General features: G+C 42.0%; 1 protein-coding gene and 1 non-coding gene across 2 annotated transcripts; both read right to left on the reverse strand.

Annotated features, from left to right (window-relative positions):
* Positions 1 to 24,757: 24,757 nt before the first annotated feature.
* On the reverse strand, positions 24,758 to 113,890 carry HSD17B4 (hydroxysteroid 17-beta dehydrogenase 4). Its single transcript, XM_045794867.2, has 24 exons — positions 113,724 to 113,890; positions 108,977 to 109,030; positions 100,072 to 100,182; positions 97,590 to 97,649; positions 96,247 to 96,268; positions 96,091 to 96,137; positions 93,811 to 93,895; positions 92,553 to 92,740; positions 75,067 to 75,158; positions 72,035 to 72,059; positions 70,255 to 70,383; positions 67,900 to 68,003; positions 66,141 to 66,377; positions 63,319 to 63,370; positions 60,887 to 60,958; positions 58,871 to 58,974; positions 55,767 to 55,832; positions 47,797 to 47,866; positions 47,090 to 47,196; positions 45,925 to 46,011; positions 43,031 to 43,117; positions 41,906 to 42,044; positions 32,692 to 32,819; positions 24,758 to 25,417 (listed from the first exon to the last, which is right to left on the reverse strand). Exons 1-24 carry the CDS (start codon positions 113,779 to 113,781, stop codon positions 25,328 to 25,330), a joined length of 2,214 nt encoding a protein of 737 aa, XP_045650823.2. The 5' UTR covers positions 113,782 to 113,890; the 3' UTR covers positions 24,758 to 25,327.
* Positions 109,653 to 109,725, reverse strand: TRNAM-CAU (transfer RNA methionine (anticodon CAU)). Its single transcript has one exon. It is a non-coding gene; the product is annotated as a tRNA-Met (tRNA).
* Positions 113,891 to 121,896: the final 8,006 nt, after the last annotated feature.

Consider the following 121,896-nt stretch of genomic DNA (forward strand, 5'->3'; position numbering starts at 1 on the left):
TTTGGGGACCAGACTACTAAAGCAAAACCTTTGGGGGTCAGCTAGAGCAAGGCCAAAACTAACACTCCTCACCCACCTCACAACCGTGACTGTGTTTCGTTTTCTAGAAGCTTCTGGGCACAGCGCGTCACTCAGCAGTACTGGCGGGCACACAGCTGAAGCCTCGCTCGTCTTGTTTCATGTGACCATCATTTTTTTGTCCCTCCCCGCCAAGCCTATGAGTTACAGCTGATGCTTATTAACACAAAGATGGCGTTTTACTCTGTTAGAAAGACAGGGGTTCATCCGGTGAATGGGAAGCACCTGTTCCCATCCTCGGGCTTCTCCTCCTCCTCATCCAGAGTTCCGGCCATGCGTGACACCGTCCCTGCGGCTCCAGGAGGCCAATATGGTGGCTGAGGGCACGGGGTCATGTTTCGGCTGCAGCTCAAAAGAGCCAAGCCAGCAAAAACAGGAGAGCTCATCAGTGAGGGCGCAGAATTCCCTTCCTGCCTCGGAAATTTTACTCCCGTGCACCCGCCACGCTCAACACAAGAATTTAGGAAGGAATAGATAACGGCCAGTTGTGAGGTTCAGGCGAGAAATCCCTGAAACTGGCTGGGAAATTTTACCCGAGAATGAGTGTTTTAAAGGAAGGCATCATTTATTTAAGACAATGGAAGGGCCTATCTTGTTTACTTTAACATTTTAATGCTTGGAAGGTCAAGGTCTTGGAGGCAGAATCGTGGCTACTCGCTGACAAGCGACTGATTATATTTTAGTGAACTTGACCCTCTCGCAGGTATTTAAGGAGGCCTGTTATAATGTCAAGCCCTGATCTTTTTCCTGAAAGGAGGAAAGAGAAGAATGAACTCTCTGAAAAGGCACCGTGTCGCAGCAAAGCCAGCCTACCCATCTGCCTTCAGGGGAGCTAAGAAGAAAGAACAGCGCGTCTGAAAAGGACAGAGGGGAAGGAGCACCTGAGAAGTGAAATTTCATGCTAAGTTCACTGCAGAAAAACGGGACGTAGACTCTCATGAGGGGACCTGAGGTCATTACTCCCATTACAAGCTGGGGTTCTGTGGCTGATTTCTCTCTCTGCCCCCCGCCCCGTTCCTTCTTCCAAACTCCTGCTCCTCCCTGCAGGGTACAGATAATTAACAAGCACCCCGAGATGCAAGCCCTTGTCATCAGGCCTCAGTGTCTTTCCGACTGTCTAAGATAACACGAATCCGGGGTTTTCTAAACGAGTTGCACATACAGACCCCAAAAAGAAAACTTACACTTACGACTTCTCTCGATGGCCTTTCCCCCAGTGAAACGTACTTTCTTCCATCTCGTGCTGTTGAAGTAGCCAATTCCACAGAAACTTGTCCCTCTGGAGAGACTGTCATGACGTCCAGGGTGCGGACGGAAGGCAGTCGGTCTTCAAGGGCACAAATAGCAGCGCCCAGAGTCCGAGCAGCCTCCGCTGCGGCAGCCTCCCTCCTGCCACGAAGCCAGCTCCAGGTGGACATGGGGCGCAGCCTAGATGAACGGAAACAGGTGAGGAAGAGCAGGTCGGCAGCAAAAAGCATCTGAGCCCCATCTTCAGACCAAGTAGGCAGTTAAAATAATAGCATATCAGAGACAAAAGGAAGAACTTTGTTGGCAGACCCCAATTCCCTAATGTGAGCTCTCTTTTTTCTTTTTTCCTACAAAAGAGGCTCTCAGCTATGGGGGTACGTTGGAATCACCCAGGGAGCTTTAAGGAAAAAAACCTGATGTCTGCTCCCACGCCAAACCAATTAAATAATATCTGAGGGAAAGGGGCAAACCCGGAGGGGGGGTGCAAACAACTCCCCCAGAAGAGGCTAATGTAACAGGAGAGTCTACTGTCCCTCGACTTCATCATCCTCACCTGGTTCAAGCATTTTAGATATTCGACACAGCTCCCAAGACAAAGATGTCACTGACCTTCCACGGAATTCCATTCCACGTTGAGACCATTCTGATTTTTAAAAGGTTTTCCTTATGTGCAGACTCCACCTGCCTTGCTCTAATGGCCACCAATGTGTCCTCACTCTGCCCACAAGGGCCACGGAAATCCACACAACACATACATCGAATTCAGGAAGGGTACAAACCCAGAGGAACGTCTTTGATAGCACAACTGACAAGCTGAGAGCAAATGTGACGGCAAATTGAACAGAATGAAATCCAACCAGTGTCTGCATGCTGTCTTTTATTTAGGGCTAAGACACACGGGCAAAGGGAGAGGATGGGGGAGAGAGGGCTTTAGCAGCAGGAGTGCCGTGAGGGACCTCCAGCACAGGGGTGGAGGGTTGGGGGGGCGGAACCTCGAGCTGAGTCACCAGGGTGATGTGGCTTCCATATTCCTCATGGTCTCCCAGGCTGCATTCCCAGATGGGTGAGCCCCAGAAAGGGGGGGGGGGCACACAGGAGACACACCAGTACCTGAGTACTAAAGGGACCACCCTTCAGAAGAGATCCAGAAAACCAGAGAATGCGAACCCCATGAGGATAGATTTTTACATGTCTTCAATACAGAACTGTTGGCGGAAAAGCTGCTGGAAAAGACAACACTAAAATGGCGAGGGGAAACTCACATTTGAGTTGAGGCTCTGGGCCAGGTGCCCTCAATCCATCCCTTCCAGGAAGGATTGAGGCACCCTCTGAGGTTACCTGATGACCTAAAGGGAAGGTGTTTACGTGGTTTCAAGGAATTAAACCGGGCAGGGGGAGTGGACTTGAAGCTTAAAGGAGACGGGTACCTTCCACTCCTTTTTTTCTTTTCTTTCTGGGTCTCCTGGGGAGAAGACCCATGTAATTATGAGTTGGCAGGACTCAGTTCACTGGGCTGGAAAGACCCCTCGCTTACTTATTTGCTCATTAACTCCTTTATTGGTTTATTCGCACGTATATATTTTTAAATCCTACTAGTTACTTCTCTCCCTTTCCAAAGGCAACAATGTATAGTCTTTTCTTTGCATATGTCCTCGTAGAATTTTGTAGGTACTCTGTACATTTTCCTTTCCTCTACTTTGCCATTTTCCACTAGAGTTTGTACCTTTTTCTTGTTAATTTGCAGGAAATCTCTGTGTGTTCCAGATATCAGTCCCTTTTGGCCTTCGTCACTTTATTACGGTCTGTTAAACATTCTAATCTTTGTAATAGCATTTCCCAGATGTCATGAAAATCACTTTTTTTTTTTTTTGGTAATGGATTTTACATCCGAAGTTTTACTTAATAAATCCTTCCCTACCTTAAAGTCACAACAAATTCTCCTACATTTTCTTCCTATAACTGTATCATTTCAGCTCTCATATTTAACTTTTAATTCATCTGGAATCTTCCATGGTGTGTGGTGTTATGATAAGATCAGTCTTATTCTTCTCCTTATAATGAGCCTGTTTTTCCAGTAGCATCACTAGATGATCACTAGATGGTCCTTCCTTTCCCCCATTGACTTGTGGTGCCATCTCCATATTGTATCAATTTCCAGTCTGTGTATGAGTTGGTTTTAAGCTCCTTATCTTGTTGCATTGATCCATTGGTCTGTCCCTGCACCTGTACCATGCTGGTTTCATTACTATAGCTTTGTAGTATGTCTTAACAGACGTGTTATCCCACTTACGCTTCTCTTTCAAGATTGGCTTACTATGAAAAACTTCCGGAGATGTGAAGTACAACGTTGTGCATATAGCTAACAATAGTCTACTGTCCTAAAAATTGTTATCTTGAGAGTAGATCCCTTGTGATGTGTTTTCCAGAATTTTTTTTAAAAGAGCCTGGCTGGGGCACCTGGGTGGCTCAGCCAGTTAAGCATCTGCTTTTGGCTCAGGTCATGATCCTGGGGTCCTGGGATCAAGCCCCGCATCGGGCTCCCTGCTCAGCGGGGAGTCTGCTTCTCCCTCTGCCCTCTCTCCCCGCTCATGCTCTTTCTCTCTCTCAAATAAATAAATAAAATATTTTTAAAAAAATAAAAAGAGCCTGTCTTACTATTTGTGGATTTTCATTATTCTGTATAAATTTTCTGGTAAAACTTGATACGTTCATAAAAAGAAAATCCAAGTGGAATTTTTATTGAGATTGAATTGAAATTAGAGATAGTTTGGGAAGAATCACCATCTTTGTGTTATTCAGTCATCTCATCCAAGAGCATGAAACGTCTCTCCATTCATTCAGATCATCTTCTATGTCCTTTATGTACATTTTTTTTAAAGATTTTATTTATTTATTCGACAGAGATAGAGACAGCCAGCGAGAGAGGGAACACAAGCAGGGGGAGTGGGAGAGGAAGAAGCAGGCTCCTAGTGGAGGAGCCTGATGTAGGGCTCGATCCCAGAACGCCGGGATCACGCCCTGAACCGAAGGCAGACGCTTAACCGCTGTGCCACCCAGGCACCCCCCTTTACGTACATTTTAAACTTTTCTCCAGAGAGCGTGTGCATACTCTTGAATAAGCTAATTCCTAGATTCAGTCTTTCTTGCAGGATTTCCTCTATGAGGAATGATAAAGAAACGATATCACTACACAGCAGTTCACCCCTGTCGGCGGGGAATATGTTCCAAGACTCCCGGTAGACGCTGGAAACCACAGACAGTACTAAATCCTACATGTACTATGTTTTTTCCTCTACATACAATCTGATGATGAAGTTTAATTTCTAGATTAGGCTCAGTAAGAAATTAACAATAACTAACAAGAAAATAAAACAATTAGGACAATATACTACAATAAAAGTTCTGTGAATGTGGTCTCTCCTCTCAAATATTTTCTTGCACTATATTCAGCCTTCTTCTTGGGGCCACGTAAGCTGATACAATGCGTGTGCAGTGACATGAAGTCAGGTGCATGTCGCTGGCTTTGTCACGTAGCGTTTGGCTACACACAGTATTGACAGAAGCAGTATCATCTGCTTCCAGACCAGGCTGACCTCAAGTAACTGAAACCACAGAAAGTAAAACCATGGATAAGGGAAGACAACAGTGTAACAGAGAAGCCTCTGGTTAATATGGGATTTTCCCAATACATTCATATCGGGTGCTATCTGGTGACCTAGCTGTATGCAAAGTAGCTAACCCAGCTGCCATTGGCCCCTCCGGTTAGGACCCTTCGAGTCCTTGGTCTCTCCTCCATCCCAGGTGTCTAAAAGCCAGCACAGACTCAGAACTCGGTCCGTAACCCCTGTACCTTAGGTCTCTGTTTCTTCCCCGCCGGTTGCTGTTCACCTTCCCAGTTTAGCACCTCAAGCGGATCAAGTCCTCAGGGAAGCCCGTGGAGAAGCAGATTTCAGCTCAGTGCCCAGAAGGACTTGCATCCCAGCTGTCCTGGGAGGGGGTGGCTCACAGGTGGTTACAACCTCACCTCCGGGAAGAGGGCATTCACTCAGCCTGGTCAGAGAGGAGCAATGGTGCCGTGTCCTGCAAACTGTGGGCTCTGCCAGTTCTGATATTTGGGGTTTCCCAGGCTCCAGGTGCCTCTTTTCATCACCCAACCTCACCTCCCCAGGGGCACACCCCTCATGAATCAGGGGTCCCCGCCTACCGCTCGAGGTCTCCAGTCCGGAGGACATAGAGGTCTGGTCTGCTCGGGATGTGGAGGAAAGAAGGGACAAAGGAAGGACCTGGCTCCCCTGTGGCACATCTTTGGGCGCAGTGGGCATCACCCAGACCCCAAAAGTCCAGCTGGAATTGAGGAAACCACACATCCCTGCAGAGGGATGCAGCCACATACACCCTGTGAATCTTAGTCATTACCCTAGATCCATAAAATGAGCTGGGCAGTTTTTACTCTCTTCCATTGTCTGCAATGTCTAGTATGAGTTAGGAAGTAACTGTGTTCTTGGAAAGTTTGATAGAATTTACCTGTAAAACAATCAGAGACTGGGGGCTCCAGGGAGCGGAAGCTGTTAAATGCCATTTCAACGGATTTAACATTTATGGCTTTTTCAAGTTTCCTATATGTGTGCTAGTTTTGCCATTTTAAGATTTTTCAAGGAACACATCCATCGCATCTGTTTTAACTTTGTTTGCATAGAGAGTCAATCCCATAATTGGATAAGTAGAGTGCACACAAACAAAAGAAATCAGTTGTGTAAATGAAGAGTTGTTGAACGGTGAGGGAAACAAAACACCCAGGGCAAACCTGCGTAGCCAGGGAGGGGCCAAGGGTTCCAAGTTTATGAAGTTCCTTTTATCCGGCTCAGCTTGCTGCAATGTGATGCCATCTAGTGGCCCTTGTCTGCTCTGGCTTAAGTACACATCGGAATAACTCGGGATCCGAGGCGGGCCAAAACTTCCCGGTCACCGGCAGCAGTTCCAGAAGTTTCCCTGGTTGCCCAACGCTGCAGATTTCGGCTAAAGAGATGCCTGATCCTATTGTGAGATGTGAAGGTAAGCTTTTATTATTTTTCTATATTCCTGTTGTATTTTATTTGGCCATTCTCATTCTGTAGGATATTGAATGTTATCTTCTTTTTCCTCATCGCTTTGTATCAAAGTTTGCCAACCTTACTCATCTGGTCAAAGACAGAGCTTTCGATTTTGTTCATCTGTTTTTTTATTGAGATATAAATGTTTTTTATTGATCGATAATGCACAGGCTGCCAAACTCACCCTTTAAAGTGTTTGATGCAGTGGTTTTTAGTAGTCAGGAGAATGTTGTCACTGTTACCATTATTTCCAGAACATTTTCATGACCCCAAAAAGAGTACCTACACCCATTGGTCACCACTTCCCATCCCTTCTTTTCCTGCCCCCTGGAAACCACCGATCTGCTTTCTGTCTCTACGGGTTTGCTACCCGGGACAGGTCATATAAATCATGCGGGATGTGGCCTCTAAGGTCTGACTTCTTTCATTTGGCCTTCTGTTTTCAAGTTTCACCCCCATGGTAACATGTATCAGTTGCCTCTTCCTTTTTATGGTGAAATAATATTCCAGTGCATGGGGTACCATATTTTGTTCATCCATTCATTAGTTGATGGACATTAGAGTTTCTCCTTTGGGCTCTTATGAATAATGCTGCTACGAACATTCACGCACAAGTTTTTGTGGGGATCTCATTGTGGTTTTGATTTGTATTTCCTTAATGACTAGTGGTGCTGAGTATCTTTTCACATGTTTATTGGCATTTCATATCTTCTTTGGAGAAATGTCTATTCACATTCTTTGCCTATTTTAAAATTGGGTTATGTGTCTCCTGTTGAATTGTGAGAGCCACATATACTCTGGTGATTAGACTTTATCCACCACCTTGGGACAATTCCTTTGGCTAAGATCTTACCTCTACTCAGAGAGAAGCAGCATTGAGGGGAGGACTCTCTGGAGACTGCAATCCATCAGCCCAGGGCATATGGAGAAGCAAAGGTTGGAGCAGTAGCTTAAGAATGGCATAGGCCAGCTTGAATGTGTTTTTATTAACTGTTCACCCACCAGGCTGGCATTGCCTGGATTTTACCGTCCCAACACCAAGTATTTGAGTCTTTGCTAAGATTTCTGAAATAAATCCCAATTTTTAGTGCACGATCTTGCAGCTATATTGACGCTCCATTCTACATCTGTAAAATGGAGATGACCTCCTTGCAGCACTGTCTTAAGGATTATGTGATGTAATGTATACGAACACGTGGCTTCTAGGATATTAGATCCTCTTCCCTCATTTTAATGTTTATTCTCACATTATCTGCTTTCCAACATCTTAATCTCTTACACAGATTCTCACTGTTTAAATATAATAAAGCTATTCTTCCACTACTGTAAATTATAAACACCCTGGCTGGCCTGCAATAGGAAGAGGTCCTTTGGTCTAGTTAGATAACTACACATAGACATCGATCTCCAGCTTTCTAGGATCAGTTTATGTCCTACAAGGGTAAAAACAAGCTCTAAGTTAAACACTAGCCTGTTTCCTGATTGCATTTCTGATTATGGTTTGTTGCTTATAATTTATTTCCCATAGGTGTTGCTGAATGGACTTTTACCCCAAAGCTTCATTTGTTAAAAAGCACATTATTAACATAAAAGAATCCTCACTAGAGCTCCAAGGGAGATAGATTACTCTGGTTTTTTTCCAGACATCTAGTAGCAGCAAGCATGTATTTTATTTAAAAGATTTAGAAGACCATTGTTTACAGAAATGACACAGGGAAATCTAAGTCACAATTTATTTCTAAAAAATATAATGGGAAGAATACGTCATACGTAGACAGATGACGAGTTCAGAAACTTTTTTTTTTTTTTAGTCAGTATCTGACATTATATCCTCCTTCTAAAAAATAATTTCACCATTTCAGGATAGTCTGAGAAGGAAGCCAATCGGCAAAAAGAACTCTCTAATTTTCTTCAGCATATAATATCCATCCAAGGGAAGGGGTAATTTTAGAAAATTAAGAGCCTCATATCCCAAAGGGAAGCCATCCCCCCAAAGTGATATATTTAGTTTTGTATATGGTTTCACTTTTATGCATATAAAGTTCTCACCTTGAAAATGCCTCGAGTTTGGCTTGAGGTACGGTTTGTTTTTAATTTTATATCATTTTCCTGTTGGTGTTAGTCTGTGGTCAAAAAGCTTCCTCACCCTTCACATGAATGTGGCCGACTCTTCCTCAAGTGATTTCACTAAAGAGAACACTATTAGTCCTACCCAGTAGCCACCTAATCCATTCTGGTTACATCTACAAAGAATAGTCCTAAAATTCAGTACTCCTGTCCGAATTCCTTGCATTACCAAATGAATTACCCTTAATCTGACGAACTTTACAAATATAATGATTTGCAAGCAGGGCTTGACACCTCCTCTTTACACCCTGTCATTGTCACCTTGGACCTTACATCATGGATCCCAGGCTATAGGAGTAAGTCTCCCACGACTCTCATCTTCTGACGTTGCCTCTGAGCTGCTACAGAGTTAAAAATCTCATTTCTGCAAATGAAAACTGCCTTTCCTGAAATTCAACAATTTCATGGTACCTACCCAGCCGTATTTAATTTTTATGTGCTATCATTTGGATAAAATTTCGTTTAATATCGTCAAATCAGTTCCCTTTGGGGCACAGTGATTTTCTCATTGTCAATGTGATAACCATTAGTCAGGTATGTAGCCTGGTGTTTCCCAGAATCGCCATTTTTCCTTTTCCTTATTAAGTCAGTACTTCCTCTCTTAGGTTCAGGAGTATTTTCTACTAAAGAGGCAAGATAGCATCCAAATTTTCAGAAAAAAGAATTTGTGGTTGGATTTGTGGCCAACTTTCACTACCCAAGCGTAACATACCACTCACTCGTTTGCAACCTGAGAGCTCGCCAACCTGGCTCTGCTCTCCACCACCTCACCAAGAGCTCTGGAAATCCCACCTGCCCAGTGCTGGGATCCACTGAAGGCATGGAGACAGGTGGTGTTCTGACCTGACCGTGCATCCGAATCACCTGGAAACTTGTTAAAACAGACTGCTGATTCAGTAGGTCTGATGTGGGCCCAAGAATTCGTGTTTCTAGCAAGTACCTGGACGATGCAGATGCTGTTGGTGCAGTGACCATAATTTGGAAACCACTGCATAAATTCCCACTGGAAAGGTCTCAACACATACCAACTCTCAGACCTGTCTCAACACATACCAACTTCAGAGATTGAAAAGATTGGAAAAAAAAATTTTTTTTAAATAAATAAATAAATAAATAAATAAATAAATAAATAAATAAAAAGATTGGAAAAACAGCTAAAACCGTCAAGAGCTCATTTGTGGTCCTATACCAACTCTAGAGATGGTGGATTTTGTAAAGCACTTGCTAAATCCGGTGACTTCCCTGGCTTTCTGGATTCTGGACCTTGCTCCCTTACCTAGATTTTCAGCATGTTCCAGACTCCTTCTGCTTCACTCCTGCACTGCTGTTACCCTGGTCTCAGTATCATGGCATCGTTGTTACGTATCTTCTGACTCTGATAAAAGCCTGATGAAGAAAAACTTCAGTCCATTTTCTGAAAGCAAATGAAAACTGCTCACCAGGTCAGGATTCCTCTAAAGACACAAGCCCCTTTTAAGGGTTTAACATTTATTAGCAATTCACTAAGTCCCTGTACATTTTCAACCATCTCCAAACTCATAGAGAGGGCAAGTACCTGATATTAGCTTCCACTACGGCAAATACTTTCAGAGCTTGTGAACAATTCCAAAAGGCAAAGTCATGCCCTCAGCGAGCTCATGGCTGCAAAAAGAAAAAAAAAAGAAAAAAAAAAAAAGGCTGCATAAGGCCAGGGCGGGGGATAATGTGGCTGGGATTCACATCCCCCACAACAGCCCCCTTAATTCATTCCTCCTAGGTCTGGGCCACACACAGATACAATACAGCTTAGGCTCTCTTCGAGTCCCTGGCACGAAAGAGTTTGGCACAGGGCCCTGCAATTTTCATCATGGAGCAAAATCATATACTGATTACCTTATGACTTGTACTGTAGATGAGATAGTTTGGGGAGGAGTCACAGATAATCTTTATGAAAAACAAACATCCCCCTCCCAAAAAAAACACCCCTTCTGAATTATCTTCTCACAACTAACACAGTGATTGAAGACACTGTTAAAGCATATTAACAACTACCACTGATGTTTAGCAAGGAGCACGGACGAAACCCAAGTCAGAAGACCTTGTGTCGGGACCCAGAGCTGGCCCGGGACACCCGTGCATCCCGTGTCTCTACATGACACACTCAGAGAGGAGGAAAACCCAACTGTTACAATATCCAAAATGAGCCCCCCACCCTGGCATCTGAGAGATGAGAACTCCATGGAGAACACCATGTCAGCCATGCTCCCCACCCTCTGGACGTAGCTGCCTCCATAATGCTGGTCTTTTCTGAAGCTCGGAGGGCTCCTTCCCTGTTACGTTTGGAGAAAGACGACCTCACCCTGCGGAGCCGTGAAATGCATTGGCGTCGGCCAAATGTAACAGGGAGCCCCCGAGCTGCAAAAGCACGTGTTGGGGTTCCCCTGGGGGTCTTCGGTGCTGGAGGCAGGGGAGGCCGAAGAGGGGAGCAAGGCCCCTGCCAGTCCACGCAGAGACAGGAGGGAGTCGGGAGCAGCTCCTTCTACTTCCCAGCACCATCTCGGCCATCTTCTTCCCCCTCATGAGAAAACCTCTCCTATCACCACTGGACTTTTGTTGACTGATTATACTTCAGGGTAAATGAACACCAAGGCTTCACCCCAGCCAGGTATTTACTTCTACATGTTTTATTGCTGGGCACAGATTGAAGCAGCAGGTCCCAGGAGGGCCAATTTGTAAGGAATACTTTAGAACTTTCTGGAAATAGAAGGGAGATGGGAGACGGTAGGTGGGAGGCATGAGCCAAAGGAAAGTGGCACCCCGAAAACACAGCCTGTGGGGCTGCCTCTTGGTCCCCCGCAATAAATATCCCAACTGTTGTGCAGTGTCAGCCTGAATGCAAAGAGCACGCCCTGTCCTTTCCCACCCACCTCATCGCCTCCCAACCAGATGCCAGGATCCAGGGCCCACTCGGACACCTGGTGGTGTCTCTGGTTATCCCAAACACTCGGGAGGAGGTCTAGCATTTTCCGGGATTCCTTATTCATCTTTTCAAACCAGGTGGCGGAGGGTGGTAGGTCACTTTGTCCACGGCTTTCGTTGGGTCACACAAATGTCCAGTGATTCCCCTCAACGAGCAGCTTCTGATACACAGAACTGGAAAACACAACTTAGGCCTGAGGTCACAATACAGGCCTTTCCCTCGACCTACTGTGTCCAGGAAGTCAGTGTAATGGAAAAGGACAGAACCTTAACTTAAGGATAGCAAGAATCATGAACAGGGCCGTTTCCTAAGAAGGGAGTGTGAGTGAATCGGCAGTGACTGCCACCATTGGTACAAGGACCATGACTGGAACCAGATATTCAGGGGGATGGGATGCAGTCCCTTTGCACGGCATTCACATGTCTGACGGGGCTACCTCTTTATTAGGAAAAGGTTCAGATATGCACAAAAAAAACAACAACAGTGTAATCAACTCTGATCGCTTCAACCCTCCGTAACTCAGTGTGTCATTTCTATAGCATGACAACATTTTCTTACATAACCAGGACACCATTGCTGCTCTTAATAAAATTTCTTCATGTTACCTGGCATCCCCAGTCCATATTCAATCCTGAATGGAGAGACATGTTTTTATTTTGTAGGGAGAGCGGGAAAACTGATAATATTGGAAAATTGATTCTAGTCATGCTGACTATAGATACTGAACAACCCTCAAAGGGGAACAAAACTTATGAACATTTGGTAGTTAACACGAATCAGAATAATTGTTGCCACCGCTTGACCCAGTAACCACAGATTGTAATAACGATTATGCATGTTGTTAAATGTTCACCAGATCAGAGTTGGAATCAAATAAACTCTGCATGAATAGTGAAGGCATCTGCTTGCAACTTTAAAAGAAAGTTGTTTCCTTCCAACAAAATCGAATTGACCTAGATGATCCGTGTTCAGACCCAGGGAAGTGTGGTTGATATCGGAGCACTTCATCAAACTCCTACCCTCCTTACCTTTGCAATGATATATTGTCTTTAGCTAGGTGGGAAAACGCTGATCCCAAACCAACGCAATGACAGGAAACACACTCATGCTGGCATCTCTGAGAGCCGCAAGGAGCCGGACGGCAGCTTTCGCATAGTGTGGCTGTTTAGGAGCTCCTCGTCCTCCTCCTTCCCCTCCCTAGATGCACCTCGGTTTGCAGGACTGCACTTAGGTGAAGGGGCAGAAAACAGACCTGGAGCCCATTCCTTCTGTGACTCAGTTTATCACCTGGGAGACAGGATGGTTACATCAGAAGGCTTTCTGCTATGCTACAGCACCATGTATACAACGCATTTGCAGTGGTTCTTTCTAGGTCCCTATGGAAAAGGATGCACTTGGTCCGAAGGAAAAGGGTCCAACAGAAGGTGAGGGGGAGCTCTATGCACTAAAGTCTTGCAGGGGCAGCTGCATTTGCCATGAAGCCTGCCCCAGACCTCTGTTCTCATCTTCAGGCCTTGTGGCCACTTGGTTCTTTGGACACAGAACCTAGTGAACTCAAGGACCCCAACCTGCCCCAGGGATCAACAGACTGGCTTAGAATCCTGACAAAATCACCTCTGTAATGTTGACCCTGACTTCTTAGGTTGTAAGCATAACTGGGCAGGTTTTGTTAAGTCACATTAGCCTTCTGCAAAAGAGGAGTGAGGAAGAGGGGAAGGAAGGGAGAGGAGGAAGGGAGGGAGAGAGGGAGGGAGAAAGGGAAGGAAGGTGGGAAGACGGGCAGGCCAGCTGCGCTTGGAAATGGACTCTCTGGAACCCAAACACTGGTGAGCCTGTTAAAGACTTGAAGTCTGACAGCTCAGCTTTCTCAAACTATGGCAGCTCTAAAGGGAATAAATTATACTTAACAGAAACCACCTGCATTTTGAAGTTGCCCTAAATTTAAAGCTTCTGGGAGACTTAATTAAATTTAATGAAAACCATAGCTGCTAAACAAAGATGTATTATAGCTCCCACTTAGTTATTCCTGAGGAAATTAAGTAGCAGTCATGAGGACCTACCTCAGCTTTCACATTGAAACCTCTGGATGTTAACGCCTCAAGTCTATAAATAAGGTAACGCTCTCTTCTTCTCGTTAGCTGATAACACTGTCAAACTACTCACGCGTTCCTGGAGCAAGAAAGAAACGCAGAACTAGAAGGGAAAAGCTGAGGAGAAAAGCAGGATGTATAGGAGAATTATCCTGAGTGGGAATCTGGGTAATATGCTAACTGACTTCCCCTCCCGAAAGCCCCTCCATCCTCTGCACCCCACCCCCAAGTGGCATCTCTGTGGTTTGTAAGAGACTGTGTGTTATTCGCCATTTCAGAGCAAGGGCCCACTTCACACTGATCAGGACGGATACCTGTAAATCCCGGCATCACGACTGTGGCTTACTGTGCTCTCGAGGGACTCTTATTTAACCGAGACCATTTCTATGTAGAAACAATGGTGATCCTGTTGTTGGATTTTAGCAGTAGGCTGGGAGAGATACAGTAAAAGGTGACAGGGACAGGGAGAGGAGGAGGGGAAGTGGCCCAGCAGCCTTCACAGAGGGCAACCAGAGAGCCCAGGACGAGGTGCTCCAATGTGAATGTGCATCAGAATCCCCTGGAGAGCTTGTTAACAGACTGCGGGAGCCTGCTCCCAGAGCTTCTCACTCAGGAGGCTGCGAGAGGGTCCCCAAACTTGTCCCTCTAACAAATAGCCAGATGCTGATGCTACGGTCCGCAGTAGTATTTTGAGAACCACTGATCAAAGACATAGTGTCTCCAAACTCCAGAAAACCAAGGCACTGTTTCGGGAATGTTTTGGTATTAGGTCAATCCAATCCAAAACGCAGAACGTAGCACTGAGAAAACAAAGCCACCACGACAGGAAGTACGCAGCTAATGGCTGAGTCCCAGACATCTGCCCCATGTGGCAGGCCCATCCCCATCAAGGGAGGACTATAAAGCCTCACCATTGAAAGATGACTAGGGATGGGTGGGGTCCCACAGCCGCCATCCACCTGCTGGAATCCCATTAGGACCTTGGCCCCTAAGGGAATCAGGAACACGCTGTAGAAGGTCCCCAGGGGCTGAGGAATGAATTTTGGAGAGACTGCTTCAGGGCAAGGAAGCGAGGGGCATCTCCTACCTATGAGGAAGACCCGACTTGTCTGCAGGGGGGCTGGAACCTGTGCTCCCCCCTCCTGGCATCAGAACCTATCCCCCCTGCCCCACCCAGACAAACCCATGCCCACAAGTGCTCCGGGTCTTTACAATTTCTGTATAATTTAAGCAAAATACCTGAATCACTGAAGTCTACACTCATGTGCCTCCACTTAGAGCACGGTCTACACCGGCTTAACAAATGACAAGACACAGAACCATGAGGCAAAGTCACTGAAACACTTTCGTATTCACTGTCCTGTAACTCCACACAACCCCAAGAGATGTACCAAGAGAACAGGCAAGAGAAGGGATTCTCATGCATTACACGACTGGCCCTCAGACCCACAACTGTGTGAAGCTAAGGCCAGCCTCCCAGTTCCAAGACCGGCCTCTTGACTCTACATCTAATATTTTTTCTCATTAGACCACATTCTCTCCCATTAAAAAGGGATGGGAACCAACTTGATAGAACAGGAGAAACTTCATCTCCCCTGCTTCATTCAGTAAGAACTCAAATCAATAGATTATCCAGGAGGCATATTTCTTCATTGCATTGAACTTAGGAACACTTAGCATAATCCATCACCCTAAGGAGGTCCCTCCCCTGCCTTAGGAAAAAACAGAGTTCTCCATCACTCAGGTAACCAAGTAAAGGTTCCACAACTACTCACACCAGGTGCTTTGAAAAGGGGATTCAAGCATCCAGTGGGATGGATATTGACAGATGCTATTGATTCTATTGATTCTAAATTCTCTTCATTTCTCCATCAGGCTATTCATGAAGAACACGCTCAATCCCTATTACCCTCGCTGTCACTTTGCGTGTAAAATGTTTCTGTGGGCACACTAATTTCAAAGGACAATGAAAGCTTGGTATTTTCATTGCAACAATGAACATAAATGACAATGAACATAAATTTTTTCACACTCGCCAGTTAGTTCATTTTTCACAAGTGGACATACACAGGAAGATGTTTCTTACCGGAATCCATGAATTTGGAATTCCAAAATTCCAGAACAATACTAGCACCTCACAATCCCAAGTGGGTGTATTTCTTGTCTGATGGCGTCTTTCTTATTTTAAAGTGCTTTCTTTAATCTTCTTTAATGTACTCTTTCTCCTTTTCTTTCCATTGTTCACAACTGTAAAGTTTTAAAATGAATGTCCATACGCATTGACTCTGTGATGTTTGTTATAAAAGCCTGCAAATTTTTAATGGAATCATTATAAAAAATTCTGCTTGTTAAACCCAAGTGCAAGTATAGATACATTAATATTTTAAGTGGAAAGTCCTGTCAGGGCAACGTGCCACATAGACTTAGGAGTTGAGCGGGCTGAGTTTGACTCCTGGAACCACTACATCCTAACTTTGGGACTTTTGCAAAGTTTCCTCTCTGGGGAAAAAATGAATAAATAAATAAAGATGAAAATTGCACATAACTCACAGGAATAAAATGCGATAATGTGTGTGGGCACCAGTCTGAGGGATAAGGCAGCATTTCACAGCAATGAGGCACAAAAACTACCTGTGTCCACATCCCAGGTCTGCCACTTGACAGCAACAGGATGGTGAGCAAGTGATTTAACCTCCCCAAACCTGTCTCCTCATCGTTGTAATGGGGGTAATGATATCATCTACCTCACGGCTTGTGACGACTGGCTGGGAGGAGACTTGTAAAGCCCTTGGCATGGAGTGCTACAGATGGGAGGGAACTTGGACCCTGGGTCCCTTCCCCGGCATCCTCTCTGCAAGGGCCCTCAGGTCTTCCAACGCACGTTTCTCCCTACCTTGGCATCCTGTGGCCCAGGAGGAAGGAGAAAAGCCTGTAACCTAGACGCTGAATCCTCTCAGGGAGAGAAGTGTCTTTGTTGAGGCACAGACATCCACTGAAACCCCGGTGAGCTGTGGAAAGAAACACTCCAATGGCCTGGTTGAGAAAGGAGCCGAAAGTTGTGTATGACGAAGTGGGACAGCGTGGAGCTTCTGGGGACATGGGAGGTGAGCAGGGCAGACGTGAGAGGAGCTGGCCCATACGGAACTTTCCAGTGGTGGGAAGGCCCACGGCACTTCTGAGAACCAGAGTGTCTGGTGTACGCCATAGGGAGCCCACTGGGTAAGCTGTAAGGTAAGCCCTTGATGTTAATCCAGGCGCTTCCGTGTTGGCCTGCTACACATAATGACCTTGAGTGTATGTGGTTTGGAATGAATGCTGCCCCACATCTGGTTTCAGGGCCGTGACACAAGAAAAGGAATGGCTGAGTGAGGGGAGATGAGAGATGATAAGCCGAAAGAATCAGCCATTAAAATCCCCCAAGAATACTTGGGCACATTGGCAGGGACCCTGGATTTCTCACTATAAGGACAGGAACTCTGGATTTACTTATTAAATGATTGGTGACCGAGAGGGTTGGAAAACTTGGGCCCGACCACCTTCACCCACCAAGAGTGCTAACAGCTTGATGGTGCCATTTGCACCACCGGCTTTTAACTGGACATACGTATGATTCTTACTTGAGAAAGTGAAATACTTGATTTCAAAGCCACGTTGGAAATTTAATGCTCATAGAGTCCTAAAATCTTAAAGCTAGAAGACCTCCCCGCAATGACCTAGTCTAAGCTCTTAACAGCTCGGAAACCGGCCTGGAGAACAGTACGCGCAGTCCTCAGAGCACGTGCTAGCAGCCAGTGGACTGGAGTTCTCAACCAAGGGCAGCCATTCTCCGCCTTATCGTTGGGCTGGTTGTTTCATGTCAGAAAGGGTATAAAAATGAGTCGGAGTGTGTGTTTAAGATGGCTCAAGAAACCAGGGGGCTATGACTAGCTGCCCACAGATGTTCTAGAGCAGAGATGTTATTCATAATCTCTTTCTTTCAACTACACCAATCAACTCTGTCAACGCGTTACTGTATCAGGTAACTTGGATAACAAACTAATGTCCTTTTGAGGATAAAATACCATGATGAAACTCATTCTTGGACCTAGAAAAGTGAAATTAAGTATGAAAACAGGCCCATTTGATTATCAGTACTTCTAAAGTTTTCATTTGCTTTTCTGTGTCTTGAACTGATTTTCTGGTGAGTTGAAATAAAGTGAACCCAAATTTAGAAAATCCAATGCTTCTACAAAGAATACAAAACTCTGGGAAATTTTTGTTGCTACAGTCTAATTATTGAATGAGTGTTTAAATTAATTGTCACTGAATTTATGAAATGCAAATCAACTAAACATTTTAATCAACTTAAGTTGGAGATTTTAAACCAGGGATTTTCACAAAATGGCTGCATGATAAAATCATACATACTCCCTCAGCAATGCAACATGTTTGTAACAATCATATTTTCACTTTCAAGATACACAAAGACCAAGATGAGCTACTGTATAGAACTTGAAATTAATAGACCATGTCTTATGCCTCTGTCTTTCTAATAGTTAGAGCTATAAACCTAATTAAATTCAGGAGAAAATGTGACTGTCAACTATAAGATTTTATCAGGAAAAGACAAATGATATTTGTTTGGATATTGGAGGAGGCGTGATGGTCCAGAAGAGAGGAGTCCCTGAGGTATTGTAAAAAGGCAGTTAGGGGATGGAATTTTAATACATAAAGGAACTAGAGGAGATAAGCTAGGGGCACATTTTCAACTATGCAAGGAAAGTCAGAAATAAAAATGTCAGAGGGACGCAGCACATTTTCAACTGCGCAAGGAAAGTCAGAAATAAAAATGTCAGAGGGACGCCTGGGTGGTTCAGTCAGTTAAGCGCCTGCCTTTAGGCTCAGGTCATGATCCCGGGGTCCTGAGATTGAGTCCCACATCGGGCTCCTCGCTCAGCAGGAAGCCTGCTTCTACCTCTCCCTCTGTCCCTCTCCCCCTGCTTGTGCTCTGTCTCTCTCTCTCTGACAAATAAATAAAATCTTTAAAAAAATATTCTCATCACAACAAAAAATTATTTTAAAAAAAGAAATAAAAAATGTCAGAGATAAAGGGGCTTCTCTCGTCCATGTAATTCTGCAACGCCCAGCCTTCTCCTATTTCTGCTTTAGAAAATTTTCTATAATGCCAAAGTTACAGAGTATGAGTACTGCCGGCGTTATAGAAACAGCACTCCTCAGGGCCCCACTCCCCTTAATTAAGGGGTCTAAGACAAATCAGATGATCTGCAGAAGGTAGGGATGGAGAGGTGTGTTTAGAGGTATTGCTTCAAGTGCATCGCAGAATAAACACGAAGTAGGAGTGGGTGACCTTGTTTCTTGGTCTGGTGCTCATACCTCTCCCAGTAGGACCTGGCACAACTCATTGTCTTATCAGAGGTTCATGCCCAACTGCCAAATGGGTTGGAGTTTGTTTTGTTTTTTGTTTTTATGTAGGCTCCAGGCCCAACCTGGGGCTTGCACTCTCCACCCCGAGATCAAGCGTTGAATGCTCTACCACTGAGCCAGCCAGGTGCCCCCAAATGGGTTTTTTTCAATGGCAACTCCAAAGACTTAAAAACTGACAGTTCACAGGTGGGGAAACGCAGATTTCTTTTTTTTTATTTTATTATTACTTTTTAAGTAATCTCTACACCCAACGTGGGGTTCGAACTTATAACAAGATCGAGTCACGCACTCCTCCAAATGAGCCAGCCAGGTGCCTCAAAATATGTATTTCTTAAACAACTCCTAGGCAAATGTTTATTCTCTAATTGATTAAAATACGCAATTGAAGTTAAACTTGAGAAGCCATGGAACATCTGCTAAAGAGGAGGAATTTCTCTAAATGATAATGTCTTAAGATAACAGTCACAGTAAAATCGCGTGCACTCCTTCAATGTAATTAGCTCCGTAACATCAGATCGTCTCTCTTCCTTGTTCACATCTGAATCTCCAATGCCCAGTACACATTAGGAGTCCAGTGAATAGTCCTTGACTGAGGATCCATCCGTTAATGGTCTTGAAAATTGTTCTTTGGGAATCCATATGGTCATACATAGCAAAAACCACATAGCTGGCATTGCTCCCATATTAGGCTGACAGACGAAGAGCAAGGGGAGATGATGTGATCCAGTGTGCCCTCACTCCCCTCCACAGGCCAAGAAAATGGAGTAAGTACTCTGAACTAGGCAGGAGTAAAAGAAGAGAGGCCTATTTTGACAGGGGACAGCAGGTGAGAACGTAGGGGCACCAACACTCCAACCTCTCATCTCCCAATCGGAACTCAAAGGTAAAGCACCCTCTACTCTCACAGTTCACGTGTCCCCCCCTTGGAACATGGGCAAAGGTGGTGGCTCACTTTGGACTGAGGCTTGGTTGCCACTGGGCCCAGCTTCCGGTGGTTATTCAAGAAGGCCAAAGATTCGAGTCAAACACACAACACTACTCATTTTCTCTGGATGCAGTCTGTGAAAAGGACGGTATGTTGTGATAAGGTTCCCACTCCCGGTCAGACACAAGGGGCCCGCTCGTCCCAGACGTAGACTGCATAGCTCCTAATTCCCTCCCACCGCCACCTCATTGGAATCAGACGACTAAGGCTTACGGCTTCGATTGCTTTTCCTTGCTTGGCGATACAAACGTAGTAACGCTAGGAATGAAAGCGCCGATGCAGTCAGCACGCACAGACTTGTGTCCGGCCGTCACTTTTGGTTTTCGTACGGTAAAACTCAGCATTGTAGACGTACTGACACCTGGCCTCCCTGCCTCGCCTCCCAGAGAGGTACACGCACACAGGGCACCTGTAAAGGACTGGCCTAAAGCCGCTCTTACCCATGTGACCCCATAAGTCCACTCCTGCAAGTTTTAATCGAAGAAGAGTCAGAGTCAGGGCAATGTCCGCAACACTACTGTGTACACGGTGTGGTGGTTCTGAAATGTTGATGGGGATGAAAAGGGAAGATCCAGGTGACACCTGAGTTGGTTTGGAAAACTGGGTACACACTGGGGCCACTCAGCGCTATGGTGACCGCACCGCATGGGCTGGTAAGAGTACATGGGTAACCCCATGTGCATGGCCATTTTAACTGTCCTGGGGTGGCAGTGGGAGAGGGTCTTGCATACTTTTCTAAGTGTTTACAGCAAATAAGGATGGCAGTTTTAAATACTGTTTTCCTTTCTTTCTTTTTTAGAAAGAGAGAGCGTGAAGGTGCTGGGAGTGGCAGAGGGAGAGAGAGAGAGAGAGAGAATCCCAAGAAGACTCCCCACTGAGTGTGGAGCCCGACGCGGGGCTTGATCTCATGACCCTGAGATCATGACCTGAGCTAAAATCAAGAGGCAGTTGCTTAACCAACTGAGCCACGAGGTGCCCCTTAAATATTGTTTTCCTAACCAGCACTCAACATCTATCCCCCAGAACCCACTCTACAGGCCAAATCCAACTCCCAGCCTGTTTTTGTACGAGTTTTTACATTTTTTGCAAAGCTGTTTAAAAAAAAAAAAAAAAAGATGCCACAGAGACCGTATGTGGCCTGCAAAGCCTAAAATATTTACTGTCTGGGCCTTTAAAGAACAGGCTTGATGAGGGACACTTGGGTGGCTCAGTGGGTTAAGCGTCTGCCTTCGGCTCAGGTCATGATCCCAGGGTCCTGGGATCGAGCCCTGAGTTGGGCTCCCTGCTCAGCAGGGAGTCTTCTTCTCCCTCTGCCTCTCCCCACTTGTGCTCCCTCTCTCTCTGGCAAATAAATTAAATAAATTGCTGAGCCCCGATTTCACCCATCATTGTTCTTGACTGAGTGGCCGGTACTGTCAAAAGATAGGAAGGAAAACAGAAGTGCTCAAACTCCCTTCAAACGACACTCAGGTGACGTGGTACTTTTTAGTACCTGCTTCAATTTTATATTTTCTTCCCTGTGACCTCCAGAAACGTCCCCCCCTCCCAACCAGTGCTGCCCCCCAAACACACAGCTCTACTTGTCTATTTTGTTATTCTCGCCAGCTGTTGAACAGTCAATCCCCCTCAAGATGGGTTCTGGACAAGGCTCTACACAGCTCTTCTGTGGGTAAATTTTGAACTTTAGTGCCTTGACATTTTATCCCCTCGGGTATCTTTTCTCATTTTAAGCCATGTGAACCCTGATATCTCAGTGTCACTTACTAGGCAACTTCACACCAACATACTGCATATACCTGTAATGTAAATCTAATTCCATTTTTAGCCAAGGCTTGCAATTTTTCTTTTCTGCCACTTATGGGTTTTTTAAAAGTGCGGTTTTTTTTCTTTCCTCTCCCCTCTTAGATAGCTTCGTCCACACTGACCTAAAATGCTCTGCTCTTCAGAAAATCACTCTCCATAATGTTCAGGTTTTGAGATTTCTCGACGTCAGAATTTCTCAGCAGAGCTGGGTTACCGTTTAATTTTGCTCCTCTATTTGTTGGCCGGATTCAATATAAAAATCTGCTTTCTCAGATTGTTCGCTTTAAACTAGCTAAGCCAAGTTCTGTGAGAAGTCAGAGACTATTCTCGCCGTGTTAGGAACAGCTTTATGCAGGTGTGCATTTGGGAGGCTTAAGGATAGAGAGGAGTTTACCAGGTGATGAAGTTAAAAAAGCAAGTTGGGGGAGATGAGAGCTAAGGAGCATTTGTGGTGGACCATTGTGATTTGGGTCCCCGTATTCTCGATGTCCTTGGATATCACACCCGATTAGCTCTCGGGATAAGAAGTTCGGATGCTAACGGGGCAGCCCCGAGACTGCTGTCCTTAGAAAGGTTTGCTTGCAAGGCTGGCCCTCAGCTGGCATCTGGGAACTTACGTTTCAGGCGGATTCCCCTCATTCCCTCCCCGAGGAGAGTGGCTCCCTGTTCCCAAACTGTACCAATGGGGTTTAGGCTACATACCTGCTTTCCCTCATGAGTCTAGAATTTTGGTATGTGCTCTGACAAGAGAGGAATGGGTTGTGTGACCAGCCTCTCAGTTAAAACCTTGGATGCGGGGTCTTGGTAGATGTTTTACACGTTTTCCCAATTTGAGGCTGGGGGAATTAGGTGTGACTCTGTGGGGAAAGAAGTCTTGAGAGCTTGTACCTGATTTCCTCTGGACCTCGCTCCGTGCGACCTTCTCCTTTTCCTGGTTTTGCTTGGTATCATTTTGATAGAATAAATCGTATGAGTATGACACTATGCTGAGTCTCGTGAGTCCTCCCAGCAAACCATCCAAACCAAGGGAGTCTGAGGGAGCTCCAACACGCTATGCTCAGCTATACTTTTGGGCCTTGATACACACAGGCCGATCAGCATGTCCAACATCTCTATGGCGATGACTCAAGGATTGGCTTCTAACTCAAGCACAGCTGGTGAGACTAGACGAGGCCTTCACTGGGGCTTCTGAGAGCACCCAGGGTTCTTTATCCTGCTGGCTGACTTGGAATGGGATGCTGAGGCTGCACCTGTTGGTTGCCTTCTTGTGACCAAACAGGAATGACCTGGTGTTGCGAGGGAGGGTGCCACATGGAGTTTGCAGATAAAACAGCTGGAGAGATGACAAGGAACTGGGCCAGGATCACAGTGAATTGCTTGATGGTCAAAAATAAATTTATCCTTCTAGAGGTTTCTTCAGTGATGCGGGAAAGTTGTGTTATGCCAATTTGAACTGGTTTTATTATTTGCCACCGCAACAAGAATCCCAGCTGATGGGACATGGGACCACGCCAGAGCCTGACAGGAAGGCGACCAAGCTGTGGGTGGGAGAGGGGGATTACGGAGGGATCGGGGCTAAGACACAGACTCAGAGCAACCAGCACCCTGGTGATGGCTGAAGACAGGACAGTGGGTGAAACCAATCCAGGAAGAAAATGTCTAGCAAAAAGGGAGGAGGGCTGAAACTTCGATCGATAATCCTGAAAAGTTAGAGAGACAGAGGAAATTATAAAAGAGACAAGTAGAAGACAGGGAGATTAACCCACAGGTTCACTAAGACGTCAATACCTTTCTCACTGGAGGATAAAAGGGAAGAAAAGAATTAAGGAGGCTGGTGCAATCAACAATATGGAAATTACAGAAAAGATTAAGAAGCATGGGGATTAAGAAGCCGCTAAATCTGAAAACCAGTAGCTCTCTGACCTTTAAGATTGACAGAGATAGGTTAGTAAGATAATTAAAACATCTTTCTTAATATGTTTGAAGCATCTAGGGTATATATTCAACACTCGCATTAGTGTGGGGCATTTGATTAATTTTAATATGCTATTTCTGCTTGGAAGGACACAAAGCTCTTCCAAGCTCAACAGGAGCAACAGCTATTATAAAAGACCAGCGGTAAAAGACTGCTACTTTAAAAACAAATTCAAGTTCTAGAACAATAAATCACTCTAAATTAGTTAATTTTATGACAGCTTGCAGAGAGCATGAGGCTAAGGCATAACTGCCAAATATGTAACCTTCCTTCTATGCCTTCTACGTACCCTGCTCCTCCATGAGGTCAACCGCAATGCATTAAGGCACTCCTCCATGCGCCACCACTGCGTAAATATTCCATTTCTACGTTTCTGAGACGTTTCCTTTGATCCCTGAGCTCTACTTCCCTCCATCTTGCTCCCTGAAGCCAAGTGCCAGGCACGCTCCCAGAAGCCTTCCTCGGGACGAAGACAGTCCCCCGCAGCGGCTGAGCAAATCATCCACGGACGGAGCCACTGAGCCACGCTCCAGGAACCACCCTGCAGCTCAGCCCCATGTCATGGTCCCTCTGCAGGGCGTAATCAGTGACCAGTTCGCTCAGGGCAATGCTGAAGGACCATCCCCGAAGGATCGAAGGATCGGCCTTGTGGTAAGTGCATCCACCACAGCCAAACGTCTCCTGTGCCTCCTCTGTTTACCACCCCCCCAGGTGTCAGTCCCAAGGACACCTCCAAATACAGTTCTTACCCATAGATCTCCATCTCGGAGTCTGTCTCCCAGGGAACTGAGCCTGTAACAGCCCCCCACGCACACATGGCCCCCTCAGGGGTGCTCTATGAGTGGCATTCACTCCTTCCCTGACTTTAGCACCCCCCTTGCTGGTCGCCTCGGCAGCCAACCCGTCAAAAGGGCATCCATCTCCTCAGCCCACATCACCTGAGCTGCATGGCGGGGAAAATACTAGCATGACAGTACCTGCTAGTCACATCTTTATGATTCGAGATTAGTGATTAAACAAGAAAACTCGGTGTTTACAGGCATTATATGAAAATAAAGGACTTCCAGCAAAACAGAAGGGAGAAGAAAGAAAACTATTTGGGAATATAAAGACCATTGTCCTCCCTTAAAGCAGGACACTGTTACAGCAAAGTACATGTATGTTAAAACTGGGGTATCAGTAAGTTAGAGCCCAGAAAATAACAAAACAAAGTGTAAAAGACTTCAAAGTGGCCTTTCTTCAACTAATTTTCCTTTCCACTTACAAATGCTATCACAATTCTAAAGACTTGCATGACAATTTTTTATCATGAAGATAGAGCTCTAAGAACAGAAAGATATTACAAGCTGGCTTACAGTTTCTCGTAAAAAGAATGATAACGTGAAAAATTAGTAAAAAATTAAAATTTCAGAAGTTATCTAAAACCTGAAGATGGTAAGCAGCTTCCCCTGTATCTTAGTTTTGATCACTTTTGCTTAATCAGTTTTGCATATCTAGGTGAAGAAAGTATTTAATTTTTCTATTCTTATTCATAATGTAGTATGTCCTTCAGAGCTTGGCATAGTCTTTAAGAATCATCTGAAGTTTCTGGCTCAGCATGATGTTTCCTCTGGCCTTCAGTCTGCCACTAAAGAATGCCTGGAAAGGAGAGAGGAAAAAAAGAGTGCCAGACTTTATCACGTTATATTTCATTTCTTTTTTAAAAAGATCACTGGTCACGCTGAATACAATTGAGATAACAACTCTGGACAACAAAGGCAACTTTTATCCAGCAACGAACTTGAATGAATAGATAGCACCCATATTTTTAGATATCTAAGGGGAAAAAAGCGTCTTTTGGAAAACCACAGAACAATCTGTCTGAACTAACAGACTTGTGAATTTCTGCTTCGAGGCCCCCTTGGATGTCAGTCTATATTCTTAAACGTGATTTTGGGACCCTACAAATAAAAGGCTTTGCTGTATTCCTAACAATAAAAATATTCATGACACCTTCGTGATACAGAAAGCCACGTACTGACAAAATCAGGTCGCGTCACAAAGTAGCAGATCGACCCCATGCTGTCGCCTCAGAAGGGCTGGGTTAAGATCCAGGCTCTGCCACTCACGAGCAAGGGGAGCTGGGCAAATTCCTTCACCTCCCTGAGCTGCGGCCCCTCACGTCCAAGACACAGGCATGACAAGAGACCTGAATAATGCGTTCTGCTGCTGAGCGTGCAATGTGCGGCAGGAGCGTGTTAAACTCGCCATTATCACCACGCCAGGCCTTGCGCGGTCCAGCTCCAGAATCACCTCTCTAACCCCACCCGATGCACACACTTGTGCGAGTCACTTAAGATTCCCCTCAGGTCAGCTTCCCTCAATAAAAACAAAACCAAAACCAAACCAAAACAAAAAAACCCATCACAGTTTATGTAGCTGAGAAAACAGTGTGTGGAATACAAAGCGAAAAAGAGGTCCCAAGATTTTTCGATAGGTTGAAAAAAGCCCTAATAGCCATGACGAATACAACTTGTCATCACAAAGCAGCCCCGCAAATCTGATCTCACTCGGTACGCACAGCCAGGAGCCAGCAGCGGGTACGCGGGCACGCGGGGCCCATCTATGTGCCGCCGGCGGACAGCGGGGCGGACTGCGGGTCCCAGAGCTTCCATCACCTGCTCCAGCGGAAGGGGGACCAGGCCTCGCACTCCAACACTGCCCCCGCCTGACACCGAGCGGCAACGTAATCTTCGAAGCAAATCCTCATCAACCACAGAAGAAGCAAACACTCATTAAACTCATTAAAACGGCAGAAAGAAAACGAGACCTCATTCAATTGGGATCAAGTGCCTGGAGTTCAAACGGGAGACTGCAAGTTGAAGACTGAGACTGCTTTCGCTGTGCAGTTACGGACACTGCGCTCCCAAGCCCCCAGGGGGGTCCGGACGGACGCCTGCCCGCTCAGTACCAGCTCCGAGAGCAACGTCAACCTCGGATGAGAACACCGAACCCCCGGAAGTAAATCCACCACAACCAACATGCCACGGTTGTCACGGACTGGAAGGGCTGCGTACGTGGATCTGTATGCCTATCTATTTCCCGAGGGCAGGTTCCTAGAGAAGAAACTACTGAATCACGACATTTCTGAAATAAGCTTCCTGACCGTGCTTCTGTATCACTAGCTTCCAAATCACCGCGCTCTGCAGCAAATTCACGGGCACGGGAAGGACTACTTAAATTTTTCGAGGCAAATATGGTGACAGCGGTCACACACATCTTTTGTTTGGATCTAACTACTTAATAAACCGGACCGCTGGGTATTCCTTTTGGCCTAGGAGTGCCAGGCAAAAAGTACTGAGACTGTAAGTTGCCATAAAGGAAGAAAGTCTGCCGCAGAGCCTTCCAGAAAGACTCTTCCAAATGTATATTCCCTGAAACTACAATGTGAATTCTCTTACCCAACTTTAACTAATAATCTTTGAAAATGTGAGGCAAGATGACATCCTTTAATTTGCATTTTGTGGATACTGGGAAAAATTAGTAGTTTTTCTTAGGCATGTGAGTCACTTCTATTTCTTTACCAATTACTGGCTCATATCTTTTGCCCCCTTTTTTGTATTTAGTGCTTTCCAGAATTTTGCAAAGGTTATCGATACCACTATACCATGTATCATCGTTCTCTTTATTGTTTCCCCCAGGCTTATGGGAGTATCTTACGGAGCCTGACATGCTGAAGTTTCTAATTTCTACATGGCCTAAATTGCTGCTGTTGAGCTTCTGTTCCTTATTTCTATCCTTGCTTTAATCTCCTCAAGTATTACTAAGTGTCCACAGTATGCCAGGTAATATCCTAGGCAGGAAACAGACATCGCCCTCTGTTCTCATGAAGCTAACATTATAGTAGGGGGGTCAGAAAATAAAGTGTAAACAAGTAATTAAGACCTGTTATCAACGCAATGAAGGAGAAAATGAGATGCTCTCAGAGACTATAACAGAAAGGAACTACTTTGGGTGAACTGAAGCCAGCTACCCAAAAAGCTGGGGGACAAATTCCAGAAAAGGCAAAGACACAGACACCAAAGGAGTCAAAGATGATGGGAAGAAATTGCAAGAAAGGACAATGGGAACGGAGTCAGCATTCTAAGAGGGGAGGCAAGCGATGAGGGCTGAAGCTAGAAACACTGGCAAGAAAATCGTCAGGTAGGACACGATAATTTGATCCACGTCCGAAAGGAAATCTTAGAGATGTTCTCAGGTGAGGTGACCTCTAATCGAACTTACATTTTTTAAAGGATTACTCTGGATCCTAGGGGCGAGGCAAGGATGGGAGCAGCAAAGGAAGGCTGCTGCTGAAAGCCAGCGGAGATGCTGGGGGCTGGGATCATGGTGGTATCTCTAGTGATGAGAAGGAGAGGATGAATGTAAGATATATTCTGGAAAAATATTCTGGAAAAAGATCAGGCAGAATTAAGGATAAAAAGAATACAGACGTCTAGGAAGAAGCCAAGACAATTCTTACGTTACCAAGCATATTAACTTCCGTAGATAGACAGTGGTGCCATTTACTGAGGTGGAAAAGACTAGGGGAGAAAGGAAATCATGACTTCTATCTTAGACATGGTCAGTGGGAGACGCCAGTATGACCTGGCATCAGAGACGTCAGGTGCAGAATTGCTTCCATCACTACAAAGCTCAGAGAAGATGACTAGGTCAGGCATTCACAGGTCTGTGAGCTGTCAACACATACAAGACTTTAAACACCATAGGACGGATGAACGCACAGGTGGAAAGACTGTTATTCATAGAAGAGCCCTGAAATGAGTCCTGAGAAGAGGCATCAAATTTAACGGTTGGGGTGGAAGAAGGAGGCCCTGAAGGAGATTAAGAAAAGCCAAAGGCAGAGACACAGCAGGAGAATATGGTGTCAAAAAAACCAAGGAGTGAAATTATTTCAAGGAGTTGAGTTGAATGTTACCCAAAGGTTGAATAAGACACAGAGAACTATCCATTGGGTGGTAGAGTGGAAGTCATCGGTGAGCTTCATAAGAACAGCATCAGTGGCGTGGTGGATGTGGAAGTCAGGGAAGAGGGGGCAGAAGAGCAGAGTGAAGACCGAACACTTAAGCCTCTGTTGCCCAACAAAGGGGCCACTAGCACATGGAATGTGATGAGTCCTGGCTGAGATGTGCTGACAGTGTAAAACGGACCCTGGACTTAGTTTTTTAAAAAAGGATATAAAAAAAAAAAAAAAGCCTGGGGGCTCAGTCAGTGAAGCGTCTGCCTTCGGCTAAGGTCATGATCTCGGGGTTCTGGGATGGAGCCCCGCATCAAGCTCCCTGCTCAGTGGGGAGTCTGCTTCTCCCTCTCCCTCTGCCTCTCCCCCTGTTCGTGCTCTCTCTCAAACAAATAGATAAAATCTTTTTAAAAAAAGGATATAAAATATCTCATTAATACTTTTCTACTGATTACAGGTTGAAATGATAATTGGCTATACTGGGTTAAAAAAAATGAATTATTAAAACCTATTTCACCAGTTTCTTTTTAACAGTTTTTTTTACCATGATATGGCATGCTGGATGGGGACTGGATATCCAAAGAGGGTGTTGGCTTTAAAATAGAGATGTCAGCTCGCCTGTGACTGCGGGAGACTGGCGCAGTGGGACAGGAGAGACTGGTGGGGAAAGGACAGGAGAGGAGAGAAGCATCAGGGACTGGAACAGAAGAGAAGGGACCAGTCTCTGACGGGAAGGGTGAGAATTCCTTCGCATAAGTCAAGGGAAGAAAAGGAGACGGGGCAGGTGCTGCGAGAACAGACCTGGTGATGGACTGGCCAACGTTTTCATCTGAAAATCTTTTTCCAATGAAGCAAGTAAGGCCACCAGGCAAAAACGAAAGAGAGGCAGGTGTGTGGGAGCTTTAAGAAAACAAGTATGAAAGAGTCATCACAGACGAGAGGACTGGAAGCTGGCTGGAGAACCAGAGTCAGACCGCTGGACAGCAAGTAGAGACCGTGTGAGGCTTGGGATCCAGAACTTCGAAGGAAGCCAATCGGTCTGGTTGGGAGGCTTTTCACCCCGTTCACCTATTCAGGGACGGATGTAAAGATGGCTGAGTGTGGGGTTCAAACAGTGGAGTCTTCCGGGCAAGTGCGGTAAGAGACAGAAGGGAGGGGAGCGTATTTTCAGGGGATATGATGCGAGTGGACCACGGAGTCTGACGAGGGAGAGAAGCCAAGACAGACAGGAGCTAGAGGCTAGAAAGTGGGTATGTCAGCAAACGGGAGGCCTCTGTGAAGCTTCACCATATGAGCAGGAATAAGAGAACAAGTGAACAGAACGATACGTGAGGGTGCTGGGGAACAGTGATGTTTTGTAAGTTCTACACTTTATGCTGCTAAGAAGGACTAAAATGGACGGGGAATGGCGTGAAGGATAATCAGAAGTGAGACGAATGAACTAGGAGTCACTTGTTGGAGAAGCCATTTTCAGGAATCATAAAGGAAGCCACCGAGGTGGACAAGAGTTGGTGGCGGAGAGGAAAAGACTATACCGCCTAGGAGAAACTGAGGACTGAAGACGGGTGACAGCAGACTTCTGAGGCAGGGGAGAAGGTAAGAGAGCCAAATGACTAGACAAACTCTGATATCAATTAGAATTTCTCAAAGGATTATCATTAAGAATAAATACCCAGATTAGTGCAGTTGTTAAAGCGTCTGCCTTCGGCTCAGGGTGTGATCCCGGCATTCCGGGATCGAGTCCCACATCGGGCTCCTCTGCTAGGAGCCTGCTTCTTCCTCTCCCACTCCCCCTGCTTGTGTTCCCTCTCTCGCTGGCTGTCTCTCTGTCACATAAATAAATAAAATCTTTAAAAAAAAAAAAAAAAGAATAAATACCCAGATTTTCATCAAGTTTTTGCTTCTGCTTTTATTTTTTACATTTAATTCCATTCCATCGGGTAGTGACTTAGGTATGTGGAAAGACGAAACTACTACCATTTCCTATGCGACTGCCCAGGGCCACTCACTAAATAATCCACTCACCCCTGCCCCCAAAGGTCTCTCATCCTACATTTAATCTTTATATATAGGCATCTCAAATACAACATGTCTAAAAAAGAACTCTTCACTGCCCACTCTCTGCCCCGAAGTCCATTTTCCACTCAGCAGCCAGAATGACCTTTAACTCATGCCACCGCTCAATGGCTTCCTACCACAGGCGAGACCCCGAAGGCCCGTGCACGCTAGCCCTTCCCCTGTCTCCCATCACCTCCTGCTTGGTTCCCCCTGTTCACGTGACCCCAGTCTTCACCATTCCAGTGCTCCAATAAGCCCAGCTCCTCCTACCCCCACACGGGGTTTCCTTGGCCTCACGGCTCCACCCCTTGCGGTGGTCAGTGCTCTCTCAGGCCTTTTTGGACAAGCCCATCTGAAACCCTTCCTCTAGCCCATCACACTCTAATCCAGGGGCTGGCAAACCACAACCCGAGGGCCAAACTGATCTGCTGCATTTCAGCGAAAGCAGTTTTACTAGCACACGGCCCCACTCATCTGTCTCCCTATTATCTGTGGCTGCTTCGACTCTATGACGGCAGGACTGCACACGTGCAATGGAGACCTTCGGGACCACAGAGCCGAGAACGTTCACTAGGCGACCCCTCACAGAAAAAGTGTGCCAAGCAGGGCTCCAACCTACTGCTCTGCCTGATTCTTCTTCATCCCCAAAATCAGATTTACTCCCCACTCCCCTCTAGAACTAAGCTCAGAAAGTGTGGCCACGGTCTTGTTCCGCCACACCAAACACCCCAATCACAGTAAGTGCTGAATACATTTCTGCGAAGGAATCAGCTGAGGTCACCTGGGGCCAAGCACTGTATCAAGCTCTTCATATATGTTATCAGACTGAGTGAAACCAGCCTTTGGGATTATTACAATTATTGTCTTAACTTTACCAATGAGAAAATCAAGATTGAGAGAGGAAGTGGCAGAGCTTAGATTCAAACTCAGGTCTATCTGATGTCAAAGGTCCTACTTTTAATACTGTACTACTTGACTATCTTTTTAAATTAGTCCTTCTTTCCAGGAAAACTATACTCTCTCACGTATTCAATGGCTCTGTTCCCTGTAAACGTGCATGGTTGTCTTCAAACAAGCTTTCCTTGTTAGGGAAGTCACTGGTACTCCACAGTTTGGGTTGGGATTATCAACAACTTCTTTTTTCAGTGATATCTTCTAGTTGGGTTTGCTGCTGCGTGAAAGCGATTTTTTTTTTAATAATTATCGAGCATGCAACCACTGGCTCGAAGTCCTTCATTCTAAGAATCAGTAGTTGATTCTTTTGGGATTTCTCGCTACATAATCGGGTTTCAAAGTAGCAAGGGTGTCTCCTTCATTCTAATTGGTACATCAGTTTAATTTTGTGTATTTGTGGACTGGCCAAAAGCTTCAGAACAACATTCACAAAAAATGGTCAGAGAGCACACTCCTATCCTCATCATTATTTTCCATGGAAAACCCTCTTAGTGTCTCCCCTTAAGTAAGACACCGGCTCTTACTGGCCTATCCTTCTATTTCCAGTTTTCAATGATGATCGTTAAGACAAGTTCTTAATCTTCTACATCGGGAATGAATTTCAAATTTTAGGAAGTATCTACTAATAAATGGTTTTTCACCTCCGAACTAATGGCAGATTATATTTAAAGGTCTAGGTGTGGGTTTTATATTGTTTTACTCAAGACTGAAGAAGAAATTCCGTTTTACAGGGGGTTATGTGGAACTACACTAAAAATAGTTATGAGCTGTCAACCCAGACTCCCCTGAGTCTCCTTCACAGTGGTAAGAAACTTGTCTCGTAAGTCAGCATTTGGGAAGCAGCTAAAAACTACAACGGTCAAACAGGAAGCGAAGATGATGAGTGGGCATGTCAGGACATTACCTTCTGAGGGTCAAGCTTGCCCAGGACCACTTCCATGAAATCTTCATCTGAAAGGGTGAAGGTGGCGTCAGCAGAGCCTTTTGCAGGGCCTTCATACACTTTTCCAGAACCGCTTTTTAGGTCTATAGCTGTCAAGAGCAGGAAGAGAGCAACGTGTATTTTTTTTGTTCACAATAGAGAGTAAAACAAACCAACCGAAATGCAAACATTTTTATAGTTTCCAAGTTCATGTGGTGCTTTCGACATTTTATGTTATCCATCCTTTAGAAAAATTTAGAAAATCCTTTATTTTTCAAGATGTCTTTTTATAAAGAAGTTGTTGAAAACAGTCAAATCAAGGACACCTGGCTGGCTCAGTCGGTAGAGCGTGCGATTCGACCAATAAAATTACTTAAAAATAAAATCCTTGAAAAAAAATAGATCAATAGTTTCACCTCAGTGAAGAAGTTTATACAACAGAGACATTTTAAATGTTAACTAATGTAGAATAATGTAACGAAGTTAAGTTGTTGGACGTTACATGGTTAAGGCCTTTAGGTTCAAATGTAGACACTATACTCAACAAAGAAGGAAAGCCCAATTTTGTTTTATTTTATTTTATTTTATTTACTTATTTATTTTGAGAGAGAGTATGTGAGCAGGGGGTGGGAGTGAAAGGGCAGAGGGAGAGGAAAAGAGAGAATCTCAAGCAAGCTCCATGCGTAGCACGGAGCCCAACACAGGACTCGATCTCAAGACACTGAGATCATGACCTGAGCCGAAATCAAGAGTTGGAGGCTCAACTAACGGAGCCACCCAGGTGCCCAAAAGCCGAATTTTAAAACAGGTGCATGTTGGCTGGGTTGGGGGAAGGAAACACATACTCTAGTCACCTTTCAAATACCTGCTTTCATCAAACGTTCTGTCATGGATAGCAAGACAGTCAAAACAGATTTGTAAAAATGTTCTAATAGTTTGTTGCACTTACAATTCATTAAATATTTATTGCCCTCACTGTTGCAAATAAACATTAAAATCAGCTTCTTTTCCCTTAACTGTTTCTGACAGAAGTATTAAGCATCCCAGAAGTAGGCTGCGGAACTGGGAAAGCTATGAAAACTCACATTCGTGGCTCTCTCTGTATCATTTAGGGAGCAGGATGCCGCAGCTACGTGTTAGAAAGTTTAAACCGTCTCAACATGTGACGGAGACCAGTCCTCCACTCCTCTAGCGTCAGCCTCTGGAGGGCGCTCTCTCTCTTGCTACAGGGAAGGAGCTACAACCGCAACGCTGCCCCTTGACAGTGTGTAGAGAACTCCCAGTTGAGGGCCACGGAGAAGCTACGCATGCGTGAGGAAAAGCCACAGCGCTTAACCACATGCTGCTTAACTGAGACTTGCTCTGGAGAGAAAATTAAATCACTCCAACTCTCTGAGAGAACAGAATTTTGCCAACGAAGGTAAAACAGTAGTAGCCTGACGATAATGGTTATGTTGGGAAGGAGAAGGGCAATTTCTTGCTTCGTATACTTCATTCACTCACTTCACTGCAGGGTTTCTACCACGGGTGTCAGACGATAAGCCAGGTACTAAAGTCAGGTGTGCGGGAGCAAAGGCTCTGTTCTTACTGGCACTCACCCAGTACATGTGTTTGCATGTAAGGCTTGCAGCGTTGAAAAGAAAGAAAGAGAGAAAAAGGGAGGGAAGGAGGGAGTCAGGAAGGCTGGGGAAGTAAAGGGAGAGAGGAAGGAAAGCCTCTAAATTCTAAAAAGCAAACCTCTGGCGTTCAACAGACAACCTTCATGATTTTAATTCTTCATAAGTAAGTCTGAAGTCCACACGACCTGCTCAGGCGTGGAGGTGGACCGCACACATCTTAACACACATGTGCGACTGAGTCTCTGAGCTGATGGGGGCTCGTTGCTCTCTGCCTGTCCTCACTCCCCCTGGTTCTCTGTGCAGCTCCCCAGCCCTGACTCTTGCAAAGCAGTAAAACTTCCTTCTGTGGAAAGCTAGTAACTAGGGTTGATGACAGAAAAGAGAGCTAAGAAAGAGAAGGTTCTTAGCCAGAACACAGGAAGTGGGGGTAAAGGAGTGGAACTGCCAATCCCAGGGTAGCTCAGGTCACGGTCTACTGCATGGCTCGTGCGGGAGCCTCATCACCCATCACCATCACCTTGAGTTTACAGACAACGGTAAGGTCATGGCTAATCTTACTGAAATGAAGAAACAGATTGTATATATTTTCTCTTACTGGTAGAAATGATCTTAAAAGCTTTGTGACTGATGTGAGCTCTGTATATATAATCATTAAGGCTCTGAAAGAATCTATTAAAATTTCCGTTGTACTTTACAGCATTTAATAGGGGAGGGGTGTTAGATGAGAACAGGACATCTGGAAATTTGGGGACCTCTGACAGTCTTGAGATATATGTACCTTAGAAATCACAAAGGGGTATCACAGGAGAAAGCAGTTAACTTTATTGATGCCTCCTTTCCTTAAGATGATAAATTCTTTACTGAAACAAGAATGTCTTGTGTTTGTATCCCCCACATTTCCTTGAATAGAAAGTACTTAGAAACTATTTGTTAATCAATGATAAGGAAAGCACAGAGAAGAAGCACTTCTATTAAAAAAAAAAAATAGTAACAACAACAAAAGGAAAACTTAAATTAAAAATAAAGATTTCTTTTAAATCACACCGTGAAGGACACGATACTTTTGTGCCGTTCCTGGCAAAAACTCAAACTCAATCTAATAATCATGACGTAGAAAATATCTGGGCTCTACTCTTCAAATATGTCAAGGTCCCAAAAAGCAAAAGCAGACTGAGGAACTCATCCAGATTAAAGGGCTAACGCGACTTAACGATGAAATGCATTATCTGATCCCAAATGGACCCCAGGCAGTTCTTTCTTTTTCTTTCTTCATTTCTATTATTATTATTATTATTATTATTATTATTATTATTATTACTATTACTATTAGTATTCTTCGGCTATCAAGGACATTAGTGGGACAACTGGAGAAACAGTAAGGTCTGCTGATTAAATAATACTGTGTCAATGTTACTTTCCTGATATTGATAATGGTTTTATGAATAGATAATAGAAAATCTTTGCTTTTAGGAGACGCTACTGGAGTATCTGGGAATAAAGGGACACTGTATCTGCAAGTTACTCTCAAATCTTCAGAAAAATGATTCTAAGATATATGACGAAAAGAAAATAGTAAAGAATATGGAATAAAATCATCATTTGGAGAAACTGGGTGAAGACAGACACAAGTTTTCTGCGTTATTCTTGCCACTTTTAAGTCTGAAATCATTTCAAAATACAAAAACTACAAAAAGAAGTTATTAAGATGAATAACACCCACAGCAAGATGGAAAGCGCTAGCAGTTTCAAGCGACTATGTGTGTGAATGCGCACGGGCACGCAGGCAAGGGCTAAGCTGTGACACGGGAAGCAGCCACCACCACGAAGGAAATGGAGCTGAAGTAGGCACCGCTCCAATACACAGTCCCCCTCCCGCCCCGGACACCGTATTTCTTTCCAAAGGTCATCTTTTAAGACTTTTCTGTAAATCCATGATCCCAATCCGTATGTGGAACCAGTGCCCGTAAGGTTTGGTTTCTATCACAGCTGAGAAACCCGAAAAGGTGAAGTAATTTGACCGGTAGAAGATGAGCGCGGCCCCAGGAGCTAATAATAGGTTCTAATGACCAACTGGTATGTCCTCCAGGATGAATGTACTCTGCTCTTAAAAGAACGCCCGTTGCCAAATCTGTATATATCCTTCTACATTCTAGCCAATCTCCAAGATCCAAAACAAATGACCTCTAACATTTAAAGAACGTCTTTGTCCAGTCATCGTCACATAAGGCATAACAGATGTCTGGATCTGGTCCAAATATGTAGACTTGGCTTTACACAATTAATTTCAGTATATATTTTTTAAACCCAAATAACTTCATTACTTAACTAGCAATATTCAAGCAATACTGCATAGTATAAACGTTCTATATAAATTCTAACTCCAATTATGTTCCTAACAATGGAAAAGACTACAAATACACGAAAAGACACTCAATTTCCTTTAGGGGAAGAAACAACCAAACTGTTCAGTGCCAACCAGCTTAAACCTATCATCCTAAGGAAAATGGAACATATTTTTACCCAGTAGCACTGTGTCATGACTACACAAAAATAAATCTGTCTTCATCAAAAGTTTCAGTTGTATGGCTATTTTACAGCCACTGGATACAATCGAACAACTGATAGATGCTTACTTGGAGACGGGGTAATATTCAAGCCTAGAGTTACGATAAATTGCATATTTAAGATTCGTGGGCCACATTCTAAGATGCTCACTTTATGTAGAGACAAATGGAAATGCTGGAGCCATGAGCTGAGAGCAGATACTCTTGCAGGATCAACAGGAGTTTCCCTTCATCTTCTTCCTGCCCGCCATGACGCACACCAGCAAAGCTAACGCTCTGAGTTCCAACTACCATTTCCGCGAGCATGGTTTCCAAGTCTTTCTCCTGACCGAGAGTCTATCCCACGTTCCAGGCCCACCGTTTCCACCCCCTAGTCCAGATCTCAGTCTGCTAAGGTAAGCACAAGCACCTGGCTTATCACCTGCTCCCTAAACCCATCTCCTTGCCCATGTGTTTCACACATCTGGCAATGGACTCAACATCCCCAGCCCCAAGGACTCCAACCTTGCCATTAGTTTGGACCCCGTCTTGTTCCTCTTGTTTTTCAGACATCATCAGTAGCCAAGGTGGTCAACTCTTCTTAACAATTATCCAGAGAGGCCCTCCTCTCTCCATTCTTGCCATGACCTCAACTTAGGTCTTCCTTCCCTTTCGTCTGCAACACAACAAAACTTGTTTCTTCAACCTTTGTATTCAAACATTCCTGCACACTGCCTCTAAGAGTTATTCCTGCCTATCTTTTCATATTTGTAATGTGCAACCTAGCAGAGAACTTAGCACATAGTAAACATTCAATTATTATTTGAATGAACCAATCCTCCTGTTGTGTGAAAGCCGACAGTACCTTTTCCATGTCTCTTATCAATTCTGTTCAGGATTACTTATGGATACAAATAGGTTCCTTATTTTGGACTCCTTCGGGCCAAGTGGGTTTTAGAATTCAGAATTTTTCAGATTTCAGGAAGAAAATACGGTGCATGAAACCTGTATTACAGAGCATGGAGGAGCTCCAAGGATGCAACTCTCCATAAACAAATATAGGATTGCTGTACTCAACTCATTCACACGGGGGGACAGACAGGGACAGTCATTGGCATCATTTAAGTTCCAGCCAGGCTCTGTCGTCAATGAGTTAGGAGGGAAAGAAAACAAAAAACCTTTCCACTTTAAGACTTTCTGGTTTCTGGAGTCGCTGAAAGCAGCAGCTGTGTTTTAATTTTCAGGCTACTCTTTGGGCCACATAAAGCGTCTGATTCTTTACCTTCTTTACGCCTTCCTGCCATCTTTCATTTCCTCTGAATTTTAACAGTTGCTCAGAACAACAGAACGGGATCCGAAGGGTTTACCAGAACAACTTCTGGCTGGCTTTAGAAATTAACAGTAATAAATATTGCAAGCCACATTGCATACTTGTAAAAGGCTTCGGTGGTGTCACACTGTTCCTGATGTTTCACCCATATTAAATAGAAAATATCCACACAACACACTATTGTTCTAAAAAAAGGGAAAGGCACTAATTTCAGCGCTTTTTTAAAAAAAGCAGACATATGATTCCATCTAAGACGATGCATCCTACATGGCTTTTAGCATTCAATCAACATACGTGGAAAGAGGCTACTGTGTTACAGACTGTACCAGAAGCTAGTAATAAAAAATTAATCTGCGACTCTTTCTCAGGCTGAAACCCAAGGTCAAATGGGAGGAGATATACGATTATAAATGATCCCAACACAGTAAGAGAACTGTTCAAAGGAAATTCAGAGATTTATTTCTCCAGCTGATGCCCATCTGCACCTCTGCAACCTAATCAAAGAATCCCGAGGAAAGTAAAAAGCCAAAGGATAACCTTCCTTCAAAAGGGTAAAATACCTGAAGCCACAGCATCTTTGAAAAAGGTGTTCAAACAGGGCAAGGCTTTCAGTGACATTTTAGAGTAATGAAAAGACAGAGATAACAAGACCACATGTCCTTGATATTATTATATTATTACATATTATATAATATTATTTTTACATTATTATATAGTAACTGTATATTATACATTATATAACATAATATTAATGGTGAAATAAGAAAAATGGGCTTCTAGATTTCTATCTACGTGAAGAAGCACTCTGTGTGGATCATAACGGTTTTAATAACTCTAAAACAATATTTTGTAAACAGAACATTGTCTCCAGAGGCAGAATAAGAAGGGACAGCGAGCCTTCCAAGCTTCTTAGCCAGATCCAGGGCCTGCCTCTCTCTGTTATGTGCTCTCAGTCCGTGAGAAAGGAAAGCACAGGCTCTCCAGCCTCTCTCCAGTCATCTCCCAGCGAGGCAGAGGCCACACTGGCCTTTGCCCTCCTGCTGCTGGATGACCCTGCAGGACAGGCTTCAGAGGGGCCTAACCTCAAAGGCATAGCTACGACTCCTCCTCCACAGCCCAAACCAACCCTGACGCAGCACTGACACCAGAACTCACCTAATTCTCCCTAGATTGACACTATTTTGGTTTTAAAAGGCACTCTGTGGGGCGCGTGGCTGGTGCAGTCAGTTAAGCATGGGACTCTTGGTTTCAGCGCAGGTCATGACCTCAGGGTCATGAGATCAAGCCCCATGTGGGGCTCTGTGCTCAGCAGGGAGTGTGCTTGGGACTCTCTGTCTCCCTCTGCCCTCCCCCCAACTCTAAAATAAATAAATCTTTAAAAAATTTAAAAAAAACAAAACAATTCTCCTTACCCTCCTCACCCCCAAACACACAAGCTGCCCCAGAGATGTGGTGGTGGTGGTGGGGTCTGGATGGCATGGCAGGGGATGAGGGGAAGACGGGCATAGTCCAAGATCTGTGGGTTAGAATGCACCTCTTAGGCCACTAAGCCCAAACCGCTTGGTTTTGAGACTTGTGCAGTCAGTCACCTGTGCAACTCCAGGGACACCCAAGTCCAGCCAAGGTGAACGGAGGAGCTTCAGCCTACCCTCTGTAACCAGTTCCGGTCTGCTGAGACGTGAACCAGGCTGTGACAACAAAGAGCAATTTACAATACAAAATATTTGGGGGCTTCTGGGTGACTCGGTTCATTGAGCGCCTGACTCTTGATTTTAGCTCAGGTTATGACCTCAGGGTCCTGGGATCAAGCCCCACTTCGGCTCCCACTGCTTGAGGATTTCTCTCTCTTCCCGCTGCCCCTCCTCCAGCGTGTGTGCGTGAGCTCTCTCTCTCAAATAAATAAATCCATAAAATATAAAATATTTGGTATTGAAGTGTTAAACATTTTTAAAACTGATCGTGAAAAAAAAAATGCTGTATAGTCCCTAAATCAAAGCATTCAATCCTCAATTTCATGTCATTAAGCTGCCAAGACGAAAAAGATGCCAACATGGAATCGTTCTCTGAGATACCGTAAGCCAAGAGGCCAGCCACGGTGACTGAGCTCAGCGACACAAAGCCTGGGAGAAAACAACAGCCTGAAGTGAAAACAGCTACAACACAGCCGAGAGTCAGGTCAGTAACAGACAGGCAGATGACCAAAGGGCACGGTGAACCCTTTCAGAGAAAGCTTTCAGATCCCACACAACGATGAGCTTTAATAACCAAGACCCTAGAGAAGAGATGGTAAGACAAGCAAAAGCCACAAGACATTATCTATAATACGTAGTTATTAACAAGATATTGATATTCCCATTTCTCCAGTGGAAATGTCAGGAAAAACCCTTCTCCTAAGTTAATTAAAGGTCACTTGTAAAGGGAAGCACATTTTCTAATACTGCCTACAAGGCAAGCGTCACCAAGACAAGAGGGAAAATCTGAGTGAGCTACCAACACTAAACTGAAGGAAAGTACCCTGTTTGCCACCAGTGAATCACAGGCACACTGTGCCAATCCCTACAGTGCTCTGCTCTGCCACCTGTGAGACACCTGGTTCCAGCACCTTCTCTCTTACAGAGCTCATTCCTCTCCTCTACCGGTATCTTCAAAAAGCCTGTGCTTTTATTTGTCACTCAACTTCCAATATACATTCATTCCTAGGGAAAAAGCTGAATTTCACCACGGGAAGACAGAAAGACAAATGGAAGGACAGAAAGAATAAAGAAAGGCACATGATAACACCTGCACACACAGTCTTAATCTATGAAATTCTTCAGAAAAAAATCTTAGACACTTTGAAATTAGGGGGACTACCTACCTATTAACATTTCTGCCTTTCCCCCCCTTTTGAGTTAACTTCCTAGAAGCACAGTCTCTCCAGAAGAATGAACATCAAAATGGGAACTGTGGGTAATGTAATTAGACTGATCACTATCTTCTTCTTTGCATCTTTATATATCCAGTCATAGGTCATCAACATACGCTGCTTCACAAAAACCGTGATTGTCGTATTACGAAGAAGGTTGTTAATATTGATCTAAAATTAGTTTAACAAAACTTCAAAAACGTTTTTCTAGGAAAAGTAACAAACAGAAGACTATTTCAAAAAGTTTCAGGTGATTCAGAGATGTATTTTAATTTTCTGCTCTAAGTGAGCATTTCATACCAGTCTTTAACTGTAGTGAGGAATAAAACACACAGATTTCCAAGGCACTCGAACAGGCAGTCTTAAATAGCAATCTGATAATTAAGGTGATAATCAAAATCATTAATATTTTCACATGAAGAAAACAATTTTGAAAGTGTCAAAATACGATGACCTAAAACGATTTCATCTGACCTGATGAATTTGCTTTCTGTGTAAGGGGCATTTAAAGCTTAAAGCAGCATATAACTAACATGACTGTTTGAAAGTACTCATTTCAGGTATTACAATGAAATCTTTGAAAGAGGTGTTTTCATTTTAATGGACTCTTTTATTTACATCTCTGAAAGACACAAGTCTGAGTACCCTGAAATCTGATATTTTCCATGAAAGGGTACGTAGGTAGGTAGGTAGGGTTGACCCACCTTCAAAGAAACGGGCTTTAATGATATGAAGGGTACTGCATCTCCATTTACTGAGAGTTACCTGAGAATAGCTTAAAGGCAGGGATACGACTTACTCCACTTGGCTGCAGTGTGTCCACCTTTAGTGATATGCCACTCAAATACGGCATTTACTTTCTTTGCCACCTCATGCCCGATATCCTTAAGGCGGCGACCTATCTCCTCAAATACCAGGGTACTCTGGAGCTCCCCACCCTAGTAAAAGGAAAAAATTTAACTTGAAAAGTTTTGTAAGAATGACTCGAGGGGAAAAAGGATTACAAAACGTACGTGCAATAAAGTAATTTTTTAAAAATCTGTGTAAGAATAAGGCAACCTCATTCTTTTACACCAGGCTCCTGTAACACTCTCCTTATGTTTATTCATGTCACCCAGGACCTCAGTCTTAGTAAGAGGATTTTTACTTTTATGAGCATTCAGAAATAATATTTTAAAGTACAGCAGGAGCTAGACAACCTAGGTCCTAACTAACTTGAGCAGGAAGATACTAGACAAATCAATCAACCTCTCTGGTCTCGTTTCTTTCTTTGTAAAATGGGATTAAGTTATGTGAAGCCCACATCTCCTTGTAGCTCTAACACTTCTCAAGTTTTTGATCTTAGATTCTTCTTAAGGGATCTTAATTTTCAGGCCTTTATGGGATGATGGAGCTTACAACAGACAATTAAAGATCATGGGTCTGAGAATCTCAACAGTACAAAGTTACTATTCTGAAGACCGAGAATATAAACATTTACATTAAAAGCCTCACATTCACAGAGAATAACAGAAATGTTTTAATAAATAATACATGCTATTGATTTTATATTTGCATACACAGCTTTACACAAATCTTAAATCAAGCAAAGGCACAGTATATTTGACTTTTTCCTCTATTTTTCTCCAAAATATTGTTAGCTTAAGATTTCTCATTAAACAACTAATTCAGTTACTCTAAAACTAGAAAATTAATTATTTTCTCTTGAGAGGCACCCCAGTATCTCCCTTAAAAAAAGTTAAAGAAATTCCTAAATTATCAAAATATTCCTTTTACTTGAAGCAGTTAGGGAAAACGTCCTTCCAGAATTAAGAATCTTTTATAGCTCTTAATTTTCTAAAGCAGCCAGAACATTCTAAAAGTAATCTTAACTGAAACTCATCAATCAGGAAATGACTTGGCTACCAGTTTTTCTATAACCCACCTCAGAGGGTGTCTTTGCTGAAATCTCAGATGTTGGCAGGAGATCGACATACGCATTTGAAATGACAATGTCTCCAGTTTCTTGGACCTTAAAAGAGATGTAGGACAGGGAAAAAAAACCAATTCACTCTAATAATTCCAATAAAAACACAATACTGTTGTAAAACAGTATACAGTCACTACAAGAAAACGACAGTTTTTCCTCGTAAGAAAAAAATAAGAACCCAAATTAAATCAAGTTTATAGATTAAATGTCAAGACGAATAAACACAAAGGCTTGCTGTTTTAATATAACTGTTATTAACCCTAACTGTAGAATCAACAGGTGCCCTTTTAAAAAATACCTGTAACCAGATCCCATCTCCAAAAATTCTAATTTAAATGACCTGGGGTGGATCCTTGGCATTGGTATTTGGGGAGATTTTTTTTTTTTTTTTAAAGATTTTATTTATTTATTTGACAGAGATAGAGACAGCCAGCGAGAGAGGGAACACAAGCAGGGGGAGTGGGAGAGGAAAAAGCAGGCTCATAGCGGAGGAGCCTGATGTGGGGCTCGATCCCAGAACATCGGGATCACGCCCTGAGCCGAAGGCAGACGCCCAACCGCTGTGCCACCCAGGCGCCCCGGAGATTATTTTTTAAACATAAGTGTGTCTGATGGGGAGCCAGGGTGAGAATTGTTGAATTCTTAGAAACAGTACCAGGCACGACAGAGTATCCATGAGGTACTGATGCTCAAAGTACATCTGTTCTATTCAGAGAATAAAATCTGCTAGAACAGACCGCAGTGATCTTTTTAAGGTAATAATTCTAGTTCTTCTCTCAAATAGGAAGGGTACATAGCATAAACTAAATGCTTAAATAGACTTTCATCAAAATACTCATGAAAGGAACTCAAATTCTAATCCCTAATCCTTCATCTAACATTATTACAATAGCTACTCTTTCATAAAATTATGGTATTGCTACAAATGGGCAGGATCGGGCCTAAAAATTAGGGCAGCATTTATTAAAAATGATTTTTAACAACTGAGATCATTCTCCCTTGACCACTCGCCATCGTACTTCAGAAAAAAGATCTTTCAAACAATTTGCTCATTTTATTTCTAATTATATACAGTGCAAGGCATGGAAAGAGACAATTTATGAACAAAATACACTTTAGTAAATTACTTTCTTGTAACCAAGCCAAGCATGTCATTTTGGAACATTAGTTTAAAATGTTTCTTAAAATACAACATGAAGGAAGGAGGGAAGAAAGGAAAGAAGAATTCCTATATATATAACTAATAGGAAAGAATACTTCTAATCACGGGAGGGGGGGAGAGGCAAATACAGTGAAAAGAAAGGAAGATATGCTTAGAATTTATCAAAATGGCAAGAAGGTACTCTAGACATTAAATTATTTCTCAGCCCTTTAAGTCTGTATCCATGGAGATTACTTCTATGCTGTTCATTACTGCAACTGAGGAAAATAAAAACCTGTAATGTGGTCATGGACCTGACCGCTTGTAGATTTCATCTTACTAAAAAAATAAAACTTACTCAAAATAATTAGAAAATAGGAAGGCTCTGGAAGAGGTGGCACAAATACTAACTGCAAGAGGATTTCAGAGACAGGCCATATGTGAGTCCGTGGGGGGCAGGAAAAGGGGAGTGAGTCGTCAGGGGCTGCCTCTAAGGGCAAGAGAGAGCTTGAAAGGAAGCCGAGGAGACAGGAGGCCACGGGAAAGGAAGGGTACACACAAATTAAGCAGGAGAGTGACACTGCAAGCCGCAGGAATTAATGAGGAGTAAGACAGCCACAGAAAGCACAGTTCTGCAAAGTTATTTCTTGATGAAAGAAACTGTGATAACAGTAAGAAGAGCGAGGGCTCTGGGATTGAGGCTTTGAGCCGGGAAGACCAGGGTGTGTACCCCAGTTTGCCCACTTTCTGTGTGACCGTGAGAAAGTATTTAAGAGCCCTGAACCTAGATTTTCTTCTATTGAACGGAGAGTTCTTGGGCATATTAGAGATGGCATTTAATAGCTACTATTATTATTCATGGTGGTGTCTACACTGGTCAACACACACCACCCGATTTTTAACAAGTACAAAATGATCGGGCCAAAATAGTACCAGCCTGGTCAACCACGTTCACGAAAATTATCTTGAAAAATCTTACAAATAAAGAGATGATTGCACGTCCTTTTAGTATTTTACCGGAACACTGCTATTAGCTTCACCCAAACATTACTTAGCTCTTCAGGGAGACATACTTATTTTCTGTCTTGTCACCTACTCTTAAATAGGCCCAACCTCTGTGACACAAGGTGTGAATTTCTGGATTTTGGTGTGATCAAGATCACATGACTTCCAGCCAGTAGAAAACACAACCGTAAAGGGTATGGTTTTACTGTTCTATAGGATGTTAATTAGTTCTGCCTCTATTGCAGCAAGATTATTTGAGAGCGGGTGCTGCTGGACCACATAAACATTGTTGCTCTAACTTTATCATCTCGCCAGCTCCCCCATGAAGCAATTACACAGAGTTCTGTCATACTTGCATTTTATATCTGTGTGAGAGCCATGCCTTTAATCTCCTGAAGATTATAGTTTGACAACGACTTGACTGACTGGCTGAGCCAAAAAGACAGGGTTGGTTGGGTTTTCCCAACAGCTGTGCCACTCCTACATACGGGCACCGATTCAGTAAAAAGTAAAACAAAATAAAAAAGAAGGTACAGAGGCATCTTATTTTCAATTAAAAGGTACCGCTGATTTAGAAAACACCTTCTAGGTTTTCCATCATACCCACAGCACTCACCCAAAGAACGCTGTAGGGTGGACCAGGGTTACAGGGTGTGGCGAAGCAGGTAACAAAACAAGGAACCCCCACCTGCATGACTCATACCTTGGTTTGGAAATGGATTCGATTTCCTTCCTTCCACATCTCAGTCTGTAGAGTCTGTCCTGGATACACTGGCTTTGAAAAACGAGCCTTTAAAAGAAATGAGTTTGGGGGTTACACATGTTTTAAAATGAAACCTTCCTACTTGTGGGGAAAGAAGTTCAGATGGACGTCAGTGAACATAAAAGGAAGAAAAGAGAGGTTTAAATACATTTACATTCATAAGGGAACACAAACAGCAGTATGATAAAATCAGACACTGGAGAGAGTTCGCATAAGCTAGTTTATCTTTCAAAATAAGGAGCCCATAAATAGTCTTTAATCTTGACAAATCAAGAAACAGAAGTATCATCATGTTAAGGAGCCCCCAGAACAAAGGAAAAGACGCAGCTCAAAGTGGGACCAAGCATGTCTGGGGACCAAGAGCTGGGTGGCATGCAGGACAAAATAATGCCACTTCTTAGCTCATCGTCTTCTATACCACTGTACTTGCTCTGTGCACACAGGATCACATAATAATACAGGTAATTGTAATAAAATGAAAAGCATGACAATCATCAATCTTATCACAGGCAACACATCAGAAAATGCATTTTCACTGCTGCATGGAGCACAAAGCGACAGAAACTTCTGGAGCTACGTGTAATCGTCTTAAACTTTGTCTTCAGTGTCTGTCTTTGCACGTACGCCTCCGCAAAGGCCCCGTGTGCAGAGATGGGGGGGGGTTTGTAATTTACAAGGGATGAAAACATGAAAATCTGTAAGCGGCCATCATGCTGACACTGGTGGACGTTTATGAGAGTTCCAACCGCAGCCACTTGACACTTTTAATTAAGTTGGGGCAAACTACAACAGTGAAAAAAACATTTTTTTAAGGTAAATCTCAAGTTTCTGTTAATGCGTATATGCTGACATGTGTGTACTCCTGAGTCATTTATGAAACAATCCAATTAATCTGAAGTTATAACTGCATACAATATCCTTCACGGTGCAAGCGTAAGAGGTATTTACAGCTACAAGGGAACACGTGCTGACTGCCACGTCAGTGCAATAAGAGAAATGTACATTGCTTCAGTACAGTACCATATTAAATGAAGTCACTAAAACTCCTTTTCTTCTCTAAAAATAAAAAAAGGAACGTTCAAATTATGCAATAATATACATATACCTTAATTGCCTTGAATCTCGACACATCATTATCTGCAAACTGCTGTAAAACATGCCTGGCAGAAAATCCAAATGTACATAATCCATGTAATATGGGCCTGTCGAAACCTAAAAAAAAGAGAATTTGGTTAGACATAGGCACATTTCCTGTTTAAAAACCAAGGATAATTAATTCAGGATTTCAAATGGCACTCGGATGAATTATATCATCTATTTTAAGAAACGTGGAAAATAGTTTGTAAAAAATATTTCCGTGGTGAAAACTATGAAATACACAAACAGAGAAGAAACAAGAAAGGCGTGCATGTTAGAGATGTGGGAACACAAAGAATTGCTCTGTGTAGCTGGGGCTGTAACCATGAAATCCTCCATATTGATTTCAGTATCAGACCATCCCTTCCCTCACCTCTCAGTCCCTTGCTCTCTCTTCCAACGTCCTTGCCCTTCAAGATAACTCAGACACCCACCCACAAGGTCCAATCAAAACCCTGCACTAGCTTTCATCCTCCACAATCTGAATTATGAACTCCAAGCACACCATCCTCTGAACACTATCTCTGCCCTTCCCAATCCTTAGCATGAATGTGTTAGGAGAGGGCTATTTTTAAAATATGACTCAAACTAGCTCTCCTAAGTAGCAATGTCTCTCAGTGTTACTTAGGTGACCGAACTAGCAGTTTTCATTGGTACCTATTGTAAGCAACTCACCTGCGAAACCAGCGAGGTTAGGATCAATGTGTAAGGGATTCCAGTCACCACTGAGGCGGTACAAAGCAGACTGTGGAGAAGATTTATAGAAGTAACTAGCTATTCTCAGTAACTTGTTTCTGAGAACACATTAAAAGAAAAACAGGCTATATGGTCAGTTATTACATAAGAAACATATTCTAATTGAAGCTCTGATTTAAAAAATTAAAAAAATAACTTTCTAATACAGAAAGATGAGCTGTACATCAAATGCTTTTTGTAACACCTGCCACTTTTGGGAAGGAGGGAACCCATCAGATAATAGGAAGGGGAGCCATGAACTACATCTGGATAAGGAGCAAGTCACGGAAATGAATGTGTCAATCTACTCTTACTAAAACACGATGAAGATAAGGTAAATATTTACAGCCTCTTCTAACCAAGCAAAATTTAGGCCAACTTTACTAACAGGGTACTTTGAACTGAAGCCTGTAAACCAATACTAGACACATAAACGTCAGAGACTACCACCAACTTTCAGTCCCCTGGTACCCTAAATCCTGAGCACAAGCTCATCCTGCAAGAAAACAGGTTGCCAGGGAGATGAAATTTCTGCTTAGCCCAAATTTTCCTGTCACTTCTTTACTTCAATGAAGCAGGATGGGCAGAAAGATACAGAAAACATAGGGAAAAAGTTGCCATAGCTCCCAGCATTTAACTTGTTTATCGTTCAAACTAGACAGTACTTTGCAGTACTGACAGGGAGAGACCCCCCAAACAGCCAATACTAAGTATTCCCTGTATCTGTATTTAACTCTGACCCCCCTGGGATCTGCCTCAGTACTTCTGTCCTTTCTCAACAGTTGCTACGTCAGGCTTTCCAAGACCACTGAAATGCTGCGTAAAGACTCATCGTGTCAGCATATCTGACTTTCTTCATCACTGGGATCTTATTATTTTTAATTATTGATTATTCCTTTTTATTTTTATTTTTTTTTTAAGATTTTATTTATTTATTTGACAGAGACAGCCAGTGAGAGAGGGAACGCAAGCAGGGGGAGTGGGAGAGGAAGAAGCAGGCTCCCAGCAGAGAAGCCTGATGTGGGGCTCAATCCCAGAACGCTGGGATCATACCGTGAGCCAAAGGCAGACGCTTAACGACTGCACCACCCAGGCGCCCCTGATTATTCCTTTTTAATACATTTTTTTCTAACAAACATTTTCCATAATGCATAGGAAAATGCCATTTCTTTTTAAATATGCTTTGTACAATTTTAATAAGCTCTTTCTCTTCCCCATCACCCCATATAATAGTCCTATAAATGATTCATTCTCTCAATTACTCAACATTGTTCCCTTTATATGGCCTTCTAAAAATAACTAGATACAAATCAACAATTATCGTACAGTGGTGACTTGTAAGATTCTGTGTACTATGTCAGAGGATTAAGTGATCATTTTTAAAAATGATTTTTTTAAATCACTTTGCAAACAGTAAAACGTTGGCAAATATACATGACCGTGTTGCATACAAATGAAAACAAAGATACATTCCAGAGCCCGAAGGGGAAGTTGTCAAACATGATGCACCCAGGTTCAGATCCAGCTCTGCCATTAATGGGCAAGTTTCCTTGTCACCCTGAGCCTCGATTTCCTCATTCAAAAAACCAAGGGGTTAATACATCTTTTACAAAGCATTATCCTTGATAAATATTTATACCTCAATAAATGTGAGCTATTATTATTATTTTAAAAGGTATTAGCAACAGCGTGTGGCCTGAAAGAAAGCCAGGCTCAAAGTAGGTGAGTAAATGCTTTATTTGTTGTCTTACTGAGGACTCTGGCCTGGGAAACATTCTTTCACACTGCTCTGAAGAACTATCCCGAAGCTTGTTAGCTACAGGGGATTATATATACAAAAGGGGAAGGGGGAACACATGCTAGCAAGCATTTCTCCAAATACTTGCATGTTACAAGGTATAATTTTTTACAAATGTAAAAATTAAGGTTTTCTGATTTCCACACAGACACTAGAAGACCCTGGGGTCATCTTAATATGTGATGTTTCTATCTATCTGACTGCTAAAAAATTCTTCTTGCATGTCTCAGTTTAACAGTTTTCTGGTTCCTTCTTTTTGATTTCTCTTTGAGGTCCCTTGAGACGGTCACAGGAGGCTGACACCCGTCACCGACGGCAGTGTTAGTGCACAAGTATATGACAACTAAGTTTTAAGGTTAGTACCAGTATTCTTACCCTGCAGATATCATTCCTATAAATGAAAAACAACCAATTCTCCTAAAGAAATCCTATTAAAGGAATATGAACATTTTTCTATTCTTTCAATGACAATATTGCCTCTGACAGACGGCAGAGAAAGCAAAGACAGAACAGAGCCATCACGAGATATGATTAAAGTCAAGGGATTGGATGTTTAACTAAATTCAATCATAAATGCAAAATAACCGTTTTCCAAATAATAAGGAACACCGTCAAGGCTTACTTTCTGAGTATTCTTTTTTTTTTTTTTTTTAAGATTTTTTTATTTACTTATGTGACAGAGAGACAGCCAGCGAGAGAGGGAACACAGCAGGGGAATGGGAGAGAGGAAGCAGGCTCCCAGCGGAGGAGCCCGATGTGGGGCTCGATCCCAGAACGCCGGGATCACGCCCTGAGCCGAAGGCAGACGCTTAACGACTGCGCTACCCAGGCGCCCCATACTTTCTGAGTATTCTGACCGACATTCATATTTCAGTATTCAGAAGGAAAGCTAAAATCTTGTTTTTTGTTTTGTCTCTGTCTAGATACAAAAATCACTAAAACTCACAAACTTACCCGTATACACACAACTAAGAAAAACAGCTATAAATTGCCTTACTTGTGTATCATGTGTGAGTGGGACGATCTTTGACCTATCAGTAAATTTGTTCTTGATTTTATTTTTAAAAACTGTATCACGAAGTTAAACTGAATGCTAAATCAAAAGGCTCAGAAATGTGTACTTGCCAGATCCTCACATGCTCCAAAAAAGCATCCAGATCAAAACGGAGAACAAATAAAACTGCACAGACGCCAAGCCTACAGACAGTGTAACCGGAGACGGAGAACACCGCGAACTTCACTTCACTATAAGCAGAAAAATAAGCACTGATTTCTAGCGGAGCTGGTATTCCTGGTATTCAGAAGGTATTCTGAGCACCCTCTCAAAGCCACTGGAGAGAGCAGCAGGGGTAAGAAGGGAGCGCAGAAGAGTGTGGAAGAGAGGAGAAGAAAAGAAAGAAAAATCACTTCCAGAAAGTTCCCCTTAAGGAAAAAGGAAAGTACTGAAGAGAATCCTGAAAGATGAGAGCACTGACTACAAAGAAAAGAATGAGAAGTCTATAGGCCTCCAAGTGGCAGTCCAGAAAGGCAACATTTCTGGGGGAGAAGAGGATAAAACAAAGAAGTCCCCTTTCAAGACTGGATTATGTAGGAAAAAAGCAGCAAGACAGGAAATTTAAGATAAAGAGAACTAAAAAAAATGATTTTAATAAAACAGCTCCCGACAATGTCCCACTCCAAAAATCCACCTCTTAAAGAAAACAAACTTTGCCACATTGACAGAAGTGGGCAATCCTGAATTCTTTAACGAGATGACCTTGTAAACCATCACAAACTACCAATCTTACCCACAAACTGCAAACAGTAAGCAGCCTCCTATCTGTGGAAAGCTACTATAAGACTAAAAGAGGAAGTAAGAACCAAAACATTATAATAAATGAAATTTCCCCAAACAAAACAACGACCAAATGGAAGAAAACTATAACACAACCCTCAAGCATGTGGGAATATGAAACAAACACCATGAATCTAAAACTCAAAAACTAAGAACATCATATGGACGAAAAACATGAAGGAATGAAATAAGATAGACCTGAACTCAGGAAAGAAAGGGATGGGGGGAAATTCTGTTAGTAATGAAGACCAAATTATAAGATGCCTAGGGGCTCCTGGGTGGCTCAGTCAGTTAAGCATCCGACTCTTGGTTTCAGCTCAGGTCATGATCTCAGGGTTGTGAGTTCAAGCCCCATGTGGGGCTCTGCACTCAGTGGGGAGTCTGCTTGAGATTCTCTCTCTCCCTCTGACTCTGCTCCCCCAAATAAATAAAATCTTTTAAAAAAATTGAAATATGCCTAGAGGAAAACATATTCAGATCAAAATTTAATAAGGGACATAAAAGAAAGGGAGGGAAAGAACCAAGAGAACAGAAATGAGACCAAGAAAGAAGTAAAAAACCAGAGACAAAGTGGCTAAAAGAAGACAGAAAAAGATCCAACACACATAAAATGAAGTACTTAAAGAAGAAAAACAAAATAATGAATGAGAACTACTATTTAAAATTATAAGCCTAGAAAACTGGCGGAAAAGAAAAGAAGATGTAAATATACCTATTAAAAAGGCTTACCAGTGGCATGGGGAAACTGACCAGGAATAGGCAACACTGAGACAGAGCCCAGTAGAACTATTAGGCTTTAAAGATAAAGAAAAATAGGGGCTCCTGGATGGCTCGATCAGTTGAGCGTCCGACTCTTGATTTCAGGTCATGATCTCGGGGTCATGAGATAGAGCCCTACATCAAGCTCTGCGCTGAGTGTGGAGACTGCTTGGAATTCTCTCTCCCTCTCCCTCTGCCCTCCCCCACTGCCCACATACTCATTTGCTCGCTGGCTCTCAAAAAAAAAAAAAAAAAAAAGATAAAGAAAAATATCCTAAGGGCTTCAAGGATAAAGACCAAGTAACTTAGAGAAGGATAATTAGCTGGCATCAAAATTCTCAAAAGCCATATACAAAAGCAAGGCAATGATGGAACACCGTTTTTGAGAAACTCAAGACTTCATATCCAAGCAAGCTGTTCTTCAAGCATCTAGAGTATAGAAGAACAGTTTTACATAAACAGGAACCACAGGAAGACTGTACACATGAGCCCTTCTCGGGGAACCTACCACAGGAGGAGCTTTATCCAACATGAAGGTGGCAGGGCAACACTTAGCAAAAGGACTGATAGAATCATTCGCAAATATAAGACTCAAACAAAGATGGGGATGAGAGCAAAGGAATACATACATGTTAAATGTCCTGAAAAAGTAAAATTAATGCAGCTCAAAAAAATGGGAATAGGGAGAAGAGAGACAAGAAAATAAAAGAGGCTCTTTAACACATAGAAACACATAGAAAACAAAAGACGATAAAAACTGGAAAACCACAGAGTAAAAAGCAATCAGATGAGGTACGAAGGGCATATAAAAAGGTGTGTACCAAAGAAAAGGTTTATGACTTCCACTTCTGGCCATGACGGAGTACCGTTCTACTGTCAAAAACTAGGAAAAAGACAAATTTTACGTGACAGAGGGAGGCCTTGTTCTTCGACATTGCAAAGAGTGAGCAGTTTTGTGTTTCTTAACAGAAGAGACACAAACGAGAGATCACAGCTCTTTGCCGGACAACACTTTCCAGACTGCCGGGCAAAAAGGGAGAGCCGAACAGAGCAAAACAATCTCAACGAGTTAAAGAGCTAAAGATCGGAGCAGTGGGAAACTGTGTGGCTGGAATGTGACTGCAACAGAGAGGGGGAAGCTACACAGAAGAGAGCTCCAGAAATCTAAACAGAGTTCAGGGTCCCCTTGAAGGCCATAGAAAAAGGCCCCGGAAGATGAGCCATCACGTGAAGAAAGAGCCCTTGCGGAGTTTAGAGGCACTCTGGGCAGAAGTCAGCACAAAGACCCTAAACTTATGAAAGATGCCGACTTGGACCTGCTAGCCCGGCCCAGCCACCATCAGAGAACAGCTACGTGAGTAAAGGCAGAAGGAACACCCAGGCAACACGCAGCATAGTAAAAAACAAACAAAAAAGGTACTACTTTATAATACACCTGGTAATTCAATAAAAAATATTTTAATGGATGCTATAACCAATATACCCAAGACTAACTTTATTTAATAACAATAGTAGCTCCTGTTAGAATAAGTGGTATAAAATATGTATCTGGGGAAACTAGATATTTGTTTTCATTCTCCCCAACCGTAAAGCCTGACATCTAATATCGATTTATTCTTCAGCCTTTCTAGATTACCAAGGATGCACATTCTACCTATTATTTATGAAAAACTACAAAGGACACCTGTAATGTCATACCAGTTGGAAGATGAAGAAATCCTCCTACAGACATGATAAACAGCCTATCCCGGAAGTGATACGAGTAGAGCTAAAAGTTACCGAAAAGTTACTGATTCAATGTAAACACCTGGCACGGAGCTGATGCTGCAATGGCATCATCTTTTCCTTACTTCCACTTCTCCTTCCGGGTCCGCCCATCCACAACCATCTCCCACTACTGTCTCATGGGGTCGCTCCCATCTCCCCCCCGGTACAGCATCACGTTCTCCTTCTCTCTTACAGTTAGCTCTCGTTGCTTCTTATCCCCTTGCCCGGCCAAACCTCAAGCCCTACGTCTCTGGTACAGAGAGAAGAGCTACACAGCACATTAGCTCAGCTGAGTGCCAGCTTTCCTACCAGAGCCTTCCGAACATCACTCCCTAATGAGCATCCCTTCTCGGAAAGTCTACAGCACTTAGCATGGATTCAAAGCCCACGCTGAATCATTCAGTGCTTGGAACGGGTGCCCTAGTTATCCCGACATTTACATCCTGAGTCTCCAAGTGTCCTTTCATCTCCTTGACCATAGATCACATTTCTTCCACTTGGTCTGTAGCTCCTACAAAACCGATTCAGTTTAAAACAGCCCTAACTCCCTTGAAGTTTATGCAAAGTTTTATGAAAAATGGTTTCTGAAGAAATAGAATGTGGCTTTCATCGTATTCTCAAATGACCGTAGGAGACAAAATGCTCTGTCAAATGATGGGTGCCCGTTATTTAGACAAAAAAATATTTGTTAACTTAAAAACTGCCCTTCATCACCCAGCAAAAGAGTCAACTCTGCTGAAGACTAATGAAAAGTTCTACTTCTCTGAAGAAGAGTTCAAGGAAAAAAATTCTCTCGACTTAGTGTGTGTAGAAATTCAAGCCTTGGAAACTATTCAGCTTTTCTTATCTACGGCAGATACCTTTTATTATTTCAGTACCCCAAGAATAATACAGCAGCACTGCCGGGTTTTCTGAACCATGAAACCACCAAACCTTTTCTGTTCTTTCAGTGCCTTACTAAAATTAATGTCATTATGAGGCTTTAATTGAACATAAATATGGGTGCATTCTTAAAAAATGGGTAAGAAACAGGGATGGGGAAAACAGTGAAAGGCAAAAACTAATCTCAGGGGAAAAAAAGTGTTGTTCTTTCCGTCACCTGATTCCATAGAGCAGAAAAAAATACAATTACATATGTACCAATCTTAATTCTTTCTGGCTCATGTAATTAGATTTCTATTTGCCAGCAAACATAAATCCTGCAGAAGTTCTCGTATCAAGCATACCAAAGTTAGCATCAAAAACCACATAAACTTATAAATAACTGGCTGTCCTGACTGATGTTCCCTCCCAAAGTACCATCAGAGCTTATATATTCTGTTCTGTATCTGCGTGCTTAGTCCTCTGACTCACACAAACAAAATGGCCTTTCTCATCTTTATGGTTACCTTTTGTTTCCGAAATCAATCTTCGCATGCTCACAGAATCTGTCTACTGATAGGGCATTCTATCTCCTGCGTCGGGAAACAAATTATTTATGCCAAACAAAAGAGACTAAACCACCTACCCTTCCTAAGATGGTTTATTTTGCCTGTCCACTACAACAGGCCTAAAATAATCTGCTTGCCAGCAACGTAGCTCAATTTTCTTTCCGGAAAGAGAAAAGGGGGACTAAAATTTGCCTTTTAGTTTTTCTTATCCTGCTCGCTAAGGTGTTAGTGAAATTCTTCACTACTGAGCTACGTAGTCTCGGTAAGCACTTGCCAACAAAGCAAACAGGGGCTTTATCACTTTTCAAAAATACAATCTTACCTGATTAAGCGAGGTGGCATCACTACGGACAGCATCGGGAGGTCTATTAGGCACGGGTACAGCTACCTGAAATCAAAAAACATCACGTGTTAAATACTGACACAGTAATAGTCACTCTCTTTACTCAAACTGGGATTTGAGGAACAGCCATGTTCCAATGTAATAAAATCGGCAAGTTAGAGAAAAAGCTTTTAAAAATAATTCCTGCTCAGGAGACAATTTTTTTTTTTTTAAGATTTTATTTATTTATTTGACAGAGAGAGAGAGAGACAGCCAGTGAGAGAGGGAACACAAGCCAGGGGAGTGGGAGAGGAAGAAGCAGGCTCCCAGTGGAGGAGCCCAATGTGGGGCTCAATCCCAGGACTCCAGGACCACACCCTGAGCCTAAGGCAGATGCTTAATGACTGAGCCACCCAGGCGCCCCAGGAGACAACATTAAAAATTTCCTAACTGCTGGCCTCATCTGTATGATGATTTCCCTAAACTAACCGTGTTTAATGAAAGGAATTATACAACCAGATCCGTTCTCTGGGCACAGTGGAGAAAGAGGTGAAGATTGCTTTCCCAGGGCACAAGGTGACAATAACTATAAGAATTAGACAAACAACTCACACCTAAACTGATTTCATCTTTAAATGTACTTTACTAAGGGTGTGGATCTCTCACTTGGCTGAGATTCTTGGATGTGTGGGAGAATGTTCTTCATCAAAACCAGTATTCCCTCCATCATTTTGCCTGTTTCTCCCTCTCTGTTCTCCCGCTCGTACCCCCACTACACACACACTGCTATACTTGAGGTAACCCACATTTCCCAGAGGCTCCTCATTCTTTTTCTTCTCATCTTTTTTCTCTTTGTTCTTGAGACTGATGTAGGTAGGTAGGTAGGTAGATAGACACAGATAGACAAAGAGAGACAGATCGTCAAGCTTTCTGATTCCTTATTCTAACAGTTCAAATCTGTTGAGCACTCTAGAAAATTCTTCCCTTCCTTCACTGTACTTTCAGTTCCAGGACTTCTGTTTGGTTCTGCTACATAATTTCTCTCTATTGATCTTCTCTATCTGAGGAGTCACTGCCATCACACGTGACCTCCTTCAGCATGCTCTCCTCTAGTTCTGTAAACACGTTTAGAATAGCTGCTTGGAAGTCTCTGTCTACAAAGACCTCTCAAAGGCAGTTTCTATTGCCCTTTTTGTTCTGGTTTTCTTTTCATCTCTGGATCATGTACTCCTGTTTCTTGCATGTCTTGTAATTTTTTGTTGATGACTGGACATTTTAGATAACCTGTTACAGCAATTCCGGACACTGGCCTCCTTTCCCCTCCGCAGGCTTGTGGTTACTGTTAACCAGTTTATTTGCGCAGCGCCTTGGCTCGACTGCTTCAGCTAAGTCCACGTCCCCCACTGTGAGCCTCAGGCAAGAATGCAGTCACCCTGGGAGCACAGGGGTGTTAGCAGGGCTCTCCAGGACTGTCTCTCCCAGATCTCTCTGTTCAACTGTCTGCCTCGTTTGCTATCATCATACCCAATTGTTAGGCTCCACTAATTGTCAGATGATTGCTCTATTACTTTCAACAATGCTGTGGGGCATAAACTGTTCCAAAGTCAAGTCTCTTCGCCGGGCTAGTCTTTGAAGCCAGGCTTTGAGGTTTGCAGTGATCCCATGAGGGCTCTCCTTAGCTCTCTCTCCATGGTTCTCTCCAGTAAACTTCTAATTGAGGGAGCTGTTAGCTTCCTGCTCTCATGGAGCTACCAGCCTCCTCTTGATTGTTTATCACTAAGGTAACCTAGTTACTGTGTGCATCCTCACTTTTGAATTTCCAAATACTCTGTTCCACAATGAGTCAGTTTCCTCTGAAGAACTTCATCCATCTCTTATCAGGACAGCCTGCCTTACCCCCTGGGCAAAACCTTTCCTCCACTGCAGTAGGGGGAGGGGTAAGGAGAGGGGCCCACTTAGCCCCAAGTGACATCCTCATTTTACAAGAAGGGGTGTTGGGCAGGGCACGTAGCTACTGGTCTCCTCAGCTTTCCTCTTCCAGCATCAACTCCTCACCCTATGAGCAAGCTGGGGCAAGAGGGAGTGGGGCCCATGTCTTCTCAGCCTGCCAGGGGTGGAGCAGAGCTTCCGCCCTGTGAGTGGGAGCCAGGGAGAGGACAAGAATCCCATAACGCTGCTTCAACCTGAAAGGGAGCTTCAGCAACACAAGCCGGGGGTGGTGGCAGGGTAAGAAAAACCAGTGAGTTACTTCTGGGAAGACAGCGTGGCCGTATTCTGGGAGCTGGGGCACACGGGTCACAGGCCTGGAGTACCTCTTCCACCATGCGGAGCCAGGGGATGAGGCAGAGAGGAGATTCTCACTGTTCTTATCAAGATAAACATCTCCTTGAACAAACATTTCTTAAGTTGCTATATGCCCTTAGGACAATTTCCAGACACTTCAAATGTTTGTCTTCATTTTTACCAGTTACAATACCATGGTTTCACTGGGGAGAGGGTTCCAGAAGCAATTTCTCCACATTGCTTTAAGCACACTTCATTTACTCCAGAATATTTATTATAGTATAATCTTATTACCTCAAACACATCAGAGGTAAAGCCCAGATGAAATCAGTGTCAAATCCAAGTTATACAATATTTTTAGAAAAAAATGTTTTTAGATAGAATTTGAGAACTAAAGAGTACTAGACTTGTCTTACATAAAAGAAGTGCTTATCATTTAATGAATAGAAATTTTATTTTATACAAAGATCACTTGCAAGTGTTAGGTTTTTCTAAAGACTTCTGGGTGCTACAAAATTTATATGAGAAAGTGAAAATACTCCCATAGTTATCTCAGGTACATTATATTTATATCAGCCAGACTTTTCTATATATAACACGTGTTATCTGTCAAAATATACACACAGAAACAGCACTTCCAATCCAGGGACATCCTCTGATTCAAAGAAGTGTGAATTACTGAGGATCTACTCTATGAAATTATACATATGGTAATATGTGTAGTTTGCACATATAGTAATATGTGTATTCAAAACGTATATTCAAAATATAGATAGGGACACTTAAATACCCATATATTTTCTTGTAAGGCCAGAGCCTACCTTGGCTTTGTCTGACACCCGTTTTCCACCAATGCCTCCAGAGCCAACAGCGAAAACAGAGAACTGATTGTAGCATATGAGTTCCTCCTCAAAGTAAGAATAGACTGAAAAGCAAATTAAAGAAAAAATAAAGTTACTCTGAAAAGACATGACTGGTTAACAAATATAGGATCAGTGATTCCTTTAAAAGTTTTGAAAACAAAATCCAGTTACTGAAAGATGCCCAAGTTTGGTTTACAAAGCCTGATTTTAACTCATTCACTACCAGTCCCTGGACGGCAGAGTGAAGCGCATCTTTGCAAATCCTCGCTTCAATGTGAAACAGCAGTTTCTCTCACCTCTTCTTAAACCTCCCCAAGTGCCTATCGTATCTCAACTCTCTCCATCTCAAACATTTCCAAAAATCCCACCACGAAATGCAGGTATCCACACTCTCAAACATTCACACATTCTGCCAAAGGACTCAAAAAGAGCCTGGAATATAAAAGAAATAGTGAGAATAAAGGTATAAGCTTCAGGAGGGCAGAATCATGGGCATTTTCCTCACCATCCTATTCCCAGCAATCAGAATAGTACCTGGGACTGAAAAGGCACCTAATAAATACTTATTAAATTAATGAGTAAATTAATGAATATATGACACGAGTGAGCAAATCAGTGAGTAAATAATGAATGAATGTAGGACAACTGTCCCTCTATCCACTGACTAATTTCCCAAAGAGAGTTTGAGTACTATCTTGTATCTCTAGCTCTAGAAAACTGGAAATATGACTTTGAATGGCAGACTACGGAAAAGTCTAATTACAACAAAAAATAAAGAAGGTCATGGCAATTTGTGTTTAAAGTAAGATTTTTCTCTTCATTACACAGGAAACTGGATATCTCATTTCATATACACTTTGTCTACAAATTCTAATACATTATTACCCATTCCCAAGCTGTAGTTAAGTCAATGGAGTGGGTCAAAGAGGAAAGAGTCAACATGAAAGCTAAGGTCATGGCAGAACCAAATATGTTACATATTTGGAAGCATGGGGAGAAGAGTAAAAGAAAACTAGGAGAATTGAAGGCAAATGTTGGCCAACTTCAGGAATGATGAGCAAACACAAAAATCTACAACAAAAAAGGGAAGAGGAAGACGAGAAAGAGAGTAAGAGAGAGAACATACGATGAAACTCTACGACCGAAGGCAAACAAGGCAGTAGAATACTCAAGAGCATCAAAAACGTTCTCAGCATATGATTTAGTAAAAACAACACATGTTCCTCAACAGCACAGACAGTAAAACCTTCTATTTATCTAGTTAGAACAAAAATGATGAAGCCTATATTCCAACTATCACAATATTAAACTTTCCACTACAACTTATTTCCAAATTTTTGGACGACAAAGATCTATTTCTTATCTTCTTAAACTCTGGAATAAATGAACTTTAAGCAATGTTTATCTTTAGTCAATGTTAATTACTAGCATTTCAACACATATTAAACTACTGTGACCTTTTTTCCCCCACAGCAAATAAAATGTGGCTACGGTGTTTAAGCCACATTTGAGTTCAACAGGCTTGAATGCGCAACGTTAGGAACCTAACTACCATTTATGAAAATGACTCAGGGGTCAAATACATTCCAAGTTCCAAAGAGCTAACAAAGACAAGAGTGTCTACAGTACAGGCTGATTATTAACCGATGGCTGTTGATGTGTTCCTTCCCACCAAGTCTGTACTCCAGTGAGCTGAGTTCACCACCATGCTCTATATTCCAGCCACACCTCTCATCTCTGTGCTTTGGTCCTATGTTGGAAACGCCCCAGTCTTCCCACCCTACCCCAACCCACTCTTTCTCCCCATCCTCACTTCTTTTCTAAGAACTTCTAAATTTTTAGAATGCTTATCTTGCTTTCTCCCAAACTGGAAGCCGAACACAAACGGACTGATCAGTTTCTAGGATGAAGCATTAAGTTACACACAAGGCCTATCAGTCTAACAATATTATGAGAAGAACAGAAGTGAGTTACCATCCAGAAAAATTACTAAACCGGATCCTTTATCTACGATGTCAGCAATGACTGCTTCACATTTTAAGTTTCCTAAAATGAAAAGCAAAATAAATAAATAAATAGACTCTTCTGAAGACCATCAAGTTATAACATTCAGATAGGAGAGAACGTAACATAATTTCCACCATAAGTTCAGCAAAACTACAAACTTACGCTTTGAAATAATTTTCAATATAATGCTGAATAATTCAACATTAAAAAGAAACAGAATACCTAAGTCACTACATTTGAAACAACAAGTAGCAACATAATAAATATCAAACTTAATACGCAGAAAATCTAGGGACCAGCATATCCCGAACTAGAACATGTGCTAATTCGTGATGGAAAATACAGTGCTGCTGTTGGGTTTCTTGCACTCAATCTAATGTGTTGTTTTTTTTTTTTTTTTACCCCAAGGAGGGGTCACTCAGCCTCTGACAGTACCACCGCAGCTAACCAATGAGCCACCAAGAGACACGGACAATGCTGACCTCAGTCTCCTGATACTTGTGGCCCTATGTCTCATCACCTGCTAGGTCTTAAGGGAAGATCATAAATAGCAGTCATACCTTGGTTTTCTACACTTTAAAGAGGTTCTAAAACATAAGTGTCTCAGACTTTGAATATTCGTATTTACTAGACAATAAACTTTAACACGACTTAAAAAAAATGTACAGAAGCTACTGAAGAAAAATAATTCATGAGAAACATCTCTTGAGACTAGGAAGGTACAAGAAATTGAGAGAAATATTTTACACACCTTCCTATTCATATCTCTTTTCAGCTGTAACCATTTTTTTAAAGATTTATTTATTTATTTTTGAGAGAGAGTGCGTGAATGCAAAAGCAGGGGAGGGGCAGAGAGAGAGGAAAGGAAATCTCAAGCAGACTCCCCGCTGAGCAGAGAGCCTGACACGGGGATCGATCCCAGGACCCTGAGATCATGACCTGAGCTGAAATCAAGAACTGGATGCTCAACTAACTGAGCCATCCAGGCGCCCCTGTTGTAATCATCTTTGAGTATAAGCCTATCTCTCTCTCTCTTCAGATTTAAAACCCCTAAAGGCAGAAATCTATCTCATACATTTCTGCTTTCCTCATAGCACTAGTTCCCAAGTGAACCCATGTTAGGTCGGTTGCACATACAACACAGAGGGACCCCCTTGGCCACGGGCACCACCACCACACCGAACGCACACGACACATGCACGCACACAAAACCTCTGTGGTTGGGATCCAGAATCCGTATTTTATTTTAAATAACAAGTAGGGGCACCTGGGTGGCCCAGTCGGTTAAGTGTCCGACTCTTGATTTCAGCTCAGGTCTTGATCTTAGGGTCGTGAGATCGAGCCCCACGTCAGGCTCCACACTGGGCACGGAGCCTGCTTGAGACTCTCTCTCTCTTCCCCCACCCCCCGCAAAAAAATAAAAATAAAATGAAATAAAATAACAGGTAATATAATATAATGTAGTAACAGGCTGTTTCGGTATGTAGCCAGGTTAGAAAACTCATCTAAAACTGAAAACTCTGCCTTGCGCATGGCAGGTGACCAGCGAACACCTGATGAAGGCGGCCATCACACGCTGGGCACCGCCTCACAGAAAACGTAGGCTGTAGCACTGAAATAAAGCTATTCGGGTTAAGCAATGAGAATCTCATTAAATGTTTAGTGAAATAAAAGGATTTGGGGAAACATTATAGGAGGAGTCTAGCTACTTACTGACCTCTACATTATATAATGTGAAATGATAAACACTTTTTTTGTATTTTACTATCTTATATGGTCAGCATTTAATTAGACGACATGCTGACATTAGAGCAGTAAAACAAATCTGTCAAATTACAGTGGAAGAATGAGAAAAGCAGCTTAACTGAACAAATAATATATTACTGAGAAAAAGAAAATTCGTTATTTAGGCAGATGTGATTTTATTTACTTTTTTTTACTTTTAGGAAAGAAAGCAGGAAAAAGTTAATCACAAGAAATTCTGTCTGTATCTTTTAATGTGGTTTGCTTTATGAAAATCACTACCAACACAAATACCTGAGAAAGGAATCGAAAGCCATATTCATAGGAATCACAGCTGATTAAACACAAAGTTTAGAGCACACATACTTAGAAAAGACTCTCCTCAGTTGGTAATAACACATACATCAATGGAGATGAACCGTCAGTTATTTTGAAGTAGTTTATTAAATTAGACTGCTAAAGGACAAAGTTCAAAGTCATCCAAACAGCTACTCCTTCACATCAATCCACTCCAGTGGCTGACATGCACACCAATACCTTGCCACAGGATTTATCTAAGTCACTCTACGCCAGCTTAACACAATGACACAGTTTGGAAGGTTAGTCAGGAAATAAAATGAGGGTGTGATTAAGAAGTCAGTGCATCACAAACTCACCTGATCTGGGAAGTGGTTTATATAACTCCAAGTATTGCTCCCCGTGGAGAGCCTATGTCAGAGTAAACAAAATTTTATTAGCAGACTTTCCTGTCTCACAGGTTGTGCTGTGAATATCGCTAATCAAAAGTGGTATTCCACCGTCCACATGCTCACATGACTACTTTCCCCAAACTATCTGTCTCAGTTTAGTTTCTACTTCTTAATCATATGATTCAAAATTAATCAGTCCCCCAATCTAAAGACTGTCAGATCTTTTGAAGCAGAAAAGGTATCTTTGTGTTCTTTCTTGACATTCATAAATCTTTGTTAGCTGCTAATTATGGATTGTTTGCCAATGCAAACACTAAACTAGGCTATATTTCCAGCACTTATCACTGTGCCCGGAACATACTGGGTATTTAATAAATACCTGTTGAATAAAAATGAACAAATTGGCCAGTGCGAGTAAAGTACTTTTAAATCGCACATACAAATGATTTGACTAAAACACAAAAGTAAACCTTACAACCACGTTCAAAATAAAAACTATAATGGTCAACATTTCCTTGGTGTAATATCTTATAAATTATGTCTATAGATATAGCCATAGATATATGTACATCTGTAAAATATATCTTATAAATTACCTATTAGTAGATACCAAGGACACTGGGTAACTTGATAGCCACTTAACCTCAATGGATGGAAACAAGAATACACCAATATATGTGGGAAAATAATAAGACAGGAAAAACAAAACCTGACCCACATATTCAACTGAGCACACCCCACGGGCGTGGGATAGCTTTAATTCCATGTCTTCCTCCAAACCCAGAAGGGAGCAACTGGGACAAATGCAGGACGGCCACTGTATGACGTGGCCTGGAAGCTTGAAGCTGGGAAGGCGAGGCTTTCAATTCAAAATGGCCATTCTTGCCCGCAACAGATTTTGAACACCATTTATGATTGTTCCAACTCCTTCCAACTCTGAAGGAGTATTCTGCAGAATTTTGAAACATTTGCTTTGTTTGTACTTCAATTATCCAAACAGAACTGGATGCAGCAAAGACCGTGGGACAGGGACTAAAACAACAAATGACCTCGTACATATCTCTGGCCTCCCTCCCAAATTCATCAGATACTCAAATACAAGCAGTTTTCACAGATTCAGAGCAGCAACAGGCTAAGTGACCCTCTAGGAAATGGGTCCTCTAATTACTAAGAGAAGTGGGCTCATAGTTCTTTTTTTTTTTTTTTAAAGATTTTATTTATTTATTTGACAGAGATAGAGACAGCCAGCGAGAGAGGGAACACAAGCAGGGGGAGTGGGAGAGGAAGAAGCAGGCTCATAGCGGAGGAGCCTGATGTGGGGCTCGATCCCATAACGCCGGGATCACGCCCTGAGCCGAAGGCAGACGCTTAACCGCTGTGCCACCCAGGCGCCCCATCATAGTTCTATGATGCAAGACTTATCCCTGGGCTCAGTACAGGAAACCTCACTCCAGAAAAATGAAATCTACCCCACCTCAAAAGCTTTCTCACAGCTGTTCCACTCCTTTCTTCCAAAAACAACTGGTTCACTTTGCTTCTCAAATACCACATTCTCCTGATATTCCTCAGAGCTCATACCTCACCAGCCATTCCTTCTCAGTCTCTCTTGCTAATTCTTCCCCATGTCTTCACCCTCTCAACACTTGCAGGGTCCCTGAGCTCAGGTTCTTCTCTGCTTATACTCAGACATTACGGGTTTTCATCTAGTCTTGAGTCTTTACACATCACTGCAAGCCTAAGAACCCCAGGGAGACCTCTCCCCCGAACTCGAGACTCACAGATTCGATTCAACTGCCCATTTTACACCTCTACTTGAATGAGTAATAGAATCTCAAGTCTGTCCAAAACCGCCTCCTCATCATCCCCACCTTAACGTAACTGTATAGATCTATCTTACCATACACAATAGGTTGTATGTAGCTACTATACCTACTAAATATGTTATATATAATTAATTATAAATAATCTACGGAGACACAGATGCACATATATCATCCCAGCTACAAAAACCTTCATCCTTGACTCCTTTTTCCTCTCCCTCACAGCCAGTCTTCTGCTTAAATTACAGAAGAGACTCCTACCAGGCTTCTCTGCTTTGGCTGGGCTCCCATATAATCTACACAGTAGCAGAAATGAGCCTGTGAGTGAACACAGGCAGATCCTATCACTCCTCCGTTCAAAGCACTACAAATCGCCTCCCGTGTTAATCAGAGGGTAAGCCTGAAATCCTTCTAATGACTACAAGGCCCTCTTTCTGGCTCCTCCGACAGCTACACTGGCCCCCTTGCTGTTCCCAAAACAAGCCAAGCATGCAAACGCCTCACGGCCTTCCACGTTTGTTCTCTGTGCCTCAAATCCTCTTCCTAGATCATCACCTGGCTTGCTCCTTCACCGGTATCAGCAGGTAAGAATTATCGCCCCCATTTTATAGACAAGGAAACTGAAGCTTAGTGAAGTACTTTACCCTTGGTCGAACAGCAAGTAAATGGCAGAGAGAGAATTAAGAACATTATGCCACGGTTGGGGGACTGGACCTAATTGCTGTTTTCTTCTTTTGGCTTGCCCTTTCAACTAACTCTCTTCTCTTCTATGCTTAAAGAGAAAAATCAAAGGATATGCCAAGTCTTTATTCCTGAATGTAGCGCCCCAATTTTATTAATACACATGTGTGTACACACATGCATGCATGCACGCACACACACACACACACACACACACACACGAGATAGAGATCAATCTTATTTAAAGAAACCAAAAAAAGCAAAATAAAGGTTTCTTATTACACATACCTTTCCGAAGTCGACTGAAAGCCCAGGAACCTGTGGTAAGTCTCCACCTGTTATAGGTTTCTGAGCTATAATAACTCCAAAGGTAGGCAAACAGGAGAAATCGGTGCTCCCTTCATATATGAATTTCATGTCTTTCGGTTCCTTGACCGATGCCCCCACGCCAAGGGCATACATAATAGTTTGCAGTTCCGTATAAGCAGAAGAAAAGGAAGGAAGTTCATGGCCAATAATTTCAGCCTATGAGAGAGGTGTAGAAAATTATTTTTTCACTGATATTTTTGTCTAATACTTAACATTTTAACTTTTTCAAAACTATTAACTGATTGCATACCTATTTTGCTTTCAAAGAGATCTGAACGGAATGCCATGTCGGTGAAATTCATGGCATCTCTTAACTGCTTCATTATATTTTATTTTAACAGAAAACAATCAGAAAATGTGTAGAAAAGGACTTCATTTACAGATAAGTGCTTTTTTATTGTTTGCTTCTTACTAACAGTATGTATCATTTTCAAATTTCCTCTATCTGATGGTGAGAAGCCCTATTAATTCGGCAACTATTAGCAATTCAAAAATAAGAAAAAATAATAATTATTATGAATTTGTCATAAACAGGGATAGTGAATTGCCCTATAAGCGCTACTGTATAAGATTCACTGTAAAGAGATGAGCAAAACACTGCATAATGCTTGTAAATGAGACTGCCTCACAATGGTTTTAGTTAAATTGTGATTTTACCTTACATTTCTTGCTAGGAATGTCCCTGACTCATTGATATTGTATTTTTCTACTTAGTTATGATACGTCTAGCTAACGTGTGAAGTATATATCAGGTTAAAAAAGAATAATGTCCAACTGTCAATCACGTTCATTGAAACAGGAGTCAGCAAACGAGGGCTGAGTGCTGAGAATGGGTTTTACGTTTTTAAGGAGGGGTTAAAATAAGAAAAACAGGAAGAATATGTGACAGAAACAGTATGTGGTCCATAAAGCCTGAAAACATTTATTATCTGGCCCTCTCCCAAAAAAGTTTGCCAACCCCTATTCTAAAGTAAAATCATATTTATAACCCAATCATAGTCTCAGGGTTAAAATTAGATTGTTAACTTTATCACTATGTCTGCCCCGAGTCACAAAGCTCCAAAATCAAATGCATCAAATGATTTATTTCTTACTATTTATGCTCTACAATTTTTTGTTGAAAGGCTACATATGGGAGACAGTCAATCAGCAAACTTCACACGAGCTATAACCACAGTTCTGTTAGAATTTCTGACATAAGGGGAGGCTCTTTCTTTGCAGCCATGTTGAAATAGTTCCAAAATACAAGCTATCAATGCTTTCCCGGGGGGGGGGGGGGGGAGGCTCCAAAGAGGCACTTAAATAGATATCCTTTTCTAAAAAGCTAGAAAAACAGTAACTAAAGTAGGCTTATCAACAATAGTATCAAAAAAGGTGGGGGGGGGGAGACACTTGTCTAATTATATTAAAGAAGTAAAAGTAAAAATAAATAAATAAACAAATAATAATAAAAAAGAAGTAAAAGTTACACAAGGCTACATCTTAGCCTTATGTTCATTCAAATTCTGTAACTATTCAGTACTTATTTTATGAAAAGTTTTGTCATCACTTATCTTTCCTATTTAACAATAAATTAGTAGCTTGGAAAATAATACTTTTTGTATGAAAGAAAAGAGAGAGAAAGAAAAAGAAAAGAGAGACTCTTCAGAAAAAGAATAGGCTTCTCTCCCCCACTTACAAAGGCCGATGGAGCTGCTGATGCTGCATGACTCGTACTATTCGTCGAAATGCCTCCCTCTGAATCTATTTTACTTAGAACTCCAATTATGCTGCCAATTGATTCTAAAAAAATAATAATAACAATGATGGTTTTGTTAAAGATGTGACTAAGAAAAGCTACGACATGCTCGATAATCTCTCCTATAACACTGGGCAAGCCTGCCACAGAACTGAATACGAGAGGTCAAGCTATTACAGGAAAACATCGTCAAAGACTTTGAAACAGACCAAGGGTCACTGGGGGTTTTCAATGGAGAGCAAGGCACTGTCCAGCATACTCTTCCTGGATTATGATTCTAAGGAGGTTCTGGCTTTGCAACATCTCTGACGGATTTTACAACTCCGTAGACCGGGACCCTTGATCAGAGACATGCAATTTTTGGTGAAGGACAAGCTCATTTCCCTTCTCTCGCCACCACCACCCCTCCTTCAGGATGGAACAATGCCAAGATTACCCCTGAGCCCCCCATGTCTCAAGTGATAGCTCTGAAGACAGTACAAAAAATTCTTCCAGGGAAAACCTTCATTATGACCAGAAATTCCAGACAGGGTTCAGAAGCTGCTGCTTTGGGGTCAAAAAGGTTAATAAAGGAGATTAATGGGGCATTCACACATGCTGTAAGATTCCAAAGCCTCTGGGACCTTTCCAATAAACCTTAGCACTATGGGCCTCCTTCCAAACTCAGACAAAAACTCTAAGCAAACCACAGAATGCGATGTGATCAGGGACAGCCACCGTTCCCGGTGACACTAGTGAAGAGGCTTCGGGCCACTGAATCCTCCCCTCCCCGCCCCACACAGACTGTGGCCGGAGGGAGTACTTGTAACTTAGAGTCACCTTGCTCCGGGCTGCAAAGTATGGCACCCAGACCCAGGCAGGCCGAGTTAACTCGGCTCAGGCGCTGAGCAAGCTTGGGCCGCTCACTGCATTTGTCTGGGGCTTAGTTGGGTCACTTGTAAGATGACAACAGTTCTACAGAAATTCTGGGATTTTTCTTCTAACTGTACTTCAAATACAGGTATTCTTTTCATTTATAATTACATGATTCCTTTAGTTAGCTTTTTCTTTATAATGCTTTTAAGGCAATAAATTGGAACTTGGACATGAGAGGAAAGTTTTTAATATACTTCTTCCTGTTTTCCCTTTCATTCATTTTCATCAATGGGTGACTGCTATTCACAGGCTAAATTTATCTCCAACATCAAAATATGGAATACAGCAAATGCTACCATTAACAACACAACAATCATGTTATCATCTGATTGAGAAAGAGCACGATGAAAATGTCAGTGAGCGTACCAGCAGGCAGGGAGGTGTCATTAAGAAGGGAAAAAAAAAAAACCCAGAATAGTCCGTTTTTCAGATATATTCTCCTACCAAACACTGAATACAAAATTACTAGAAGAAAAAAAGAAAAAGATGTGTCTGTGAAATAACCCTGAATCATTATCTTTCCCAGAAAAGTCCTTTAAACATCATATACTATATGCACATGTGAGTTATACTAGAAAAAAATGTGACTTTTACCAGGCGCCCACTGCTGTGGCAGACCACAGACAACTCAATAACTCATGGTGCGAGCATTTACTGAATCCTTTCTGAATTCGGCACCAAATACAAAAGCAGAGCGTACAAGACACGGTCTCTGCCTCCGAAGGAACATATTGTGCAGCTAAGAAACCACATACTTAGGAAACCAAAGCAGCTCTGATGAGATGCTACGTGGTCACAGTTGAGCTGAGAAAGAGATCAACGTAGCCCGAAATATCTGGGACTGGTTTGGTGAACATCCGGGCTTGAGCTTAGGTTTCTAAAGAAGCACTAGAGTTAGCAGAGGTGATGAAGGGAGGAAGGGGCACTTGAGAAGGGCAGAGAAACAGCGGCAAAGACCAAGTGCTGAAACAAAGCAAAATCTACTCACTAGACAGAAAAAAGCTACGCCTAAAGAAAATTGGCCTAATGGGACTTAGAACTTTTAGGGCAATAGAGAAAAATCCAGTGAGGTGAGGAGTATATGGCTACGTAACAGAAGACTCTGGAAGGAGCCGGCAGACAGGGAGTAGACTTGAGGAGCACAAAGGGTGCACACCTTTTACCATCCCTCACCAGGACACCCACCAAAAAAAATAAGATTACAAGAAACCAGAAAAACTGCCAGGCGGGTTGACATACATACCTTAAATCTGAAGAGTTCTAATAGCTACCAGAACAGAAAATGTGCTCTAGTCAAAGCAGAAGACAATTCCGTAAGAGCAGAGAGCATTCTGCTGCCGCTGGCTCCCCAGCCAGGAGTGAACAGACTCGGGACTCTACCTTGAATTCTCAGGGGCTTGCTGGCATTCTCGAAGTCACAGATCTTCTGCCAGTTGGCCTTCACGGCCTCGGGAGTCATGGGCTGATTCTTCTGTCTCACAATGGCTCCAAGGGCCCGCTCCCAGCGTACTGGTCACAGAAACGAAACGAAGACACTGAGCACAGAGTTTAAGAGGGACACAGAAAGCAAAATTCATCTGAGCCCCTTGATTTTTCTTTAACTTTAAGAGACAGGGAATTCAGGGGGAAAAAATAGATTCGAACATTTGAAGAGTTTTACTACAAGCCTTTAAATGTATTTTCCTTGAACTAACAAACCCATTAGGGTAATGTGAATTAAAAAATATATATAAATATTTAAAGCTGAAGGGAAAAACCCTCCCCTCTGCCGATGCCAGACACTACTAAAGGTAGAATGTAAGGCTGAATCAGAAAAATTTAAATTATATATAACCACACCAAAAGACTGACTTCATGACCACAGATCACTCAGATAATATACTTCAAGATAACAGAATAGAGCTATGTTTAAACAGCAAAGTGAGGACAGGTGGTGATAATAGGTCAAAGACTCCAGATAAGCAAATCAGTACAGCACATGGCCCCAAATAATTCCCCTGTTGCCCCACTTTGCTCTTGCTCCTTTTCCACAGGAAGTCAACTAAAATAGGGCAGATGCACAAAAATCATTATCGCTATAAAAGTTCTATGAACAGAATTTTTAATCCCGTTTTCTTTTCAAAAACCCCAGGGAATAAAATAGGCACGAGTAACCTTATTTAAACATAATGGTCAGACTTTGACGATTACTAAACTGAAGAGCTGTTTCAGGGAATGACAGAAAAGCCTGCTTCTCGAGCTTCCCTATTGAGAAAGTCCCAGAAAAAGTTTTTATTTCAACAACTGATTTTTTTTCTTAAATGGATATCCTGAGACACTTACATTGAGTAATACTTGAGTAGTATGAGTTACTTTAATAACTGAAGACAATGGTCATTAATAATGAAAATACTGATATTCTGTGTTGTAACGATACCCTCCAATAATGACCACCTTTTAAATAACTCAGTTAATTTTGATACCAGCAGCCAACTGAAAACTTGATTTGGGATACTGGAATTCTCACAATTTTTTTTTAAATGTCATGAAGCAATGATCCAATTTGGAGCACACAAGATTTGAGAGCTGGAGAGAATGAGGGGTTGAAGCCCAACGAGCTTCCTACTGGACCGAGGTGGAATAACTTCCAGACATCAGCTGCAATTTGTCTCAGCAAGTTGTCCGCTGTGATTCCTCACTGTCACCTCCTGCCACCTCATGGCCCCAAGGAAAGAAAGAATTCAAGAGAGAACTGGAGAACTTCCCCGTTGTGCCACCTAGCACCAGGCTCTTCCCAACTTTTCCAAGCAGCCCTCTCTCCCACTCACTTCTCTGCAGAAAGAGCGAGAACGATAATGTGGGACGCCAGACATGCGGGAGGACAAACACCAATATAAAAAGAGATTGTGCTGTCAGAGGGAACAGACAAGTCCTGAATAAGGGCTGCAGACAGAAACAACAACGACGACAACTCGATGGTTTCTTGAGGACGCCGAAGAACTGCAGAACAGCTTCCACATTTTGGAATACCTGCTGGCAGAACCATGTGTGAGTGTGAATATGCATGCACGAGCTCTGAGAGGGAGACATCCGGCAAGATCTTCACGCAGCTCCAACTGGATGTGTGGGGTTAAAAAAACACAAACAACGTACGGCACGCAAAATACTGAAGGAGACTTACGTTTTCCAATCCATCCTCCTCCAACCTACCAAAAAGAAGAAAAAACAGTTATACCATCTCAAGTGAATCAGGCAGCAGAGAATTTGTTATATTGGGGAAACAGGCATCTACCTCTCTAAGAGTATGAGAGAGCTAGACCACAACGGATGAAAAGAAGGCAGCTCTACAAAAGCCCACGGGCCCCCAGGACTGTGCGGTGTTCATCGTACCAGAGTAGAAATACAAAGCAGCACAAGGCAGTAGAAATGCGTACGGTGGAAAAGCATGACTGATGTCAGAAACCAAGGCTGCGTACTAATTCTTCTACTTAGAGTTGTGCGACCCTCATCAAATTATTTGAATTCCCTAAATCCAGATTCCCCCTTACGTAAAATAATGAGACTACTCTTCATGGGATAACCATAAAGGTGAAACAGTACAAAACAGTAAAGCTGCCCAGCACAACACAGGCATGAAAGAACATCCCTCTAGAAAATTCTAGTGAACAAAAAAGTAAAAAGGGAAGAAAAATAAAAGTAGGACTTGACTTAATGATAAACTACATAGAGTCATTTTAATAAAACATCTTTATAGAGAAAAGGCAAATGACCAAATATATTAACTGCTACACAGAAAGATCAGTTTTTTTTCTAGAGTCATGCAATGGAATCCCCAGAACAGAATGTCTGATTAAAAAAAAAAAAAAAAAAAAAAAGATCTTGTTGTCAATCTTCAAGCACAACTACAGTGTGCTGGAATTTCTCCTGAGAATTTCATATGAACAGGACAATAGAAAATGTATCAGCAGACAGAACACATCTTAGGGCTCTAGGTCAAGTATGGCTTTTTATCACCCTTTGCCTCTATATGAATATGCCCACAACTTTCACAACAGACCCATCAGCCCTGATGCTGTCAGAGGAGACACATCAACAGTGGTTTTGGTAACACACAAGAGAGAGATCATAGTTCACCATATTTTGGGAATGAAGCAACAAGCTGTAAGCTCCTCCTGGGCACTAGAAGCAGGAGCTCCAACTAAACCAAAGAATCTCTATCCTACACTCTAGATATGTCTCCAAACATCGCAAACATTAAGCGGCAAAATTTATTCTCAAGGCCTCAGTCGGAATATTACAGGTGTTTCTTACTATATTTTACCAATCACGCACACCAAGTGTTCCTCACTAAAAATGTTCACAACATAGTTAAAGAACAACCACAAATAAAACTGCAACTACAAAATGCCCCTGTTGTCTTCGCAGGTTTGGCTGTGTGTATGAAATGCAGATCTAAGAAAAAAGACTGTTCAGATAAGATGCTCATCTAATAAAAGCCTGGAAGGATGCAAAAAAATACTAATAGTAGTTACTGCTAGATACGGGTAATGCTGACGATTTCTATTTCCTTCTCTACACCTTCCAGTATATTTTAAATTTTTTACAAAGGCATGTATGATTTTTGTCCACAGAATAACAAATGTAACTGTAAAACATAAAAAGTTTAAAAAATTCCTTCATGACGTAAAAGACAGGTAGACCAAATTCTGAGCCCCAGATGGCTTAGTATTATTAAATTTCCGAAGGTCTTATAAGGTTCTTTCCACCTCTAATTTTCCACAATTCACATTCAATGGCCGTGATGAAGGAAGTGGAGGCACACTTCTCTGCTTAGACATGAGCAGACTGTTTTTTAACAGCTTTTTATTCAAATGCATCAGATTAATATGGCATTCGCTTCAAACTAAGCCAGGTTACTTTGCTACCAAGATATATTTTTGGATTTCCTAGTATTCTTCATAGAAGAGGTTCATTATTACCACAGAGAATCAAATAAAGGTTGGGGGCGGGCATCTAAAATATAACAGTTCTAGGAAAAAAAGATCACACCCAAATGAGGAATCAAAGATGTATAAATTGGCATAAAGAGATCTAAAAGGACTTTGAAGAGTGAAAACTGGATCTCACTGGAGTGTGCTTTTTATTTTTACAATAAACATTTAAAGCTCTGCAACATGGAAAAACAGAAATGCTTATTTTTTAAGTTAGAATAATAAGTTATGTTTACTGATCTGTCCCACCCAGATTAAATTTCTGCCATAGTGATATAATAGTTATAATTGAAGTGTGACTGGTTTTTCTGTTTTGTTTTTAAAGATTTTATTTATTTATTTGACACAGAGAGAGCACAAGCAGGGGGAGCAGCAGAGGGAGACAGAGAAGCAGACTCCCTGCTGAGCAGGGAGCCTGACCCAGGGCTCGATCCCAGGACCCTGGGATCATGACCTGAGCCAAAGGCAGATGCTTAGCAACTGAGCCACCCAGACGTCCCTGAAGTGTGACTGTTATGTACTAGAGCCAATGCCAAGATTTTAAAAATACAACTTCAGGGCACCTGAGTGGCTCCGTCGGCTAAGTGTCTGACTGTTGGTTTCAGCCCAGGTCGTGATCTCTGGGTCGTGGGATCACACCCTGTGCTGGGTTCCACACTCAGTGCGGCGTCTGCTTCAAATCCTCTCTCCCTCTCCCTCTCCCACGTGCACTCTCTCTCTCTCTAAATAAATAAATAAATCTTCCAAAACATTAAAATTTGATTTCTAGTTGTCACCACAAAAGCCCAAGAAAACTGACGCTCAGGGACGTTAATTTGTACAATCTACCAGTGAGCCAGCGATTATCAAAACAAAGAATTCAAAACTTGGCCTCACTGACTCTAAACCTACACTCTGACCTCTCACATCCAAGCTCCCAAACCAAATAAAACTTTCCCCATTTGAGAAAACACATCAAACCAGCCACGTTTTCATTTGGTGAGAATATTAGAAAGGAAGAAATAAGGAAAAAGAGAATGTATGAAGTTGCCATTACTTCTTCTAAAAAGGAAATGCGTCAATGCGTGTTCCTTAGCTAACCATAATAAAAAATACGCAAGTGATATCAACTCATACAGAGGCATACAAATGTGAGCAACTGGAAAATATTAATGTTTAGGTCATTTTTTACGTATAATGACACAAGTATTGCTTTGAGAGAAAGCAGGAAAGGGTGGGATACCTCAAACAAGCTACCATTTTCCTCACAGCTCTCATGGCAAAGCCAAAGGACCAGGGGGGCCACGTAATCTGGCTTCAGAGCTTCCACGAGATCTGAAAGAAAGACCAAAAAAAGACTTTAAACAAGAATGTCTACAGACTTAATCAATGATTTTGTTTTCTGAAAATTCCTTCCTTATAAATTATAAATAACATTAAATAAGTAAGAACGAAATTAGATCTATATAATCAGTCAGCCTAATATTCAAAGCTTCTGGAAGAAGCATCCCATTTGTTGCATCCCAATGGAGACATTCCAGAAGCTCCCCAAGCTTCTAACTTAGAAGGTAACAGACACACTTTTCCAAGAACGGTAACATACTATTCAGGTGAAGACAAGTTAGAGGCTTCTAGGCAGTAACTAGTGAGCAAAACTCGATTTAACATGAGGACCCAAAGTACCATTCATTCCCAAAACTACTTCACTCTCCCAGCAATTTAGCCAGAAGCCAGGTAACTACACAATAGCACTGACAGTTCTAATGGCGGTAACATAATGACATGAAATGCAACCATTACTGATGAGTAACAAAGTGTAAGAAGTATTTCCCCCCTGCATACTCTTCTATGAGCAACTTAACAGAGTAGAAAGGAACTGGCCATACCCTGGGAGATATTGTGGGCTTGGTTCCAGACCACCACAATAAAGCAAATATCCCAACGAAGCTAGGCAAGTAAATTTTTTGGTTCTCCACTGCATATAAAAGTTATGTTTATGCTATCCTTTAGTCAGTTAAAGTGTGTACACATCTTAATTTTAAAATACTTAAATTTAAAATACTTTAGTGCTAAAAAAAATACGAACCATCATCTGAGCTTTCAGTGAGTTGCAATGTTTTACTAGAAGATGGTCTTGCCTCCATGTGGACGGCTGCTGACCGATCAGGGTGGTGTTTGCTGAAGGCTGGGGTGGCTGTGGCAGTTTCTTAAAATAAGACAATGAAGTCCGCCTCATCAACTGACTCGTCCTTTTACAAACAATTTCTCTGTAACATGCGATGCTGTTTGATAGCATTTTACTCACACTAGGACTTCTTTCAAAATTGGACTCAATCGGGGCGCCTGGGTGGCACAGGGGTTAAGCGTCTGCCTTCGGCTCAGGGCGTGATCCCGGCATTATGGGATCGAGCCCCACATCAGGCTCCTCCGCTATGAGCCTGCTTCTTCCTCTCCCACTCCCCCTGCTTGTGTTCCCTCTCTCACTGGCTGTCTCTATCTCTTTCGAATAAATAAATAAAATCTTTAAAAAAAAAAAAAATTGGACTCAATCCTTTCAAACCCTGCCACTGCTCTGTCAACTAAGTGTAGATCATGTTCTAAATCCTGTGTTGTCATTTCAATGACCTTCAGGCCGTTTTCCGCAGGAGAAGATTCCATCTCAAGAAACCACTTTCTCTGCTCATCCATAAGAAACAACTGATCCATTCAAGTTTTATCGTGAGATGGTAGCAGTTCAGTCCCATCTTCAGGCTCCACCTCTAATTCTAGTTCTCTTGCTGTTTCCACCACATCTGTAGTAACTTCTTCCACGGAACTCTAGAACCCCCCAAAGTCATCCATGATAGCTGGAATCAACTTCCTCCTAACTCCTTCGAACGTTGGTATTTTAACCTCCTCCCACAAATCACAAATGTTCTTAATGGCGTCTAGATGATGAATCCTTTCCAGAAGGTTTTGAATTCATTTTTCCCAGATCCATTAGAGGAATCACCATCTATGGCAGCTACAGCCTGTGAGATGTATTTCTTAAATAATAAGACTTGAAAGTTGAAATGACTCTTTGATCCATGGGCTGCAGAATGGATGACGCCGGCGGGCCTGAAAACAACATTAATCTCCTGTTTCTCCACCACAGCTACTGGGTGAGCAGCTGCATTATTACTGAGCAGTAATATCTGAAAGGGATCTTTTCTTTCGAGTACTGGGTCTCAAAACAGTGGGCTTCAAATATTCAATATGAAATTTCTTGAATATTAAAATATTCAATAAACCATGCTGTAAACACATGTGCTGTCATCAAGGCTTTGTTGTTCCATATATAGACCCCAGGCAGTGTAGATTTTGCATAATTCTTCGGGGACCTGGGATCTTCAGAATGGTAAATGAGCACTGGCTTCAGTGGAAAGTCACCAGCTGCATTAGCCCCTGACAGTCTTCGAAGTCAGGCACAGACTTTTCCTCTCTAGCTATGAAGATCCTAGAGGGCATCTTCTACCAATAAAAGGCTGTCATGTCTGCATGAAAAATGTTTTGTTTACTGTAGCTACCTTCATGAATTATCTTACTAGACCTTCTGGATAATTTGCTGCAGCTTCTGTAACAGCACTTCGTGCTTCACCTTGCACTCTGATGATACGGAGATGGCTTCTTTCCTTAAACCTCATGAACCAACGTCTGCTAGCTTCAAACTTTTCTTCTGCAGCTCCCCACCACACTCAGTCTTCACAGAATTGAAGAGTTAGGGCCTTGCTCTGGATTAGGCTTCGGCTTAAGGGGCTGGTTTGATCTTCTGGACAGACCACTAAAACTTTCTCTGTATCAGCAATAAGGCTGTTTTGCAGGGCACCTGAATGGCTCAGTCGGTTAGGCGTCTGACTCTTGACTTCAGCTCAGGTCATCATGGTCTTGGGGCTGTGAGACTAAGCCCTGCTTCGGGCTCCACACTGAGTGATGAGCCTGCTTGAGATTCTCTCTCTATGCCCCTCCCCCACCCCAGTCACACCCCATCTCTCTAAATAAGTAAATAAACAAATAAATAAATAAATACAAATACAAACAAAGCTGTTTTGCTTTCTTATCATTTGTGTGTTGGCTGGAGCAGCGTTTTTATTTTTTTTTTAAGATTTTATTTATTTATTTGACAGAGAGAGACAGCCAGTGAGAGAGGGAACACAAGCAGGGGGAGTGGGAGAGGAAGAAGCAGGCTCCCAGCAGAGGAGCCCGATGTGGGGCTCGATCCCAGCAACCTGGGATCACGCCCTGAGCCAAAGGCAGGCGCTTAACGACTGAGCCACCCAGGCGCCCCTGGAGCAGCACTTTTAATTTCCTTCAGAACTTTTCCTTTATCTTCACAACTTGGCTAACTGTTGGCACAAGAGTTTTTGGCCTATCTTGGCATTTGACGTGGCTTCCTCACTAAACTTAATCATGTCTAGTTTGGTTTAAAGTGAGAGACACGTGACCTTCCTTTCACTTGAGCACGTACTGGTCATTGTAGGGTTATTAAGTGGTTTAATTTCAGGGAACAGGGAGGTCCGAGGAAAGGGAGACAGATGGAGGAACAAGTGGTTGGCAGAGCAGTCAGAACACAGGCAATATTTATTGAGTTCTCCATCTTCTATGGGTGTCTTCTATGTGACACCCCAAAACATTTACAATAGCAACATCAAAGATCACTGATCATAGATCACTGTAATAAATACAGCAACAATAAAAAAAAGTCGGAAATACTGCAAGATGACCAAAATGTGACACAGAGACATGAAGTGAGCCAATACTGTTGGAAAAATGGTGCTAACAGACTTGCTCGATGCAGGGTTACCACAAACCTTCAAGGTGCAAAAACTGTAATTTCTGTGAAGTACATCAAAGCAAAGCATAATAAAATGAGGTACGCCTACTCTACACAGCAGCAGGAAGACCTGGATTCTACCGCTAGCCCTGCCATGTAGGTAACATAGGACTTGAGGCACATCACTCAACTCCCCCAGACCTGAATCTTCACCAGGAAGATGCTAGTTAAAATGCTTTCCCTGCCTATTCCACCTAGCTGTTCCAAGGCTCAAGTGAGATACGATTTGTTAATATACTTTATAAAGAATCAAATAAATGCACATTTTAATTGTGAAATGACAAAACAAAATTTTAGGTTAATATGCTAAAGTAACAAAGATGACGTTTACAGTCCCTGTAAATTAAAGAGCAGCTCCAAAAACTTCACTTTATAGCCTCTAATATAACTCTCAAGTATGAAAAGAAATCCAGCAGCACGCTTTTCTACATTCCCTATTATACAAAGGTAGACTCCAACCACCTCAAATTACATGATAAAGCAAATTCTTAACTACATAACATTCATCTCAATATATACCATTCCTCTCATTTCTTTTATGTATCAATTATCAAAATTGAATGTTAGAGGACATCTGTATAAAATTCACATGGTTGAGGTGAGTAACTGTATATTGAATGCAACCACAACAAAAAAAACACATCTATGAAAACCAACTGAGCGTATTTTACCTTAGGTGAGAAAAAAGAAGAAAAGAACAAAAGCCACATAGCAAAAATACTTCTGCCTTAACATCTTATTTCACATATTATCACTAACAACGTAAGTAAATATTTCGCTTTCCAGTTCTCCAAACATATCTCAAATTTTCTAGTTAGCTCAGATCTTATTAAACTCAATTTTATAACCCAAAACCAAGGCTTACAGGGATAAGTGAAATTCCTGAGAACTATCATAGCTAATACATACAAAGTTATGTGAAATCAGAATTAAACCTTAAGATTCATTACATAATTGTTTTTTCCACAATACTAGATGACAGAATTTCTAGCACTCCAGTAAGCCAGACACTCTGAAAAACCCTTCTGATGCCAAAAATTAGATTTCTGGGGGTGCCTGGGTGGCTCAGTCGTTAAGCGTCTGCCTTCAGCTCAGGGCGTGATCCTGGCGTTATGGGATCGAGCCCCACATCAGGCTCCTCTGCTGGGAGCCTGCTTCTTCCTCTCCCACTCCCCCTGCTTGTGTTCCCTCTCTCACTGGCTGTCTCTCTCTCTGTCAAATAAATAAATAAAATCTTTAAAAAAAAAAAAAAAGAATGAAAATGAAATAAATACATTTAAGATAAACAAAACTGAGAGAATGTACAAAAAAACTGGGAATAAAGGAACTTCCAAAGGACATTCTAAGGAGATGGAAAATGACTCAAAAGAGATGGTAAAAGATATAAAAAATGTTAAACATATGTAAATCCAAACAAATGTTTTCCATATAAAATAATAAACATGACAGGGGCACCTGAGTGGCTCAGTTGGTTAAGTGTCTGCAATCGGCTCAGGTCATGATGTCAGGGTCCTGAAATCAAGCCCCACATGGGGCTCCCTACTCAGCCGAGAGTCTGCTCCTCCCTCTCCCTCTGCCCCTCCCCCACCTTGGGCACACGCTCTCTCTCTTTCTACTAAATGAATAAAATCTTTAAAGAATAACTATGATAATATCTAATTTATAAGAGTTTAAAGAAGAAAACTATTATAATGGACATAAGTCATAAGGTGGATGACTAGGTTTAAAATGTTCTTGAATCCTTATATTATTCAGAACAAGAGTTACACCACCATTTAAGGTAACAATAAAAAGAAAAGAAATATACATCCAGTAATCTGTTGCACATCAGCCTTAGCAATATTTTTATGGATATGTCTCCTCAGGAAAGGGAAACAAATGCAAAAATAAACTATTAGAACTACTCCAAAATAAACAACAAAGGAAACCATGAACAAAACAAAAAGGCAATCTACTGGATGAGAGAAGATATGTACTTCACATCCAATAAGGGGTTAATATCCAAAATATATAAAGGAATTATACAACTCAATACCAAAAAAACCACAAATAATCAGATTAAAAATGGGCAGAGGACCTGAAAAGACATTTTTCCAAGGAAGACATACAGATAGCCAATAGACACATGAAAAGATCTGCAACATTACTAATCATCAGGGAAATGCAAATCAAAACACAATGAGATATCACCTCAGGCCAGTCAGAAATGGCTAGTATCAAAAAGACAAGAAATAACAAGTGATGGCAAGGATGTAGAGAAAAAGGAATCCCTGTGCACTGCTGGTGGGAATGCAAAATGGTGCAGCCACTGTGGAAAACAGTATGGAGGTTCCTCAAAAAATTAAAAATAGAAATGCTACACAATCCAGTAATTCCACTACTGGGTATTTACCCAAAGAAAACAAAAACACTAATTCAAAATATATATGCATCCCTATGCTTATTGAAGTGTTATTTACAACAGCCCAGATATGGAAGCCACCTAAGTGTCCATCAATAAATGAATGGTTAAAGAATATGTGGTGTATATCTACAACGGAATATTACTCAGCCACAAAAAAAGAATGAGATCCTGCCATTTCTGACAACATGGAAAGACTTAGAACGCAGAATGTATTATGCTAAGTGAAATAAGTCAGACAGAGAAAGACAAATACCATACGATTTTACTCAAATGTAGAATCTAAAAACCCAACCAACCAACCAACAAGAACCAGAAACAGACTCATAAATAACAGAGAACAAACTGGTCAGTGTCAGAGGGGAAAAGAGTGGGGAGATGGGCAAAATAGGTGGAGGATAAAAAGGTACAAACTTCCAGTTATAAAATGTACAGAACTGTTGAATCACTATGTCATTCACTTGAAACTATTAGAACAGTATATGTCAACTATACTTAAGTTATAAATTTTTTAAAGAAATAGAGTATGTGCATTTTCATAGAAAAGAATAAATGAAATTTTAAAATAATCTCTAGTAATCAAAAAAGAAATAACAGATGTGCAGAAAAAACATTAAACATCACAACACAAAATGGCAGAAAAAATTCAAATTTATCAATGGTACAATAAATGTAAATAAACTACATTCATCAGTTTAAAAAGACACTGTCAGATTTGATTTTTTATATTGCCCAGATAGGCGGTTCACAAAAGAAATGTCTATAAGAGAAAGATATAAGAAGACTGAAAGTAAAAATTAAAAATTAAAAAGAAAATAACAGGAAAATACCTACCCACAAAAAAACACCTATTTTGATATTAGACAAAAAAGACTTAAAAAAAAAATTCGGAATAGTAGAGAGCATAAGACAATAATAAACAAGTCAGTTAACAAGAAAGATTTAATAATTCTAAACACATGAACAATCCTAAAATAGCTTCAAAAATTACAAGTCAAAAACTGACAGACATACAGTAAGAAACTAGTAATCATTTATATATTATTTCCAAAGCATGGAATTCAATACATCTTTCTTGATAATTGAAAAGTTGAGCTTAAAAAAAAAAAATCCAACAAACATAAAGAATATTTCACAAATACAATTACCAGGCTTGCTATACTATAAAGAGCTCTGCTACTATCACCTAGAAGATGGTCTTTTTCTCAAGAAAACAATGAACATTCATAAAAATTGATGATGTATTAGCCTATTAAGGTTATTCCAAGAAATTTCAAATAACCACCATCACAAGGACCACATTTTCAGGCTACAAAGCTATTAAGTTTGAAACCAATAACAAAAATCTTAAATCCCAATTTATTTGAATATTAAAAGTATGTTGCCACATATGTGGGAAAAAATATTGGCAAAACATATGCCTACGTAATAGCGGAGTAAGAATTCCCACATATTGGGGCGCCTGGGTGGCACAGCAGTTAAGCGTCTGCCTTCGGCTCAGGGCGTGATCCTGGCGTTACGGGATCGAGCCCCACATCAGGCTCCTCCGCTATGAGCCTGCTTCTTCCTCTCCCACTCCCCCTGCTTGTGTTCGCTCTCTCGCTGGCTGTCTCTATCTCTGTCGAATAAATAAATAAAATCTTTAAAAAAAAAAAGAAAAGAATTCCCACATATTAATAAGAAAAAGACAGTAATTCAATAGCAAAATAGCCCAAAAACCTTGTCCTAGCACTTCGCAGAAGAACACGACTGGCTGGTGAGCAGGCATATTAATAAAAGCATGAGGCCATTGGTAACCAGGGAAATGGAAATTAGTAACACAAAGAGATACCATTTTATATTCACTAGAGTGGCATATATTGACAATGCCAAGATCTGGACAAGACTAGGGTGTAGGAAAAGGGCTAACGGGCCTGAGTTGCTCATACTCTGCAGACTCCCAAGAAAGGTGGGTCTTCAGGACTGGCCCTTGGCCAGTTCCTAAGATAAGCTCTGAACTTTCTAACTAATAAGAGTATGTCTGAATCTTTGGGCCACGCTCTACTAGTGTGATCAGACAGTTCGTACCAACACTGTGATTCAGGAGGAAGCCTGTATTTGCTCCAAGGCGCTGGAGTCTGAGTGGCCGAGGTCAGTCACAGAGGCTGCGTGCTTATGCGACTGACCTCCCATAAAAAGCCTGAACACCAATGCTCAGGCGAACTTCCCTGGTTGGTAACATTTACACATTCTTCTGAAACATCGCTGCTGGCAGAATAAGGTACATCCAGGACATCTAGAAACTTGGGGCTGTTTGCCCTGAAATTCCACCCGTGTGTCTATCCCCTTCGCAGATTTTAATCTATATCTTTCACTGTAAAAATAACAAACCGTAACTGTGAGTTTAACAGCTTTGAGTTCTGTAACTTCTCCTAGAGAATCATCAAGCCTGGGGGTAATCTCAGCAGAGATCAGTGAGAACTCTACCATCACTGGTGGGTGTGAAACTGGTTGGACCCGTGTGAAAATAATTGAGAATGAGCTTAAGTTCAGCATTTGCGTATTCTCCAACCCAGCAATTTTACTTTTTAGGTACACATCCCAGAAAAATTCTGGTTCATGTCATCCAGGACACATGTACAAGAAGAACAACACTGTTCAAAAAAGCAAACAAGTCAAGATGCCCATTAATAAGAATTAGATAAATGCACAAGTCAAGATGCCCATTAATAAGAATTAGATAAATGCACACCATGGACTATTACATAGCAGTAAAAATGAATGACCTACGGCTACACATATCGTAAATTAATCTTAAAACTTGAACACTGCATGGAAAAAAAAAGAAGAATCCACAAAAGAAAAATATGGTATATTATGAGGATCAAAAACAAGCAAACCAAACGATAAAGTATTTAGCCATGTATTTATTACTCTTAAATCAAGGATGATGGAAAGAAAACCACAGATTTTCTTTCAGTGTTACCTCTTGGGGGAGTCGGGGGGAGAGGGGGGAGAATGAACAGACAAAAGACAGATGCAGGTTCTCTATAATGCTCTAGTTTGGGGGTGACAGCTGGTCTTCAAGATGGCCACAATAATGCCCATCTCCTCTTTTTCACCTTAGTCCCCTCCCACAGTGTACCAGAGTTGGTCTGTGTCCAGTAGATAAAAGAGATGGTTTATCACTTCTAAAATTAAGTTGTGAAAAATACTGCAACTTCTGTCTTGGTAGCTGTTTCTCTCTTTTACCAATCATTAGCTCTGGGGGAAGCCAGCCGCTATATCAAGAGCAGTCCTGTGGAAGCCCACGGTTGAGAAACTGAGGCCTCCAGAGAACAGCTAGGCAAGAAAGGAGGCCTCTTGCTAACTGTCATGCACATGCTTGGAAGTGGATTCTCCCACCCAGCCAAGCTTTCCTATTACTGGAGTCCCAGCAAACACCTTCATTAAAACCTCACCAGAGACCCACAACTTCCCAGTGAAGCCACCCCAGATTCCTCACCCCAGAAACTGTGGGAGATAATAAATGTCTATTGTCATAATTCACTAAGTTTTGGACTAATTTACTACATAACAATAAATAACTAATACAGCTTGGAAAGATAGTCATGGATATTTACTTATGATTGTTTTATTTCATGTAAAAAACATGTAAGTTATATATATATTATTTTTGATTTATCAAATGTATTTCTAAGGGGGGAAGTAAAATTGTAAATATCTCCACACACTAATTATAACAGCAGGTTCTTTAACAAATAATTCTTTTGCTAGCCTATAAGTGGGTATGTAAGAGGAAGAAAAGAAAAACTCTGGGGCAAAGTAAATTTTCAGCTTTCCTAAACTATAAAACAGTAATAAAAATCAAAATTTAAAAATAGGAAAAATTTACAATCTGAAGAAACTATTTTTTTTCTTAGATTATATTTATTTATTTGGAAAGTGTGTGCGTGAGAGAGAGTGAGAGAAAGTGCGAGAGATGGGTGAGGGGCAGAGGGAGAAGCAGACTCCCTGCTGAGCAGGGAGCCTGACGCGGGACTCAATCCGAGGACTCCGAGATCATGACCTGAGCCGAAGGCAGATGCTTAACCGACTGAGCCATCCAGGTGCCCTGAAGAATCTTTTAAAAACGATCTGTAACAACTCTCTTACTTTACAGAAGACAAAACAGGTCCAGCAAGATTTAATTGTCTAAAGTAGATCTCATTTTCCAAACTTCTTTTACTAGAATATGGTGGGCACAAAGGATGGTACAGTAAACATTACCTAACATCTCGAGAGGTACAGACCTGTTCAAATAAGTGGAACATTCTCAACAAAAAAACAAATTTAAAACCTAAAGTTGTCAGCATTTTCTTGAAAACTTACTGCTTTCCAAAGAGTGTACAGCCTACAGCAAAAAACTGATTAAGGTAGAAATCTAGCAAAAGAATGACAAACACAAAATTCCGAATAGTGTTTATCTCTTGGCATGAAGCGGAGGGTACAAAAGAATAGAGGGTACAACTATTATTCAACATAGTACTAGAAGTCCTTGCAACAGCAATCAGACGACAAAAAGGGATCAAAGGTATTCAAATTGGCAAAGAAGAAGTCAAAATGTCTCTCTTCGCAGATGACATGATACTCTACATGGAAAACCCAAAAGAAGCCACTCCCAAACTATTAGAAGTTATAGAGCAATTCAGTAACGTGGCAGGATACAAAATAAATGCTCAGAAATCAGTTGCATTTCTATACACGAATAACGAGACCGAAGAAAGAGAAATTAGGGAATCCATCCCATTTACAATAGCACCAAAAACCATACGTTACCTTGGAATTAACTTAACCAGAGACGTAAAGGACCTATATTCTAGAAACTATAAATCACTCTTGAAAGACATCGAGGAAGACATAAAAAGATGGAAAGATATTCCATGCTCATGGATCGGAAGAATTAACATAGTTAAAATGTCCATGCTACCCAGAGCAATCTACACTTTCAATGCTATCCCGATCAAAATACCAAGGACATTTTTCAAAGAACTGGAACAAACAGTCCTTAAATTTGTATGGAAACAGAAAAGGCCCCGAATCTCCAAGGAACTGTTGAAAAGGAAAAACAAAGCTGGGGGCATCACAATGCCGGATTTCGAGCTGTACTACAAAGCTGTGATCACAAAGACAGCATGGTACTGGCACAAAAACAGACACATAGACCAATGGAACAGAATAGAGAGCCCAGAAATGGACCCTCGGCTCTTTGGGCAACTAATATTTGATAAAGCAGGAAAAAACATCCGGTGGGAAAAAGACAGTCTCTTCAATAAATGGTGCTGGGAAAATTGGACAGCTACATGCAAGAGAATGAAACTTGACCACTATCTCACACCATACACAAAAATAAACTCCAAATGGATGAAAGACCTCGATGTGAGACAGGAATCCATCAAAATTCTAGAGGAGAACATAGGCAACAACTTCTACGACATCGGCCAAAGCAACCTTTTTCATGACACATCCCCAAAGGCAAGAGAAACAAAAGATAAAATGAATTTATGGGACTTCATCAAGATTAAAAGTTTCTGCACAGCCAAGGAAACAGTCAGAAAAACTAAGAGGCAGCCCACGGAATGGGAGAATATATTTGCAAATGACACTACAGATAAAGGACTGGTATCCAAGATCTACAAAGAACTTCTCAAACTCAATACACGAGAAACAAATAAACAAATCAAAAAATGGGCAGAAGAAATGAACAGACACTTTTCCAATGAAGACATACAAATGGCTAACAGACACATGAAAAAATGTTCAAAATCATTAGCCATCAAGGAAATTCAAATCAAAACCACACTGAGATACCACCTTACGCCAGTTAGAATGGCAAAAATAGACAAGGCAAGAAACAACAATTGTTGGAGAGGATGTGGAGAAAGGGGATCCCTCCTACATTGTTGGTGGGAATGCAAGTTGGTACAGCCACTCTGGAAAACAGTGTGGAGGTCCCTTAAAAAGTTAAAAATTGAGCTACCCTATGATCCAGCCATTGCACTACTGGGTATTTACCCCAAAGATACAGACGTAGTGAAGAGAAGGGCCATATGCGCCCCAATGTTCATAGCAGCAAGGTCCACAATAGCTAAATCGTGGAAGGAGCCGAGATGCCCTTCAACAGATGACTGGATTAAGAAGTTGTGGTCCATATATACGATGGAATATTACTCAGCTATCAGAAAGAACGAGTTCTCAACATTTGCTACAACATGGACAGCACTGGAGGAGATAATGCTAAGTGAAATAAGTCAAGCAGAGAAAGACAACTATCATATGATTTCTCTCATCTATGGAACATAAGAACTAGGATGATCAGTAGGGGAAGAAAGGGATAAAGAAAGGGGGGGTAATCAGAAGGGGGAATGAAACATGAGAGACTATGGACTATGAGAAACAAACTGAGGACTTCAGAGGGGAGGGGGGTGCGGGAATGGGATAGACCGGTGATGGGTAGTAAAGAGGGCACGTATTGCATGGTGCACTGGGTGTTATACAGAACTAATGAATCACTGAGCCTTACATTGGAAACCGGGGATGTACTGTACGGTGACTAACATAATATAATAAAAAATCATTAAAAAAAAAAAAAAAAAAGAATAGAGGGTACAAAGTTAGACTGCCAAGTTATCGGTAAGGTTCCAATTCCAGGGTTGAGTAGCAAGTTCCTAATGATTCATTATATTTTCATGCTTTTCTTCTTCCCAGTAACACCGCGAAGTGTTAAACAGTAACACTGTTTTGCATATATATGTAGTATTCTACTTAAAAGGAAAAAAAAATTGTAACTGTCCTTCATTGTAATTTGGTTTCTTTAACAAGAATTACCATGATATGAATATGAGAATATAGAGTTTTTAAAATAAGGAACTTTTTAAAATGGCCTTGATGACAAAGAAAAGGAAAAAAAAAAAGAGATCTCTGGTCCAAATAGTTATTCTACATTAAAGTGAAATGGTCAAGCACAGCTCTTAGCAAAGGCTAGCAAGTACATCCTTCGTATATGTTCTAAGTTCTAAGATGAATGTTAGCTCAAATGCAAAAAGTAAAGGGTACTCCAAATAAGTATCTGTTCCATGAAAAAGCTAATTTTAAAATAATTCCAGTCATAAATTTTTTTAAAGATTTTATTTATTCATTTGAGAGAGAAAGAGTGAGTGTGTGGGAGAAAGAGCACGAGAGAGGGGTGAGGGGCAGAGGGAGAAGTAGACTCCCTGCAGAGCAGGGATTTCCCCGGAACTCCAGGATCATGACCTGAGCTGAAGGTGGATGCTTAACTGACTGGGCCACCTAGGTACCTCTCCACTCATAAATTGTATTGAACCATTTCAGAGAAGCAACTTTTTTTTAATAAGATTTTCTTTTTATTTATTTGAAAGAGAGACAGAGAGACAGAGATAGCGAGAGAGATAGCTAGAGAGGGCATGAGCAGTGAGGAGAGGGAGAAGCAGACTCCCCATGGAGCAGGAAGCCTGTGGACGGGATGACCTGAGCCGTAGGCGGACGCTTAACCAACTGAGCCACACAGGCGCCCCAGAAAGCAACTTTTAAAATATTATGAAGATTTTCCTTTTAGAAATGTTAAAAACCAGAAGTATTAAAAACCCCACGGTTTTCCACTAGTCAAGTTTTCTACGTATTATATAGCTAAGTATAAGCATAGGCTCTCAATCATACACTATGAAAGAACAAAGGTGGAAGATTCACATTGCCCAACTTCAAGACTTACTATATAACTACCAGTAATCAAAACCATTGGTAAAAGGACATAGACAGAGATCAGTGGTACAGAGCACATTATACAGAAACAGACCCACACCTATGTGGTCAAATGATTTTCCACAAATGGGCAAACGCAACCCAAACCAAGAATGAGTACTAGTCTACAGGACAAATAAACTAGTTGCTTCAACAAATAAATAACTTTTTTAGACAACAAATTCTTGTATTAAATAAAAGAAGAACTATAATAACAAAATGCCTGTGGACTTTATCTGGATCCCTGTGGAATAAGCCAACTCAAAAAAGATATCTTTTAGTAAACTGTAATATTAATCTGGTATTAGGTGATGTTAAAGAATTATTTTGTTTGGGGCGCCTGGGTGGCATAGTCCTTAAGCGTCTGCCTTTGGCTCAGGGCGTGATCCCAGAGTCCTGGGATCGAGCCCCACATCAGGCTCCTCCGCTGGGAGCCTGCTTCTTCCTCTCCTACTCCCCCTGCCGGTGTTCCCTCTCTCGCTGTCTCTCTGTCAAAAAAATAAATAAAATCTTTAAAAAAAAAAAAAAAGAATTATTTTGTTTGATGTGATAATGGCATTGTGGTTATAATGCCCCTATCTGTCAGAGATAGATTTCCAAGAATTTATTAGGTGGAATATAAAGTGTAAGATTTCCTGTGAAATATGATAGAATAAAAAGGAAGAGAGTGACAAAAAAAAAAAAATCATTTTGAAATACTCCCAAGCACTCAACTTTCCTTAACGAAGGGCTATCCTCACAGGAGACTACCAGAGCCTTATCTGTCCTAGGGGAAGGGCAATTAGACAAGTGGAGCCTCTCTAGCTCTCTTGTCTCAATTAAGGGGAGGGTGAAGAAATGGCTAAGAAACTCTTCTGAAAGTCACAACCCAGGACTCTGACTCACTAAACAAAATGGAGATTTCATCATAAGATTATAGAACATTCCCCCGACACTCACCCCCCGTAACTTACAGCCACATCAACAGGGCTCCAGTATAAGAACAACGGATAACTAGAGGGCTCCAAGAAACACACTCTAGTTAACAAGGAATTTCTAGGGAGACCCAAAGACAACAGGGAACACAAAGACAAGGACATACAGGAAAAAAGCCTCTGACACAGAAAGCTACAGCAAACAATTAACACGGCCTAACTCCTCACAAAATAAACTTAAAACCTCATACTAAAGGCCTATTTACCTCACTTTCTGTTACCCTGATATCACGTTCAGCTTTCAACAAAAAGTTCAAGGCAGGCTAAAAGGCAAGAAAAGCCTAAGCTGGAGAGACAAAGCAAGCATCAGAATCAGACTCAAATATAACATTTTGGAATTAGCAAAATAGGAATTTAAAATAGCTATAAATCATATGCTAAGGGCTGTAACAGAAAAACATGCAACAGATGGCCACTGTAAGCAGAGAGATGAAAACCAAGAAAAAATCAAAAGGAAATGCTATAAAACCAAACAATGTAACATGAAAAAGGAATCAGTGAGCTTAAATATATGTCAATAGAAACTTCCCAAATTAAAATTCAGGAGTAAAAAAGAATTTATGTATGTATGTATGTATGTTAGAGAGAGTGTGCACTCGAGCAGTGGAGGAGGAGCAGAGGGAGATGGAGAGAGAAAATCTTAAGCATGTTCCATGCCCAGCTCGGAGCCAAATGTGGGGGTCGATCTCACAACCCTGAGATCATTACCTGAGCCAAAATCAAGAGTCAGACGCTTAACCAACTGAGCCACTCAGGAGCCCCAATAAAAAAGAATTTTGAGAGGGGAACAGAATATCATATAACTGTGGGACAATTACAAAAGATATAACATGCACATAAAAGGAATATTAGAAGGAGAAGAAAGAAACAGGAAAAATATTTAAGTAGTAATGGCTGAAAGTTTTCCAAAATTAGTGAAAAACACCAAACTACAGATCCAAAAGTTCACAGGCAATCATGCAGTATATTGCCAAAAATCTCCACCTAAGTATATTATATTCAAACTGCAGAAAAACAAGGAGGAGGGGCGCCTGGGTGGCACAGCGGTTAAGCATCTGCCTTGGGCTCAGGGCGTGATCCCAGCGTTATGGGATCGAGCCCCACATCAGGCTCCTCCGCTATGAGCCTGCTTCTTCCTCTCCCACTCCCTCTGCTTGTGTTCCCTCTCTCGCTGGCTGTCTCTATCTGCATTAAATAAATAAATAAAAATCTTAAAAAAAAAAAAAAAAGAAAAGAAAAACAAGGAGGAAAATCTTGGGGGAGGAAAAAATGCCTTGCCTATACATACAAGGAAAGAATTATGTCAGACTTCTCTTCAGAAACCATGTAAGAAGCAAGAGGGTAGAATGAAATACTTAAGTGTTGAAAGAAACAAACTACCAATCCAGGATCCTGTTTCAGTAAGATTATGCTTCAGAAGTTAAAGAGATTAAGGGAATAAAAAGATAAGCTACAGACTGATAAAAAAAAATTTTACAAAACGCATATCTGATAACAACCTTATTTACAAGATATGCAAAGAATGCTAAAAACTCAACAATAAGAAAACAAGCCACCCAATTTAAAAATGAGCAAAAGATGTGAACAGACACATCACCAAAGAAGACTGATAAATTACAAATGAGCATAGGAAAAATGCACAACACCACGTCATTAGGGAACTGCAAATTAAAACATGAGACACTACTACAGACCTATCCTCAGAAGTACTAAAAAGCAAAAGACTGACAACAAGAAATGCCTACAAAGATGTGGAGCAACGAGAACTCTCCTTCATTCCTAGTGGGAATGCAACAAGACACAGACCTTTTGGAAGACAGTTTGGAAATTTCTTACAGAGCTAAACAATCTTAACATACAATCCAGCAACCAAGCCCCTTGGTATTTACTCCAAGTTGAAAACTTATGTTCACACAAAAATCTGCACATGAATGTTTACAGCCACTTTATTCATAACTGCCAAAAGCTGGAAGCAACTAAGATGTTTCTCATTCAGTGAATGAATAAATGAATTATGGTACCTCCATACCAGGGACTATTATTCAATGATAAAAAGAAATGAACTTCAGTCCTGCCCAACATCTGAAAGAGGGGAGGATGAAGAGGTGAATCATGGGGGATTTTCAGGGCAGTGAAACTATTCTATATAATAGAATTCTGTATATAACAATGGATACAGAACATTATGTGTTTGTGAAAACCCAGGCAAATGTACAAAACAGAGTGAGCCCTAATGGTAACTATGAACTTTGGTTAACAATAATAGATCAATATTAGTTCATCATTATAACAAACGTAGGGCACTAATGCAAGATGTTAATAACAGGGAAAACTGTCTTTACTATCTTGCCCAATTTTTCTATAAGCCTAAAACTATTCTAAAAAGTAGTCTATTAGTTTAAAAAATTATTATTACTATAAAATGGTCAAAATGCTATTACTTCATTCTATTAAAAAAAACAAAGATATATACATAGGTATTTATGTGTACCTACACAGAGAAAAAGAATGAAAGGTTATCCCTATGTGGTAGAACTATGGGTTATTTTGAAGTTTTTCCTTTGTGCTTTTCTAAATTTTCTATACTGAACACAAATTATACATAACAGTTTTTCAAACTGTAAGATAAATAACTTTTTAAACTATTCAGACAATGAAATATTTCTGCAAAACTCACTCCACACAGATTTGTGGCTAAGAGCACCAAAAAAATCTAAGCTACTTACCTTCGGTCATAATGCTTTGGGTCATCCGTGATCCAGCAGCAGGGGCAATAGTGTTACAATGAATGTTGCTCTTCCAGCCTTCAATTGCAAGGGTATTTGAAAGTCCCAGAAGACCCAGCTTTGCAGCACTGTAATTGGCCTGGCCAAAGTTGCCATATATCCCTGAAGCTGATGCCGTCATAACAATCCTAAAAGGAAAATCAATCTCTCAAAATCTCTTTTCCGTGTTTTGATAACACTGCAACTCTAAGACTTTTATTTTTTTTCTCCGTACTATTACACCCACCAAGAGCAATTCTGTATACTGTCATTAGGTTCCTACAGTCATGATGCATATATGAAAAATAATGAAAGTAATCTCTCAAAATTCAACTACGAGATTTAACGATTTTAAAAAGAATCCCTGATCGAGACCAAATGAATTCAAGTATAAGAATGCATATTCATTATCTACTAAAAAGAGCAATAAATATTTATAAACAAAGTGGCAATGTATAAGTTAAAGTTATGATAAGAAACATTAGAAAAATCAGTTCTAATTCTTTAGTTCTCATTACTTTGTCCCTCTCTTTCTGGATAATATTAAATGCCTCATACTAAAACAATGCCTTCTCTAAAATATGACCCCATCTCACCCTATTTAGTGGACCAAGTAAAATAATTCGTATCATTTCTTTTCAGAACTTTGAGGGGTCAGGAGAAGCTAGAACTCTCCAATAGGAACAGGTATCACGAACAATTTCCTGCAAGTGGATGTGTGTGAACCCCAGGTTAACAGGAAGGAGCCACCTCCAGGCTCTGCCACGTTCTCAGTCACTCACACCGACAAAGCCACACTCCTATAGCTCCCAAACAGTTTCTAAAGACCAACTCATGTCGGACCAGTACCAGCGAGCTGGACACAGCACTCATCTCTCCTCAGTTGGTCAGTGGACACAGGATCATTACACTTTGGTTAGAGAATTAAGTACAGCTGAATCCTCAACATTTGTACACTGCTAGAATTATCAGAGAACACCAGGAAATTAGTTCATAATGAAAAGTAAGAGGTGAAAAGAAATATAAAGTTGGCCAGCTCAGCTAATCCATGACTAATGACACTAATTTAACGACAGGGTATATGCCAAGAGTTCATTAAAAGCCTGCACATGTCTGAAGAGAGCTTTCTCAATGTCAAAGCACTTATCTTTCCCAGCACACGAGGACCCACGCACAGCATCCCCGACCCCCCACTTCCGACAGTCACACGCAACTCTACCTTCCAAACTTCTGCTTCTTCATATGCTCCCAAGCTGCCCGGGTCACTTGAAATGAGCCTCGCAAATGGACTCTGTGGATTATATCTAAAACAATATATTATTTGTATCCGGTACTTTGTCAAAAATTAGATAGGCATGTCTCAGAATCAACGTAAGTAATGATTTATTTATACAAAGATGTTCATTTTACACCGAGCATTCAAAATCAACTACTGTCATATTGCTCTCTCAGTAACCATTTTTGCTTTTGTCCCAGTTATGTAACCAATCAATAGTTCATATCCATCCTCCCCATAATTTATAATAAAATTACTGTAATCCCTGTACACATCTAAATTCAATACCTTTAATTTATGCCTACTTTACATAAAAATCCACTAATACAAACATCCAAGAATTTTACACATATAACTGGGACTCAACACAAATATTAATTAAAGCGTAATGTGTACAATTGTTTAATCACAATGCTCGGCACGTGAAAGTACAACACTGTATGTCAACTATACTTCAATAATGAAAATTTTAATGAAATAAATTTTAAAAATCTTTAAAAAGCATACTCATAAACTACACAGTTCACTGTCCAGAAATGTTTGCCAATTCCTCACTATTTCCCTATATCCCTATTTTCACCAGGGTGAGTTGCAAATGAGCTGGGGCAGAGGGGGTCAGAAAATGGAGGGAGAGAGGGAGAAGTTAGGGGAGAGAGAGAGAGGCCCATCTGTTTTTAGAGATGTCAATCTAATGAACAGACAACTTGGGGAATGATTCAGATAGACAAACAACTCTAGATTTAATTTTATTCTTTTAATTATCAAGTTTTTCTTTTTTTTTTTTAATTTTATTTATTTAGCAGAGATAAAGCACAAGAAGGGGGAGCAGCAGGCAGAGGGAGAAGCAGGCTCCCCGCTCAGCAGTGAGCCTGACTGACTTGGGGTTCGATTCCAGGACCCTGGGATCATGACCTGAGCTGAAGGCAGACGCTTAACTGACTGAGCCACTCAGGCATCCCCAATTATCAAGTTTTTAAGCACTTTTAAAACCCTGATACGATTTATTTCCGTTTCGATCTGGAACCTCAAAAAATATTTTCATGCGTATATTAGAAGAATAATGTAAATGTGAAAAGAGGAACTTTAAAAAAAAAAGAAAAAAAAAAGGGGGGGACGGGTCCCCAGGGGGTTAGGAGTGGTGAGCTTCAGATGAAACCAGAGGAGGAAAAGGCCCGGCCCGCCAGAGCATACAGGAAATCAACAACGTAAGCCCCCTTGGCCAACAAATCCTATCTTCCTCAGTTCTTTTTTACCTGGTGCTTAAAATGGAAAGAGGAAATTAAAAGCTCTTCTTTGCTTAATTCTAAATCACAAAGATACTTTGCTTCTTCCCAAAGAACTCTGGCAATACACCCCAGAAGCACTATACCCCAGAAGCATGCTCCATCGACAGTGATAGCTCACTTAGCATGCTTCCCACGATTCCAGCCACCATTATTTGTTTAGTTCTAACAGTCAATGAAAGTAAAGGCACAAAGGGTGCCTGGGTGGTTCAGTTGGTTAAGCATCTGCCTTCAGCTCAGGTCATGATCTCAGGGTCCTGGGATCAAGTCCGGCATCAGTCTCCCCGCTCACTGGGGAGCCTGCTTCTCTTTCTACCCCTCCCCCCACTCATGCTTGCTCTCAAATAAATAAGCAAAATCTTTAAGAAAAGAAAGTAAAGGTATGAAGAGCGAACAGGAAAAAAAAAAAGTGATTTATTATTTAAACTCAATCTTTCCAACGTGGCATTCCTCATGGGATTTTCTCCTACTCGTTGGAAGCTTCAAACTTGCATCTAGGGTTTCCCCCACACCAGTTCTCAGATCTCCAGCATCTTCAAGGCCCCAGCCTCCCTTCCATATCCTGCCCTTGTTCTTGAAATAAGAATCGCACCAGTAGCAAAGCATGTGGAAGACTGTTGAGAGTCAGTACGGCTGGAAAATGCTAACAGCTTCTCAAGAAGAAAAAGGGGAAAACGAATTGAAAGACAAAAATCTTTTCAGGTAACTCCCGCCAAATGATTTAAAACGTTTTCATTCATCGAATGTCAAGAGAAAACAGGTTACTTCCCACTGCTGTGGTCATTTTCAGTCGCAAAGCATATTCACCATGTTCACCATCTACAGTAGCAGAAGCAAAAGCAGGCAGAAGCAGGGTTTTCCTTACACGTACAAATGAGTCAAATATGAAAAGGCTAAACGGATAGGTATGCTCCAGAGACCTGTGTCACAAACAACTTACCCCAGTCTTCGTCACTTATCCTAGCAAAGGAATTGTCCCTCAGAATCCTAAAAACAATGACATTACATAGGTTAGAGGGAGGAGTAGCCACTTTTAACAAACCCAAAAACTTCGCACGTACATCATTCTACTCAAAATGAAAAAAGAAATACTCACCCAGCATTGTTGACCACAACATCTACAATATAAAAAAATCCAAGTCACAAACATAAAAGCAAGTATGTTAATTTGCATTGGCTTACAACTCATATTTCTTTCAAAACTGGGCTTTTTCTCCCCACCAGAGAAAAGTAAATAATAATTGTAGCAGAAGAACAAAAGTTTATAGCTATAGCAAAACAAAACAAAACAACCTGATTCACAAGTATCTCATCACAGTAGAGCTTTCCTCTCAAATTTACATATGTAAATGTTTCCACCTCTACCTTCCGCCAAAATTCTATCAGCTGTTGCCCAACTCTTAGGTTCTTAGCATTCAATGGTAACCACATGCCCGCCCTCACTTAACCTCAGAATTCACTCAGAAAGTTAAAAGTTTAAAAGATTTTTCTTTGCCACTCAAGAGTCAAAATTTCAGAAAGGAAACTATTATAGAGTTAGAAACTGATGGCTTATCTTACCACATAATTGTATTCTCATTATTTAAAAAAAAAGAAATCATTTTTTTAAGGCTCAACCATCATCCTGGGGCTATTCTCACCCTCTTACTTTACGTCTTCGTGGCCACTATCCCTCCGTCAAATTGTATGTGAAAAGTCCCTTAGAAGCTCAACCCAACATAACCAGAAAAACAAATCTACTAGACTTGGGGAAAAAAAAAAAGGCAGAGGAAGCACATTCAAATTACAAAAATTAATGTTTTTTAGACTGTAAACGTGGTGGGCTTATCCATAGGGATGTTTCCCTGTAGTAGCTCAATAACTTTTTACTAAAAAATAAAAAAAAAATTTTAAATGACCTTTTACTAAGAATGTGTGGAACTAAACCAGGAAGATTATCTAGAGAGGGAGAAACTCAATGACACATTTGAAATCCTTCTCAAAAATAAAGATTTTTATTACATATAACTCATCTTAATTAATTCACAAGGTAGTGAATCCTTATAATCCAAATCATAATTATCTAAAAGATTCCACAGGGTCCTCTATTGTCAAAATATTTATTTTATAAACATATTTGGGCATAATTAAATTTTCATAAATAAGGAAATGCTCCTAATTTTTTTTGAAGTTTGTAAGTCCAACAAAATATAAAACAAACTCAATATATTTTTGCATAAAAAAATGCCACCTCGAGCCTTTTGTGGAGTAAGGTAGGGTATGTAAGATAATCAATTGGTAAAAGAAATCTAAAAACTTGGCTATATAAATAAATAAATATAAATAAAACCTTGGTTATAAAGAAAGAAGGAATTTTTTATAAACAAAAGTAAAATCAAAAAATTTGATTACGAAGACAGAAGCTGCTCTGTTAGTGCCATAAACACAAAGAAACATCACCTATTCTTCCAAAAGCTTCTAGTGCTGTCCTCACAACCTTCTCTCCTGCTTCCACTGAATCTGGAGGAAAGGAAAATTAGTTACAAAACATCAGTAATATCCCTCAGAAATAAGTTCTAAATTCTGTGGATCAGAGCACGTGACAGATCCTATTTACTCAACAGAATTCATTTCCACAAAAATAAATTCATACTGCAGGCACGTAACAAATCAAAATACAGATGATCTAATGTGACAAAGGAAGTGTAGCCCCTAAAACAATATTTTAACTTACCAAAAAATAAAAATTAAAAAATTAAAAAATGGAGAGGGGAATAAAAAAAAATGTTGGCAATACTATCCAAAGCAACACTGTCTAAAACAACTTTCTGTGAGGACGGAAATGTCTTATCTCTATAGTAATACAGTAGCTGCTATCCACATGTGGCTACAGAGCCGTTGAAATGTGGCTAGTATGACAGACAAACTGACTATTTAATTGTTTAATTTGTATTTAATTTTAAATAGTCACAGGCACTTCCCCTTAAAGATGCAAATCAGAATTTACAAGGGAGGCGAGGGGGTACATGTTTAATGGGAAAAAGCATGTTCAACACTATATAACTACATATGGAATGAAGCCGACTGTACATTACTAAGTACAAAAAGCAAAGCTCAACAAAATAGAGTGGCTTTCTTACTTTCTGTTCATCAGCCCAGGGGAAGAGCTTATATCCCTGGAGTTGTGTGTCTGATGGTCAGGTATCAACATCCCACCGTCTCTCTCTATGTTCTCTGCAATCACTGGGGAGGAGCAAGGAAATATATTCCCTTCCCTGAGATCCGTATAGTCCTGAGTTAGATCTGCCAAAAATAGGCACCCATCTAAAGAATGGAGAAGTAGAAGACTACAGATGCAGGCAAATCTTGGGACCAGAGTGCAGAGCAGACTGCTGAGCCGTGAGAACGTGACAAGGTCATCCAACAGCATCCAACAGTTTTCTTGTCGCATGTGCCCAGACCTTCTGATGATGACGCAAACCTCTAATTCTTTGGATGAAAATCCTTCATACTTGGAAACCTGCAAGAGCTTCTGCTTTCCTAACTGCAGCTTGATTGACTGATAAGGGCTGCATATCAAAACTGGGGGGAGAGGAAAGGCAGATTCTGGAATTTTTCTCATTATAAAATAGATTTTTTAAACTCCAGAATTAAAAAAATAAAAAGAAAAACAAAGTTGAAAACATTTTTGTAGATCTTCAGTGAGAAAATAAGATACTAAAATATGTCACATTTTTCCCTGAACACTCAGAACAAATCATATCCTATTTCCTTCCCTTTAAAATTTCAAAATCAAGTGACTGGCAATCTAATTTTACCTCTGGCTAATAAAAACTATCGAATTTGCAGAAAAGTTAATAAGCACTCGCTTTTTAAAATAAATCTATTCAAGAAGGTTCCTTATGGATACTATTAGAATCAACATATCAAATGCTGTTTTCCTCATGGCTTTATTTTGATGCCTAACTTTGATTCTTAGGTTTTTATAAAGGTAAGAAAGTTACATGGAGCAATGATTACTTGTGCAAAATGGAACTTGGTGTTTGGACACCAGAAAGGAGACACTTTGCTTCCTACGCTATATTACTACAAGAATTTTTCTTTTTTTGTTTAATGGGATTTTTTTTTTAAATTTATTTGACAGAGAGAGACAGCCAGTGAGAGAGGGAACACAAGCAGGGGGAGTGGGAGGGGGAGAAGCAGGCTCCCAGCAGAGGAGCCCGATGTGGGACTCAATCCCAGAACGCTGGGATCACGCCCTGAGCCAAACGCAGACGCTTAACGACTATGCCACCCAGGCGCCCCCTACAAGAATTTTTCTAAAACAATTTGTAAAAGAAGAATCTAATGTTATTCTGTAGAAATACCTAAAACCTTTTAGCTAAAATGGATCTTTTAGGGGCGCCTGGGTGGCACAGCGGTTACACGTCTGCCTTCGGCTCAGGGCGTGATCCCGGCGTTGTGGGATCAAGCCCCACATCAGGCTCCTCCGCTATGAGCCTGTTTCTTCCTCTCCCACTCCCCCTGCTTGTGTTCCCTCTCTAGCTGGCTGTCTCTATCCTGTCGAATAAATAAATAAAATCTTTTAAAAAATAAAAATAAAAAAAAAAAAATAAAATAAAATGGATCTTTTAAGAACAAGAGCACATTCCTACCCACATCATTAATCATTTACTGATTTTTATCATGTGCTGATTAATAAAAATGTTAAATAAACAATATGCTGAAAGTTAAGAGTTGTGAAATAATCTACATCAAAAGTTTTTAAAAACCTTATATATTATATAAATAAACAGCCAAACAGATTTGGCTGCCTTGGAGAAAATCTAATCTCATAATCACTCTGGAATGCTGAGACATTTGCTCAATGATTATTAACGTGAGCAAAAGGATTAGTCGAAGGAAAATGCAAGAAACGGGATAGCTCATTCAAATATCATACCATAGTTGGCCACGGCTTTTCCACCTTTACTTCTTATTTCTTCAACAACCTTGTCAGCAGCTGCCAAGGAGCCTTTACTCAACCCCTTCATGTCCCCTCCTAAGTCATTCACTGCAAATCAAAAACAAAAAAGAACTCATTTCTAAACCTCAGAATACGAACTGGAAATAAAATCCCATTGTGAGTGTATTTCTTCTGTCATCTCCTCAATTCCTCCCGACCCCGTCCCCATCTTATGAAACATGCCAGGAGATACATACTTTCAAACATGGCTTTCTGCTTCTAGAGAGAGAGATGAAGCAGCAAAAAAAATATATTTTTTAATATAGATTTTATTTCTTTATATGACAGAGACAGCCAGCCAGAGAGGGAACACAAGCAGGGGGAGTGGGAGAGGAAGAAGCAGGCTCCTAGTGGAGGAGCCTGATGTGGGGCTCGATCCCAGAACGCTGGGATCACACCCTGAGCCGAAGGCAGACGCTTAACCGCTGTGCCACCCAGGCGCCCCAGCAAAAATATTTAAACACTGGTTCAGGTCATGAGATTTTTAACTTTGCAATGCTTTTCCTTTCTTGAAAAGAAAAAGAACATGATTCAACTCACTTTCAGCAAAAAAGAAGAAAAATATTCATGAAACATACTGTATCAGGGTCTACCATAAAAGAAATAAAAATTATTGTTAAAAGAGATCAGAAACTGAATACAGAACTCATATGTGTTCAGCCACTAGTTGATACCATGACTCCACGTTAAATGTTTAATGGCAGACCATACTCACTGCATAACATCTCGCTGCATCCAGTTTTACAGATACGAACATTCATCAAGCACTTACTATTCGCAAAGAAATTGTACTACAGAGGGGCACAGAGATGTAGGAGAACGGTGCTGGTTCTCAAAGACTTTCTCATCTACTGAACGTTAAGCGTGGGTTGGCTGGAGTAACACACAGATTTTAACAATAAGTACATAAAGACCAACAGAACTAAATAATGGGGACAAAATACAAAAGTTCGTGTCTGTCACAATTTCAAGTTTACAAAATAACATGCCAAAACTAATGAGAAGATAACATAGATCAATTCCTAATAACTTGAAAAAAACAATTGAATAAAAACAGCTGGGGCAAAGAAATAATTTACATTGCAAAATGAACATTCTATAATAAAGTGATTATGTAAATTTAGAGAGGCAACAATAAAAAAAATTACTAGTTAATCAATGGCATGGTAATATACTAAAATTTAAGGCCTTTTAATACAAATTGATGGTTGCCACATCTGGGAAAAAAACATGACTTTTTTTTCATTTTAAAGAATGCCCCTCTCCGTCTCTCTGTTGGTTGGTTGTTTTGTTTTGTTTTGTTTTCTCATTCAGGTGAAGGTGGGATGGGGTTGGGTGGTTAAAGATGAGGGAATGAGGCAGGGAAAAAGCCAATGCCTAGCCACACCGAAAATCTGCTAAGTCAAATGTGTTTTCTTATAACTTTTTTAAGGTAAAGGGTTTTTCAGAAGGTGGACCGGAATGTATTTTTTTACCAATATAGTCTTATTGTCTGACTGCAAATAAAAACTGGTATGAAAACACAGAGTCATGGAAAGAGGCTTCCATTATTCTCCCTCAAGAGACGAAAAAAGATGATCAAGACTAAACTCCTCTTAATTGTCCATTTCCATGCAATTACTCAAATGACAGGAAACAACCAGTAAAACAATACCAGGAGTTTAAGACAGGCAGCTAAGAGTCTTTTAAGAGACTTTTTAACTAAGTAAAGCAAAGTTCAAATGCAAATCGGCAAACAGGATGTTTAAGAAAGAACTGCCCCATTGCGCAACAGAACACTACCCTCAAGTGGAAACTGTTCAAAGTGCAAGCAAACAGGTAAGCACCGAAGCCTGGGTAAATAATTCACTGAGACCCATGCCATGCAGTTCAACAGAATCAGAACAAATTTACTCAGGACAAGTTTCTACATTAGAATGTACGCAATGAACACTGACCCCATTCATCACGTCACCGTCACCAGACCTAAATCACAGGGTTACAACCTGAACTAGAAAAGCACTTTTCTGGTTACAGGGTGAAAGCCTGGGATAGCAACAATGTGAAAAGAGTTTTTTGCAATTACATGCAAAGGAAAATGTATCCATACTATGTGACACGGTTACCATTAAATGGATGGCTAAAATTCTAAGGAATAATAATAAATAAGTAAACTTTTAAAATACCAATGGTACCTTATACTGGTGTATGCATACACGACATTTTCAAAGAACCCTTGGGTGCGCAGCAGCCTTTGATCTCCACAGAGCTTTTGAGAACGCTGGCAACAGCTGTTCCCAGTTTCACGGAGGAGGAAAGTCGAAAAGTGTTAGGTAACCTGTCCCAGGCTCTAAGGCTGTATGAAATGGCAAATCCAGACTAGAACCGGGACCTACCACAATGCCACTCTGTTCCTCTCACGCTGTACACAGTTGCCTTTATCCTAAAAAGGATGTAACGTTTTCCGCTAAACAAAAAGGGAACAACAAAGAGTTGCCATACTGTTTTCACCGTTTGGCTGAAAGATACAATCACTCTCGTTCATCAGAGAGCTTCTCCAGAGTGGCCGTCGATGTTTCTAAATAGGTGAAGGGTCACAACATGCAGTGGTGGTTTAGATAGCAGGGTCTTAAATCAGCCTCCTGTACCTGATTTTCTTTGTCTGAACAACAACATGGAATCAAAGGTATCCTTACTGAGAGTGAAAAGGGAAACCGAGAAACTGATGGTCCAGAGTTCAGTCCTTGGACCTCTTCTCCTGCTCATCCATACCCACTACCCGGGTAACGTGATCCAGTCTCCTGGCTTCAAATGCCATCTATAAACTGAGACTATTCAGACTTACACAGTGGCAACCTGTCCCCCAACTACAGAGTCTTGTACACCAGCGCCTACTGAGTATCTCCGGCTGAGAGTCTAGCAGGAACATGGGCAAACCCTGCCGGATCCACCTTCACAATATACCTGCCATTCAACCTCTTCGCACCACGTCCACCCCTATGGCCTATTTAAATCACCACCATCTCTTATGTGGATTACTGCAGTATTGCGACAGGACTCTGTACTCCCTCTTCTCTCTCTCTAATGGAAAAATCGTCTAAGAGTGTACAAGAAGAGTTACTAGTATAAAAGCCCCAATGACCTCATCATCCTTCTCCACTTGCACTCTCGCTCCCCCACAGTCATTCTCTATGCAGCAATCAGAGCCATCCATTTAAAGCTTATATCAGGTCATGATGCTCCTCTATTCACCAATGGCTTCCCACCTCAATCAGGGTAAAAGCCAGTCCTGACTCAGAGCTAAAGGACCTTAGGCAATCCGGCTTTCTGTGACCCCTCTGCTCTCATCACCCAGTTGTGTTCCCCTCGATGACCTTGCTCCAGCTGCCCTGGCCCTATTGCTGACCCTGAACACAAGTGAGTCTGCTCCTGCCTCAAGACGAGGCACCAACCATGCCCCCCGCCACGGGCTCCTGGGCCCCGGATCTTCTCACGGCACAATCCTTCCCTGCCCCCAAGTCCCTCCTCAGAGTTCTTTTCCAGCCCATTCACTCTGACTCTCTCCCCACAGCTCTCTTCCTTATCTGATACAGTTTTACATACGTATTTACTGTTTCCCCAACGCCCCCCCTCAACTAGAATGTAAGCTCCGTGAAAACAGGGACCCCATCTGTGTTATTCCCCACTCCATTCCCTCAGCTCCTAGAACAGGTCTTGCTACATGACAAGCACCCGATAAATAACTGTTGCATGAATAAAGGAGTCCATACGATGTTGTCTATTAACTGTATAACATATTTTTAGGTGTTTTTTTTTTTTAAGATTTTATTTATTTGACAGAGAGAGAGATCACAAGTAGGCAGAGCGGCAGGCAGAGGGAGAGGGACAAGCAGATTCCCTGCTGAGCAGAGAGTCCGAACCCGGAATCAAGACCTGAGCCGAAGGCAGACGCTTAACCGACAGCCACCCAGGCGCCACTATTTTTGGTTTTTCTATCATTTAAAAATGATAAACGGCCCAGAGCTATTCTACAGCTATCTTTAAAGGCTGCCCCCAACAACCTGGGTTTGTGATAGTCACAGGAAGCATCTGCGGAAGCTGTGGGCATTGTGCATATAGCTCATTTATTATAAGCTGGAATCCACATGTGCCTTCTTGTGATCTTCCTCCATGTGTCATATAACTTATTCACTTAATCAGCACCTATGCCTTTTTCCCATTTATTTATTTTTTAATTTAAATTCTAGCTAGTTGGCATAGAGTTCAATATTGATTTTAGGAGTAGAGTTCAGTGGTTCATCATTTAGAACACCCAGTGCTCATCACAAGTGCCCTCCCCCGTCTAGCCCAGCCCCCACCCACCTCCCTCCATCCACCTTCCCTTTGTTCTCTATCTTTAAGAATCTCTCATGATTTATTTGCCTCTCTTTTTCCCCCTCCCATATGTTCACCTGTTTTGTTTCTTAAATTCCGCATGAATGAAATCATCTGTCATTTGTCTTTCTCTGATTGACTCATTTCTGATAGCACAGCACGCTCTAGCTCCATCCACATCACTGCAAAGGGCAACATTTCATTCTTTTTTGATGGCTGAATTATATTCCTCTGTGTGTGTGTGTGTGTGTGTGTGTGTGTGTGTGTGTGTGTCTTCTTTATCCACTCATCACTCAATGGGCATTTGGGCTATTTCCACAGTTTGGCTATTGTTGATAATGCCGCCCACGTGTCCTCCCTCGCATGTGTATTTTTGTATTCTGTGGGTAAATACCTACTAGTGCAGTTGCTGGATCGGAGGGTAGCTCTAGGTTTAGCTCCGTGAGGCACCGCCATACTGTTCTCCAGAGTGGCTTCACAAGTTTCAGCAGATCACTCAGCAAAGCACTGAGCGCGTGCTTGAGAGAATACATCACTGCCTAAGGCAGGCCCTTTTCTTTAAGAATCCAGAAAAGAGACACGTTTCATATAAGGAGGCTAGGATGCCCCGGAGCGAGCAAGACCTCGGGCTCACTTTGACATTTCCAGGTCCTGAGCGCAGCACCTAGCACACGGCAGCCAGTCCCTACCATTGGCTCCCTTCTTTTCCCTTTACAAAGGCCTTTAAATTTTGATATCGCTTAATCCCCACCACCACCACCACCACCCCCCTCCCCCCCCCCCCCCGTAATAAGAGGGCGGGAGGTCATGTGGTTAGGCAGCACAGCCAGGACTGGAAGCGAGACCTGACTTCGGAGGCAGTGCCTTTTTCCCACCACGGTTCCCCTGTCGGCTGTGAGGATCACACCAGCAGTTGAAAACACGGGCGCTGGCATCAGGCCCCGGGGAACCCAAGAGTCATCTTTACCAGCCACTATGCAACAGCAGTGCGGGAAAGAAATCATGCCCATCTTAAAGGATCATGATTTCAATTATCCAAAGGTGCTACTTCTCCACTTCAAGAACTGAAAAGGTTCTGCCTTTCTAATGGTCAAAAGAGAGGTTTTTCTTGCTAGACCACGTAAGTCTTCTCTGTGTTCATGGCCTCAAGAGAAAACTAAGACTCAGAGTCCTACCTATGGCTCACCTGCTGAGAAAAGCCCAGAACAATTCCATTGACAACCCTCACTTCAGGTGGGTGCAAACATTTCCTGCAAGACAGTAATTTGCACAACACTGAACATCCCTTGTAACTATCAGCCAAAGGCTGAGTGGTTTTTCTACCCAGACTGAAATCTCCCATAATTCTTTGTATTATGGAATATAAAACACAGCAAGTCAGAGAATATCTTTTGTGAAGCTTGGCCAAGGGACTTCCTCTGGCCAAGGAAACGGGAGTGGCAGGGGCGTGCTACCACAGAAGAGACTCAGGAGCCATCAAGTGGATCCACTGGTATTCTCCCTCTGTCCCCAGAACAGCAATGTCCCAGACAGAAGCTGCTCCTTTAGCTGGGATCCTGAAATTAGGAAGACACTAAGAGCAGAGACACAGGTGACCAGAGGCTAAAAGGCCACAAAAGCATACAATAATTCTTTATTACTGTAAGCCATTGAGGTTTTTTTAACCCAGCATAAGGTGACTTACATGAGAAACAAACTGCTCTATCCCTTTGGTCTTACTTCTTCTGGAACTCTGAGCTAGTCATACAATTATCTGGGGAATCACTTTTTCATAGACAAGATACTCTGATGTCATACCCTCGCTCCCGGGTTTATTTATTCCTCGACTTTTTCTTCCTTGTGTAAAAAATACACTGGGCAGAACAAAAATTAACAAAGGAGAAACAGTAGTGTGTGTGATACAAGCTGGAAGCAGGGTATCTGCAAAGCTAAACTAGGGGGCAGCAGCGGCCAGGGAAGAACAGAGCTCGCCGTTGGTCTAGAAAGTCCACAGGTAGGTCATAGAATAAAAAGCAGTAGGAAAAAATCAGCCAAAAGCTAAGCCATTTCACATAGACTGACGTGTCGCCTAAACCAAACAAAATTGGGCTCTCCAACCAAGTATGACAAATGGTTTTCCAAGATACAAAATCTTCTGTCCTGCTAGATTTGACCAGCACTTACTGCAATGACAAAATAAACCAACACACCCGACCTTTTTATCTTTTTGTTAAAACTCAAAAACTCCTGTTCTGAATATAATAAATTCAACGGTAAGAGATCAGTACAGGAAAACTGAGCCACACAAACAGAGTTGCTGTAAAAGTCTTTACAAAGTTAAGTTTATAAACTAAGATTATATCTTAATCCCACAAAAAACATGCATTTTATTCGATCAATCTCAAAGACACACCTGTCCCCTCCCCCACCCTCTCCAAGACGAGTCTGTGTGAAACAACAAAAAAGATCCAATGAACAAAGTACCTTCTTTGCACAAGGAAATAGTCTAGGTCCTTTAGGAGATACAGAGGATAAAACGGGGTCCTCACACTTACAGAACTGAGCAGAAATGTAAATAAGTCAAAAGTTATAAGGTAAAAATATTAAGAAACAGCAATAGAGCAGCCCACGGAATGGGAGAAGATACTTGCAAATGACACTACAGATAAAAGACCAGTATCCAAGATCTACAAAGAACTTCTCAAACTCAATACACAAGAAACAAATAAACAGATCAAAAAATGGGCAGAAGATATGAACAGACACTTTTCCAATGAAGACATATAAATGGCTAACAGACACATGAAAAAATGTTCAAAATCATTAGCCATCAGGGAAATTCAAATCAAAAACACACTAAGATACCACCTTACGCCAGTTAGAATGGCAAAAATTGACAAGGCAAGAAACAATAATTGTTGGAGAGGATGTGGAGAAAAGGGATCCCTCTTACACTGTTGGTGGGTATGCAAGTTGGTACAACCACTCTGGAAAACAGTGTGGAGGTCCCTTAAAAAGTTAAAAATTGAGCTACCCTATGATCCAGCAATTGCACTATTGGGTATTTACCCCAAAGATACAGATGTAGTGAAGAGAAGGACCATATGCACCCCAATGTTCATAGCAGCATTGTCCACAATAGCTAAATCGTGGAAGGAGCCGAGATGCCCTTCAACAGATGACTGGATTAAGAAGATGTGGTCCATATATACGATGGAATATTACTCAGCCATCAAAAAGAACGACTTCTCAACATTTGCTGCAACATGGACGGGACTGGAGGAGATAATGCTAAGCGAAATAAGTCAAGCAGAGAAAGACAATTATCATGTGGTTTCACTCATTTATGGAACATAAGAAGTAGGAAGATCGGTAGGAGAAGAAAGGGAAGAAGAAAGGGTAGGGAATGAACCATGAGAGACTATGGACTCTGGGAAACAAACTGAGGACTTGGGGGGGGGGGCGGAGGGGAATGGGATAGGCTGGGGATGGGTGTTGGGGAGGGCACGTATTGCATGGTGCACTGGGTGTTATGCGCAAGTAATGAATCATGGAACTTCACATCAAAAACTGGGGATGTACTGTATGGTGACTAACATAATTTAAAAAAAAAGAAAGAAAGAAAGAAAGAAACAGCAATGGGTGGGGGGGAGAAAAGAAAGAAAAAGCAGTAACCACGTGGGTCTGTGGACCCTGACAATGAAATACCTTATGAAAATCTGGCAAACGGGGCCTGAACTATACACCCTGCGGCTAAATACCACAAGGTCAAAAGTTGTGCTCGTCACAAGAAGCAGATTGGATTAACAGACAGTGGATAGGTCTTTAAATAAGGAACATCCAAAGATTCTGTATCCCTTCCATAAAGCTAACACCTGCCCTACACTGAGCACTCATTCAGTTACGCTCGCAAAGGTCTGGCAGCAGACAAATCCACTCCTGTGTGCCCATCACATCATGCCAGGCCCAAACATCTAAATTACCAACACCTCCCACCTTGTGAGCCTTCAATACAGAGTCTTCCAACTGGTGAGCCGTAACAAAATTCATCTTTAAAAATTTGTTGGAAAAAGCTTCCATATGAAACATTTTGATAAAAGAGATTTAAAGAGAAAAAAAAAATTCTCTGGATTCCCTGACTCCAAACTTCTGGTCCTCAAAATGCACTTCTTATTCTTAACAATATATTTATATTTAAAGACAGTCACCTTGCACCGGCCCTCTCGGTCAAAAATTTACGGCTCACAGTTTACCAAATTCAAGAATTTCCTTTTATACAGTGAGTGCCTGACCGACTTTATCAATTCTGTTCAGTTGCAGATTCTGCAAAACTAGCCTACTTTGAAGAAGTTAGAGAGTCAGCCTGAAGGAGGAAAACTTTTGCTAGCAGAAGAATTACTGATGAAATTTGACCTTGACAAATTATTTGATGTAAACAGTGGCGGCTGACTTGTGATGACAGTACTTTCCATACCAGCTACTCACTAAAAAGAAAAATGTATCAACTTACCAACAACAGATGCACCTCTTTCTGCAAAAGCCAGGGCATAGGCTCGGCCCAGTCCTAATAAGAAAACAAAATCATCAAGAGAGTTGAAAATGTTAGCAATTTAGGGGGTCCATTCAATCAACCCCTATCTTAAAGTAAGTGGAGGGCCCTCCCTGGTACTCTCCACATCTAGCTCACCTTGTTCTACTTACAGAGGTCAGAAAGCTTAAAACTGGGTTTTCCACCTATTCTGCCTACCATTTCCTACCCCTCCACCTAGCTGCTAGGAAGCTCCAAGTGAACTGGGTTCCACCATTCAAGGCATTCACACATGTGGAAGGTGGGAATGAGGCGGAAGTTTGCTTACAGTGACTTCTGGCTGTTGCCATTGGTTAAGAAGCTGCTTTCTTGAAGCTTTCCAGATATTAAGAAACAGTACATGGAGTGGCAACTTCTTGATCCAGCTCCCTCTTGATCTAGCTCCAGCTGGCAGCTTCCACTCTCTAGACCCTTGGCATCCAGTGGCTGTTTGGGCTGTAGCAGTTCCAACAGCAGCCCCCGGGGTAGCAGCTCCCCTACTGAACCAGTTCCAACGGTGCCAACAAGTCATTGCAAGAGGAACAGCGGAAGACCCAACTGCCTGCGGTGGTTTTTTTTGTTGTTGTTTTTTTTAATTTTATTTTTCTGAGTAGGCCCATGCCCAACATGGGGCTTGAACTCATGACCCTGAGATTATGAGTCACATGCTCTACGGACTGAGCCAGCCAGGCACCCCCCAACTACCTGTATTAAATCCTTTCTTGCTTCAAATATCTAGCGATTTCTATATCCTGTACTGAACCTTGACTACACAATTACCACACAAAAAAAATATTTAATTTTATTTAATGTAAAAATACAAGGTGTCAATTTGTGATCCAAAATATATACATATACCTATACAGGTTTTAGAGGCATAGAATATCTCAGGAAGAATATATAAGAAACTGGCAATTAAGATGTTACCTCTGGGGAACAGAACTGTGTGACTAGCAACCAAGAGTGGAAGGCTTACTTTCCTACTACTTAAATCATTTAAACATGTACACTTTTTTTAAATTTAAATTACTTGATAAATTTAATTAGTAGTTCACATCGGGCTCCTTGCTAGCCTGCTTCTCCCTCTGCCTGCCACTCCCCTTGCTTGTGCACTCTTCTCTCTGACAAATAAATTAATTAATTAATTAATCTTAAAAAAAAAGAAGAAGAAGAAGAAAGAAGAAAGTGCTGAACCAATACAAATAACTCAAGTCTTGTCATATTTTATCAGATCAAGGCTGAAGCACTGGTTCTAAACATTGTTTTTTTAAGGAAATCAAATGCTTATGACCTGAGGACCCGAACGCAAAATTAATGGTAACACAGTAGAAAATCATCGGATGAAAGGACTCGGGTGGGTCTGTGGTAGAGAGAGTGACCTAATTCAATCAGAGAATTGTCTCGACTTAAAATCAAGTGATATAGTTCTCTCAAAAGATAACGTAAGTGATGTCCCTTTATCATTAAGGCCCATATAAACTATACACAAATCTGCAAATAAAGTAAAAAGTGACAGTCTCCTTTCGTTTCCCTCCAACACCACTAGCCCATTAGCAGATTAGGAAGGGTCCTTGCATGTTTTAATATCTGTGTTTATATAAACATTATTTAAGTACTTTATGTCCATTAGTCTGCCTCCCCAATTAAATTATAAGGTCCTTGATGGCTGAGATTGAACACGCTACTCTTCTGCATTTCCCACAACGCCCAGCACAGCTTTAGAGTCAAATGCAAAAAAGTTAAATCCAAGAGCCTCCATTTTGTCATAATCTCTTAATACCCCCACACCTTCTTAATTCTTCATTCTCTTCTCACCCACACCTAAACCCATTGCCAATCACCCTTTCTCCCTTTTTTTATTTTACCCTGATTTCTTTAGCACTGTCAAATCTCAGTTGATTCTTAGACTGCTTGTGCAGGGTTCTCTCAGGTGGTTTACACTCCTAAGTTAACAACAAAATTCCTGAAAATAGCTTCCTAGACCATTTCCCTTTCTAGCTTTACCAACTGAAGGAATTCAAATGACTCCAACACCTCTCCTGTGACTTCAGAATCTCCAGCTCTCACTAGCTCCAGATCCAACATCTGCTGTCTCAGAACCATCTGAAATTCAAAATGGCTGGACTGACTTCCTTCTTCCATGGCCCAAATCCTCCACTGTCGACAGTTACATCCCCAACAACCACTTCGGTCAGTCAATAAATGGCTATTATACCCTGTTATTCCCGTTATACCACCAATCATGGCAAAATACTCACAGTCGAGTATAGTGCTTGGCTTGACAAGCAAAGAGAAGTGCCTGGACAATTCTATAACTCTCCTTCAACGTTTCCCAATAAACTAATCTAGATTTCAAGCTAAACGACAGCACCTGAAAAGTGCAGAGATATTTCTCTTTTACTAAGATGTTATTTATTGCTTTGAGAGACAGAGAGAGAAAGAGCACAAGCAGGGGGAGCCGGCAGAGGGAGAGGGAGAAGCAGGCTCCCCGCTGAGCAAGGAGCTGGATGTGGGACTCGATCCCAGGACTCTGCTATCATGACCTGAGCCAAAGGCAGACCTGAGCCACCCAGGTGCCCTGATGTGTTTCTCTTTCTCTGTCGAATGGGAGTGGGTTGGAGTCAGACTAATTGTCAGACACAGGTCCAGCAAGCACTCATGGACACCCTCCTGGGACGTTCAGCACTACCTCAATTCTATGCGTATGATCTCTAAATGAGAAACCCAACACCTCAAGCACAAGTCTCCGTGACAGAACTGCAATTTGACCTCTGTCTCCCCTCCTCAACGATGACCTAGGACAGTCTTCAACTTCACTACAAAATTATATTTCTCCCTCAGATCGGCAAGAGCCGATCACCATACCATAATCCAGGCAAGGGAAAGTCTGCAGGGCTCTATAAAACCGGAGGTACTAAGTCCATAACTGTCTACTCACAACTCATTAATGACTCAGAAAATCAATTTAGTAGGTTGCAATATGCATTTACTTAATGAAATAGAAAATTTTAGAGTGCACCTCATTTGCTGTGTATCGTGTCATGAATGGGTGTCCTGGGTCATGTTGCAAAATGTCTTTCATACTGTGAATCACTCACTATTTGAACAGGCTTAAAACACTGAGTGCTTCACTTAATTATTTCCATCAAAAGCAAAGTGAAAACAAAATGTTTTCCAGGGATACCTGGGTGGCTCAGTTGGTTAAGCAACCAACCCTTGATCTCAGCTCAGATCTCAATCTCAGGGGTCATCAGTTCAAGGCCTGCAATTGGGCTCCATGCCCTGCATGGAGCCTACTTAAAAAAAAAAAAAGTTTTTCAAAAATATATGATCATTTTAGGTGAATATAGCTATGAGTATAAAATTCTTGGCCACCAATTAACACTAAAAGCACTTTCTGAAAGGTGGCATTAGAATCCATTCTATCAATGGAGATGTAATGATACAAATGGATCAACGGACAGAATTCCACTGTTGTGACTTTTAATATACAATTTAAATTAATAACACATTAGGTCTATTCTAGATATAAGGTACCACCAGTGGGAATCAAAGGCAAGGAAGGTCAAGATCCCAACACTTGAGGGTTATAGAGGTCACCTGCTAGTGGGAAATAGGGTACAATCACCATGGGTATGAGCAGTTTTCATTCTTTTTTTTCTCCTTCAAGAATAGGGTTATTTCATTTTTTTAATTTTTATTTATTTGAGAGAGAGAGAATGAGAGAGAAAGCATGAGAGGGGGGAGGGTCAGAGAGAGAAGGAGTCTCCCGCTTGAGCAGAGATCCCAAATGCGGGACTCGATCCCAGGACCCCGGGATCATGACCTGAGCTGAAGGCAGTCGCTTAATCAACTGAGCCACCAGGCGTCCAAGAGTACGGTTCTTTCACATAACAAATCTCCATTTTGTTTCTGCTGAAACCTAGGAAGATCTGGCCCACTTCAGAAATATGTCTATTCCTCAGTTCCTACTGTCCCTACCCAACTCCCACCCTAACACCTGCCTGACTCCCGTAGGTATTGAGCAACTTGAGCCAAGACTCCAGTCAGTCTAGTGTAGTGCTTGGCTTGATAAGCATACAAACTCCAACGAGAAGACTCTTATCAGATACCCTCTCTAAAGAAGAACCTCTCCAGAACTTAAAATCACCCGAAAGAGGAAGAGAAACACTGCACTGCTAACTTTTCAAAGCCAAGGGGCTGACATCCCTACTCCTCTGGGGGTGATTCCTGCCGCCTACGGCTTTTCTTCAACCTTCCGAAGATTTGACAGGGCCTAAGAAGGCAAGAAAAGGGGCGATCGAGCATCAGCGAGAACTTTGAGCGAGTCCTGCAAACCGCAGCCCAGCGCAGCCTCTCTCTTGCAGGACCCGGGGCCCCGGGAGGCTGTCACGGGGAAGCGGGCTGCAGGGACTATGTGATTCGGTGTTTCCGGACTCAACGCTGGCCAGGCCCACCTCTCCGTCCTCTGCAGAGCCGGCGCCTCGAGAACAGCCGTTACCCGTCCTCCCACCCGGCCCATCGGTCCAGTGACTGGTTCTTCAAGCCGCCTCCCCCCGCCGCCCCACCGCTGCCCGCAGCCCCAGACGCCGGGACTGCAGCTGCGGCTGCGCGCGTATCCCGGGACGAAAAGGGGGCTCCGGGCGCGAGAGCTAGGCGGGCGTCCGCCCTCCGGCCTTCGCGTGCTCACCTCCCCCAGCGCCGGTGACCAGTACCACCCGCCCGTCGAATCGCAGCGGCGAGGCCATGAGTCCAGCCTGCTGCGACACACACACACAAGCCGAATCGCTTGAGCTCGCACTGCGACACGCGGAGGAAAAGGGGCTCGATGGGAGTGACCTGAGGGTGTCAGGGAAGGAAAAAGACGCCGTAGTTTCCAAGTGCGCCTGCGCGGGAATCCCTTTGAACTGTGGGAAATGTAGTCCAGGGTGCTTCCAGCGGCTATGAGAGTCTCCTCAAGAGGTTTGAATTCAAAGGGCCACTTTAGCTGCTAGAAATGATGGAATCCTCTAGGACCTGTGTGGTAAATGGCTGACATGGCATCCATTCTCCCATCGTTTTGTCATTCATTCAACAAAGTGTTTTCTGGACTTAGACGCTAGCCTAGAGAAACAGGAGGCAGCCCCTATCCTTAAATAGCTTTCAGACATAGCCCCGAAGGAAAAAAAAGGTACCCTGTACTTAGAATGTAATCCCTGAATCTCGTGCATGAAAATCATCCAAGAACTGTCAAAAATATAGAGTCCTGAACCCTCACACTGACCTCCCAAAGTAGAATCTCTGGGGACCAAAAGAAAAAAAAGTTTTAAACAAGTGCTTCTAAATGATCTTTGCTTTTGAATATTGAGAAAGGTCATATGATGTAATTCATTCATTTAACATTTATTAAGCATCTATGGGTGGTAGGCACAAGTTTCCAGGTGAATAAGTTCCTCCAGAGCTATTCAAAGTTATGAAAAGTAAACCTTTCATAAAAATGCAGTACGATTAAACACATGATAAATCTGCACAGGTCTGCTAATAGTGATGTGGAGAACAAAGGGAAAAGAAATGTAGAAAAATTAAAACTCCTTACAACACGCAGCTCATTGACAAATACTGGAGGCAGCCAGAGTGACCTTGCTCAAGGAACTCAACTGCCTTAGTGTTAGTATTTGGATAGAAGCAATTGCACTGCAGGGTATTTACCCAAAGGATACAAAATACACCCTGGAAGGAGTATATGCACCCTGATGTTTACAGCAGTATTGTCAACAATAGCCAAACTATGGAAAGAATCCAAATGCCCATCTACTGTTAAATGGATAAAGAAAATGTGATATGTATATATATATATATATATATATATATATATATATATATATATATATATATGATATCTATATAAGATATATATTTCATACATATATGTGTATGTATACATACACACAATGGAATAGGCCTCAGCCATCAAAAAGAATAAAATCTTGCCATTTGCAACAATGTGATTGGAGCTAGAGTGTATTATGCTAAGTGAAGTAAGTCAGAGAAAGACAAATACCGTATGATTTCACTCATATGTGAAATTTAACAAAATGGATGAACATTTGGGAGGGTGGGAGAGAGAGAGAGAGAGGGAAACAAATCATGAGAGACTCAAGGATAGAAAACAAGCAGGGTAGATGGTAGGTGGTGGGTGGGGGATGGGCTAGATGGGGGATGGGCATTAAGGAGGGCACTTAGGAAGAGCACTGGGTGTTGTGTGTAAATGATGAGCCACAGAACTCTACTCCTAAAGCCAATATTAAATTGTATGTCAACTAACTAGAATTTAAATTTCAAAAATAAAAATATAAAAACAAAAATAAAAATACTTGGCTAGAGGCAAAAAGCAACCTTAGCTTGACATTAACCCAACCTCCAGAATCATATAAGTCTTCTTTAACATATAAAAATCCCTTTGGAAACTTCCTTTATCTATACTCCCACCCCCAAAATATATGTGAGCAATCATCCTTCCAACATATTGCCCATTGATATACATCTGAATGGTCTCACGAACCTTATCTTAACAACTGCCAGCCCCTCAAGGTCCGGGAAGACTTACTTCCAAATTCCTCAGAGACTTACGCTCTCCCTAACCCCTACTATCTAAAAGGTATATAATCAGTCACTCCTCACAATCCCAGTGCAGCTCTTTCTGCCCATGGGTTCTGCCCCTGTTGTAGAGGCCACATTTAGGCCAACAGGCATGAGTGATGGAATGCAGAAAAGACCATAGTAACCACCTGGCTGAATACGGACAGGCCCCTCAGGAGACCCATCTCAAAATACCCATAGGCCCTACGTAACCAACGGGCTATTTACAACTAGGCACAGTTCCCCCCAAAAAAGGGGAAGATTCCTCCTTGTCTTCCCCCTTTAAAAACAGCCCCCACCCACTACCTTCTTGGAGACAGCCGCTCCCTGGCAGTGTATTCGATAAACTTCTATTGCCTTTGTTCTGCCTCAGGTGAATACTTTCACCACCGCACCAATGGCCTCCACCAGTTCGTCGCCCCACATTTGGGGGCCCCCATCTGATCAAGAGACACCCCACTTTGACATCACACCTGTGCTTTAATAAAACCACGTTTTGCACTGAAAACATCTCAAGAATTCTTTCTTGATAGCTTGCTCCCAGACCCGTATCCAAAACATCACATCAAGAGTGCCCAAAGGGCCCCTAGCCCTGCTGGGGACAAAGGAAAATGTCCAGAGGAGATGACACACGAAGAACCTTAGGAAGTGAGCTCTGCAAATAAAATTACAGGCAACGCAAACACTAGCTAGATGGGGCTGAGGGGTGGGGGAGGGGTAAAGCCGCAGAAATGACCAGCCGGTCAGATCACGTTTAGATGTTTTAATTGAGTGCTTCAAACGGTTTTAAGCAAGATTACTCCAGACTACACATTAACATCGCGGAGAGTTCCCTCTGCCCTATTATTGAGGATCGATCAGAAGTGAACAAGGCGAGCAAAAACCTACTGGGAAAAATTATGGAGCCTCCAGTAAAGCAGAGGAAATGTTGGACAGGGAAAACCCGGAGATATTTTTGGAAATGGAGTCAGGTTTTTGTGATTTAATTGAATGTGAATGTGAGGGGGGAACGACAGAAATAATAACCCCCGTTATTTGTGGCTTGCGATTCTGAGCACGATTTGGGGCAAACTGCCTCTGGGAAGCTTACCGACGCAACGGCTGGAGTTGTGTACAGACATCTGGAGCATCCAGTTTGGTTTCATGGCCCAGGCTGAGCAGGAAAGTTTCCTCTGCAACTCCAGCCCAAACCTCCAAAGGCCAGTCCTTTCTTTCACAGAACGCTCACCTCTAAACCAGCACCTTGCTCTCTTAGACATTTGTCCAAGACCTATGACGTTGGACCCCTGGATTCTGGTGCTCCCTGTAACCCTGGAAGGCCAGCCCCAAGAGCTCTGGACCCAAAGACTAAAAAACCGGGTGTTAGGAGAGAAGTCACTTGCGGCGCTTTGGGTGGAACCTCGCCCCGCCCCAGCACCGCCTCCAACCAATGGGGACGCGCCGCCCGGAGGCGGGGCTCACCTCTGTGTCGCCCACCCGGGCTGGTGCCGCCCACCCTCCGCTCTAGCTAGAGGCTTCTCCACGCGCTCCTCCGACCCGACCAACCTCCAACTTCTTTGCGGATAGCTCACGAGGAAGGCCTGGCCTTGGTCCGCAGGCATTTCGAGTAGGCTCTGATCAAGATGTAAAAAAGTGAGCCTGGGGCTGGACCCAATAGCAATCCTAGGTTCAAGAGTGAGCCAGTGTGACAACTCAGCGACTATTGGTCTCCACGTCCCTGCTTCCTTCCCACGAAGGATGGAATTAGGGCGACTGAGCACAGCCAAAATTCCTCAGACTCGATCCCACAAGGAGGCCTAAAGAGAGGTGCGTTGGCTCCTTCACCAAGCCTCCGGTGGCTTCAGGGCCAAAACCCCACGGCGGGACATCGTTTCTATCTTGTGTTGTAATCTTTCTCGTTTAATCCAATAACCCTGTTCTTCTGTTAAAAAAAAAAAAAAAGTACAAGGCAAAAACAAAGGCTAGGTTCACGATTCCTACTTTTAGAAATGCAGGTTCAAAATCAACCCAGTTGTAACTGAGGAGGAAGTGCTTTCAACCTAAGGCTTGCAACAGCAGCGGGAAGGAAGGGTTTCTCAGCCACTGCCGGGCAGCCATTCCAACAGGTCCAAGACTCACAACTGGAGTTGGCTTGTCCCAGACCAGGGCCAAGGGGGCATCGGGCTTGAGTAAATGCTAGTGCTTGGTACAGTGAGTCCTCAAATAAATATGTCCTGAATATCGGAGGTGGTGCAGATTTAGGACACAAATCTTAGTAGAGCAAGGTGTGTAAGTTAATACACTGCAAGAGTGCTGCTATGTTAAGTGTAGATTATTCTCTAGTGGTCTTACTTTGCTCTCAAGTCCTCTTTCTTGTGGGAGGGGAGGCAAAAAAGGACATTTAAACTTGCCAGGTAAGGGTAACTTGGTCTATTTTGGGGAAATGTGATCTTTCAAGATTCGTCCCTCCTCCTTCTTGCCTAAATGTCATCTTAAAGTAGAGGAAAGGTTTGACAGAGGCCGGGGGTGGACCTTAAAGCCATCCTGGCCTCTGCTTTCCCTCTAGCTACTGACAAAGGGCATGGGCTTCGATATTCCTAGAATCTGCTGTGTGTTCTTTCTCACTCTGAACTATTTTAGCAACTTCTATATAAGTCTAGATTTATAAACATATATAGGCAAATAAAAAATTATTCAAATAGAATTTTAAAACAAGCTAAAAATATATATGTATATATCTCTTCCATGCCAGCCAGGAGCCAAAAGAGACAGGAGTAGGACCTTCGGCTCCCCCATCCCATAAACCAAGGCCATTGCCATTCTGCCACAGTTAGTTACCCTTTGCTAATTCGAGGTCACTTGTACTGGCATTGACTTCTCAGAGTCAGAATTATCCTTTTCGTGGCCTCATTTCTTCAAGCTCAGGCCCAGGAAGGGAACAGGGGGGCTGGGTCTCTGAAGAAACCATGCTAAGCACACCCCCTCTTAGCTACCTTCCTCATCTTTTTCCATCCTCTCCCCAGTGAGAATTCTACGTCATTTTTCCTGCTGGTCAGAACTCCTCCTAAGTTTGTCCTCTTTGCTCCCACCGTATGGATGTCTCTTCTAAGGGGTTACTTTTCTAAGGGAGACACTGAGCTTTATGGCTTAGTCCTGCTGCTCTATGGAGAGCGGGGAGAGCACAGAGGGATACAACAGGGCAGTGAAAGGGGATTCTTTTTGCTGCCAGAGTGAAGCCACTTCCTATTGTTGGAGAATACCTTTAACAACAATGAACAAGCAGACATATCTAGGCCTTCTTACATATGGCCCCACTTCATACATATCCCCCAGAGAAGGAGGAATGGCTCACCTGATTGAACGGCCAAAGACACATACATTGAACCACATTTACTACTGAGTGAGGATACCAGGCTCTGAAGGCTAGTAACCAAGCCCCATGTCTCTTTCACTCCCTGCACCGGCACAGAGGGCTTTCCTCTGCTTCCTCTCCTCTACCCCATGGATCAGCAAGCCAGGCAAGACTGCTTCTCAGCTGGGCAGAGGCTCGGCCACTTCCTTCCTGTCCTTTCTTTCCCAATACAGCAGCTTCGTCTCCACGATCACCAGAGCCACGGAGTGGCCAGCCTAGACCTGCCTGGCCTTGGGCACTAGGACAAACATACACGTTTTCTTAATCTGTTTTCTTTTCTTTTATCCTGTGGGCATACCTCTTCTAACCCTGTGCTTGCAGAGCTCGAGCTGTGAAATAGGGAGAAGTCCACACTGAACCCCAACACCTGAGCCCAGGGTGGCGAAAGATAAGAATCACCATCCAGAACTAAAAGATGACAAGGAATGGTGAAGACATCGGTATTCACCATGGCTGGTTTGACACTGTGCGGGTGTAGGCTGATTGAGGGCAGTTGGAGAGCACAGTAGCTGAGTTGGGAGATCAACACAGGCTTTCCAGGAACTCAGACTGCCTAAGTCAGAATCAAATCTTGGATGGGGATAGACGTTTCTTTCCTGAGTCACACGGAGCTCTCTGGGGGAACCCTAGAGCTGCTGTCCTTTGCGTGCATTTCAGACCCACGGCTAGTAGCAGGAACGGAGCCCTTCCGACCTGGCTTTTTCTCAAGCTCAGCTTAGCCAGTAGAAATCCAATGGATTTTTTTGGTTACTTGTTTTCTCCTTTAGCTGGTTTCTCAGCCTTGGGTAGATGACCCAAGTTAAACTTGATGCAGTAAGAAGGTATTTTCAGGAAAGAAAGGTTTAGGCTGTTTTGGAGTAGGAAAGTTTCTGTGAGCCTGCCCTCCCTGGGCGTCGAAAGCACCATCTCTGCAGAGCAGCTGCAGAAAGCCAGGGTCTGCGGAACCACATCTGACCTTTTTACAGAAGATCTTCCCCGCCACGTTCAGGGTCACCGGTCCTGGCTAACTTGCCCAGTATGACCGGTAAGCTGACAAGCTCAGACAAGAAGCTTCTCTCCTTTCTCTGTTCCCCAGATAATCCTAAATCAACGGGCTGGCAACTGCAGTATCGGTCTGGAATTGTGCTGGGATCTGGAAATGTTATTTTTGCCTGTGATAACTGCTGGTGGTATTTTTATAAATATCATGGGAGTGTGGCGGCTGCTACCCTGACCTTACGTATCCTGTGCTCTTTTGGAAGAGTGAAGACATAGGAGTGAACAGCAGTTGGCTCAGTCTTACTCTGCCGTCTTGGAGGAGTTTATGTCCATTCTAGGGTAAGATGCTTAAGCTACGGGGAAAGCCCCTAGTGGTGGCCAGCCTATGAAAGTTAGAAGCATGGGTGGCTCAGCTGGTTAAGTGTCTGCCTTTGGCTCGGGTCATGATCCCAGGATCCTGGGATTGAGCCCCACGTAGGGGTCCCTGCTCAGTGAGGAGTCTGCTTCTCCCTCTCCCTCTGCCTGCTGCTGCCCCTGCTTATGCGCTCCCTTTGCTTGTGCATGTGTTCTCTGTCAAATAAATAAAATCTAAAAAAAAAAAAGTTAAAAGCATGTATTAAAAGGAGGACCATGTTTTCCATTTTAACCATATCTCTTGTGCACAGAGAACCCTATGCAGGAGTTAAGATTTGAATATTCATACGTTCCACCTTTATTTATTAATATTCGTGCACTGCTAGTCAGGCGTTATTCTTTGCGCTAAGGACCAAACAGACAAGGTCCCTAGATTTACTGGGCTTCCATTCTAGAGAAAAGAGATGATAAACCTACAAATAAAAGAATGATTCCAAATGATTACAAGTGCTAAGGAAAGAATTTAGCCATTTATCAGGGTCCATTATGTTCTAGGCACTTTCTTAGTGTTTTATAAATATTAGCTCATTTGGTCTCATAACAATCTATAAAGGAGAAGATGTCATTATCCTTGTTTTCAGATGAGGAACCTAAAATCACAAAAACAGTAAATAACTTAGCACGTAGTGGAGGGAGGAGTCAGACCCCCCCCCCCCACCATCACCCCGGGGTTTAGCTCTGTTGCTCTAACAAGGTAGTGGGATTCAGAAGAGACTGGAAGCAGAGACAGGAGGGAGGTGCTGATTTAGAGAAGGTATACCTAGGACAGGTTTGTGAAGAGATGAGTTTGCAGCTGCGTCGTGAACAGTGAGAAGAACCCATCAGACAAGCATTGGGACAGAGGTTTCAGAACAGAAGGAATAGCGTATACACAGCCCTGTGGGAGAAAACACCCTTACACCACCTGGAACGGTGAGATCAGAGATAGACAAGGACCAGATTGTGTCTAGTCTTGTAAGCCACAGTTGGGAGTATAGATTTTATTCTAAGTATAATGGGAAACCCTTGAAAAGCAGGGAAATGAAATGATCTTTCGTGCAAACTACATTATAAGTATATAAACGCTCGGGAAAAAGCCCAGAAGGAACATACCAGCAGATAACTTGTCAGTTCTCACTGTGGGTTGGGGACCACGGCAGTGATCAAGGAGACTGGCTTTACCTGTTTTTCACATGAAAATGTGCCCGTGTTGTCATACAAGTGAATAATTTTTATAAACAATTCAAGCTCCATACAATCCCATGTGTTGCAGCTTAAAACCCACTTGATTGCAAGCAGAGATGTCATGCTAAAGAAATCACAGTGTTTGTGCAGCTTGTGAAGCCTGTTCTAGAGACACCTGGATGCCAGGACGTGTATCTCCCTTAGAGAAACCACAAGCAGGCGTGTGTATTGCTCAGGGAACAAATCTTCGCAGGGAGAAGCTGAGACTACAGAGAAGGGGCATGTTTAGTGAGGCTGC

Source organism: Ursus americanus, chromosome 5 (assembly GCF_024610735.1).
Source record: "Ursus americanus isolate L20-20 chromosome 5, mUrsAme1.1.p, whole genome shotgun sequence".
NCBI lineage: Eukaryota > Metazoa > Chordata > Mammalia > Carnivora > Ursidae > Ursus > Ursus americanus.

Bases quoted from the DNA above. Each gene is read 5' to 3' on its own strand.
- HSD17B4 (XM_045794867.2), bottom strand. From the start codon at position 113,781: ATGGCCTCGCCGCTGCGATTCGACGGGCGGGTGGTACTGGTCACCGGC. The intron at 96,138-96,246 runs GTGAGTATTTCT...CATTGTTTTTAG, and splicing joins GTTGTGGTCAACAATGCTGG to GATTCTGAGGGACAATTCCT. The intron at 70,384-72,034 runs GTAAGTCTCCTT...TTCTGTGACCAG, and splicing joins AGGAGGATGGATTGGAAAAC to TACGCTGGGAGCGGGCCCTT.